Source organism: Vombatus ursinus, unplaced genomic scaffold (genome assembly GCF_900497805.2).
Source record: "Vombatus ursinus unplaced genomic scaffold, bare-nosed wombat genome assembly UNPS02014798.1, whole genome shotgun sequence".
Taxonomy (NCBI): Eukaryota; Metazoa; Chordata; class Mammalia; order Diprotodontia; family Vombatidae; genus Vombatus; species Vombatus ursinus.
In genome coordinates, this window is record NW_020954576.1 from 889,527 (window position 1) to 1,030,393 (window position 140,867).

At 41.1% G+C, this 140,867-nt stretch overlaps 2 protein-coding genes and 1 long non-coding RNA gene across 4 annotated transcripts in view; 1 reads left to right on the forward strand and 2 right to left on the reverse strand.

The window, feature by feature from the left end:
* The window catches only part of LOC114049801 (SH2 domain-containing adapter protein E-like), a 23,256-nt gene extending 20,054 nt beyond the window's left edge, over positions 1-3,202 (forward strand). Inside the window, exon 6 of the mRNA XM_027871207.1 lies at positions 1-3,202. This exon is cut by the window's left edge and continues 1,552 nt beyond it. The gene's annotated coding sequence lies outside the window, so the exon portion shown is untranslated.
* Positions 3,203-27,654: 24,452 nt separating this feature from the next.
* Positions 27,655-91,200, reverse strand: LOC114049655 (interleukin-6 receptor subunit alpha-like). Of its 2 annotated transcripts, XM_027870934.1 has the most exons (10): positions 90,542-91,200; positions 64,214-64,462; positions 61,680-61,803; positions 57,518-57,693; positions 56,704-56,870; positions 55,456-55,594; positions 41,744-41,790; positions 38,926-39,001; positions 35,362-35,452; positions 27,655-28,583 (listed from the first exon to the last, which is right to left on the reverse strand). In XM_027870934.1, exons 1-10 carry the CDS (start codon positions 90,624-90,626, stop codon positions 28,337-28,339), a joined length of 1,401 nt encoding a protein of 466 aa, XP_027726735.1. In that variant the 5' UTR covers positions 90,627-91,200; the 3' UTR covers positions 27,655-28,336. The 2 variants fall into 2 exon arrangements, with proteins under 2 accessions (XP_027726735.1, XP_027726736.1); XM_027870935.1 differs by lacking the exon at positions 64,214-64,462.
* Positions 91,201-109,921: 18,721 nt separating this feature from the next.
* On the reverse strand, positions 109,922-112,879 carry LOC114049630. The gene is made up of 3 exons (XR_003569886.1): positions 112,829-112,879; positions 111,475-111,642; positions 109,922-110,070 (listed from the first exon to the last, which is right to left on the reverse strand). It is a non-coding gene; the product is annotated as an uncharacterized LOC114049630 (long non-coding RNA).
* Between the last annotated feature and the right edge of the window lie 27,988 nt (positions 112,880-140,867).

Consider the following 140,867-nt stretch of genomic DNA (forward strand, 5'->3'; position numbering starts at 1 on the left):
TAGTCTGGGGATTTTTTTTGTGTTTGAAAGGCCAGAAAAATATTAATTTGTATACATTCTGAGGTAGGAATATCTCTGCAATCACCAGTTATTTTTCTATTGTTAACATTTCACTTCATATACAAATTTTGGCCAAAGGGGCTAATATATAAGTATACCCTTGGTTTTAAAATTCTGAAGGAATCTTTTTGATAATACTTGTTTATGTTGGTAATCTTATAACCTTTTTTTTTTTTTAAAGCATAGGTTAGAACCTTTAAAACTGAGCTCATTTTTAAGACCTCCACAGGTCATCATTACATTATGTTCCATTTTATCTAAGACCTTATTCCGTAGTTATTCTGTAAATGGGGTCTTAATGAAATGTCCTAATTTTAACAAATGCCAAAACATTGACAAAAGTTTACTTTGTGCACTAAATGACTTAAAAACTTGGCACTACCAGCTACTGTGATGAATACTGAAGTAACATTTTAAGGTATAAATTAGGTATGTAGTTAAGCACTCATATTCCCAGCACTGTGCTTTTTTTCCTGGACTTTTATTCATTGTGTTGTTGTTCAGTTGTTTCAGTTGTGTCCGACTCCCTGTGACTCCATTTGGGGTTTTTTTGGCAAAGATACTAGAGTGGGTTGCCATTTCATTGTGATGCCTATGTATTTCACTACATTCATTTATAAAAAGCCAGAAGGAAAAATGAGTTATGTTCTTCTAAAAAGTGATTTTTTAAAATCCCTGGTGACTGGCAAGAGAGGAATCTATGGAAGATGGTGACAAACCAGAAAGTTGAGTAAATTGGGGGATAGCAGTTAAGCTGCGCTTTAGATTGTGACAAAAGCCTGAGAATTCACAGCTGGGGTGGAGCCACAAAGTACCATATGTTCTAAAAACAATTAGGCCCAGCAGGGTGTCACCTAATGGCTTCCTTGTTAAGCTGCCTGGGCCAGCTGATCTAAAGCTGTATGAAAGCCAGATATTTATTGTGAACTGGGGACTTAGGGGTTTGATTAGTTTGTCTCAACTGCAAGCATCTTAAAGTTTTATTCACATGAATTAAATTATTTCCAGCAGGGGAAACAATTTGTGGTGTTATGAAGAGATAGCGTTGTCATATAGAATATCCAGTTTTCATAGTGTTTGGGACTCATGTTTTCATTTTGTTACTGAGAAAACAGGAGGCTGGGAGACAGTGACTTATCTAAGATCACACCTCTAGTTAGTAGGGGAATTGCAACTAAAATCCCAGAATTGGAACAAAAATCTGGCTTTCCTGGCATGTTTCTGCATTTCCTTGTACCCTACTGTCTCTAGGATTTGAATACAATATCCACTAATTGTGTTTTATGTCTCTTCTTCCTCCCTTATTTCTTTTTGTGTATTTCCCAGGCTACTGAGTTTTGAAGTTCACCAAACCAGTTCTTTCCCATCACCTCCCTCACCTCCAGTTGAAAGCTTATACTCAAATACTTGGGTTGATTGTTTTAAAAGGGCGAATTTCTAAGAAACCTGGAATAGTTAGCTGATTGTTATTTACAAGCACTATTTTAAAAGTAAGGATAGGGAATCATGGAAAATTTTGATATGGGTGAACAATAAAAACTTGCCCTGTTCCCTCTCCCCGCCCCCTTCTTTTTTTCCTAGCAGTTCTAAACAGAAATGTTTCTTACAAGTAAGATTTCTGAACAAGAATCTCCTTCCTAACCGTTCAAATTCTTCTGCTTTAGCAAGCAGCAGTTCATTTAACTGTCTCCTTGGGTGGGGGATAGGAGAGAAAGGCATTCAGTCTGTAACTATCACCAAATTATTTTTAATTTTTAACAGGGAGATAGAAATTTATTTGTTAATTGGTATACTGTTAGCTGTCTGTCTTGAGAAAGAGTCTGGCTTATTTGAGGATTGAGAGTTTGAGGGGGGTTTTGTTAAGTTTCAGAGTTTCAGAAGACTAATTAAGAGATTGTAAAGTTAGGTCTTTTTCAGTTTGTTTTTGGGGGTGGTTCTTATGCATTCATTCATTAGCCACTCTTTTAATACAGGTTCCTTTAAGTGCCTTCTGCCAACAAAAAGGATGGCCATTTTTTCCCCCTCATTCTAATTAAGAATGTTTTTTAGTTTCTAGGTCGTCTCACCATCCCCAGGGTACTTTTGGCCTTTGACTAAATTTCAGACACTGTTATTCCCCTGTTCCACATCTTGTTGTTTAATTTACCTTATGATTTCCTGTAGCTGTAGTGACCATATGCTCCAGATTTCCTGAAACTGTTCCAATTTCAGGGGAAAAAAAAGTATACTTTTAATGAGACTTTGCAAAAGACATATCCTCTGTCAGACCCTGTGTCTCAGTTTTTGGTTGGGAAAATGTGATCACCAGTGTCTTTTTAATGTCATGATATCTCAGGGACCATATTTCTTGATTATTAAAAATCATTACCCAAGCTGCTAGTGGTTCAGTTGCCAGCTCCTCACCAATACATGATGTCACTGGCTCAATTGGCTAACTTAAAAAATCTGGCCTGCTATTTTCTTTGGAACCTGTAACGTTATAAAGGAAAGAGTTGGGCTAATACTACCATCTCATGGAAATGAGAGCAAACTGCAGTGGGAAAATTGATGTGTTGGCCTAATTCTTATGGCTGACTGTCTGAACAAAGTGCCATTCAGAAGAGATAATATTAATCCCCTTCATTGTTTCCTAATGAATTACCGAAACCCTCTCCACGGGAGAAAGACTTGACATGGTGCTGATTACTGTAGCCACCTTGAAATACCCTTCCCTCTCAAAGGAGATTTGCATCCTAATAAACCTCTTTCCATTTCAACCAGGGTTCCTGGGATACTATAGTGCTCATCATTGTTTAGGCTTGTATAGCTTATTTTTTGTAGTTCTATTTTAAATGAAAGTGCTGGTGATTATCAGATAATTGGGGCAGATGTCTAATTTTGCCAGAATTCTTAATTGTTCAGCTGTTTTTGTAAGGGGAACTTTGACATTTTAAAATATCAGTTGATATATATAGGTTTAGCTTACATTTTTTTGAAGAATGTATTTTAACCAACTGCCTATCTTATTAATTTTTAAGTATTTATAATACAGAAATATTTTGTACAATTTCTGAATGTATTGTGCTAGCCAACATAGGCTGCACATCCCCCTGAATTCTGTTTACCCTGAAATGTAACTTAAATAAATGTCATGTCAAACAAATCATAATCTTTGGCTTATTTCATTCAATTAATTTTTTAAAATTATTTTTTGTTGATCTTTTGCTTTTTATATTATCATGGTTTTCTCCAGTATTCCTTCCCTTCCCTCTCCTAGAAGACCATCCCCTATAACAAATAGTATTTTTTTAAGACAAAAAAGGAAAAAATTAAGTGGGAAATATTGGCACAACTGCTCAGTTCATTGAAAAAGTTCACTTTGCCTCACTTGATGTAGATTTTTCCATACTACTCTATTCAACACATTTATCATTTCTTATAGCACAATAATATTCCATTATATTCATGAGCCATAATTTGTTTAGCCATTCCCCTATGAAGGGAATCTATTTCCCCCCTAATTCTTTACTGTCACTAAAAGTGCTGCCATAAATATTTTGGTGTATATGGGGACTATCTTTTTGTCAATGGCTTCCCAGAGGCATAAGCCCAGTATTGGAATATCTGAATTGAAGGGCACTTTATTTTCATAATTCCAAATAGCTTTCCAAAATGGTTGTACTGATTCATAGCTCAACCAATAATGAATCAATGTGCCTGTCTTCCCACAACCCCTCCAATATTAACTATTTCCATTTTTTAGGGTCATCTTTAACGATTTGCAGCATGTGATATAAAACTGCAGGGTTGTTCTGATTTGTATTTCTCATACTATTTGTGATTTGGAGCTTTTTTTTTTTCAGCCAAAGACAAGGTTTATTAGAACATCCTCCATATTGACCAGACTCTTAAGCAATCTGAACATTTGTGAGCTAGGTTCTTAAGGAATCTGAGACTGGAGCTTTCTTTCATATGGTTTGTTAATACTTTGCAGTTCTTCTTTTGAGAACTGTTCACATCCTTTGACCCCTTAATTATTGGGGAATAGCTATGACTTATTTCATTTATTTAAATTTAATAGGTATCTTCTCCCGTCATTGAAAACCTCCATGTGATGTGAAAGAGTCCAAAACTAAAAGGCAAAGGGGCAGACTACTGGTGCAGGGAAAGCCAGAAGTTGTGTTTGAGGGAAACATTGACTCTAGTATCGGACAACTTTGAGTTCGAATCTTGCCTCTTACACTGCTTCTCTGACATTGGGCAAGTCTTTCTTGGCCTCAGTTTCCTCCCTTATAAAATGAGGAAGTTGAATGAATTTGTCTCTGAGGTCCTTTCCAGCTCCAGAGCAATGGTCCTGTGTTTCCATGAAAAATATGTGTAAAGTTATCAACACATGACCGGGGCATCATGGCCTTATTTTTATTTTTTCAAACATCTTAACCTCTCAAACCTCCTTTCTTTTACCTTCTCTCTTCAGAGAAAGTAGTTTAAAAAATGAAATTAGATTTCCTTGTCATGGTCATTCAAGTGTCTTAACATTCATTCTAAATAGCGTATGTAATAAAAGTGAAATTTTTTTTAATGGAAAATTGTTTGTTTTTTAGCCATTCTTTTCAGTAAATCCATCAACCCCAAGTAAGGTTCTACTGAGCATGAATAACTTTGGCCACAAGGGGGTATGAGAGTTCATTGTTCTATTTTTCATACTATTTGGCAAAAGGGTAGGATATTTGACTTCAGAAAATATCATTTGAGGGCAGTATTTTTTTAGGATTTAAATTATTTTCAGGTAGACAAAGGGATCCTGGGGTGTTTCTACTAGATATTAGGTTTTCACAGACCCATCCTGTTCCCTTTGGAACCTGGCGTGTCTTCAATTGCTGCTAATAACTAATTTAGTCAACTAGATAGGAAGAAAATCAAATTATGCTTCACTTAGGCACATTTCATATAGTAGGCACCTGATTTTTTTCAATCAAATATAAACAAAACCTTTCTTGATCAGTTTTGATGTATTGACAAATATAGTCATAGTTTCTACATTTATCTCAGATTTGCAGAATTGAAATAAGCATGAGATTCATAATTTTCCAAAAGTCCACACTTGGTACCAGTCTTGGAATTAAGTTTTTACTCTCTACCTACATTTTTGTATCTTTCAGTATCCCCATTCAAAAATGGCATTGACTAATCCTAGACCTTTTCTGCCTATTATTTATAATTTCTTTCTGCATATATCAAACTTTAAAAACATGGCATGTGGTATAGATTTTAATTTTTTAAAGCAAATTATGTTGATCCAGTGATCTTGAAAAGCAATTTGCAATCGTGCTTAAAGAAAAAAGAAATTTCCATACCCATTGACCCAGAAATACCACTGCTAGGCTATACCCCAAGAAGGTCCAACAAGAATGTCCCACATATACCAAAATGTCATTGCAGTATTTTTTGTGGTAGCAAACAACTGGAAATAAAAGCACTACTCAATTTCCTCAATGGTGGTAGATCCTTTCTCACTGAAATTCTTCAAGTGGAAACTAGATGAACCCTTGTCAGGCATGCTGTCGGGATTCCATTTGGGTGTGGGTCAGGCTAGATGGCCTCTGGGGTCCCTTCCATCTCTGAGTCTATGTGATTCTGTGATCAGGGGTGCCTAAGCGTTCACATGAATGTAATGGAATGTTCCTGTACCGTGAGAAGCAATGAATATGAAAAATTCAGAGGAGCCCACGAAGACATGAACAGAATACACTGTGGCTGTCACAAGGTAAACTTAGAGAACCAAAAAATACATAAATTTGAAATTAAATCTTAGGTAATTATGGTGCCTAAACTTAGCACCAGGGAAGGTTTGAGAAAATCTCCCTTCATTTCAGAGAGAGGGTGATAGGGACAGTAGAGTGTTGTCAATAGGTCAGATGGTTTTGCGGAGCTGTTTTTTCATTTTCTCTTTTTAAAGCTTTATTGCAAGGAAAGGCTCAGTTTGGGTAGGGAAGTGGGGAGACAGATTTAAGAAATTAATGTGATATAAAACCAAAGGCACCAATAAGATAAACAAAAACTTTCCAAACTCTGTATATGAAGTGGAATTGTCAATTTGTACTAATTGAGAAAAATGTAATATATTTTTATTTTTGTCTACTCCTTTGTAACATATAGTCTTAGTGAGATACTTGCATGGTATACGAAGCTTGGTTTTATTAGATATAGTAATGATAGTAATAACAATAATAGCTAACTTATAGTACCTACTATGTGCCAGCCACTGTGTTAAGTGCTTTACATCTTTTGGTCCTTACAACAACCCTGGGAGGTAAATGCTACTAATATCCCTATTTTACAGTTGAGGAAACTGGGGCAAACAGAGGTTAAGTGACTTGCCCAGGATCACACAGCTAGTTAGTGTTTGAGGTGGGATTTGAATTCAGGTCTCTCCTGACTCCAGGCCCGGCACATATCCACTATGCCACCAGGATGCCCAGGAGAAGGAAACTGAACCAGAAAGAATAGGTCAGAAAGAAGAATTGATGGGAGAATGTCAAGAAGGGATGGTGAATGAGGTCCACTGCCGCAGATATGGTAATTGTGGAATTAAGAAATTTTTTTAAAAAATTAACTTTAATGATCATCTATCTCAAACCCTTCATTTTGCACATGAGGAAACAGATATTACCAAGGTCTCATAGGTAGCAGAGCTGGGATCATAACCCAAGTGTTCTGACTCCACCCTCTCCCCTCCGCCACCTATGTTCTTTCCACTACACTATGGTGTCAAGGAGGGTAGGACTGAGAAGGAACTGCTGGCCTCATCAAAGAGAAGGTCACTGGTATCAGAGGAGCAGCTTCCATGGAATGGTAGGGATGGAAGGAAGATTTCAAGAGAATTAATTTATCTTTATCACCAACTAGTGTAATCATAAATGTGATAGGTTTAAGGAAGTTTTCTCCAGATCTCTAGGGTAAGGAACATAATGAACCAAAGAAATGAGGGGGGAAAGCCTGATTTCTTTTTTTTTAGGGGTTGGACCACTCTCAGGATGAATCCAGACTCCATGTGAGTTGAGCCCAGAACTAGAGCTCTTGATGGGAGGGTCCCTGGACCATGGATAACTTATGTATTAATTGGATGTTCCTGAAGTGCTTATAAATACTGTAGTATGTTTTAAATTAAATGGTCTTCCGTGAAATTTTTGCACTATTAATTTTTTTTATTAATCCTTTCTTCAAAGAACGAACAGAGAACTTGAGCTTCAATTTCAATTATATCAAATTCAAAATTTGAAGGGATATGAATTAGCAAGGTTGGGGAAATTGTGGAAATCTGTAAAAGCTTATATCGACAAGTAATGAGTGAAAGAAGCTGTTTCAGCACAATGAGTACCTGGAGAGAATCTGATCCATTCTGTGCAAAAGAAGATGCACTTTAAAATAATTGGGATTCCCCGCTGTTCCCCTTTCTTTCCTTTTTAAGCCTGTCAGTTGTTCCTATTAGGTAGCAGTGATATAGTGGAAAGATGACTAGTTTGGGCTTCAAAAGACCTAGGTTCTAATCCTAGTTCTATTAGCTGTGGGCCATGTACATAGGGGCAGCTGGGTGGCACAGTGGATAGAGTGTCAGGCCTGGAGTCAGGAAGACCTGAGTTCAAATGCAGCTTCAGACATTTATTAGCTGTGTGACCCTAAGCAAGTCACAACCCATTTGCCTCAGTCTCCTCATCTGTAAAAATAAACTGGAGAGGAAATTGGTAAACCACCCCAGTATCTTTGCCAAGAAAACCCCAAATGGAGTCACAAAGAGTTGAACACAACTGTAAAACGACTGGACAGCAACAGTGCACATATTAAGGCACCTAACGTTTGTTGAATTGAACCGAATTGTATGGTCTTAGCCAAGTCACTTCCCTTGTCTGGGTTTTAGTTTCCTCACCTATAAAATGGGAGAAAGAGGGAGAGTTGAATCAGCCCAGGAGTTCTTTTGTGTCATGGACCCCCTTTGGCAGTCTAGTGAAGCCTGTAAGACCCCTCCACAGAATAATGTTTTTAAATGAATAACATATTAGGATTACAAAGAAAGATGATTGTATTGAAATATAACTAACAAAATATTTATTAAAAAAAAAGTTCACCAACCCCAGATGAAGAATCCATGGACTAGATGATCTCTAAGGTTCCTTTATATCCTATGATACTATCATCTGATTGTGAGTATCAGGGATGATGGTACAAATACAGCGAAAACTTGGAGGCAGGACCCTGAGTTTAAATCTCACCTTAGACACTAGCTGTTTAGCTATGAGCCAGAACCTTTAGAGCCACAGTTTCCTCATCAATAAAAAAGGTGATCAGACTTACGTGGTCTACCTCCACAGGCTTGTGAACAAATCACTTTGCAAACCTTGCCACTGTTACGGATGTCATAGGACCACGGACCTTTGGCGTTCAGATATCCGACTTGAGCCTCACAACAGCCCCGTGTGAGGTAGCTCTCAGGTAAAAGGTTTAAGTAACTCACTCGTGTTCACCCAGATAATGAATACCAGAAGTGAGGTTTGAACCCAGATTTTTCTGATTTACTGACTCCAGGTTCAACAGTCTGTCCACTGTGCTACACTGCCTCTTCCCTTTACAGTATTTCTAATGCTTTCTTGAGCCGTCTCTGAGCCTCATGGTAATTTGCATGGTCTGGCCCTAGGATTGGGATTAGGGGGAGGTGAAGTGAGTTGGAAACTCAGTGTTTTTCCTCATGGTATAGTGGATAGTGTTAGACTTGGGGTCAGGAAGACCTGAGCTCAAATCCTACTTCTTATATTTACTAGCTGTATGACCCTGGGCAAGACATATAACCACTCCAAGTCTTATTTTCTTTATCTGTAAAACAAGAGAGTTGGGCTACATGGCCTCTAAGTTCTAATCCAACTTCTAAATCTTTTATGACCCATCTAGCACGCTGCCTATGTGCCGAAGTAGGGAAAAGATGAATAGAATTCAGACTTAATTCACTTTGGATTATGAGTTTAGAGCCAGAAGGGGGTTTAGATGCCATCCATCCCAACTCCCTCATTTTACGGATGAGGGACGGGGGTCTAGAGAGGTTGAGTGTCTCTGGTAGAGACCGTCGGGTGAGCAGTGGTCTGCAGAGCCCCGGATGGAACCCTTTATGGCAAGGCAGCACTGTGGCTTGAAGAACAACCAAGATAGATATGGGTTGATTAGCTAGCCTGGAAGTCTATTGGCCCCTTACTATCTCCATAGCAGGAGCTGTAACACTTTCTGGTAGAAGGGAAAGTGGCTGACGGCAACATTAAAAAATGTCAGTGCATGGGAGCAGCAAAGCCTTGATAGGAACAAGAAACTGAACATTGAACTCTCAGCGGCCCAGAGGAAATATAAGCAAGACTACCTGAACCTGGGGGTGGTAGCAGCAATAAAAAGTCACCGAGAAGTTCCTGGTTCTGGTTCAAGCCAGGAACTGGAATCAAGGAACTTTAAGAAACAGAAACACACTATGGAGTAGCCAGCTGAATCATGCACTTCCCTGGTACTGTGAGTTAGGTGGACCATACGGTTCCAGAGATGTTGGATCAACTCTGGTGATACTGACTTATTCCTGACTTGGGGAAACTACAACTCTAGTGTGTAGTGACAGGATGGGCCCCTGAGAAAGACAGGACTCCTCAGATGAGTGAGTTGTTTTACTCCCTAGAAACTCCAAACTTTTTTCCCACATTGAAATTATCAATCTATGGGTAGCATTATAAATTGAGAACAACCCTAAGGAATATGGACCTCCTAGAGAAAAGTTTTCTTTATTCTCTAGAGGCTCCCCTATGAATCCTTCCTTTTTGCTATGTGTGATACCTTGGTTGTATTTTTCATGCCTTGTTAGTTTGGTGATTACAAGAGGACTGGAGATAACTAAACAAGAGCCAGAAACAAGATGAATTAAGATGGTCCCAGGGTTATCCTGGATGGGGCCATGAGCCATGGAGTAGGATTATTGAGAAGCCTCCAAAGTTTGAATGGCAGTCTGCGGCACTCCAGAGACCAACGGTTACATATAACTGTATGTTATATGCTTTTGCTGTTACTCCTTATTTTGTGAATTTGCACTTCTGGAATATTGGTGTCTCACCTTTCGCCCCCAGGGTCCACTTATTTTACATATCACAGCATCACAGACCTACGTCATCTCTGTGAGTGGATATGCTGTTGTGTGAATACATCACACAAAACCAGATAGACTTGGGGGGGTGGGTAGAACAGACCTTCCAGTAAAAGAGAAGGCTTGGGATAAAGAAGCGAGGGAAGGAAGCTAGAAAGAAGAGGTGGGTGGAGGCAGACTTAGGAAGAAAACAAACAGCCTAAAGAAGGGACCCAGAAGAAAGAGAAACAAATGTTCTCCAAAGTGGAAATATTATAGGAACAACTCATATTTGAATAGGACTTTAAGGTCTATGCAAAGCCTTTTCATCACAATAGCTTTGAAGGGTAGTCAGTGTGACTATTATTATTGTCATTTTACAGATGAGGAAACTGAGGGTCTGAGAGGTTGCCCATGGTCACATAGCTAAAAATTATCTAAAAATAGAACTTGAGCCCAGAGCAACTAGGTGAGGCAGTGGATACAGCACCAGGCCTGAAGTCAGGAAGACTCATCTTCCTGAGTTCAAATCCGACCTCAGCCACTTACTAGCTGTGTGACCCTGAGCAAATCACTTAACCCTGTCGTTTCAGTTTCCTCATCAGTAAAATGAGCTGGAGAAGGAAATGGCAAACCACTCCAGTATCTTTGCCAAGAAAACCCCAAGTGGGGTCACGGAGAATTGGACACGACTAAAATGACTAAACAACTCAGCTCCAAGTCCTTCATTCTATACATTCTGCCATGCTTTGTCAGCCAACAAGCATTTATTAAGCTCCTACTATGTTCCCGACACTGTACTAAATGTACAGAAAAAAGAAAGGCAAAAGGCAGTCCCTGCTGTCAAGGAGATCACAGTCTAATGGGAGAAACAACATGCAAACGACTATGAACAAACAAGCTCAAGCCAGGAGGAGTTGGAAGTAATCAACAGAGGAAGGTATTATTATCGAATATTACTGTAGATAGCGGGGCTGGACAGGGGCCTGGAAGTGGCGGCTACCTGGCATGGGCTCACGAAGAGTTGGACACATCTGAATGACAACAGAAGGTGGTGGAGACCTTCTTCTGGAAGAAAAGAATTCCAGGCATGCGGGACAGCCAGTGAAAATGCCCGGAGTCTAGAGATGGAGTGTCTTGTTTGAGGACCAGGAAGGTGGTCAGTGTCACTGGACTGTATGAAGTATGTGGGGTGGGGTGGGGAAGTTATGGAATAAGAAGACTGGAAAAGCAGGAGGAGCCAGGTATGATGGACTTTGGATGCCAAACGGCGAATTTTATATTTTATCCAGAGTTGATAGGGAGCCATGGGAGTTTAGTGAATAAGGGGTCCACAAATAAGGGCACAAATGGACCTCTTTGCAGCTCATGGGATTCGTTTTCTAAAGTATTAGAGTGGAGCGTCACTCTTTTGCTATAGAATAAATGAGAATAAGGGAGATCTAGGGCCCGCCAAAAAGAGGGATTACTTACCCAAGTAAATATATATATATATATATACATATTACACATATAATGTATGTATTATGTGTGTATGTGTGTGTGTGTGTGTGTATACTTGAATTCCAGCTCTGCTACTTACTAACTGGGTTCCAGAGACAAGCATGGGGTGATAGGAGAAAGCTCCCAGGTCTGGAACTAGGAGACTTGCTATCTTTGCGACCTGAGGCAAGTCCCTTAACTTCTCCACAAATCCCTTTCCTCCTCTAATTAGGAGTTAAATTAGAGCAGCAGCTCTCAAAGTAAGGTTTGTGGACCTCTGGGGGTCACTGACACCTTTGCATGGGTGTCCCTAGAGTGAAAACTATTTTCATAATAATACTAAGATATTATTTGTTTGTTAAAATACTCTTCCCTTTTCCAGCTACATTTCTGTGAGGCTGGACTTTCTCTTTCATATGCTTCAACCAAAACAACATTGCAACAGATTGAATGCAGAAGCAAATATGAAAATACAGCCGTCTTCTATTAAGTTGGACATTAAAGAGATTTGCATAAATATGTAAAACAAAGCCACTCATAAATTTTTTCTGCTTTGGAAAATATATTTTTCATTAAAATGTGTTATTTGTGTTACCACATACTAAGTTCATTATTGTTATTTTAATGAATAAATATTTTTAAATGTATACATTTTATAATTTACCCATTCTATTTTTATTTACATATTTATTTTAATTGTTTATTAATATTAATTCTTGTTAAGATATTAATTATTTATATAATTTGTTGTTATAATTAATTTATACTTTCTAATACAGCAAACATAGATACAACACATAAACAAAAGCTTGTGGCGGTCCTCAGTAATTTTTAAAAGTACAAATAGGTCCTCAAACCCAAAAATTTCAGAACAAGATTAGATGATCTCTAAATTCCTTCTAGCTCTAAAGCTTACGAGATTATGAAGTTACATCACCTCCGAGAGACTCAGTTTCCTTATTTGCAAACTAGGGGTAACATCTGCACTGCACACTCATTAGCATCGTCACGAGGGAAGACAAATATTGTTTCTAACTTCACAGCATCTTTCTTATATGTCCCTTTTCTCCACTCACAACTACCATCTTAGTAGTTACCCTCATCATCTCTCCCAGAACTATTGCAGCAGCCTCCTAACTGCCCTATCTGCCCCAAGTCTCTCCCTTCTCCAATACATCTATCCTCTGCTCTGTGCTAAAGTGATTTTCATAAAGTATATGTCCTTCCTCAGTAAACTCCAGTGGCTCCCTATTAGGTCCCTTCCTACCTTCCCAGCCTTCTTATGCTTCACTCCCCTCCCCAAACTCTACAATCCAGCTCTGTGAGCGTATTTACTATTCCTCATGTGCACAGTCCATGTCCTGTGTTGATGTTTTTGTGCAGACGGTTTCCTTTGCCTGGAATGCCCTTTCCCTCTATCTTACCTCCATGGAGGTGAACTGCCATCTCCGGGCTTCCTTCAAGGCTGAGCTCAAATAGCAGCTTTTGCAGGAGGTCTTTCTTTGTCCCCCTTCCCACCTTCCTTACTTCCAAAATTACCTTCCCTTCTCACCATCTGTATCTTGTATGTACAGAACTTTTCTGCATGTGGTTTCCCCCACTAGAGCTCCCCAAGGGCAGAGAACAGCTTTTGCCTATCTATGTATCCCCAGCACTTAGCAACATGCCTGGAACATAGCTAGTGTTTGTTGAATGACTGATTGCTTCAAAAATACTCCAAACAAATTCCAACGTGAAAAGTTAAGTTGACCTTTAAGGGAATCTTAAGGTAAGAAAGTTATTGTGTTATTGTGTATATTCAATGCCACACCCGCTGTGTGTTCCACCCTCCAAACCTGAGCTTCAGGGACCTGTGCCCAGAGGACTTAAGCCTCCCAGGTACCAGTTTCTCTACCCATTGCCACCTCTTGTTCAGAGAACTGTGATCAAATCAACTCCACCCTTGTTGCTGAAAAGGGAGACTCCATTGACTGACCTATTGTTTTACTGACGTCTTTGTGACTTCCCTGACTGTAATTCCCCTCCCTGGCCATCTTGTTCTCCCTCAATAGAATGTAAGCCCCTTGAGGACAGGGACTATCTCACTTTTACATTTTAATCACCCAGTTTAGCACATGAAAGTACTTAATAAATGCTTTTCATTCATTCATTCAACTAAAAAAAAAACAAACAATTTTTCAGGCTACCACTATGACCAGGAAGGCAAAGCACCTGGTGTGTTGACAAGAGTGTCAGGAATCTAGCATTCTAATCCCAGTACTGACGAGAGAAAGTCAACTTCCTTCTCCTCTGAGTCTCAAGATGAGGGTACTGGACTTTCTGATCTCCAACACACTTTCCTTCTGGTAAAAATGAATGTTAAAAAATTTTCTTGACATTTAACCATGGAAAAAAATAAAATACTATTAAACTTTAAAAAAGAAAAGAAAAGAAAAGAATATCAAAGCATTTTCCAGCTCTCTTACCCACTAGAAAGAAGCATTAGTCTGATAATTTTTTTCCTTGTCAATAAGCATTTATTAATTGTCTGCTGTGTGCCAGGTGGTATACTAAGTGCTGAGAGGACTTAATAAAATAATAAAATAAAATACACTGCAAGTTATACAATAGATACTTACTTTTTCTACTCTACATTTTCAATCTTTTGCCCACTCTCCTCAGAAACCAAAGTGAGAAAGGGGGAAGTTTACCTCCCTGGTGTTGAGAGGGGGCATGTTTTGTATTTTCTGTTCTAATCTTCTCACTAAATATTCCTTCATAAAAGGCAATGGATGTTATTTGGTTAAATGATACTGGGGTGCTAGGGCAGTGATACTGAGGAGGTATTAACTAGTGATTGATAATGGGGAGAGCACACTAGACTAGGACCTTGAGCTGATAGCATTAGAAGACATAACCCATTGTCCCTGAGGGAAACCCCTGGAACTCTGGGGGTGATGTAACCAGCCATTTGAGGACCCAATTTAGTTTAAGAGTGGGAATTGGACCCCTAGAGCTTACCTGGGCTATACAGAGTTCTAGAAGTAGAGGTAACAAATAACACCTTGCTCCTCATCGGTCACTGGCCTCCCACCCAAAGGAGCCAGCATTCTTGACACACATCAGTGACAAGACTTCTAATTTATGGCCAAACAAGAGATAGGGAACATTATGAAATGCAAAATGGATAATTTTGATTACATTAAATTGAAAGTTTTTACACAAACAAAGGCAAGGCTTCTGTGCAAAAAGGAAAAACAGGTGAACCATTTTGAGAACTGCCACATTACCGCTCCAAACTGGGCATAAATTTGGATGATCACAGCACGTCCCTACTCTGTTTCTATCCCTTTTGGATACAAATCTTTTGTGTAGGTTTTTTCGTCTTCCCTTAAAATTACTCTCTAATCACATAGTCAAAGAGAGGCCTTTGTTGCCAAATGTGGGACTTGAAATGGAGAAAGAAAAACTGATCATGTCTCTCATTGTAAAACTCCTTGAACTGGTACAGAAAGAACCTCATTCAAATTGTAACAGTGAACCAACTCCTAACTCCATATACCAAGATAAGTTCCATACAGAAACAGGACCTAAATATAAAAAGTCACATCATAAACAAATTAAAGAAACAAAGTAAAGGGGCAGCTAGGTGTTGCAGTGGATAGAGCACTGGCCTGGAGTCAAGAAGACCTGAGTTCAAAATAGGCCTCAGATATTTACTAGCTGTGTGACCCTGGGCAAGTCACTTAACTCCAATTGCCTCCAAGAAAAGAAAGAAAGAAAGAGAAAGAAAAGGAAGGGAGAAAGAGAGGACGGAAAGAAAAAGAGTAATTACTGTTCAGATGTATGGATAGGGAATAGTTCATGACTAAGCAAGTGATCTCTAAGAGAGGATTACATGAGATAAAGTGGACAATCTGATTATATAAAATTAAAAAGGTTTTTCATAAACAAATCTACCACAGTAAAAATCAGCAGGGAAATAGATAAATGGGGGGAAAGATCTTTGCAACAAAGATCCCCTGATAAAGTTCTCATTTCCAAGATATAAAAGTAATCGATTCTAATTTATAAGACTAAGAACCATTACCCAGTAGATAAATGATCAAAGGATACAAATAGGCAGTTTTCAAAGGAAGAAATCCCAGCAAAATACTCTAATTTGCTAATAATTAGGGAATATAAATTAAAGCAACTTTGATGTTCTACCTCATACCTAAAAGTCTATCAAGGATAACAAAGGGAAGAAAATGACAATTTTTTGTTGAGACTATGGAAAAACAGGTACGTTCTTGCACCTTTGGGTAAGCTGTGAATTGATCTAGGCATTCTCGCAAATAGTTTGTAACTATACCCAGAAGGTTACACACCCCTTGACTCAGCTATACCACCATTAGGCCTATGTTGTTGTTTGGTTATTTCAGTCATACCTGACTCTCCGTGATTCCCTTTGGGATTTTCTTGGCAGAGAGACTGGAGTGGTTTGCCATTTCCTTCTCCAGCTCATTTTACAGATGAGGAAATGAGGCAAACAGGGTTAAGTGACTTACCCAGGGTCACATAGCTACTAAGTATCTGAGGCTGGATTTGAACTCAGGAAGATGAGTCTTCCTGACTCCAGGCCTGGCACTCTTAGCTACTGCACCACCTAGTCATCCCAGTTAGGCCTCTACCCCCAAAGAAATCAAAGAAAGAAGAAAAGAATACATATGCGCATAGTCCAAAATTGGAAACTAAGGAGTTGTTTTCCTATTGGGAAACAGCTAAGTGAATTGCAGTATATGGGTGTAGTGGAAAATTTACTGTGCCATTAAGAAATGGATAATTTCAGAGGAAACTGGGGAGACCTTGGTGCAGAGCAAAGTAAGCAGAACTATACAATAATAAACTTACAGAGAAAAACAACTGTGAAATCCTTTAGAACTCTGACCAGTGCAACAAGAGACTGAATCCAAAGGAATGAAGATGAAACACGCCACTCACTTCCTAGCAGAATGGTGGCAAACCGTAGATACAGAAAGAAACACACAATTTTGGACAAAGCTAATGTGGGGGTTTTGTTTTGCCGGACTATGTAGATATGTATTGAGAGATTTGTGGTGGTTGTTTTTAAATTTGATTAATTGGAGGAAAAGGTAGTGAGGATGGGTTAATTTTTTAAAATATTTTTCTCAAATTATTGCAGTACAGCTCTAAATCTGTGTGCTGTGTACTGGTCCTATTCCAATGCCTCACTGCCCTTTGGAAATGCCTCTGGGTTTGCAAAGGCTACCGTCAGCAGAACACCATCTCTGACCACCACTCCTCCCAACTGTAAAGGCTGTGAGATGGTCTCAAGGACAAATTGCTTTCCAAGAACCAAGTACAGAGATGTTCCTCACCACATCACGGCTTGCTTGGTAATAAATTCTTTAGCCATGACCACTCATAAATATAGCACCTCAATTAAAATTGTATTAGTGTTATAAAAGTTGGGTCAATGGTATAAAATCGTATCTTGTCAATCAACACAGACAGTTCTTGCTTTATGTAAATTTATTTTACTCAAATTTTACTTTACTAAAAGAATTCTGAAAGAAATCCACATTCCAAAAAAAAAATCTATGTTAACTTCACTGGGTGTAATTGGTTAAAGCACTGGGACCAGAGTCAGGAACATCTGAGTTCAAATCTGGCTTCAGACACTGACTAGACATGTGACCCTGGGCAAGTCACTTAACCCCTATTTGCCTCAGGTCTTCATCTGTAAAATGGGGACACATTAGAGAAAGAAAAGGGGACACACTGGTATCTGCCAAGAAAACCCCATGAACCTTTGTTCATGGGGTCACATTGAGTAGGATGCAAGTGAATGACTGAACAACATCTCTCTGTCTGTCTGTCTCTCTCTCCCTCCCCTCCCCCAACTCCCCCACTCTTGCCCCTTGGTTCAGTGTTTCCACCCACCCCCAAAAAACTAAAAAAAACCCTCCAAGTGAAAGCAGAAGTGACCCATCTTCTCATGCCTGGCCCCCATAAACCTGCCCTCACCACCATGTGCTCCTTCTCCTGCTCTCACTTCTCTGTCCCTGGCTCCCATCTTGAATTGCTGGCCCCCTCCCTGCACAGGAGTAGCCCCCTCCCTATCTCTCGCCTTTCCTTTGCCCACGTGAGCAGGCAAATTCGAATCACATAAAAATCGCTTTATGTAGAGGTCTTCCAACAGTCCACTTACTACAAATATAAAAAGGCCTGTGATTTTTGTCTTTGTAGCTTCTTCCAGAAAAACACAAGTAACCCTTCCACGACTTAGTAGTAAAGGGCTCCATGAGCTGAGGCTTTTATGTATTTTTTTAAACCTTAATAACAATGTCAATAAAATGTGTTTCTTTATCATCCTATATATATATAGGATGATATATATATAGGATATATAGGATGACAAAGAAACACATTATATATATATTTCATTTTATATATATTATATATATCTATATTTCATTTTATGCGTTTTAAAAAGTATTTTGAGTCCACAGGTTGCACCAGACTGCCAGGGGGGTCCATGACAACCACAAAGGTTAAGAACCCCTAACTTAGTAGATAAATCCCAGGAGGGAATTGCCTGACAGAGAGGGTCATGGCCTATCCTGAAATCCAGAGGACTGACTAGGACAGAGCCTCTAGGGCTTTTCCCAGAAGTCAACATGGGAGGGAGGGGAGTAGAAGAAAAGCAAACTCCGTCCTCTTGAGAAGACCCTCCAAGGTGCCATTAATTTTGTCCTTCTCATCTTGTGACCTTCCAGAAATCTACACTTCCAGGGAGGTCAGGTAGAAAAAGACAGGTCAGAGGAGAGGTGATAGAAAAAGCAAAGCTGGGGGCCATGAAGGTCAGGGACAGAGAGTTCACCCTCTGCCCACAGTCCTCTGTGGGGCAGCCACCATCTCAGACTATCCTTTGTGTGACCCTCCCTCCAAAGTTTTTGCCCCAGGTGAAAAGATTCCTAGTTATACTTGGGCCAGGGTCCCATAGTATATACATTCATCTATGGGGAAGGGGTGGCAAACATTTATTAGGCACCTACTATGTTCCAGACACAGTGCTAAGTCCTTTGCAAATATCTCATTTGACAACTGGGACTTGATTGCAACACATGTGAAAAAACCAAACTGGAAAAAAAAAAAACCCACCACTCTTTGAGCACCTGCTGGGGAAGGCACTTTATTTTTTAACACTTGGAACAACTTCATTCCAGCAGAGATGAATATACCCTCACGTTTCTGCTGTGGCACTTGGTTTCACTGACAAGACTTGATTTCAGTCACCTTTTAGGTCACTACTGAAGCTATTTTGGTCTCAGTTAGGAAGTAGCTGAGTCAAAAAGTTAATTTGAAGAAGAGAGGAGGGGCTTTCAGAAAGAAAACAAGAGGAGAAGCAGTGAAATATTTGAAAGGGTGGGAGGCTCTCACTGCACATGGGGAAGATGTTTAAACATAGACATCCAAGTCAAGCCCACCTGAGGAGTCTTAAATCCCTGAGACTTTTCCCTTCCTTTTTCTTACAAGGCTCTGCTTAAGTGAGGGTTAGCTATTTTTAAAGTGTGTTACCAATAACTAAAAACCTCATCAGTGCTTCTTATTTTCCAGCATGGCCAACCATACAGTGGCTAGAGTGCTGGAGTCGGGAAAGCGCCTTAGAATTCATCTGGTCTAGCCCCTCATTTGACAAATGAGGAAGCCAAGACTCAGAGAAGTGGTCAACGAAGCTAAGAGTAGACCCCCAGGTTTCTTAACTCTTAGTGACCTACTCTCTTGGTCATACAGAATCCCTGAATGTTAGACCGGCAAAGGGCCTTAGACTCAGCACAGTTTCTGGAACAGAAGAAGGGCTTAAAAACTACTTATTGTGGATGAGGAAACTGAGGCCGAAGGAGAGGAAGTGACTTGTCAGATTGTATCTGTACATGATGGAAAGCCAGGCTTGGGATATCTGTGCCTTGATGCAGAATCATCGATCCAGCTTTCTTAGAAACTGTTCATGGAGCAAAGTGTCCCTGGTTTGAAACACCATCTGCCAGCAGGAGTTCTTTTGGGATGAATACCATAGTCCTGCTATACTAATAGTTACACTGTAAGAGAAAAGGGAAGGGACAGTCTCTTGTTTCTTCTGGCCCCGTGCCTTCCTTCTCACCCCATGGCTCCACTGTCCATGCAGCATTGTCACCCTGGGGCCATCTGCTTCCTGTGTATCTTTGAGCAAGCCAGGGAACTGACCTCAGAAACAGAAGTAGGCATCCTGAAGGAAACCGTGGATACTGCCATTCTTGTCCTGCGGTTTTCCTCTGATTGGCCAGGCAGGGGAGCAGGCAGCAGATGGCTTTCACGTGTTTTTCAATCTGCCTTGAGTAACTTTCAGGCATCTCTGCGGGGTTGTGTTTGGGGTTTCTTCCCCTCTTCAACCCTGAACCATTTCTACCTTACCTCCCGTTGTCTGTATCTTCTTCATGCTGATATTTCAACTCGGTTTTTGAAGACAGTTAATTCCACAATTCCAGTCCCCAAATTTTCTCTACCTTTGGTTTTTATTTTGTACAAGCCTGGGCTTTCTAAACTGTCCCTCCTAGGCTACTGAGTAACCACTGCATTTCAATTTCCCAGCATCAATAGAAGTCATGGGTTCCAAGAATACCTTTTACCAAAATATGTTCCCTCTTGCAAATAAACTGTTCTGTACCTTTCCCCCTATTCTGTGTCAGAAGCTCTCACAACATGAAAGGCCTAAGGCAACTCTGGGGGATGTGGGGGGGTGAGTTTTCACTTCCCCCTCCTTTTTTTAAAGTTAAACATATTATTGAAAATTTTTCTAGGTAAAGAATATAGGAGACTGCTTTTAAAAATCTCCAAATACAGAGGATTTTTTAAATGAGCTTATACTGGCATTGTAAAGCTGACTGAAGTCCTAGTCAGGCAAAACAAACATTTCTTTTTGTGTGTATCTTACAGATTTAATATGCAAGTCAAGTGGCTAAAACAACATTTAGTTATGCATTCCAGCATCTAGAAGAGGGGCTTTTAACCTGGGGTGTATAGATCTCCAGGGTTTCGTGGATAGATTTTGGGGTCAATGAACTTGGGTAGAATAAAACTGCATCTTTATTTCACTAACCTCTACCAGAAATTGAAGATTTCCTTGACTTATTTAAAAGCATTATTCTGAGGAGTCCACAGACATCTCTAGTCTACCAGTGGAGTCTGTGGCACTCCCATGGTCTCTAAGAACTTGGTTTTAGGTGGCTAAAACATGATCAGAGGAGATGGTTTTCTTAGACTTCAGTGAATGGCCTGATGTTACAAATGTTTCAGTGCTCTGTCCCAACTTGGGGATGCTGTCCTTGAAAGTTGATTAGCAATCATTTTTGGTTTTGTTTTTTTTTTTCACTCTCTTGGCCAGTATGTATTTAACTCCTGAAGAGGAAAACTGGGTCAGTGTGCTATGTAACACCCTGCAAACCATGACTTCCTATCTGATTGAAGCCTACTATTGAGAATGTCTTAGAAAAGAGTTTTGTTAGAAGAAGGAAAGAGAAACAGAGACCCTTAAATGTATAACCATTAGTCCCCAAAGATAGATTTGATGCTCAGTGTCTCTTTTCCTCTCTCTCTGACTCTCTCTTTCGTTCTATCTCTTTGTCCCTCTCCATCTACCTCCTCTCTTTGTCTCTCTCTCTTTCCTCCCTTTTCCATTCCTCGGGAAAAAGCCTTTCCTGATGCCCCTTAATGCTAGTGCCCTCCCTCTGCTGATTGCCCTCATTACATCCTGTTTATAGATTGTTTGTACATAATTGTTTGCATGTTGTCCCCCTCATTAGACTGTGAGCTTGTTGAGAGCAGGGACTGTCTTTTCCTTTCTTTGAATACCTGGTGCTTAGTCCAGTGCCTGGCACGTAGTAGGTGCTTAATAAATGCTTGTTGACTGACTGACTTCTCTCCCTCCATCTTCCATCTCCTTAGCCACCTGACCCACTAGTTTCTCAGATAAATCTTTACTATTTTAATCTTTCAATACCCTCTCTCCTGGTAAGATAAGGTCAAAACCTCCTGGGTCTTTCTTTCCTCTGGTCATACTATTCCTCTTCTTTCCATCTTCTTTCCCCTTTGTTTCTTCAAGTCTCTATCAGATGTAGACCTCATCACCCATGTCCTCCTGGAGGAGAATATTAAATCTGCCCTCTCCTTGGAGGAGCTCCCTTCACTAATGGCATCTGCATCTCCAAACTTTCTTCAAAATCCATCCTTCTCACAGCCGCCAAACTAAATTTCCTAAGTATATAAGTCTGGTCACATTCCCTACATTCCAGCCCAACTGGACTACTAGTTGTTCCCATATTCATCCTGCCCTTTCCCCTCTCCGTGCATTTGCCTAGGGTGCACTCCCTCCTGTTGAAATCCTCCTCTTCAAGGCCTAGGTCATGGGCTCCTCCATGAAATCCTCCTCTTCAAGGCCTAGGTTATGGGCTTCTCCATGAAATCCTGCTCTTCAAGGCCTAGATCATGGACTCCTCCATGAAATCTTTCTCTGCAAGGCCTAGATCATGGACTCCTCCATGAAATCCTCCTCTTCAAGGCCTAGATCATGGACTCCTGCATGAAATCTTTCTCTGCAAGGCCTAGGTCATGTTGTTGTTATTGTTCAGTCATATCAGTCTTCGTGACCCTATTTGGGGTTTTGTTGGCAGAGATACTAGAGTGGTTTACCATTTCCTTCTCCAACTATAGTTTTATTTATTTGGTTCAATATTTCCCAATTAACATTTTAATCTGGTTCAGTCTACATTGAGATTGTTGTAGGCTCCATGTGGCCCACTGGCTGCCTGTTTGACACCTCTGGTATAGTGGGTAGAATACAGGACTTGGGTTCAGATCTTGCCTCAGATATTTACTAGTTGTGTGATTCTAGGAAAGTCACTTAATCTTTCAGCCTCAGTTTCCTGACCTCTATCATGGAGAGAATAACAGCACCTACCTCCCAGGGTTGTTGTGAAAAACAAATGAGACAATATGGGTAAAACTCTTTGCAAACCTTAAAGAGCTTATATAAAGCTGGATGTTATTACTTTATTGATTTTAATTAATGTTAAATTAATGCTATTATTATTAAAACATTTTGTAAACCTAAAAGTTCTATATAAATGCTCTTATTGGGGAAGCTAGGTGGTACAGTGGATAGAGCACCGGCCCTGAAGTCAGGAGGACCTGAGTTCAAATCTGACCTCAGATCAAACACTTGACACTTACTAGCTGTGTGACCCTGGGCAAGTCACTTAACCCCAATTGCCTAAAAAGAAAAAAATAATGAAAAAATTTAAAAAATAAATGCTCTTATTATTTCTTGCTCAAACTCCTCATTTTCCCGTGCAGATGAGGCAACTTCGTTCCAGAAAGTGACATTTCAGGTCACAGACTTATTTCTGGTTGGTCCCTAGACCTGTGATGTCACTGGTGTGAGGAATTCCCAGTATGGAAACTCCCCTTCCAATACCAATGCAAATATGTAATTTCTCTGTAACTTAGAGTCTTACAGGGTTGCCTAGAGCACTGAAAGGGTGATCAACTTGCCCATGGTCACACAGTTAGTGTATGTTAGAGGTAGTACTTGCACCCAAGTCTTCCTTCCTCCAAGGTTTCTCTGTTCATTATGCCATGCTGCCTTTCATTTGTCCATATAGTCTTTCCAAATAGTCTGGGAACCCCAAATGCAAATTCATCTCAGACATAAGTTTTAAAAATGTATTTATTTCAAACATTAAAAAATAGTTTTTTAAATGAAAATAAAAACAGCAGATAGAACATATATTGAAAAGGTATCCTATTGATACAGAAAATAACCTTTGGTAAATGCTTTCAGGAAATCAGGTCGACAGTTGAGAAATCTTACTTCTGTTGACAAAATCACATACAGTTGAGGTATTTTGCAAAAACAAGCCAGTGATTTACATTCAGGTAAATTCTGTAGCATTAGTCGCCTTGCCACCTTCTAGAATTCTCCAATGTGGAGCAGGCTTATTTCTCTAGTAGCATCTTAGCTTGAACCAACATTCATGAAACTGAGAATGTCCCTTAATTAATGTTAATGTTACCATAGAAACCCTGGATGGCTGGCTCCCAGCCACCCCAAGGATGTGACGCAAAGATTGACATTAGCTAATTAGAAGAGACATCTGCTTTGAGTGCTATGCTCAGGGCTCTCCCCAGCCCTCCAAACCTCCCACCCCACCTTCTCTAGAAACTGTTACAAACTTTCCAGAAGCCCTACATTTTGGTCATTGACCTGAGTAGAAAACCAGGGTCCCATACTCTTGCTCAAAATCACCATCCTCGGTTTTCATCATTTCTCCAAAGTGAAATGTCTTCAGACTGTCTCCAGCCTCCAAAACACTGCATACACCTGAAGCATGGCTTTAGGTCAGGAAACACAGATACAGGCTGACTCAGTGTGAAAGAGGAAGAGGATGAGGTTCTGGAATGCTCCCTGAGGAATTCGGAAACCATGACCCTTCTCATCAGGGAATGGGAGATGCTACCAGCCATAGCTACCTAGCCATCAGTCCTACCTGCAATCCATGCTCTGGCTGAGATGGCCCAGATTCTCCAATATGTACAAGGAAATTTGGGATTAGGTTATTGACAGTTGTCCATTTCCCACAGGCACAGAAGTGGCTGAAATACAGTATGAGTTCTGGTGCCCCAAAGCCTTATTGAGTATACAAGGAGCATGGTAGATCTGTCCTATGACCTAGTAAACCTGCCAGTGCAAAGCAGGGGTGGGGAATGGGTCACAGACACCAGAAAAGGTTGAAGCTTGGGAGAGGCAGGTTGAGTTAAATAGTTTTCTCCCACACTCCCTGTCTCTCGTCACTTTATTTGGTACCCCACTCCAAGTCTGAATCTCAACTCCTCCACTGGGTTTTCTACTTCCATCTCAAATCGTTGGATTTAGGCACATCAAAGAGACCCTGATGTTTACCTGGCCTGAATTTTTGATTTATCCTTACCTGGATCCTGTCTCAGGCCGCGATTCTCTTCCCTAAGAGATGCACACTCCTTCCCACCCTACTAGTGCTTGTTTTCATCAGAGACACAATTTTCCCTTCTCTTCCAGGATGCTTCTGACAATTTGTCCCTGGCAAATGAACTCATAAATTCATTGCTGTGCTTTAGCGAAAAGGACTCTCTGAGGGTTACTAATGGCGAGATGGACCCAGCATTGCTCAAAACACATTCTTTGGTGTTTCTCATTCCAATAAGCCTCAAGGCTGCACAACAATTTCAATACAAACATCGTACAGACAGGGGTTTCCAATTCTTCATAGTCAAAAGAGTAAGTGGATATTCTTGTCATGCTGGCTTTTACTATAAATGTACATGTCTAGCAACTATGCAGATGGCTGCTGATGTTGAGTCCCTAGCACCATCATCACGGATGAAGGCCAACACAAGAAGATAAGGTTTGGGTCAAAATGGCCTCCCATGGATTAAAGTCAATAGTCAGTCAAGATGAAGGAGAATCTTAGTGCTGGCTTAGGACTTCAAATCATACATTTGCAGAGTTAAAAGTGACCTCAAAAGTTGTCTAGCCAAATCCCAATCCGAAGCAAGAGCCCTTTTATGCAGTCCACACCTAGTGGTCATCCAGTGTCTGCTTGAGCTCCTGTAGTGGTGGGGAATTTGCCACCTCTTAAGACGATCTGGAGTAGTTCTTTCTCAGGGAAGGGATAGGACTCAAAAAAGAAGGTTCAAACTGACTTATGCTTCTTTTATCCTAGCTTACTGAGAGAGATTCAGAAAGACAGAGAGACAGGAAAACAAAGGCAGAAGCAGAGGGTTGGGGAGTGCTCTTTGGTTAGTAAAAAAAAAAAAAATAACAAAAAACAAACCTTCAGGGTTACAGTAATCCTGAGAGCAATCATCATTTTGAGATCAAAGCTTGCTGGCTCTCAGAGATAATGAGTTATCTGAATTTCACATCTCAGTCGAACTTGGCTCAGCTTGAGTTTGTTAAGCTTGTATGTGGGCAAAAAGGAAAAAAAAACCTTTCAAATACTTCAAGAACTGCAAGGCACAGAACGATCCTTTGTAAGGCAGATGCTTATTTTGAAGTTTCCTCTGAGCACTATTTCTGCTGTGCTCAGGTCCCAGAAACCTTTATGAAACTTCAGATAACATTAAAAAAAAAATTTAAAAACCACCCATCAACCAACCAACCTTAAAAAACCTGCTTGATGCTATTGTGAATTAAGATTCACTGCCTAGCCAGCAACAGGCTTTCGAAAGTTCACAGTTTAAGCCAGCTTTGCAAATAAGCCTTGGACATCACAAAACTTAGAGCTGGAAGGGACCTTGGTTAGCAACACTGCCTTGTCCAACTTCTCCCGTTATCAGACCCATTTTACAGATGTGCTAACTGAAGTGCAAAGAGTGAACGCATTTTGACTAACATCACCTAGTTAATTAGCGGCAGGGCCAGGACAAAAGCCAGGTCTCCTGGTTCTACAGGCTAACCTTCTGGCCAACCTGCCCCCTTAGCCAGTGCCAATCACAACAAAGTGTTCAGGGCAAATAGCGAAATGATGTGATTTTTGCTTTTGTTTTTCTTACCTACCTTTTCTTAGAGAAGAGGGTAGCCGGGCAAACTTGGGGTGGGGAGAAGGTGAATATGGAACACTTGACTGAAAGGATAAATTAGAGAAGCATTAAAAAGGTGGTAGAGGTGGGAAGAGAGATAACGAATTTTCCTATGAGCCTTTTCTGGCCCAAAGAACTCTAATCATTCCAAGTGACGAGGTGTTTTTCCATTGACCGTTCTTAGCAATTGTGTCATATTTATATCATAACATTTTCTACCAGACAAATCCACTATCATTTCTTCCATCCTTTCCAGGGATGAAGGTGCAACATAGAAGAGTAAAACAGAAGTCCAGATACCTGGCTCTGAATTTCTGCTCTGCCACTAATAAGTTTTGTGATCTTAGGTAGATCTCTTGGCCTCAGTTCCCTCATCTATAAAATAACACAGATTGAACTAGATGAACTCTAAGGTCTCTCTCAATTTGAAGATTCTGTGATCTAATTCTAATGGGTAATTCTAGGGCAAAGGAGAGGAGGGATTTCTGTGGGCTTTTAAAGTAAATTCATCAAAAACAAAATAATACTAGAATCCTTCCTCTTGAGAGAGGGAGAGTATAAGGGAAAGAGGAAAAAAATGTTTTCTTCCTCCTTCTTCTTTTTTACTTGGCTCAGCTGTACAAAGTTATTGTGCTTTTAGCTTGAGTTATTTATACACAGACCCTATTCTAATATCGGATGTTCTTCCTCTCAAAGAAAAAGAAAGTTAACATGCTTAAAAAAAGCTAAATAAAAACTACATTCTTGCTTATTCTTTTCTTTTCACATCCCTATTCACATAAATATTGTCTCCCTGCTTACTTGAGTTCAGTTCAAAACAAAACAAAACATAAAACTGTAGTAAAAATGAGACTTCATGCTTCACATGAAAGGGAGCCATATGCTTAAGTGAACTGGAAGGAAAGGATACTGCCACATCCTAGCTGCCATTAAGTGGAAAAAAGATAGCCTCTGTTCCTCGTATGAGGGGTGGGGTGGGGGTGGAACACTGTGAACCAAAGAGTTGTAGGACCTTGGGCAAGTCTCTGGGCCTCGGTTTCCTCATCTGTAAAATGAGGATGTTGGACTACAGAGAGGGCAAGGAAAGGCTTTCAGATACTTAGTAGGTGTGTTTTATATACAGTGTATGTGTGTATATACATATACATATGGTAAAAGTAGGGTGTGTGTGTGTGCGTGTGAGCATGTGTGCTCGTGTTAACGTGGGGAAGGGTGTTATTTTAAAATTTGGTCCTAAGAGATAGCACCATTTACATCTCAACATTTACCATCTCAACAGTATTCATGGGAAAAGAAGGTAGCATCTTGAGAAGAAAAAAAAACCAGCAAGGAAGAAACTGAAAGAGGGCGGTAGGCCTAGAAAAGCTGAATTTCTTCAACAACTCTTCTACCAAGAACCTTGGTAGGATGGTGAAAAGTGTGTATTGGGCAAGAACATATGCCCACAGGAAGTGACAGGCTGGCAGATATGCTAGAAATTATTGTGTCCAGATGAGGAGAGGGATATGCCTTGAGGATGAGGGAATGTTGATGGTTGAGTCCAGACCATCAACAGCTTCTCTCTTTAGTCCTGTTGTTCTTAGGAACAAGCTGGCCCCTCATTCCCATCCTCCTCTGTGTCCTGTCAGGGGAGCATAGCCTTTTGGGCTCATGGCCCTCCATATGCATTTGTGTATGTCTCTTTCTCTGGGGTGGCTTACCAACCCAGTTACTCAGAGGATCATGAGACATGGTGGTTTTGAAATCCAACCACCTTTTCCTCCTGCTTGGTGGGAATCAATCCATTTGCTCCCAGAATACCATCTCCTCACTGCGTGAAGCCCTTCTTGGACCTAAAAAGCATTCTGGTTCTCTGAGGGAGCCCAGTTCAGCTTCCCCAGTGGAGCAATAAGTCAGGAGAAACCCAAAGCACCAGCCCCATCAGCAGGTAGACTGAAATGACATTGAGAAGCATCTTTCTTGATAGTTCATTCAGTCTTCCTTTGTGCCACAGAATTTGGCCTACCTGAAGCCCAAATGCTCCATGCATGTTTGGGTCTACCTCGGGAAAAAATAGTCTCTGTTGGTAATGTCGTAAGGACTCTGGAGGTCCACGATGTCTTTCCCACTGTGCCCTGGGGCATTGGTAGGCTCAGAGCTACTGGCAGACTCTGATGGAGAGATGAAGGGAACCAGCACCGTGGTTGACTGGGGCTTCTCAGGGACCAACGGACCCAAAGAATATGGAGGGAGCACATTTGGCTTGCCTTCTTTCAAAGCTGTCAACTTCGACTTTTTTCTGTACCTTGATAATACATGCACACAAAGAGAAACAAAACAAGAAACCCAGATGGTTACATGTACTGACAAATCATTCTTCAGCAAGGCTGCTCCCCTACATCATGAAAAACATTTCTATCCGGACCACTTTGATGAGGCCAGACTCCCAGGTCAGATCATAACATCATAGATTTAGTGTTGAAAAGGAACCATGGAGACTACTGAGGTCAACCCCCTCATTTAACAGATGAGAAAACACAAAGAACTTAAGTGATTTGCCCAGGGCCATGCAACTAAAAAGTGCCTAAGGTGGGATGTGAACTCAGGTCTTCCTGACTCCCAGTCCAACACCCTCTCCACTACACCCAGCTGTCTATCAAAGGGATCCTAACTAAGTTTTTCATAGTGCTATCTGTTTCCAGAAGATCCTAAGTCAAAGGCCTCAGAAATACTTTAAAGAGCTGCTGATACATGTTTGATAATTGGGGGGAATATATATATATATATATATATATATATGTATATATAATTTTTAAAAGTTGCTGTCTTTCAAAAATACCTCCTATGTATGGACAGTATCATCCTTCCAACCATACAGATGAGGAAACAGACAACCCCTGTGGTGCAGTTCTTGAGACTACAACTTCAATTCCTACACTCAGCACTGAAACTAATTTGAAAATAAGATGTATTCTTTTTACTAGAGTAGAAAATAAAATGGCACATCAGACAAATGAATACTGCCGCTGAAAAATAGCAGGCAAAGGTGTTTTTGGGAGTGAATAAATAGCAAGGAAGCACTGCGCCACTCCCTCCCTCTATAGCTCTCCTGCTTCTCCCTCCACTGATGTTCCTTCCTCCCTATCAACAATTGCATCTCTCAACACAGCCCATGGGAGATTTCATCTCCAGGCTCTCCAACTCTTGGGAGGCATATTGAGCTTCAACAGCTCCAACAGAGCCCTGCTGCGGGCACCATTTGGGCAAAAGTGACTCATTCAACAGGAAAGACAGTGTTCAACAGGAAAGAGATAGACATCTCTGTGATCACAGTTTCTGATGGAGTATTCAGCCCCCAGGGCCTCGTGCCAAACCTAAGTACCTGAGAAGAACAGTTTGGGAGTCAAAAGAAAGGTTTATTATCCACAACCCAAGGTCCTGCCGTATCTCAGTGATCTTGGGACAGATGACCTATGCTCTGGACAGTCCAGGCCCCTTGGTTTCCTTTCCTTCTGGATTTGGAACAAGAGAATCTGAGTTCAAATCTAGTTCTGCTACTTCCTGTCCACATGACCTCAAAAAGTCTCTGTACCTCTTAGTACCCTGTATACAGTAGGTTCTTAATAAAGGCTTGTTGAATTGGATTCAGTCTTAGTTACCTCATAGGTAACATCAGAGTAGGAGAACAAAATTATCTCTAAGGCACCTTTCAGCTATGAGTTCTATGATCCTACTGCTACTCATACTTTGACTACCCCTTGATTCCTTGATTCCTCTGAAGGTGGGCAAGGCAAGGAAGAACATAGCATCAGATTTAGAGCCGGAAGAGACCTTAAGGGCCATCCAGCCCAACCCCCTCATTTTTACAGATGAGAAAACTGAGGCATAAATGACTTGCCCAAGGTCATACAAACAGATAGTAAGAGGCAGAACAAGTATCCACCATGGTACTGCTCAGATCCAGTTCCACTGATCACAAATCCAAGTCATCTTTCCAATTTTCCAAGCTGAGATCTCTAATTTCAATTTATTCATCATTATAGGTTAGCTGCTTTGTTTGGGGGAACATGAGACCAGCACTCAAAACGAACAATGGAGATTTTTCTTGAGTTTCATTTCTCTATGCTATCTTTATCCACATTGCTACTTGGCCCTTAACCTGGGACTCAGAGAGAAAAATTTAATGGCGTCTGCAGTATCTTAGTGAGACTTCAATTCGCAGATGTTTCCCAATAGTAGAAATGAGCAGGGCCAATGGCTAGATGTTGTATCACAACCCTGAACAGATTATATCAACCTTCCTTGAGCTGTGCACTTACATACAGTGAATTTAACCTCTGTGGACTTCAGTCTTTCTATCTGCAAAATCCCTACCTTTCATCTTTTTAGGGATACTACAATGGATGCAGTAGACACAATATTTTTTTTTTTTAGTTAGGCAATGGGGTTAAGTGACTTGCCCAGGGTCACACAGCTAGTAAGTGTTATGTGTCTGAGGTCACATTTGAACTCAGGTCCTCCTGATTCCAGGGCCGATGCTCTATCCACTTCGCCACCTAGCTGCCCCTGACACAATCTTAATTATGAAGTAGCATTATAATCTATACATACTACGTGCACATGTAGGTGTGTATGTATGTATGTGTGTATATATGTGTAGGGAAGCTCTTACCTAATAGAAATTAATCAATCCCAGATAAGTTTGCTGTAAAGCAGATTCTAGAGGTGGTGTGGTATAATGAAAAGAGAACCTGAATTGAAGTCAGGAGAGATCCAGATTCAAATCCCAGACCACATGTACCAGCAGGAATGCACAGCAAGATGTCCAGATAGCTTAAGGGCAGGAATGGAGCCAGTTCAAACCAGCTCTTAAAAGCAGATTGTTACATTTTCAGTCTGCGCATTTATGCCTCAGAAATGGGCAAATGCTACAAATCCGGGCTTGATTTGTTTTCCACACTTAAGAGAGGGATGGAAAAAATGATGAGAATGCAAATTAAACTTCAAGGTATGTCATGGCAACACCTTTGCAGAGAGCCAGTTGTGAAACACTTACCAACACCACAACCCTACATGCTTACTAGACCTAGGATTTCATTGATAGAGGTCACTCCCAGAAAAGGAAAGTCCCTCCACCGAGGCAGGTCACCACTCTCTGCAACATATACCAGAGTTGCCTGGTACACTGACAGGTTAAATAACTTGCCCAGAGCCAGTATGTGTCAGGTGAGAGCCTCCTAAGTTGTGTGACTTATGCAAAACATTACAGGATTTCTCTGAGCCTCAGTTTCTTCGTCCGTATGATGAAATAAAACCTATTGTGAAGTTCAAGTAGCTAGTAATTATTTAACACTTCAAGGTTTGCGAAGTGCTTTACAAATATGATCTCATTTTATCCTCACAACAAGCCTAGGAGGAAGGTATAATTATTATCTTCATTTTATAGACCAGGAAACTGAGGTAGACTGAATTTAAGTGACTTGCCTAGGATCACACAACTAGTAAGCATCTGAGATAGGATTCGAATTCAGATCTTCTTGACTCGGAACCCAACGTTACACCACTTAACTGTCTTATGATCACAAATGAGATCATGTATGCCAGGTTCTTTGCAAACCTTAAAAAGTGCTCTTGGAATGTCAACTGTTAATATTTTCCTTGGATGGGGGGAGATGGAGACAATGGTCTGTGTGAAAAAAAAATCCCACTTTAGAATTGCCTAATAATAATGGCTGAAAAACTTCATCCCTAGGGAACCTATCATCTGGCAATTAGGCTTTCTGTACCAAGCTAGGACCAGTCTGTGGGCAACACGATCACTATGGCCACATCTACTCTACAGCTAGATGACACAGTGAATAGAGCACTGGGTCTGGAGTCAGGAAGGCTTGAGTTCAAATCCAGCCTCAGACATTCCCTAGCTGTGTGACCCTGGGCAAATCACTTACCCTCTGTCTGCCTCAGTTTCCTCATCTGTAAAATGAGGATAATAGCACCACCTCCCTCACAAGGTTTTTGTGAGGACAAGATGATATAATATTTATAAAGCACTTAGGGCAGTACCTGGCACATGGCCTATAAATGCTTATTCCCTTCCCTTTCCTTCCCCTTAAACCTATCCTTTTCTGAACTTTCTTATCTCTGCCAATGATACCACCGCCCTTCCAATCACCCCTGTGGATTGCTTTCCCAATTGCTGAAACCTATTCTGATCCTGCCCATGTTTCCCAATGGGCTCAGTACTCTTTTTTTTTTTTTCTTTAAGATGAGGTCTGTATCTCACCTAGGCTGGGAGTGCAGTGGGGACTCCCAAACCTGAGCCCACTGTTGATCAGCACAGAAGCTTTAACCCTCTCTGTTTCCAACATAGACCAGTGAATCACCCACTTGTGTCCACATGTTCCCCGGGGGCAGGGTGAAGAGCTCCCCATCCTGGGACGGGGCTTAGTAATGACAACCAACTGGCTTTAGCCCAACTGAAGTTCAGAACTCCCAGACTCAGCTAATGGCCTCTTCTAATAGCAGCGATTTTCAAGCATGGGCCAGCACACTAGGGGATGTGGGAATCAAAGAACACCAGTTCAAATTCCAACTTTGCTGCTAATGTCTTTGGTCAAGCCTCCCTTCACCTCCCTTGACCTTGATTTTCTCACCCCAAAAATGGCAGGGTGGGGTAGGGGGTGGACCAGATGGCCTCAAGATTCCTTCTATTTTTAAATGTACAATGTTATTATATATTCTCCAGGAGAACAGTAATCAAAGGGCACGAACAGACGATTGTGAAGCAAGAGATAAAAATTGTCAATAAACACTTTTAAAACTGTTTAAATTCTCTAATATCAAAACGATTTAAATGAAATTTAAACAACTTTAAGATACCATCCTTTATTTTTGTGGGGCAGAGGGGTTCAGACCTGTGATTTCATTGGTTTAGAGAACTCCCAGTGTTAAAATTCCTTTCACCAATGCAGATGAGCAAATGATCTAAAACTTAGAGTGCTCAGAAAGCACTAAGAGATCAGTGATTTGTCCAGAGCCACATGAGAGGTTTCAATTCAACTCAGTTCTACAGAGGCAGGAACTAGGTCTTTCTGATTCTAAGACCAGGCCTCTATCCGCTAAACCTTACACCCAGCAAACTACCAAAAATAACTAAAAGCAATAAAATTCCATTGCGATGGGCAGTGGGCAAACAGGTGCCCTATTGTATTGTTGAGAGGACTTAATTGCTGTAAGCCTTTTGGAGGCCAATCTGGCAGTATTCTAACCAAAATGCTGACCTGGTCCTTCCCCTTAACTCAACAATCCTATTAGTTCATGGGATTTAGAGCTGGGAGGAATTTTAACAATCATCCAGTTCACAGCGGTTAAAGTCATGGCCCATTGGTTTCAAGCGGCCTACAAAATTCCCAAATGCCATGCAAGCCAGATTAAAATGTCATTTGGAATTATTTCCATCAATGAGAACATATTTAAACAAAATAAATAAAGGTACAATACAACACAGATAATATTAATTTCTACTAACGTAGTAAGTCACATAGTAAGTGCTAGAACTAGTATTCTAACCCTGACCCAGATTCAAAGATCTTTCCATTAAGCCGTAGTTGCTTCTTATTGCTGGAATTATATTGGAGAAGAAACATACACATAAACAAGATTTTTTGGGGGGGGTGTATTCGCTAAGTGCTTTATAAATATTATATCATCTTATCCTCACAACAACCCTGTGAGGGAGGTGGTGCTATTATCCCCATTTTACTGATAAGGAAACTGAGGCAGACAGAGGGTAAGTGATTTGCCCAGGGTCACACAGCTAGGGAATGTCTGAGGCTGGATTTGAACTCCAGTCTTCCTGAGTCTAGGCCCAGTGCTCTATCCACTGTGTCATCTGGCTATTAAACAGGTGTGGGCATAGTTACTGTCACCCACAGACCAGTCATAGCTTGGTACAGAAAGCCTGATTGACAGATGATAGGTACCCAAAGGATGAAATTTTTCAACCGTTATTATTCTGCAGTATGATGTATTAACATCATAAAAGTTATCAGTTCAACTTAATTTTTCTCCTAATGAATTGTCAAGTTCTTTTGGCAAGACAGGGATATTGTTGCCTAAAAGGACAAAGGAATCTATCTATATTAATAAGCTTAATGTGAGAATTATAACCAGCACAGGACTAGCACCGAGAGAATGGGACTTTGCCTTAAAGGTATAGGGTATTATGGACAGCTAGGTGGCACACTGCATAGAGCACCAGCCCCAGGATTCAGGAAGACCTGAGTTCAAATCTAGCCACAGACACATAACACTTATTAGCTGTGTGACCCTGGGCAAGTCACTTAACCCCATTGCCTAGCCTCCCCTCCCCAAAAAAAGGTATAGGGTATTGAGGAGAATGAACTTTGAATGCGCTCATGATCAGATTGTCTTCTGTGCCTTTCCCCCTTCCCCCATCTTACTGTCCTCAGCACTGCTAACATCCTCTGTTTTTACCACAAACTTAAAAAAACAAAAATCTAATTATGGCTCTGGCCTCCAGACATAGGTTCCCATGAAAATCATACACAAAGCTAAGATAAAAGAAAGATGAATTTATTACATTTTTTTCCACTTGTTACTCAATTCTGTTTCTCAAATCACAAACAATAAATGTCCCCAAACCATCCTGTACTAATTTCTTTTTGGCCTCAAGCACACACCAATTTGCAGATTTCTAAAGTTAAATCAAGAGAACTGTAATTTTTCCTTAATGGTCATTCGTTTGTTAAATAAGCCAGGAAACTATGCTGAGCTAAGTTGTTTAGGGATTCAGAGTGAGTACAAAAACAAATACCTGTGTAAAAAGTGGAAAGGGATGGTTGAAAAGGAAATCCTGCTCTCCATATCGACGTCTGCACCACCTCTTCTTAAAAACACACTTACAAAATGAGAGCAAGGATGATTTGGTGTCTTTAGCATAAGTTTGACTATTCTGTCATCATGGCCCAGAACCTGATAACGATATTACTTTAAGATGGCCCAGTCATATGGGTATCAAGAATGCAAGTGGTACACAACCATCCCAGTGGGGGCCATCTTACCTCAAGATAATGCCAACGAAGAGAACCATTCCTAAGACCAGGCTTCCACCAGCTAGTAGGAATGTGTAGGGTGAATGACTAGAGCCAGGCACTGCAGAAGAGGGGGAGAGAAACAAAACACAGGTATACCTCATTTATGGCACTTCGCTTTTTTGCATTTTTTTTTAATTGAAGGTTTATGGCAACCCTGCATCAGTGCTATTTTTCCAACAGCATGTGTTCACATTGTGTTTCTATGTCACATTTTGGTAATTCTTGCAATATTTCAAACTTTACCCTTATTGTTATATCTGTTATGGTGATCTGTGATCAGTGATCTTTGATATTACTCTTATAATTGTTGTGGGGCCCCATGAACTTCATCCATATAAGAGAGCGAACCTAATCTACAAATGTTGTTTTATTAATCCAATTAATAACCCTACAATAGCCTCTAAGTTTTCACATGAAAGGAGGAGGATACATCAAACTTCACTGTTGTCTTATTTTAAGGAATTGCCACAGCCATCCCAGCCTTCAGCAGCCATCAATATCGAGGCATGAGCCTTCACAGCAAAAAGATTATGACTCAGTAAAGGCTCAGATGATGGTTAGCATTTTTTAGCAAAAAAGTATTTTAATTAAGATTATATATATTGGTTTTTTAGACATAATACTATTGCACACTTAAAAGACTACAGTATAGTGTAAATATAACTTTATATGCACTGGGAAACAAAAAAATTTGCGTTGCTTGCTTTACTGCCATGATCTGGAACTAAACATTTGGTATCTCCAAGGTACGCCCGTATATACATAGTATTCTAAGTTTTGAAGGAGCTATCTCATACGTAAACACAATGATGAAAGCTCACACATATAATAAAACTTAAATACAGGAAGGATACAGTACTCATCAGTGTGGAGCAACTCCCAGTGTAGAAATTCCTTCCACCAGTACAGATCATAACTAGTCTATAAATTACAAGGCTCTGAGGCTCAGGAGGGGTTAAAGAACTTGTCCAGGGACACACAACTAGTAACCAATCAATAAGCATTTATTAAGTGTCTACTACATGCCAGGCACTATGCTACATGCTGGGGATATAAACACAAAAGGGGCATCATCCTTGCCTGCAAGATGCTTATAATCTAGCAGTGATGTAAATAGTAGGTGGGGTTGGAAGCCATGCTTTCCCAACTCCCGGTCCTGTGCTCTCTCGACAATGACGACAACATTGCCCCTATCTGAGAGGCTGCCTGGTGCAGTGAGGAGAGGACTGAATTTGGAATCAAAGAATGTGGGTTCAAATTCTGGCTCTATTACTCATGTGAACTTGGGCAAGTAATAACCTCTCTGAATTTCAGTTTATTCATCTGCTGTAATGGATGAAATGCTAGGCGTGAGGTCCAGAAAAGCTCAAGTTCAAATCCTGCCTCAGAAATGTTCGAGCTGTGAGACCTTGGACAACTTACTTACCCTCATTATGCCACAATTTTCTCATCAGTAAAATGAGGGAGATAGATTTCGGGGTGGGGGGGGAACCTGCAGGCTCAAGGCCACATATGGCCCTCTAGGTCCCCAAGTGTAGCCCTTTGACTGATTTGGGCCACACTTGACCTAGAAGGCCACATGTGACCTTGAGGTTGCAAGTTCCTCACCTCTGGACTAGATCGTTCCTAAAATCTCTTCCAGTTTTAAATCTGTGATCCTATGAAATGTAGGTATTAGATTAGATACCTTTTAAAGACTCTTTCAGCTCCAAATAATCAATGCTATGACGATTATTCACATTTAATTAGCACTTGGAGGTTTATGAAGTTCTTTCATATAACTTCTTTAATTCCATTCTCCCAATAGCCCAAGAAATCTTGGAGGTTAGTAGTGAAATAGAACAAATATCATCATCTCCATTTTACAGAGAGGGAAACTAAGGCTCAGAGAAGTTAATGACTTTCCCAACATCACACAGCTGGTAAGTGATAACACAGATTCTCTTGTATTAATCTTTTAATTAATCCATTTTACAATTAATTAATTAATTTATTTAATCAGTCCATTAATCTTTCTACTATGCCATGTTATTGTTGTTGTTTAGTCATTTCTCAATTGTGTCCCATACTTTGTGACCCCATTTGGGACTTTCTTGGCAAAGACACTAGTTTGCCATGTCCTTCTCCAGCTTATTTTACAGATGAGGAAGCTGAGGCAAATGGAGTTAAGTGACTTGCCCAGGATCACCCAGCTATTAAGCCGTGGGGCTGGATCTGAACCCAGAAGGATGAGTCTTCCTGACTCCAGGGCCAGCACTCTACCTATTGCATAACCTAGTTGCACCCCCAAACCTCTCACTATGACATACTGCTTCTGAAAATTAAAAAAAACAACAACCACTCAGCACAAGTCCAACCATGTCTAGGCCAGCTTGGGCCTCTACGGAAGTGCTACCACTACCTTCTTTCATGGGTATTTGCATACCCATCCTCCCTACCAGTCATACAAAGCCGGATGGATCTCTCTGAGTTTTTAAAGTCTGACCACAGTCTTGTGCAGGCTAGTAAAGCAGCTGTTTTGAACAGATACCAAGTCTCCTCCTTAGGGCACAGATGTGGCTTTGAGAAGATCAATTCAACATAAACAACCCTTTACATCTGTATGACACTTTACAATATATAAAGAACTTTTTCACAGATACTCTGTGAGAATAGATAGGGCAAGTACCCTTATTTCCACTTTACAGATAAGGAAACTGAGGCACAGTTTCCAAGTTTGCTAGCTTCAGGGTGGATTACCTAAAGGAAGTTAGAGATATTTGGTTATGTTGTGCAGCTACGTGGTTGGAGTGCATGAAGTGGATGGAGTGTTGGTCCTGGAGGCAGGAGGACCTAAGTTCAAATCTGGCCTCAGACACTTCCTAGTTATGTGACCCTAGGCAAATCACCTAACCCTGTTTGCCTCAGTTTCTTCATCTGTTAAATGAGCTGGAGAAGGAAAGGGCAAACCATTGCAGTATCTTTGCCAAGAAAACCCCAAATGAGGTCACAAAGAATTGAACACAACTGAAAAATGACTAAACAACAATCTTTGTATATATACTACATATAGATACATATACACACATACATACATGTAAATGTATGTATATAACATGTGTTTATGTGTGGTACATATGTGTGCACATCTACACTGTGAGCTTCTCAGGAATGAACATTTTGCATAAACTTCTTATCAGCAGTCAGCTCTATCTCAGCTTCAAGTAATACAACACAGTTGGGAAGTGACTCTAGCGCATTTCTTAATAGTCTTTTCCAATTCAAACTCATCAGATTGGTTATCAACCCATTATTCAAAATTACTAAGATTTTTTCATATGCTCTTTCCATCCACAGCTTAACCCAGAGCTCCTAGAAACTAAACACTGGACTCGTTTTTGGTTAGGCAATGGGGTTAAGTGACTTGCCCAGGGTCACACAGCTAGTAAGTGTTACGTGTCTGAGGTCAGATTTGAACTCAGGTCCTCCTAAATCCAGTGCTGGTGCTCTATCCTTGCGCCCCCTAGCTGCCCCTGAACACTGGACTCTTACCTGGCAAAGTGTTAGCGATGCCTTCAGGGTTTTCTCGGGAAAGGCTTTCATTGTAGTCATCCGAGGTAGTAGGCACCTGAAAAAGACATTCCACAAATTCATTCATTCAGTGAGCATTTATTAACCACTTACTTTTCAAGGGCTCATAGCCTGGAGTCTATAAACTTGTTTATATTTTTTTATAATTGTATTTCAATATAGCAGGTTTTCTTTGTAATCCTATGTGTTTTTATCTTATGCATTTAAAAACATTATTCTAGGCTTCACCAGACACAAAGGTCCACAACACAATAAAGGTAAGAATCCTTGGCTCCTTATGCAACAGGTACTGGTGTTAGGTGGCTGGAAGATACAATGGAAGAAATATTGTTCTGGTCTCTTTCTGTTCTGGATATATCTATTCCAGGGGTGGGGAACCTGCGGCCTTGAGGCCACATGTGGCCCTCTAGGTCCTCAAGGGCCTCCACCCAAATGTGGCCTGGAGGCCACAGGTTCCCCACCTCTGATCTATCCTCTCTGCCTCTGAGATCTTATCTGCTTTGGGCGATCATTGCCTCCCAAGTCTACACCACCACCCTGGACCTGTTCTGTGAGCTTTAGTGCTATATTTCTAACTGCCTCCTTGACATGTATGCCTCCTCAAAAGCTTTCAGAACAGGAGTGTGCTGGAGCCAGCTCAAACCACTGGAAAGAGTTGATTGTTAAACATTCAGTGTGAGCAAATCAGCAAATGCTACAAATCAGGGCTTGATTTATTGTTGTGTTGATTGTCTAGACTTAAGAGAGTGATGGAGAGGGGCGGCTAGGTGGGGAAACGGAAAGAATGCTGGGCTTGGAGTCAGGAGAACTTGAGTTCTAATGTGACCTCAGTTACTTACTAGCTGTGTGACACTGGGCAAGTCACTTAACCCTGATTGTCTCAAAAAAAAAGTGATGGAGAAATTGTTAATAATGCAGATTAAACTTAAAAGTGTGTTAGGGGCAGCTAGGTGGCGAAGTGGATAGAGCACCGGCCCTGAAGTCAGGAGGAACTGAGTTCAAATCTGGCCTCAGACCAAACACTTGACACTTACTAGCTGTGTGACCCTGGGCAAGTCACTTAACCCCAATTGCCTAAAAAAACAAAAAAAAAACTTAAAAGCGTGTCATTTCTAATGTGGAAATGTGTTTAACATGATTACACATGTATAACCTATATCAGATTGCTTGCCATTTTAGGGAAGGGAGGGAGGGAGAAATATTTCGAACTCAAATTCTTATAAAAAATGAATGTTGAAAACTATCTTTATATGTAATTGGAAAAAATAAAATATTATTTACATAAAAATATAAATAAATAAAAGTGTGTTGTTTGTACTTTTTTTTTTTTTTGAAAGCCAGTTGTTAAATATTTAGTAGCACATCCTTGCTTTAGGGGCTTCCTGGTGCCAGTAAGATGAAGTCTAAACTAGTCTGCTCGGCATTCAAAGTCCACCTCTAGCTAGTCTCAAATACCTTTTCAATCTTTTCTGCCACTACTACCTTACATCCAGCATCCACTCGAGCTCTGTTGAACTACTGAATAGGAAGCAGCATGGTTCAGAGCGCTGGATTTGGATTCAGAAATCCCTGGGTTCAAATTCTACCTCAGACACTTATTAACTGGATGACCCCGGGCAAGTAATTTCATTTCTCTGGGCCTCAGTTTCCTCATCGGTAAAATGAGGATCCTTGATCTGAGGTCTCTTCCAGCTCTAAATCTACAACCCCCTTCAGTGATCCACGTGAATCCTAGCTGCCATGTTTCTGGCCTTCCTAGAATACCCTCCCCCTCCTGTCTGATACCTACAACTAACTTCTGAGTTTTCCTTCAAGATCCCAGTCAAACCGGCCTCCCCCCTTTGGCCATCCCTCGCTACCCCAAAACTCCATGAGGCTTCTCCCCCTCCCCAACAAAGAGTATTTATTATTTGTCCTGCTTCCCATACGCCAGCTTAACTGATATTATTATGATTTACCTTTTAGATACATGTTCAATCTCCCCAACTAGACTGAAAGCCCCTTGAGGTCAGGCCTCAGAGCTCATATCTTTTTCACTAGTCTCTAATCTAGCCTCAAGGCCTAACTAGGGCCCTACACACAAATAAACACTCAACAGATGTGTATTGATGAACCCACTAGGGCCAGACACCGTTCCCTTACTCCCTCTCAGCTCCTGTCTTTCCTTCCTGTCCTGCCCTTTCCAATGCCTGCACCACCACCACCACCCTTTCTCTCTCTCTCTCTTTCTCTCTCTCTCTCTACACACACACACACACACACACACACACACACACATCCCTAATATATCTAATTTCCCTTCCTACTAAGCCTTTTTAGCTAAGAACATAATTCCTTAAGTATCACTCTCTCCTCTCTCTCTCTTTCCCTCCCTCTCTCCCCTGTCTCTGTCTCCCTTTCCTTTTCTCTCTCCCTTCCTCCCTTTCTCTTCCCCTTCCTGTCTCTCTTTCTCTCCTCCCCCTCCTCCCTTCCCCTTCTCTTTCTTTCTCCCTCTCCCTGTCTGCCCCAAGGGCTCATCTTCCTATGAGTGGCTGGTACACAAGGTTTAGCACTTAGGGAATTATGTCCCTAGTTAAAGAGGCTTAGTAGGAAAGGGAAGAAATTAGATTACTTAAGAAGAAGAGCTAAACAGCTTTGCCTGTAATCTCTCAGTCAAGTTATGATACCATGAGCCCACTGGGGCAAGGATGGTCCAATTCTATTTTCTCAAAGACACCTATCAAATTTCAGGAACCAACAAAGAAGAGCTAAAGGTCCTAGTGACAATGTCATAGCTTACCTGTGTAAAAATGAATAATTCCGTCCCAGCTGCAAAGTTCTTGGGTTCTGCAGATTTAAGAAAAGGATCATTATTTACAATTAGGATAATAATTTATGTTTTTCTAATGCTTTGGGGGGAGGCAATCAGGGTTAAGTGACTTGCCTAGGGTCACATAACTATTAAGTGTCTGAGGCCAAACTTGAACTCAGGTTCTCCTGACTCCAGGGCTGTTGCTCTATCCATTGCATTGCCCAGCTGCCTCTTTTCTAATGCTTTGTGATATGATGGGTAGAGAGTTGGCCTTGGAGTGAAAACGACCTGAATTCTAGTACTGGTTCTAATACCAGTTGTGTGACCCTGGCCAAGTCACCTAATTTCTTAGTGCCCCAGGCAACTCTCTAACACTTGCCTGCAGATGAGCTACAATATACATTGGGTTTCCAAACAGGAGCTCCCTATACCCAGGAGATTATTTATCTGGGCATTTATGGTGACAAAATACTTTATAGACATTATTTCTCTTGAACCCTATGAGGTAGATATTATTTTCCTTTTTATAGCTACAGAAACAGAAGCTTAGAGAAATTTAGTGTCTTGTCCAGGGTCACACGGTTAATAAATGTCAGAGCTAGGACTTTAGTCCAGGGCCTTCTAATTCCAAATCCAAGACTCTTTGCATCAAACTACCCTGCTCTGGGCTATTCCCTAAGACACCTCTGGACTTTAAAAATGGAACAGGTTCTGAGGCTTATGGCATTGACTTTAGGAAACTTGTTCAAAGTCGGGATGGTCCAGATGACTTCTTAAAGCCCTTTCTCTCTAAACATTCTCAGATTCTCTGTGGGAATTAACTCTTCCAAAGGGACAAAGGGCAGACAACTGGGCACTGGAATATGACTAGGGTGGAGTGGAATGCCTTTCGGGTTTTGAAATATTTATTGTTTCTTGTTTAGTTAATCAACCCAACATCAGGAAGTTAAAAATAATATTGGAAGGGTTTGCTAAGGAATGTCAGTGCAGAGACTATATGAATTACTCCGTGAGAGAGCCAAGAGAAGTGGATGGAGAAGATGGCAGCCATCAGATGAAGGGTAGCCCAGTGGTATTTATCGTCAGGGGAAGAATGAACCCTACCATGTTGTTCAGTTGAAGTCTATTGAGAATTATTGACTATCTGTTGTGGACAAGGCGCTGTGCTAGGCACAGAGGGAAGAGTGGTGGGGAAGAGGAGAAGAGAGAAAGTGTTCCTGCCCTCGAGGAGTTTATAATCTAGTCAAATCCAGGCATTCAGGAAACTGGAGCAAATTCAATTTGGGGAGAATAACAGAAGGACAGAGAGAAGAGTCCACCTTCGATTCAGTTGCTTCACTCATCCCAGGTGAAATGGAAGGTAGGGGGCAGGGTGATGAGGTAAGCCCCAGCAGGAGGGTGGGTATCTCAGTAGTGGCACCCACTGTCCAACATAAATAAGGCCAGCAGAGGACAGTGAGTTGAGAGGATAACAGTGTGGGTGACTGCCTTTAGAAGGAAATATATGTCACCATTGAATGTTGGAACCCTGGGATAAAACCTTGGTTGCCCTGCCCTTGTTACACCTAGATGATGGCCAACTGAAAATTAAAGTGGAGTAACTTTTTTCATCTCTTGAGCTATTATCCTCCATATCTCTGTTCTTTTATAGTCAGACTCCTAGAAGAAGCTTTCTATGCTCACTGCCTCTACTTCGTCTCCTCTCAACCCTTCACAATCTGACCACCATATCATTCGATTGAAATTGATCCCTATAAAGTTAACAATTACATTTAAATGGCCAAACCCAATAACCTTTGCTGACTCTTCATCCTTGTTGACTTCCCTGCAGCATTTGACATTGTTGGGTACCTTTTCCATCTGGATGCACTCTCTTCTCTGGCATTCCTTGACACTGCTCTCTCTTGGTCCTCTACAGTCTCTTTTGCTGGACCATCAACCATGGTGCTCCCCAACTGTGTATGACCCCTAAAGTCCTGTCTTGAATTCTCTTTTCTTCTTTCTCTATACTCTTTCCTTCTGTGATCTCATCAGCTCCCAATGATTCAATTATCACCTCTGCAGATGGCTCCCAGATCTCATATCCTGCCCTACATTACCAATTCACTATTGGACATTTTCAACTGGATGTTCCATAGGCATCTCAAACTTGATAGACCCAAAGCAGAACTCATTATCACCATGCCTTCACCAAACCCACCCCTATTCCTAACTTCCCTGTTTCTGCTGAAGATACTACTACCCTTTTAGTCACTCAAACTTAGGATCAACCTCATTTCTTCACCCTCCCTTAGCTTCTGTAACCAATTAGTTGCCAAGTCTTATAGATTCTATCTCTACAACCTCTTTCTCAACTATCTCCTTCTCTCTACTCATAGGAACCTCACCTTAGTTCAGGCCCTCATCCTTCTTACCTGGACTCTCATAACAGCCTCCTAACTGGTCTCCCTGCCTCCAGTCTCACCTCACTCCAGCACATCTTCATAGATGGTGAGATCCTAAAGCAAAGGGTTTCCTGTGTCATTCCCCTACTCAAAAAGCTCCAGTGGTTTCCTATTAGCACTAGAATAAAATACAAATTCCTCTGTTTTACATCTAAAATCCTTTATAATCTGGCTCCAGCTTACTTTTCCAGGCTTATTATACCCCTTCGTGCATCATATTTCCCAATTGGTCTACTTCCTTTTTATCATACACAACATTCTATTGCCCACCTACGTGCCTTTGCATAGGCTGTGCCTCACACCTGGAATGCCCTCCTCCCTCATCTCCAGAACTCCTAATTTCATTCAAAGCTTAGTTCAAGTGCCACCTCCTACATGAAGCCCTTCTCTATCTTCCCAAATGTTAGTTTTCTATGTATACATGATTTTCCCTGATAGAGTGTAAGCTCTGGAGGACAGGGAACATTTTGGCTTTTAATTTGATGCTTAAGACTCAGCACAGTACCTGGCCCATAGCAGTTGAGGCTTAATAACCGCTTATTGACAAGATTGATCTTTCTGTCATATGTGCTGCTGTTATTGTTCAGTCGTATCCAACTCTTCAGGACCCCATTTGGGTTTTCTTGGCAATGATACTGGTTTGCCATTTCCTTCTCCAGCTCATTTTACAGATGAGGAAACTGAGGCAAACAAGGTGAAGTGACTTGCCCAGGGTTACACAGCTAGTAAGTGTCTGAGGACAGATTTGAACTCATCTCCAGGCTGAACGCTCTATCCACTGCACCACCCAGCCGCCTTCGCCTTATGAGTAAATTCATCTTAAAACTAGGTAAGAAGAGCATCAAAAAGCTAATGGATTAAATCCATTTCACGGAAGTCAGGTCAAACCAGGAAGTTGGTGTCATGAATGATGAATAGTTGCAATTCTGTCTAAAGTGTACAGTTATAGGATCAGCCATAGAAATATAGCCTTCGAGCAATAAGGAAACTTAGAAGTCATAGTCCAACCTTCTCATCCTACAGAGGAGCAAATTGAGGCCTGGAGGGGTTAAGTGAATTGCCCAAGGTCACCTAACAGAAGAAATGTTGTATCTCAAATGTGGTTGACCATATCCCATTATGGCAACTGGAAATCATTATAGACCTTTCTAGAGTATAAGAGAAAAGCAGGTTTTGCAGGTTTTGCACTGTTATTTATAGGGATCATAACAAGATCTAAGATTTAGAACTGGAAGGGACCATATAGGTCATTGAGTCTGTCTCCCTCGTTTTACAAATGAGAAAACTGAGGCTGGAGAGGTTAAGTAACTTTCTCAAGGTCACACAGAGAGATGGGGGGGGTGTGGGGATTTGAACTGCAACTTGAGTTCAAATCCAGTTCTCTTTTCATTGTAGCAGGAACATATCATTCTGTGTGTATGCACATATATGTAAATGGTATATACAGATAAACTATATAACGTAAACAATAATCATTTTACTTAATTATATTCAGTTCTTCACTTTGCAACTGGAAATAACCTATATCAAAGATGGAAAAGATTTTTGTTTTATTTCAGTCAAGGACTGTTGACCTACCAAAAAAATGAATCAAGGGCAACACTCAAATAAAAAGTAATTTAATTAGTTAATTTGGAAGGTTGGATTTGGGTTTGAGAATGGGAAATTTTAAATGCTCAAGGCACCCAGTTTTAAAATTAAGAATAGGAATGTAATATTCTATTCAATAAACTCCACAAATACGTAAACATATGCCACCTAGGGTAGCTAGGTGGCACAGTGGATAGAGCACTGAGCCTGGAGTCTGGAAGACTCATCTTGCTGAGTCCAAATCCAGCCTTAGGCACTTACGAGCTGTGTGACCCTGGGCAAGTCACTGAACCCTATTTGCCTCAGTTCCACATTTGTAAAAGGAGCTGGAGAAGGAAATGGCAAACCACTCCAGTATCTTTGCCAAGAAAACCCCAAATGGGGGTCACAGAGAATAGGGAGTGAACAACAACAAAAATGTCTCAGGATTGTAAGTTGAGGAAGATTGCGAAAAGGAGCCTGAAGCAACAACAGAGAGTAAGGAAAGGAGTCAGAGAGAAAAGCAAGAGGAAAGAGAGAAAGACTGGGATGGAGGAGTAGGGAAAAACTGTTAGACACAGTGTGAGGGCACAGGGAAAGAAGGAAGAGAGAAAGACACAAAGGGCCCTTTAAATGCTAATGAGCTGATGAATGCTATTCACAGATCTTCGTCTGCTTTTTTCTTTTTAAAGCTGACAAGGACAACCACAGTCATTTTAGGAGTACGGGAGGGAAGAATTATTCTCTGAGTCTGAGATGCAGTGGAGAACTTTCTCTTTCCAGTCTAGACCTGCTCTTGCCCACCCCTTGTCTAGATGATCTCAGAAATGAGACAAAAACACAAGCTTCTAGAATTTGCTCCCCCATATTTGAGCAGGTGCTTGGGTAGCCGTAACCATAGTTTTACTTATGAGGAGGAGGCAGGAAGGAATATTTAAAAGGATTTCTGAGGGATTAGCAAGGTCCTTTTTCCAACCCGGCAGGGATTACCCAATTACTTTCCTAATATTTCTTTTATATTCCTAATATTTCCTTTAAAATGTCCTAGATCCTATGAGGACATTCAGACTTGGCCACTTTAAGCTTTCATCTGTTCTAAAGTGAAAAAAAAAAAAAGCAACTTCTACAGATAATGAGTATTTGTGCAAAACCCAATAAAATATCTCCATTGTGAAAATGGTTGCTATGCAGCTATGGGTCATCTCCATTCATGTGTTATTAGCATCAAATTGCTGTTCTTTCCTCACTGACATCAGCAACAGAGAAAGCAGTCACTGCAGCGGGTGCTAAGACACCCTCTCCTCTGGTCATTAATTCAGCTGGTTAGAGCTCAGTGCTATAGGCTTAGCACTTAAAGGATTAGGTGTCACAGAACCACAGAACTTCCGAGTCCGAAGGGACCTCAGACCTCAGACCTCAGACCTCAGACCTTCCAATACAAACTCATACCTGGAAAAAGATCTTGTCTATGACAGCCCTCCCCCCCCAACCCAAACACACAAAGCAGTCCTCCAGCCTTCGCTTAAAAACCCTCAAGGAGGGAGATTCCACTAGCTCTGGAGGCAGCCCGTTCCACTTTTGAACAGCTCTAAATTGTTAGCAGGTTTTGCTTCATCAACCAATTAGTTAGTAATTATAATTGTTAACTAATAACTATTATAATAATCAATTATGTTATTTAATTATAATTATACTTTTGATACATTGATTAATTATGATTATGATTTCCCTGCATTAATTATTTTTGCAAACTATTAATCAATTAATTATTATGGAGCACCTACTTGTGTGCCAGGCACTGTGCTAGGCATTGGAGATACAAAGACAAGAAAGAATCCTTGCCCTCAGGGAGTTTCCATTCTATCTTGGAGACAACATGTATATATATAAGTGTATATATACAATACATGCAAGGAGAAAGGCACTAACTAGTACCTGGAGCAAGGAGGGGGGATCTTCATGTAGAAGGTGGGGCTTGAACTGAACTTTGAAGGAAACTAAAGGAGTTTGAGAATTGGAGGTGAAAAGGGGGTGCATTCCAGGCATGGGGTGGGGCAAGGAGAGTGGAGACAGTGTTGTGTGTGGGAAGAATAGCAAGGAAACCACTTTGGCTGCAGTGGGGAGAGAAGGAGAATAATACCTAGGTGTTACAAGGGCATTCCCTAGAGCATTCCCAGAGGAGCTCTTCCTGGTTCCTGCTGACCTCTAGGGACATGCTTCCAGTCATGCATATGACTCATGGATGGGAGGTTTATGCTGTGAGATGACAAAGAGAACTATGATTGGCTGTTAAATTGGAGGAGCTGATGACTCAGTGGATATACAAGAGGGACTGACTTGCCCTTTTGCTGTTCTCTGCTTTTCTGTGCAAAAACGTGCAGCAAATACTATTTTCAACCTGCTTGGATGGAGGAGTGGTGGTTAGGCCATTTCCCAACCCAGCCCTCTAAGCCACCGTGAGCACATGGCCACTAAAATATATGTCTTGCCTAGGCAAGTCTATGCCTGGGTTTGGGGTCATCCCTCTTGTACTTATTCTGTCCTGGTCTTCAGCCTATATGTACTTATCCTGCAATAGTCCAGGATGCTCACAACTCTGTGAGCTCAAAATGTCCATCAGGTGGGAGCTTTTTTTTTTTGTACATGCACTGAGTCACCTGTTACTCTGGCTTGGTATCCAATTAAGGGCATCTTCAACATCTCACAGTACCTTAGCAATGAATCATATGTGGCTGGAAGCAAGGTCCAATGCTCCCACAATGTTAGCCGGAACCAGGAGTGGCAACTCCCAGCATGCTCTCTGGGATTCCCTTGTTAGCTAAGTCAGGAAAGATAAGATGGCCCTAGATTGTGAAGATCTTGAAATGCTAAACAGAGGAGTTTTTATTTGATCCCAGAGGTAACAGGGAAAGCACTGGAGCAGAAGAGAGACATGGTCAGACCTGTGCTTTAGGAAAATTATTTTTGCAGCTATGTGGAGGATGGATTAGAGCAGGGAGATACCTGGGACAAGAAGACCAATTAGGAGGATATTGCAATATTCACAGGGGTGGGGAACAAACACACACATCTCCTCCCTCCTTAAACTCGGACTTTATCCAACCATCCCCACTAACTCTCCGCCTGTATTTCTCTTCCCCTTTGTGGCTAAAATCCTTGACAAAACCATCTACAATCTAAATCTCCCTCCCCCTCCTAGTTTCCTATCTCATCAGCTTTCTCCAAATTTAAGCATGCCCTTTCCAAGATCACCAATGAGCTCTCTGTGATCTTTGACACTATCGATCACCCTCTTTTCCTGGATGCTCTCTTCTCTCTAGATTTCCATGACACTGCTCTCTCCTGGTTCTTCTCCTACCTGTCTGACCAACTTCCAGGCTCCTTTGTTGCCTCCTCATCCAGGTCATGCTCAGTAAATCATGGGTCCCGACTCTAATTTGGGCTCTCCTCTCTTCTCCCTCTGTACCATCTCATTTGGTGATCCCATCAGCTCCCATCAGTGGAATTACCATTTCTATGCAGAAGATTCCCAGATCTATATAGCCAACCCTAGTCTCCTTCATGAACTCTAGTGTCAAATTGCTGCCCACCTCTTGGACGTCTCACACTGAATGTCCCATAAATATCTGAAACTCAGCTCTCAGAGGAGAATTCATCATCTTGCCTTCTAAACCTTCACTTTTTATGACCGTCCTATTGAGGGGACCACTATCCTCAATGGTCCCCCAGTCTTACAACATCTGGGTCATCCTCAACTCATTCACTCACTCTACACATCCCATCTGTTGCTAAGTTTAGTTATTTCTGCTTTCACAACATCCCTTGTGTATGTCTTGCTCTCTCCATTCACACAATTGTGACCCTGGTACAGTTCCTCATCATCATTAGCAGTTCATGTGAAAAAAATATCTGAGGGCTTTAGATGATCACACTCTTAATATGAGCTAAATATGGAACACAGCTGCTAATAGAGCTCCTCTTTAAGAAAATAAACATGGTTCACATTTATAGAATCAATAGAATGTAAGTTCCTTGAGGGCAAGGATTGTTTAATTCTTGTCTTTTTATCCCTAGCACCTAGTATAGTGACTGGAATATAGCAGGTGTTTAATAAATGCTAATCAAATGAATAAATGAATATAGCACTTTAAAACTTGTAAAGAATGGACTTTCAGGACAATAGAAGAATGAGAAGTCACAGGGATTCAATATATAACTCAAAAACAAAAAAAAATTTAATCTGTTAGAGATTCTCAAAAGAACATTGTTTTTAAGAAATAGCAAAGGAAGGGCAATGGTACAGTGGATAGAACACTCACCCTAGAGTCAGGAGGACCTGAGTTCAAATTTAGCCTCAGACACTTACTAGCTATGTGACCCTGGGCAAGCCCTTAACCCCAATTTCCTAAAACAAAACAAAACAAAACAAAACAAAAAAAAGAACAAAAAATAGCAAAGGAAGAGATGTAGACCAGGAGAAGAAGCAGAAATTGAAGGAAAAATATGCAAACACAGGCAACAGAAGCTCAAGGAACAAAATTAGAAATTTCCAAGGACACAATAAAATGGACACAATAAAATGGACACACTGAAGGAACACAGGAAGAAATGGAATTAGCAAAAATATCAAGAAGTAAAATAAAGAAACAAAGGGCTTAATTGAAAGGGCCTAAGAAATTCTGGACAAGATGATAATAAAATTCCTCTGTTTGGAGATATCCAAGGGAAGAAAATAAACAAAACAACAGACTCAAGGAATAACAAAATTATTTTGCTGGAGAGAAAAATGGTGAAAACAACAACTAAAGCCAAAACAACAAGCCCAGGAAATGACACAACTGGAAAAAATGTGGAATCTATGCAGGCAAAAATGATAGATGTGGGGAGCAGGGCACGAAGGAAAAATTTAACAACTGTCAGGCTTCCCAAAAACTGATTTTTAAAAAGTCTGATTGCTATATATCAAGTAATCATAAAGGAAAATTTTTAAGAAAAAAATTTTTAAGGGGACAGACTGTAAACTGATAGCATTCACAGGATACCAACAGTGGTAAACCCCAAATTCAACTCACCCAGACATTGTCCTGTAAGAAAAGCATTAGGATGGCTCAAGCTCAAAAAAGAGATAAGTCTGAGAGAAAATCTAAGGACAACAATAAAGGATCTTTTATTAGCTATAATGGGTAAAATAAGATGGTCAAAAAAAAGGATGTAGTATTGGACTCAAAGTAAGGAAAACCCAAGTTTGCATCCTATCTCAGGCAGTTACTAGTTGCATGACTCAACCCCTCTCAGCCTCAATTTCCTCATCTGTAAAATGGGGACAATAATAGCACTTACCTCCTAGGGTTGGTGTGAGGATCAAATGGCATAACATATGTAAAGATCTTTGCAAAATTAAAAGTACTATGTAAATGCTAGTTATCATTAGCTAGTATTATTAAGGGAAAAAACTGTCTCCTGTGGCAGATGAGATGATGATAATACTCACAAGAGAGAGAACTCTGACCTGCTTAATTCTTAACTTTGCTTCTGTTTTTTCTGCCAAAGAAAATAATTTGGGGCCTGAATAAAAATGGCTAATGTGGATTTGAACACAAAGACAGGTAGGGAGATGATGGGAGTACACCTAGCTGCCTTAGAGGAGGTCCAGTTACCAGGTCTAGATGACCTATATAGTCCAGGTTACTGAAAGATCTGGCAAATGTGATCGCTGAGTTACTGTCAGTGATCTTGGAAAGACTGTAAAAAAACAAGTGAGGTGCTATAAAATTGGAGAAGGACAAATATGTTGTCCCAGTCTTACACAAAAGCGCGCGCACACACACACACACACACACACACACACACACAGAGATACAAAAAGGAATAGAAGAGTTTGCAAACTATCAGCCCATGAGATTTTTTGACTTCAATTCCTGGCAAAATTCTATAACAGAGCATTAAAGGGATAGTTAACGAACAACTAGAAAAGAAAGCAATGATCACAAAGAGCCAACATGGCTTCATCACTATAGGTCATGCTGAAAAACTAATCTCATTTCTTTTTTCTTTTTTGAATTGAGTTACTAAACTTCTAGATCAGGAGACTACTGGAGATGTAATTTATATGGATTTTAGGGAAAAAAGTTTTTACATAATCTCTCATGCTATTCTTATGAGAAAGTGGGGAGAAGTGGCCTAGGAGATGAGACAATTCTGCAGATGCAGAACTGGATAAATGGCTGAACTGAAGGGGTGGTTATTAATGGTTCAATGGTTCAACACACGTGACCCTGGGTTTTGGAAGGCTGTATCAGCAGAATGCAAGTTCTGGCTGGTCCTACCAAGCTGATAAGGCTTCAAATACTACACTGGTAACAGACTGTTTTTCATTTGTGTGGTTATTCCTTCCACAGATATGGATCACAACCCCTTTATAATTTAGGAGATAAATGGTCTTTAAGAGTTGACATGCACAAAAAATCACCTGCCTGCAACCCACCTGGGATGAGCCCCTCCAAACTTAGCTAGGGGGATCTTCAGACAACAGATGGAAAAGTTTGTTACCAGTGCAGTTCCTTGAGGGGTTGAAATGAAGGACAATTTGGAAGGAGGTCCTTAGTATACATGAACCCCAGGAGATGGTCCTTGGTCTCATTCTGTTGGACATTTTTATCAAAGACTTGGAAAAAGGTACAAATGGCATGCTTATCAAATTTGTAGGAGATGTAAAACTAGATGTTAGAGTCAGGATTTGTTTTTTTGTTTTTTTAGTGAGGCAATCGGGATTAAGTGACTTGCCCAAGGTCACACAGCTAGTACGTGTCAAGTGTCTGGTCTGAGGCCAGATTTGAACTCAGGTCCTCCTGACTTCAGGGCCGGTGCTCTATCCACTGTGCCACCTAGCTGCCCCTAGAGTCAGGATTCAAAAATCTTTACAGTACAGAACATTGGGTCCAACTAATAATTTAATAAGGGCAGCTAGGTGATGCAGTGGACAGAACGCCAGGTCTGGAGTCAGGTAGACTCATTTTCCTGAGTTCAAATCCAGCTGCAGACACTTACTAGCTGTATGACCCTGAGCAAGTCACTTACCCCTGTTTGCCTCATTTTCTTCATCTATAAAAGTTTCTTGGGGCAGCTAGGTGGCGCAGTGGATAGAGCACCGGCCCTGGAGTCAGGAGGACCTGAGTTCAAATGCGGCCTCAGACCAAACACTTCACACTTACTAGCTGTGTGACCCTGGGCAAGTCACTTCACCCCAATTGCCTAAAAAAAAAAAAAGTTTCTTCAGTTATAAAACGAGCTAGAAAAGAAAATGACAAGCCATTCCAGTATCCTTGCCAAGAAAACCCCAAATGGGGTCACAAAGAGTTGGACACGATAGAAAACCACTGAATAACAACAAATAAGTTAGTAGGAATAAATGCAAAGTCTTACAATTGGGTTCAAAAAATCATCTTCACAAGTACAAAATGGGGGTTGAATTATTCAGCTAGACTGAAATTTATCTGAAAAAGATCTGGGGGTTTTAGAGGCCTGTAAGCTCAATATGAGTCAACAGTATGTTGTGGTAGGAGGGAAATTAACAAAATATAAGGCTGCATTAAGAAAAGCATGAGTAGAACGGTGATCAGTCAGTCAACAAGCATTTATGAGAATCTTACTAAATGCCAGGCACTGCGGTAAGTGCTAGGAATGCAAATATAAGCAAAAAGAAAGACAGTAACTGCCCTCAAGAAGCTTACAGTCTAATGGGGAAGACAACGCATAAAGGGGAACTGAAGGGGGGGTAGGGCAGAGTGTACTGAGCGGACTAGAGTAGCAGTCATGGGCCATTAAGTGAAGTACAATTTCGTCCCACTGCAATTAAGTAGTTACTGTCTCAGCGTAATCACTAAAAATTAAGATAAGAATTAAGGGATAATTAAATTTATAAATATATAAATAAATTAAAATGAAGATAAGAATTAAAAGATTTTTTTAAAAAAACAATTTACAAAGTTCTTTCCTTACCACACTTTCGTAGGGGTAGAGAGTCCAAGTGTCACTATTGCCATTTTATGAATGAAAAATGCAGAGGTCAGAGAAGTAAGTCGTCTCCCTGCCCACAGTTAGAAAACCAGTAAGAGTCAGAGGTGGGACACAAGCCTCGGACTTGTCGTCTCTGGTCCAATGTTCTTCCTATTGCGCTTGGATGTATTGATACCAATGTGGTATCCAGATCCCTGGAAGCAATGGTTCCACCAACTCGGCACTGGTCAGGCCATATTTATTAAATGGTATTCTCTTCTGGGCCACGTGTTTAAAGAAGGACATTGACAAAGAACACTCTCCAGAGGAGAGTGTCCAAGTTGGCCGGGATTCTAGAAAGCACTTCACATGAGAATTACATGAGACTGAGTCTGAAGGGCCTAGGGCACTAGAAGATGCGGGCAAGGGTGTGGGGCTGGGAAGGAACTTGATTGCTAACTTCAAATACATGAAAGACTGTTACATGGAAGACTGAGTATATTTGTTCTATACTATTCTAGATTTAGAAAGGGAAGGACCTCAAATCTTTTCTAGTTCAACTCATTCCTTTTACTGATGGAGAAACTGAGGTACAGGGCAGTCAAGTGTCCAAGGTCACATGAGTAGTAAATGCCAGAGGTAAGATGTGAACCCAAGTTATCTGAGTCCACAGCCAGTGCTCTTTCCATTAAACTACACTGCTTCCCAAATAGATAGAAGGAGACAGATTTAGACTTAACATGAAAAAGAACTGCGTAACAGAGAAGTCCAACGAGGAATGACAGTAATAATAATCGTTAGCATTTACAGAGCACATTAAGATTTGCAAAGTGTTTCTTATTTGATCCCCACAACAGCCCTAGGAGGTAGGTGCTATAATTATCCCCATTTTATAGTTGGTGAACTGAAACACAGAATTTAAGTGACTTGCCCAGGATCATACAGCTAAAAAGGGTCTGAGGCCAGATTTGAACTCAGGTCTACTTGACTTCATGTCCAATACTCTACCCAGTAGACCATGTAGCTGCTTGTCTTGTGAGATAAGTTCCCTGTCACTAGAAGTGTTCAAATGGGGGCTGGATGATTGGTTACCTGTTGGGTATATTATAGAGGGGAATCCTACGGGAAATTGAAGGGCATGACCTCTAAGGACCCTACCTACCCTAAAGCTCCAGGGTCCTTTAAATCAGAGGTGTCAAATACTTGGCCTGTAGGCTACCTGCTTGAATCAGATTAAAATGTAAATGAGAACTATTTAACAAAATGTTAACATGTGGTTTTCTAAGTCAATATGCAAGCAGCTAGGTAGCCAGTGGATAGAGCAGTGGGATTGGACTCAGCAAGACTCATCTTCATGAGTTCAAATCCAGCCTTAGATACGTGCTAGCTGTGTGACCCTGGGCATGTCATTTAACCCTGTTTGCCTCAGTTTCCTCATCTGTAAAATGAGCTAGAGAAGGAAATGGCAAACCATTCCATTATCCCTGCCAAGAAAACCCTAAATGGGGTCACAAAGAGTCAGACACAACTTAACAACAACAATAAGTCAATATGCAACTGGTAAGGATACTTAGGTGTGGTGTAGTGGCCCCATTTCTATTTTGAGTTTGACATTACTACTTTAAGTCATCTATCATCACTAAGCTTTTAAAAAGTCAAAAACAAAGGCGTCCACCCCCTCCCCAGTTCTACCTGTCCATGGGATGCCCACGATCTCCTTGCTCCATTCACTCCATCGGCCATGATCAAACTCCTCTCTGGCCCGGATCTGCACAACATGCCTCATGCCCCTCAAGGCATCACTGATAATCAATGAGTGTTGGTCCTTCCTCTGAAAGAGAAAGGCACAAAGACGTAGGAGATGAATTAGCACACACACAAATGTACATGCACATACACACAAACAGAGAAATGGTCACACGTGTGTATGCACACACATACAACACATCTCTAGAACACTTGCACTTGTGTATATACACAAGTATGAGCATTCACAACTATACATACACACAAATGCGAAGCATAAAATACCTTTGACCACATACACCTCCAATACTCCAATGTGCATGCACACATGAGTCTACTCTAACTGTATAACTTTTACCCACCAGTTAGTTAATGGGGCCAACTTCTAACCAACTGTAACAGCTCCGACTTCTTACCTAAATCAGGCAGTTCTTTGGTGATAAATAATGCATTTCAATAGCACTTTAAGCCTTCAAAACATCTCTTTCTTCCTAACTCTGCCAGGGGCAAGTTAGGTGACTCAGTGGATAGAACACTGGGCCTAGAGTCAGGAAAACCTGAGCTCAAATTTGACCTCAGACACTTATTCCTGTGTGACCCTGGGCAAATCACTTAACCCTATTTGCCTCAGTTTCCTCATCTATAAAACGAGCTGGAGAAGGAAATGGCAAACCACTCCAGTGTCTTTGCCAAGTAAATCCCAAAAACATATATATACATATATATGTCACAAAGAGTCAGACACAACTGAAACAACTGAACAATAACCAAATAACCAATAAACCAATAACTCATATATATATAATATATATATATATATATATATAAGTCCTTCCCAATATGATCCAATCCTGCTCCCATGGCCCCCACTGGCCCTACGTTTTAAGAAGTTGATTTGAGAATATGCTGGACACTGCGCTGCCTCAGTGAAAGTGGTTTTGGCTCTGCTAACACTTAGTAACTGTGTGACCCTGGGAAAGTCACTTGGGCAACTCTCCAGGATTCATCTACTAAATCACAGGCTCCATCACTGGAAGAAATTCAAATCAGTGAGCACTCGTCCTCCACCCACACACTGCCATGCTGTGGAAATCATTGTTCCTTCACATATCTCTATATGGTAACTTAACTATCTCTGTGAGGAGGTTTCCACCTGCCCCTAAGTCATGAAGGGACGAGTGAAATTGAACTGACCTGGATGACTGTGTAAGCCTTGGACTTTTCAGCCCGATAACGCAGCTCAAATTGGAGTCGGTAGTAAATGGAGTTCCAGGAAGGCGGGTCTTTCCAGGTGACATTGAGCCAATGGGGGCTTTTGTTCACAGCTGTTACTGTGATGTTGGTTGGAGGATCTGGTTGAACTGAGAGTTGGGGGGTGATGGGGAGAGAGGAGAGGGAGAGAGAAATAAGAAGAGTGCCTGCTATAAGGGACAAGCTTAGTGCTTAGTACAGACCTTCCCCTTTCATTCATACCTTCATTTATTCAGTCAATAAACATTTATATAGCAGCCTCTGCTGATAGTTATCTAAACAGGATGTCTAGGCTGCTGAATGCCACCGGTACTCAGACCTCCTGTAAACAAACCTTATCTCTGACTCCCCAACCCAATGGTGTGCATGTGAAGGCTCCCTGGGCTAGAGCCATCTGTCAAATTTTCAGCATGAGCAATTTTACCTCGGAAATAGGCAAAATGCTACAAATTAGAACTTGATTTTTGGTTTTGTAGATCATCTAGACATAAGAAAGTGATGGAAAAAATGGGAAAAAAAAGGACTCTGATGGAAACTAAACTTAAGAGTATGTCATGGGAATTTTTTTTTTCCTAGAGAGCTTGTTAAAAAAAAATTACCCGCACACCCCTACCTCAATCGTTGTAAAAAAATGGTTGGCCCACCACAAGGGGTCTGACCAGCAGCCCCATCCTCACACACCCTCTGTTCCCAGGGTTCTAAAATCTCTCCTAAGCAATTGGAGGAGGAGCCCTGGAGAAGGCAGAAGTGTACTTACGCACTTCAAAGCCCTTGAATCGGTAGGCTTTACTGGACTTCCTCACCACCCCGTTGTCAACACATAAAACAGCCAAGTAGAGGGAGTCATCATCTTCCCCAAGATTTAAGTGGCAAGAGAACTTCTGGGATTCCTGCAAGTAGTGACACGGCCTCTGGAAAGTCTCTTCTTTCTGTCTGCCAGAGACATAAGACCAACACCCTCAAAAATCTCGTTTTTAGCCTCCCTGTTGCACTGCTTCTGTTGGACACAAGCAAAAGCAAATAGAAGCAAGAACTATACTGGAGAACTGATTTGGCAATCGATAACTGACATATCTATGGCGCTCTGAGGTTTACATAAGAGGCAGAACAGTACGGTATATAAAGAGCCGATCTCAGAGCCAGGAAGCCCTGGGTTCAAGTCCTGGCTCTAACAGGCAATGCCCTAGGCGACTCTCTGACTATAAATTGCAAAGAAGGTAACAGCCTCCATTGGTAGAGGGAATTTCTGGGAAATCCTTTTGCCAATGACATCATAAGTGCAGCCCCTGTCTCCTGGGGTTTAAATGCCTACCATATCTCATTTTAGACTCACAATGGCCCTGTGAGCTGCTTATTATAAACATTATTCCCATTTTACAGATGAGGAAGTGGAAACTCAGAGAGATTGATCCCCAGCAATGCGTTCAGAAGTTGTTGTTTTTCAGTTGTGTCCCACTCTTTGTAAACCCATTTTGGGGTTTTCTTGGCAAAGATGCTAGAATGGTTTGCCATTTCCTTCTCCAGCTCATTTTACAGATGAGGAAACTGAGGCAAACAGAGTGAAGTGACTTGTAGTAAGTGTCTGAGACCACATTTGAACTCAGGTCTTCCTGACTCCAGGCCTGGCACTCTATCTATTGCGTCATCCATTTATAATTTGGGGTGAATCAACCTGAGCCCAAGGCTGAGTCTTATAAAGGCTACCTTACAGGGAATTGCTGAAGCTAGAAGCGGAGCATTCTAGCAGAAAAAATGTACTGGGCATGCTCCATCATATTGCTTCCTACTATTTTCTGCTGCGAGCAAACATGCAAGATTTCAGCCGCGTCACAAATTAAACAGGTTTCTGCACGCTTTTTAGCTTGGTAATCTTATCACACTGGGCCTTTTTGTTGTTCAGTTGAGTCCAACTCTCCATGAACCCATTTGGGGTTTTCTTGGTGAGGATACTGGAGTCGTTTGTCGTTTCTTTCTCCAGCTCATTTTACAGAAGAGGAAACTGAGGCAAACAGGGTTAAGTGACTTGCTCAGAGTCACACAGAGAGTAAGTGTCTGGAACTCTGGAAGATGAGGCTTCCTGACTCTAGGCCCAGCGCTCCACCCACTAGGCCTACCATAACTCAGGTTGAACTCCAAGTTCTAAATAGCCCATTTACAAATAAAGACTTGAAACACAGTGTTAGTAAATCAGGTAAGCCAGGAGATGTCTATATCCCTTTCTTGGGGAGTGATTCTTAAAGTAATAATAACTTTGAATAGTCTTCAGTGTTTTTCCCAATAGGGCAATGCCCATCCATTCATGTGTAGATTTTTGGCATGCAATTTTTCAAATAAATCCTTCTACCCTGAGCCTATGGACTGTCAAAAGGACCTCTGAGAGACTACTGGTAGTCTCTAAACTATGCTTTTAAGAATAACTCCTTTGACCCAGCAAAACTGAGTATAATCCTTCAGGGGAAAAATAGTCATTCAGTGAAACTGAGGACTTTCAAGCATTCTTGATGAAAAGACCAGAGCTGAATAGAAAATTTGACTTTCAAATACAAGACTCAAGTGGAACATGAAGAGGTAAACAGGAAAGAGAAATCATAAGAGACTTATTAAGATTGAACTGTTTACATTCCTGCATGCAAAGATGATATTTATAACTCATGAGACCTTTGTCAGTATTAGGGTAGTTGGAGGGAAAAAATTATATGAACGTAGATAGATAGATAGATAGATAGATAGATAGATAGATAGATAGAGGCCACAGGGTGAGTTGAAGATGAAGGGGTCATATCTGGAGAATAAAATTAAGGGGTGAGAGAAGACTAGGAGGAGAAAGGAAGAGGTAGAACAGGGTAAATTATCTCACAAAAAAACAGAAAAGAAAAGGCTCTTACAGTGGAGGGGAAACGGGGGAATGTGAGAGGGAATGAGTGAATCTTATTCTCATAGGATTTGACTTAAGAAGGGAATAACATACACACTCAATTGGGTGTGGAAATCTGTCTTACCCGACAGGAAAATAGGGGGGGACGGGGACAAGAGAGTAGGGGGTTGATAGAGGGGAGGGCAGATTGGGAAAGGAGGTAATCAGAAGCAAATACTTCTGAGGAGGGACAGGGTCAAAAGAAAGAATAGAATAAATGGGGGGGCAGGATAGGATTAAGGGAAATAGAGTTAGTTTTTCACAGCATGTCTACCATGGAAGTGTTTTGCATAACTGCACATGTATAACCTATATTGAGTTGCTTGCCTTTTCAATGAGGGTGAGTGGGGAAGGAAGAAGGGAGAAAATTTGGAACCCAAAGTTTTAAAAACACATGTTTAAAAAAAATGTTTTCACATGCAACTGGGAAATAAGAAATATAGGAAATGGGGTACAGAAATCTATCCTGCCCTATAGGAAAATAGAAGGGGAAGGGGATAAGAGAATGGGGGGAGAGATAGAAGGGAGGGCAGACTAGGGGAAGGATATTCAGAATGCATGCCATCTTGGGGTGGGGGGAGGGGTGAGATGGGGTGAAAATTTGGAACTCAAAATCTTGTGGAAGTACATGTTGAAAACTACAAATAAATAAATTTATTAATTAAAAAAAAAGAATAACTCCTTTGCGGGGTAGCTAGGTGGCGCAGTGGATAGAGTACCAGCCCTGGATTCAGGAGGACCTGAGTTCAAATCCAGCCTCAGACACATAACACTTACTAGCTGTGTGACCCTAGGCAAGTCACTTAACCCCATTGCCTACCCCCCCCAAAAAATAACTCCTTTGGGGAAGCTCTCAGGGCAAGGTTTGGCACTGGAGGCTAAATAAGTTTGGAATCTGATATGTGTGTTTATCTTTAGATTAGTTTGGAAAACTTTTGGATTGAAGGGGCTTCAGCTACAGGGCTGTTGGTTGCTAGACAAGATTGTGAAACAGACCCAGTGTATCTTTGTCATCTTCCACTTCCTCTTGTGGTATCCCCTCTTCTCCTCCTTATTGTCCCCATCCCTGTGCACCCTGTGCTTTCATGGTACCCTACCTACAAGACCTGCAAGAGTATCCAGGTATACCCCACTCTCCTTTCTCCAGCAAAAACAAGTCTCCCTCTCTCTCTCTCTCTCTCTCTCTCTCTCTCTCTCTCTCTCTCTCTCTCTCTCTTTCATCTCATTCAAGTCAAGTCAACAAACATTTAGTAAGTACCTACTATGTGCTGAGCACGGCTTGACACGTCATTCCTACCTGGCTAATTTACATTTTAATAGGACATCTCCCAAAGTTGTTGTGAGGACTAAATGGGATAATATATCTATATATCTATATCTATATCTATCTCTCTCTCTCTCTATATATATATATACATATATGGTGGGGTTTCAGGCATAAAATCAGAATCTCAGTGTTAGAAGGCATCTCACCTGTACCTTGTACAATACCTGTAACAAATGGTCATCTAAGCTGCCATGGAAGCTTTCAGTGACAGGGAACTCACCACCTATTCTTTTCTCATTCAGCTCTAACTGGCAGGAAGTTCCTCCTTAGACTGAGCTAAATTTGGCCTCTGGGTAACTTCTATCAGTCACTCCTACTTCTGCCTTCTGACATTTGTCATCATCATGGGCCAGTCGGGGGAAGATATTTGTAGGGGCCTTCCTGGAGCTCCTCAGATCAGGACATGCCTTGTATTTTGCTGTGGCTCAATCCAGCAAATATTTCCTTTATTTTCTCAGCACCCAGTACCTTGTGTGTCATGCCTTTTTTTTTTTTTTAGGCAATCGGAGTTAAGTGACTCGCCCAGGGTCACACAGTTAGTAAGTGTGAAGTGTTTGGTCTGAGGCCGCATTTGAACTCAGGTTCTCCTGACTCCAGTGTCATGACTTCTAAAGACTCTCTTCTCCCTTCCCAAGGATGGCCTGATTTTAAAATGAAATCCTCTCCCAAGACACTTACACCTGTCTCACTACCAAGACGGCCTTAGTCTGTGGGGACGGTTTCCTCTGGAAGCTCCATTCGCAGCAAACACCGCTGGTGAAACTCTTCCTCCGGCACGAGCACTCGGGCTCCTCAGGAGGGTCTGAAAAGGAAAGCGTAGCAGGCATGTAAACATAGGGGGTGTTGTCACGGCGGCAGACAATAAAAGCTTTCTTCCAAGGTGTGAGAGGACCAGGCAGTCCAAAGAGAATAAATCTGAAAAATAAAACTGAAAAACACTCCCCCTTTGTACCCCACAGGGATTCCCACATCCTTCAGAGGGCAGACAAGTTGAGCAGTGCATTGTATTCTAACTACGGCTTTGTGAAAATCCAAGGTGCCACAGGTCGCGTTTCCCTCCTGGGAAGCAGAATCAGAAGATCACAGACTTAGAGCTGGAATTGGACCCCGGAGGTCATTTAGTCCAGGTAAAGAAACTGAGTCACAGAGAGGTTAAAGCCAGGTAGTAAAGGACAGAAATGGGATTTGAACCTTTGCCTACTCATTCCCAATTGAGTACTCATTCTACCATACCTTGCTACGTCTCAGGGAAAGGGGAGCAATAGAGATTAGTAATTGTGGACATCAAGTTCTATTTTATCAAACTCTAAGGCTAGAGGAGACCTCAGAAAACATCCAAGCCTCCTTGAACATCCCTGACCTTGAACGTCAAGGAGAGGAATGTTGAACAGCATAAACCTCTTCATCCCAAATGCAAAGAGGGGGAGTGTCCCACAAACGAGTAAATAACAGGACTGGGGTTCATAGCCCACTCTAGATGCTCTGCAAGTCCAAGGTCCTTTGTGTTTGTATTTTGACTGTTCTATACTACCTCTCCACAGTCACTCCATCAGTCATAGGCCAGCTTTCGGCTTATCTTGCTAAGGCCGTGCCAAGACCCTTGTACTCCTCTCTTTCTGGCTCCCCGCTATGCGTTGTCTAACCCCATTATAATGTAGACTCCTTGAGGGCAGGGACAGTCTGACTTGCTGGTATTTGTACAGCCAGTATTTAGCCCAGTGCCTGCCTGGCACACTGTTACTCTTGTTCAGTTGCTTCAATGGTGTCTCTTTGTGACCCTGCTTGGAGTTTTCTTGGTAAAGATACCGGACTGGTTTGCCATGCCCTTCTCCAGCTCATTTTATAGATGAGGAAACTGAGGCACACAGGGTTAAGTGACTTGCCCAGGGTAACACAGCTAACAAGTATCAGAAGCTGTATTTGAACTCAGTTCTTCCTAACTCCAGGCCCAGAGCTCTATCCACTGCACCACTTGGCTGCCTGACTGCCACTTAGCAGGTGCTTAATAAATGCAGGCTTTTTCTATGGAGCGCCCATGATATCCTAGGCACTGTCTCTGACACCGGTCCTCTTCGGCACTGTTCATAACTACTGAGTATTTACTGTGCTAGAAGATACAGTTCTACCCTGGGAGGAGTGGCTAACCCAGGTCACAGGGCTAAGACAGCATATTTCCAGAAGAGAGTCTCCCTTTCCTTTTACTGTTTAAAACAACTTCCAAGTCACTGAGATAAGCCACGAGGGAGGGAGGCAGCATATTTCCAACACCAGTGGAGCCCAAACCACCCAACTCACTATGAGAAGAGTTCTGAGCTCTCTGGGTCCTGAGCTGCGAGATACCCAGCCCAACCATGAGCCAGAATATTCTCCAGTATCCTGTCACTTGCTGGCAAATATAATAAGCTTTTCCTGTAATTTCTTGGACCGAGTAAATAACAGGATATTAATGGGTTTTTGTTTTTTGTTTCAGGCATGGCACGTATCTGAGAGTATCCATTTAACACACATCTACCGTACGCAGTGCTAGGCACCGAAGAAGATGGCAAGTTTAAATAAATAAAGGTGCCCGCCCTCATGGAGCATATGGTCTAGGAAGAGAATATAATAGCACAAGCACAGATAAGTCTGAAATGCAATTTTATACAAGTGCATTAGAAAGGTGCCAAGCAAAATTCTGTGTAAGGTCTAAGAAGGAAGGTGTCAGTGATGGAGGGAGGGGTCAGAAAAGACTTTCTGAAGGAAACTGCATTTCAGTTGGGCTTTAAAAACTAGGTAAAAGTTCGACAAGCAAACGGGAGCAAAGGGGATATCACGGATATAAGGAACAGTGTAATCAAAAGTACTGAGATCGGTTTACATTGAGGTATAGGGGAGCTAATTATCCAGTTTGGCTAGGAATTAGAAATTGTAGAATCATGTAACATAAAATAAATCAGGAAAGCTGGGGGGAGAGGGGGTGGCACTAGATTATGGAGGATCTTGAATGCCAAGGAAAAAAATCTGGATTTGACCCAGTAATCAGTAAGGCACCATCAAAGATTTTTGAGCAAAGGAGCGTGACGTGACCAGATCTCTAAGGAAGGTTAGCCCACCAGCAGTAAAGAAGGTCAAATCTGGGCACAGGCCGCTAGGCCTATGAGGCAATGGAGGATGAATTGGAAGGATCTTCCAAAAGAATGCCAGCATAGCAATGTTCCAGGGGTGTTACTCACCAACCACTAGCAAAGGCAAGGTCTTCACTGGGCGGCCATCCAGGTAGCAGGTGTAGTTTCCTGAGTCGCTGTAATGCACTGACTTCAGTAGTAGCTTTCCTCCCACCATTTCCCTTTGGCCAAGCTGTGGGCCTATGGGCTTATCATCCAGTTTCCAGTGAATGGTGCCATTAGGCTCCGATTCCCCACCCAGGCAGGTCAGAGTGGCAGGGGCACCAAGCACCTGGCTCAGCTTATCACCTGGCACATCTGTGAAAGGGAGAAGACAGAACCATAGACTCCAGAACTTGGAGGGACCTTTGACATCTGGAGTCCAACCCTTTCGTTCATTCAGCAAACATTTATCAAACCCTTCCTAGGAGTGCTAAGTGTTGGGGATACAGAGACAAAATGTACCATTCCTACCCTCGAGGAGCTTACACTCCAATGGAAGGGATGGGGGACAACATGTACAAACATAAGTAAATTCAAAATATCTACAAAATAAACATGAAGTAATTTTGAGGGAGGGCACACTTGCAATCAGGGGTGAGGCCTGGTAGAGGCACTTGAACTGAGTCTTGAAGGAAGCTAAATATTCTCAAAGAAGATAAGAAAACTGAGGTGGGGAAACTGAGTAGCAGAAAAGGAAAGTGATTGGCCAAAGATCACACAGTTTAGTACCTAGCAGAGGCAGGATTCAAACCCAGGTTCTTTGATTTCAAATCCAAGACTCTTTACATTGTACCACATAACCCACCAGGGTAAAATGAGATGGTTTTGTTATTGCCCTTGTTTGGACATGTTGTTTAGGGCTATTACCAGGGAGCAGAGGGCATTCTTAAGTTTTAGGGGAAATCTACAGAGAAATGGTGGTTTTGGTTGGAACTGGGACCTTGCAGTGCTATAGATAGTACCTGTTTCACAATATAATTGAATGAGGACTATTTGGTGTTGGGAAGACCTGAATTTGAGTCACTAAGTCATTCAACAAACTGTTGTGTGCGAAGCATTGTACTCTATGTTGGAGGCATGAAGATAAATATGTGTATACATGGACAGATATATAATGTAGATAAAGGTATATGAAGATATATATGTGTGTACAGGTATATATGTAGATATGGGTATGTGAAGATATATGTATATACATGTGTGTTCAGATATATATGTAGATATAGGTATATGAAGATATATGAGTATATATATATGTGTGTGTGTACAGATATAGATAGACAGAGGTATATGAAGATATATGTGTATATGTGTGTAGATGTATATGTAGATATACGTATATGAACATATATGTATATATGTGTGGGTAGCTATATATGTAGATGTAGGCATATGAAGATACATCTATATCTTTCTATCTATCAATTTCCAGTATGTGAGCTGCACTCAAAAGAAAAGCGGAACTTCTTGGCACTTGTTTGGGATTAGAATAGGTAGAGCTGGCGTCCCCCTAAATATGGGGGACAGGGTGAACAAAGACACAGGCGATCATAACTCAAGGATGGGGGAAGGAGACTAGTCCCACTTGACTGGTGGGTAAGGCACAGGAAGGGAAATGATGTGAGCTCAGGCTTATAAGGATAGCCTGAAACCAGATTGTGAAGGTCCTTAAATGTTAGAGGTGGGAGTTGATATTCTATTCCAGAGCAAATAGGGAGACCCAGAAAGTTTTTGGAGAGAAGGGGTGACATGATCCTAGCAAAGTTTTAGGAAGATGAGTCAGGACAGATCGAATGAAAATGGGGGCAGAAACAGGGAGTGGCAAGACCTCTTAGGAGTTCCAGCTCTGCCTCTCTCTTGAGGCTCAGTATCCTCAGAGCTCATATTTATTTGGCAACATAGCTCAACTACAAATCCTGGGATGTCATAATTTCTGAAGAACAAATATGACAGGAGACCCATAGGGCAATGGGGTGATGCTCCCTTAGGAAAGGAGGGAGGACAGGAGTGGGTAGCCTACAGCATTCTGCCAATGCTGGTTTGAATGCAAGGTGAGCTGTAAAGAATTTCACCCTGGAAATCCACAGTCAGAAAGGGACGTAGGCCAGTTAGCAAGAGCAAGAAATAATTGATGGAAAGCCTGAGAACTGCATGGCAGTTCATAAAATGATAAAAGACATAAACAAACAAACGAATGAATGAATAAATAAATGGATGAATGGATGGATAAACAAACAAATAAATCATTAAAACAAATAAATAAATAGAAGAAAGAGCTGGAGGAATGCCTCCAGTTTCTGGAAGTCATGGCCCAGAAGCACATAGGATAAAGAGTGGATGGGTTTCAGTCTACACCAATGGAGGAAAGAGAGCCAATTTAAAGAGATCATGGACCCACTGAAAGAATAAAATAAATATGGTTTACAAAGTGTTTTTCTCACCATGACCCTATCAGGAATTTAGAGCAAGGATGCCAGTCCCATGATGCCCGCACTACCTGCCTTGTGGGGTAATTGTGAGAATCAAATAGAGCATCAATTTAGGCAGCTATGTGGTACAAGTGATAGAGCACTGGACCTCAGACCTCAAATCAGGATAACCTGAGTTCAAATCCTGCCTGAGACACTTCCTAGCTGTGTGACTATGGGTAATTTAATAGCTATTTGCCTCAGTTTCCTCATCTGTAAAATGGAGATAATAATATCTCCAAAGTTGTTGTTAGGATAAAAGGAGATAGATATATTTGTAAAATACTTTATAAACCTCGAAACACTATACACCTGACAGTTATTACTAATATTATTCACTGGAAGCAACCTCAGAAGTTACTAGTCTAATTCCATTTGTTCTAGAGAGAGGGGCAGAGACTTGTCCGAGGTTATACCTCCCTTTCTGATTGTGCATTTTCTAAGTAACATCTCTTTTGCCTCACTTTGCACTCACACCATCACTGACCATAGACTGCAAGCTGTCTACTGACCCTCAAAAAAAAAAAATCGGAAACATTGTTATCCCAATACAAGATCTTGGACTACTGGGAGGCCCCTATAAAACCTAAACTATGATTTTAGAATTACTGCTTGAGGGAGGGTCTGAGGACAAGATTGGGCTCATGAGACTAGAGGACCTTTGGATCTGATGGGTGTTTTTCACATGTCTAAACTAGATTGGAATACCTGGACTGAAGACCCCTCAGGACTCTCCCATGTGCCAAGCATCCCCATGGCTCCTCCTGGCAACTCAGGACAGACTCCAGATCATGTCCTGTCTTCTCCTCTTGACCCCAGTTTTCTCCCTCCCTTCCTCCCTCCCTCCCTTCCTTCCTTCCTTTCTTTTCCTTCCTTCCTTCCTTTTTTCCTTCCTTTCTTCCTTCCTCCCTCCCTCCCTTCCTTCCTTCTTTCTTTCCTTCCTTCCTTTTCTTTATCTTCCTATCTTTGTCTATCTATCCCCCCTCCATTTTATCTTTGGGTCAGCTAATATTATTATTCTACGGTACTGAGGCTGTCCCTAACTCTCATTGACCAAAAGGTGCTGACTTTTCACATCCTTGGACCTCAGCCTGTACCTTGGCCTCGAGTCATGTGAAGGATCTGTGTTTACTCTCAACACTGACCTGCCGGCATCTCTGCAGAAAGCTCTGTCCTTTAACAGTGGCTGTTATCTAGCACTTTGGGGCTGCCCTTCCATGCCTTCAGAACTGGAGTGTCAAACAGCTTTGACACCAAGAAGCCAAAAACTGTCTCAGAATAGGGAACATGCTCTCTAACTGAATTCCGGGTGGAGACCAGCAGTCCTGGAGACAAGTTCTGCATTCAATGAGAGACAGAGCTGGAAGTATCAGAGATACAATGGAGGGAGACCTTGAGTCTGCCTTGCAGTTGAATAACTTTTTGGAGTCTCTTTTCCCCTTCACTCTACTGCCAATTTTACTCTTAAGAGTAATAACTCACATTTCAATTGTGCACTAAGATTTTTCTTTTTCCCTTTTCCCCTTTTCCCTTTTTTCCTTTTTAAATTTTTTTTCTCAATTACATGTAAACAAAAATTTTTAAAGTTTGTTTTTTTTTAAATTTCGAATTCCAAATTTTCTCCCTCCTTCCTTCCCTCCCTCTCCTCCCCCTTCCTTGAAAAGGCAAGCAACTTGACACAGATCAGATGCACTCATGCAAAACACATTTCCATATCAGCAATGTTATAAAAGAAAATGCAGATAAAAAAATGCACAAAGATTTTTCAAAGGACCATCCTCATAAATAGTGCAGCAAGAAACAATTCTTACCACTACCCCCATCCATTTTACAGAGAAGAACACTGAGGCACAAAGAGGTGGAGGGACCTTCCCATGGTGACACTACTGGCAAGCATTAAACCCAAAACTCTGCCTCCAAGTCTAGATCTCTTTCCATTGTGCCACTCTTATTAGTTGAAAAAGCCTTTCACTGAGAAGACTTGGATTCTGGTCACCAATTGACTGGGTGAGTCCAAGCAAATTTCTTAAATGTCTCTGTGCTTTCATCTCCCCCTCTCTGCCACCTACTCCCTGTTTGACCTTGAGTAGGTCGTTCTACTTCCCTGGGCCTCAGTTTCCTTATCTGTAAAATAAGAAGGCCTGATTAGATGAGTTCTAGGGTCTCTTCCAAGTCTTTCCTCCTGGGGTTCCGTGATGATAAATACAAGAATCATGCCTGGAAAAACCTTGGGAAAACCTTGTCTTGACCTGCCGCAGCTCCCTACAGACCCCCAGGCCTTACCATCTGCGCTACTCCTGAACCCCTAAGGCCCACCAGAACCTTCCTTCTTCCTAACAACTCTATTGTCTCCTCCTGTTAGAATGTGAGCTCCTTGAGAGAAGGGATTCTTTCTTTCCTATTTGAACCCCCTATTTGAATCACTTAGTAAAGTACTTTGCATGTAGTACACAGTTAATAAATACTTCTTCTTTCAAACATTCATCGAAAAGCTCTGTAGCCCTTCTTTCTTCCTCCATGGTAAGGCATTTATATAGTGCCTTGCTATGGGCTAGGCACTGAGCTAAGGACTTTTTGCAAATATTACCTCATTTGATCCTAAAAAAACAACCCTGCAAGGTAGGTGTTAGGATTATCTTCATTTTGCAGTTGAAGAAACTGGGACAGATAGAGGTTAAGTGACTTGCCCAGGGTCACACAGCTATTAAGTGTCTGAGGCCACGTTTGAACTCAGGTCTTCCCTGACTCCAGGCCCAGTGTTCCATCCATTAAACCACCATCTGCCTCTACATGTGATAGTTCAGAAGGTGAAAGACCAGGGAACATGGGTAATCAAAATTCTCCAGTACAAATAATGCTTGTGAATCCTTTGCCAGCTCAGATTTGACCTTCCGCACTAGCAACTCTCTCTATGCTACAACTCAACAGAGATTACCTGGAGGCCTCTGGTTTGCTCTGCAGGACTATCCATCCTCTAGACAGAGTAATTTAAAGATAGAATTTCTCAAGCCTAGTTGTCAGTAAATTGGAACTCAGACTGTTGATCTTTCCATCTGTCCACGTTTTCTCTGCTCCTTCATCTTTTGTCCGGGCCAGGCCCTCCCAGAGACTGGCCCCTACAGAAAGGGAGGGGAAGTATGTGTCAATATTTGCCTAAGAGGTCGGGAGAATGCTTCAGCAATCCTCCCTTCGCTACTCTTTCCAGCATACTCAGCACTGGAGACCTGGTTCTGGGATGCCCAGTGACTTCTGTTTGCTGTCCCCACAATCACCACCTCCACCCTGTGCTGGGGGAGGGGAAGCCTGGAGGTGTGGAGAGACATTCATCTTTCTAAACTTATCCTGGCACTTGGATGTGTAGAAGGGAGGAGACAGGGCTGGGAGAAGGGTGAATGATTCTCTTCATTCTGACTATGAACAAATTGGTGTCCAGGACTGTTGAGTCAACAACTCCACCAGTCTGGAGCTGGAGTCCCGCCTTCTTCTACGGAGCAAAATGTTCAGACTCTCTTAGAGACAGTTTGTTTATGCTCCAAGCTCCCCTTTCCACACACTAGACTCCAGCCCAAGTACTGACACAGCTTTTCGGTTTTCTCCATCTGGGTCCAGCTCCCAATATGGCTACCTATTCCCTGTGTGGCCTTGGGCAAGTCACTTTATGTCTCTTTGCCTCTGTTTCCTCTAAAATGAGGGTTTGGACTTAGTAACTTCTAAGATTCCTTCCAATTCTTCAGTCTGTACCAGTTGCCATATTCTTTCACGCGCCTACTTGACCTTAAACTCCAGGAGGGTGAAAACTGTCTTAACTAAACTTTGCCCCTCCCCAAACCCCTAGCACGGCACTTTATTCAGTTGTCACTCAAGAAATATTTGCTAAATTTTGAATTTGTTGAATCTCAAAGTTGGAAGGGACTCTAGGAATCATCTAATTGACTTCCTGTCATCACCCTCAGCATGAGTGGCTTGGAGGGGGAGGGAAGACGGGGTTTGGGGAAAGGTGGTGTCACATCCTGTCCCCGTCATGCCAGGATTGGGTCAGGACCTGAGGAGAGGGAACCTTTCACCTTGGGATTCTGAGGGGAACTTCCAAGTCAAAGAGAATAAAGATAAGAAAGATGGTGTGTCTGTGTGTGCATGTGTGTGATGCATGAGCATTGGTGGGGAAGGGCTGAGATGGGCAATCAAAAGATAGTCATTTCTCTGTGTAGTGACCCTTCACCCCATTAAATCTTCTTTCCTTCCCTTATCAGCCTAATTGCTTACCGACTGAATAGAATCGGGCTCCTCAAATTACCATGCTTATTCTTTATATTTTGACATGCTTTGTCCCTCCAGGAGAATGTCAGCTCCTTCAGGGCAGAGACTGGTTTTCTTCTGATGTTCCCTAGACCCAGTACAATTCTGTGCATGAAGACGGCACTCAATAAACTCTCATTGGATGGGACTGCGCTGATAGGAAAATGTAAATTCTTAACCTGGTATTAGACCTCAGTGTCTCTCTCCGCCCACATCAGTGTTGCCTCTCTTAGACTGTGGACTCCCAGAGGGCAGAGAGCATGCTTGTTTACATGCATATTATACATCACATCCAAGACAGGTATTTAATCGATGCCTTTAGAAACCACGGGAGTCACGGCAGGGCCATCTCATGATCTCTAATTCTAAGAAGGTTTGGCTGTGGCCCAGCTCTGACACATAACAATGACTGGATTCCTCAAGCTCTCTAGGGAAGGACGTTTCCACCACCTCCCTGGGTTTTCCCTGGAGGAAAAAGGAAACCAGTGCTTCACCCATGGCTCTGAGGAACTTAGACAGAATCCCTGGAAATCAGGGCAACGATGCCCCCCACATTTTGTGGCTGAAGCCGCTAGAATCCCAGCTCTCAAGAGGGGCAGTGTTCACCTGAGCCAAGTTATAGATGTCCCACATTCTTTGGATTTCATAGTGATGGCCAGCGAATTGCAGTAAGCCCTGACCTTCCCCATTCCTGGCTTCTGGTTGTGGGTTTTTGAAATAGCTGGGAGTAGGAGTGGGGGAAGAGGGGTGTGGTGGGGCGTGGAGGCAATACTCCTCCAGTCGTTTTTTTCTCCCTCTCTCTCTTCAAGTAAACTTGTAAACGTCAAAATCAGAGGAAAACATGAACGCACAAACACTATTTCCCAACTCTCTCGCAGACTGCTTGTGCTCCGTGCCAGCAAAAACAGACCTCTGATTCCCAGTCTCGTTTATGTAAGAGGCTAGCTGGGCCAAAGCAAGAGAATTAGCTTGCGGCTGCTAATCCCAGCAGCCCCTTGGTCTGGAGCAGGAGCTTACAGGTCATGGGTTGGACCACCCCAATGGCTTCAGAGCTTCCTGCAACCTCACCCTCCCATTCTCTCGGGTTGTAGCTGGAAAGGGTTTGGAAGGTGGTCAAAGAGGAGGCAAGGAAGAGTTTTGTTTCAGGAAGAGAACCTTTGATCAGAAAGGAGTTGGGTGCCAAGAACAGAAGCCTCCAGCAGCTGGAGAGGTAGGGGGGGAAAGGAAGCTTCATATCCTAGACCTCAAACCTCACACAGCACTTTGTTTGCCCCTCTCTAATGCACTTATCTTGCCTTAATTTGTATTATAATTATTCCTATATGTGCCAGGTGGCGTAATGGTTAGAACATAGGACTTGGAGTCAGGAAGACCTGAGTTCAAACATTACCTCTGACACTTACCAGTTGGCTGAGCCTTGGCAAGTCACTTAATCTCTCTTCACTTCAGTTTCCTCATCTGAGGATAACATTTATGTTGTTGGGGTTGTCGTAGAGATAAAATGGCATAATACAGGGTGTCCCCAAAGGCTTAGTGCTGTTTTAAGCTTTGTTGTTGTTCAGTCACGAATGACTCTTTCTGACCCCATTTTGGGTTTTCTTGGCAGACACTTGGAGCGGTTCGCCACTTCCTTCCCCAGCTCATTTTACAGTTGAGGAAACTGAGGCAAACAGGGGTCAGTGACTTGCCCTGGGTCACACAGTTATTAAGCGTCTGAGGCCAGATTTGAACTCATGAAGATGAATCTCCTTGACTCTAGGCATAGCACTCTATTCACCGCACTACCTAGCTGCCCATGTTTTGAGCTAGAAAATCTTAAATCTGCACTAAGATATATGTGAAGAGTGTCACACACCTTAAAGTTAAAGAAGCTGGCTGTTCCTTCTAGAAGGTAAGCTCTGCTAGGGCAGGGATGATGCTGGAGCTCAACTGTATATACTATAGGTCCTTAATCAATGAATGGTAAATTTGTAGAATTAAATTTAGGCCTCCTTACCCAGCAGCCTGAGCAGAATTAAAGAACCATAGAATGTAAAATGTAAAAGCCTGAAAGGGAACTCTGATAACTCCTCATTTCACAGATGAAAAAAGTAAGGCCAGACAGGTTCCCTAAGGATTTGTGCAAGGTCATATGAGTTGAAACCAGGACTCAGATTCCAAATACGATGCTTCTAGGTCTAGCTGTCTGGGCTGTGAAAGGAAGAGTTTGAATTTCCTCTCACAAGACCAGGTTAACAGAGGGAGACATTCAGGGTGATTCTCTCCAACCCTGTTGCCCTGAAGGGGCCCAGCCCTCAATTCCTGCCTCCCCTTTTTCTCCTCACTTGCCCATTCCCAGCTCCAGCTCTTTATTGTCCTCCTCCTTAGGGTTATATAACAGACCTCATCTTCCCATTTCCTCTTCTCCTCCCTCTTGTTACCACACCTCTCCGACCGGTCCTATAGAAGTTGCAGGAAGCTCCAGCGGAACCCTGAGGTGTGAGGGGTGAGGGGAGGCAGATGACTGCTCAGCTCTGCCTCACTTAAATCCAATTCACAAGCAAGTCAAGACATCACCCTTGTAATGTCATGGGTCCTCTTCGAGAAGCCAGGATGACAAGCAACAACAAGGTCTTCCCAGGCCGTCGTAGCCCTGCCATGAGTCTTCTAACTTTTCTCTTTCTGTTTCCTAAGGCACAGAACTGACTGGTCACTCCCTTTGTCAATAGCCTCTAGTGGTTCTGGTTCCCTATTACCTCTAGGATAAGCTACAAATTCCTCTGTTTGACCTTTAAAAGTCCTCAACGCCTGGCTCCAACTTACATATCCAGATTTATGTTATACAGGCACATACACACACACACACACACATATCCTCTTCATTAAACCCACTTCTTGCTATTCATTCCATCTCCTGCCTTAATGCCTTATATAGGCTGTCATGCCTAGAATGCACCTCCTCCTCATCTCTACCCCTTACAATTTTGTTGTTTTTGGGTAGTTTCAGTCACGTCTAACTCTTTGTGACCCCATTTGGGGTTTTCTTGACAGAGATACCTGAGTGGTTTGCCATTTTTTTCCTAGCTCATTTTACAGATGAGGAAACTGAGGCAAACAGGGTTAAGCGACTTGCCCAGAACCACACAGTAAGTGTCTGAGCCTGGATTTGAACTCAGAAGGATGAGTCTTCCTGACTCCAAGCCTGGCACTCTATCCACTGCTCCCCTAAGGGGGCAGTTAGGCGGCGCAGTCGATAGAGCCCCGAGCCTGGAGTCAGGAAAGCCTGAGTTCAAATTCAGTCTCAGACACTTCTTAGCTGTGTGACCCTGGGCAAGTCATTTCACTCTGTTTGCCTCAGTTTCCTCATCTGTAAAATGAACTGGAGAAGGAAATAGCAAACCACTCTGGTATCTCTGCCAAGAAAACCCCAAATAGGGTCACTAAGAGTCAGACACAACTGAAACGACTGCACATCACCTGCTTCAGGATGAGCTTACAATCTCTAGTTTCCTTCAAAGCTCACTTTGTGTGCCATCTCCTACAGGAAGCCTCCACCTTCTCCCCGACACCTCCACTGTTAATGCCTCCCACACCCCTGAAATTATCTCGTACTGACTTTGCATTTCTCTTGGGCCTTTTTTGCACACTTATTTCAGCATATTGAACATAAGCTCCTTGGGGAAAAGGATGAAAAGAAATTTCTTTTTTTCTTTGTATCCCCATCACCTACTACAGTGTCTGGCATGTAGGAGGGACTCTAAAGAAATGTCTGTTGATTGATTGACTGATGAATTGATTGTACTTATTCCCTCCCCAAGGCATCATAAATGTCAGTCTCCAGATTTCTCCTTTTCTTTCACTTCTCCCCACTTCCATTCCCAGCTATTGATGAAGAGAGATGCCCAGAATGGTGGAAGTAACATTATTCTGGTCAAGAAACAAGCATTCAAGTTCAGGCTCAGCTACTAAGTAGCCATGTGACCTTCTGCAAGTCATTTAACTTCTCTGGGATTCGTTATCCTCATCTGTAAAATGAGAAGGTTGGATTAGATGACATCCTAGGTTCTTAACCTTTGAGGCAGCTAGGTGGGTCAGCGGTTAGAGCACTGGGTCTGGAGTCAGGAGGACCTGAGTTCAAATCTAGCCTCAGACACTTACTAGCTATATGACCCTGGGCTAGTCTCTTAACCTCTGTTTGCCTTAATCCACTCCAGTATCTTTGCCAAGAAAACCTCATGAAAAAAAAATTTTTTAATCAAAAAAAAGGAAATCCTCATGGACAGTATTGTCATGCGATGGGCCACGGGGTCACGAAGAGTTGGACACAACTGAACAACAACATTCCTAACAGGTTTATTCAATGTTCTTTTGCTCACAGTAGGTATTTAATAAGTATTTGTGAAGTGTTTAATAGTAGGAAAACATTCTGTAATGAAAAAGGCACTAGATTTAGAGTTCAAAGACCAGTATTTAAATTCCAATCCTGCCATTTGCTAGTGGTATGACCTTAGGCAAGTTGTTGCCTTTCTCAGTGCCTCAGTTTCCTCAACAGTAAAATGAGAGGGTTGAACTAGATAATTTCTAAGTTTCCTTCCACCTTTAAATCCTATGAGCAGATAGCAAAAGATTCTTCCATGGATGAGAACCAAAAACCTAGCTCTGAAACTGTGCCCTAACATCTTCCAAGAACCAGGTTCACATTTACCTAACCAAACCCCACTCAGATAATGAAATCCCTGCTCCAAGGCACCCTGGCTGCTTCTCCATTAATCATATGCTTGTGCCTCTGGAACATCCTCCAGCTTGTACGGATAAATATTTATCTTGGCTCCATGGTGCTTGTTTGGTCTGTCCAATAAATTATAAACTGCTTGAAGACAGAGATAGTGGCTCCTTTAAGCTCCACAGAAGTCAACCTAGAGATAGTGACTCAGAAGCTTTGAGAGTCAGATAATTCCAATTTATTTCTGGTTCCTCAAATTTTAATGCCCACCCCCACTTCCACTCCAAAATTTTAGAGATTCAGTATCAGGCACATTGGGACCAGATACAGGAACAGGCAGAGTTTTCTAAATTAGGGGAAAGAGGGAGGAGAGGGACACAATTGCTGGCCCTTCCCAGTATCCCAAGCAGCTAGAGAACAGCAGCCTTTGAAAGGAAGCCAAGGGAGGGGTCTTTGAGGAAGAGGCAGTAAGGTGTGTCCTCAGGAGACCTGAGTTTGAAATTTGGCTCAACACTTTACTGTGTGATAGAAGGCAAATACTTTAGCACATAGAAGCTCAGAGTTGGAAGAGAACTGTGTCAAGTCTCTGCCTCTCTACTGCCAAACTGGTATTCCTAAAACACAGGTTTGAACTCATCACTCCCCTGCTCAAGAAACTCTCTTGGCTCCCTGTTGTCACCAGGATTAAATACATCTCTGCCTGTTCAGCATTTAAAGCCTTTACTGCTTCTACCTACCTTCCCAGGATTATTACACATTACTTGCCTTCATCCATTCTATATTCCAGCTACACTGAACTATTTTCTGCTCCCTGTTCATGATATTTCATTTCCCATCTCACTGGAATGCACTCTCCTCCCCTCCACCTCATAAAATCCTTAGCTTCCTTTAAAGCTCAACCCAAGCGGTATCTTCTGTCAGAGACCTACCTTGATTCTCCCACCCCCCGCTGTTAGTACTCTCTCCCCCAAATTACAACATAATTTATTTTGTAGATACTTTGTACTAACTTATTGATGCATGTGTTGTTTTCCCCAATAGAATATAAGCCCTTTGAGGACAGGAACTGTTTCTTTTTGGGTTCCATCCATTCTTTGTTTGAAGGCTTACAGTGACAAGAGAGCACTACATCCTAAGGGAGGCCATTCCACTTTACAACAGCTCTCATTCTTAGAAAACTTTCCCTTACATGAAACCTCAGTTTTATTCTTTGTAAGTTCCACCCATTATGTCTAGTTCTGTTCAAAAAGGGAGAGTGCAACAAGTCTACTATCTTTGCTTTTGAACACTTGGAGAAAATGATCATGTAGCTCCCAAGTCTTCTCCTCTTCAAACTGAAGATATCTAATTTTTTCATCAATCCTCATATGGCATGATCTTAAAGCCCTCCCCCATCCTGGTTGTCTTCCTCTGAGCTGTTTCCTATTAATCAATACCACTCCTCAAAGAACTCCAATCAACACAGCAGCCAACCATAGTTCCAGAGGATGCAAGATGAAACATGCTACTGCCTGCTGATAGAGAAGTGAAGGACTCAGAGTACAGATTGAGGTATATACATATACATATATACACATATACACACACATATACACGCAGGGAGAGACAGAGAGAGAGAGAAAGAGAGAGAGAGAGGGAGAGAGAGAGAGCAGCTAGGTGGTACAATGGATAGAGCAATAGAGCACTGGACCTGGAGTCAAGAAGACTCATCTTCACGAGTTCAAGTCTGGCCTCCAACACTTTCTAGCTATGGGACCCCGGGCAAATCACTTAATCCTGTTTGCCTCAGTTTCCTCACCTGTCAAATGACCTGGAGAAGGAAATGGCAAACCACTCCAGTGTCTTTGCAAAGAAAACCACAGATGGGGTCACAAAGAGTCTGACATGACTGAACAACAAAAGGTAGATGACATTTATGTTATTCTCCTGATCTAATCTGGTAATTCTGTCAAAATAGGAAATAAAGTTACTCAGTCAAGCAAGCAACAAGCATTTATTAAGCACCTACTATATGCTAGGCACTGTGCTAAGTCCTAGAGATTCAAAGACAACCAATGAAATGATCCTTATATAGCCTGGCATGGCCTCTTTTTTTTTATTTTTAAAAACACAATTTTAAAACTATGTCCCAAAAGCTATTAAACCATACATAGTCTTTGTTTTTTTGTGAGCCAATTAGGGTTGAGTGCCTTGCCCAGGGTCACACAGCTAGTGAGTATTATGTGTGTGAGGCCAGATTTGAACTCAGGTCCTCCTGAATCCAGGGCCGGTGCTCTATCCACTGTGCCACCTAGCTGCCCCGAGTGTATATACTCTTTGAACCAGTGATACCACTACTAGGTCTATACTCCAAAGAGATCAAAGGAAAAGGAAAAGTATTCATATGTAGAAAAATATTTATAGTATCTCTTTCTGTGTGGTGGCAAAGAATTAGAAACTGAATGGCTGACATCAATTGGGGAATGGCTGAACAAGTTTTGGTATGTAAGTGTCATAGAATTCCATGATGCTCTAAGAAATGATGAAGGGGATGGTTTCAGAGAAAACTGGGAAGATTTTCATGAACTGATGCACAGCAAAGTAAGCAAACCCAGAACAGTTTGCAAAATAATATTATAAAGACAAGTCTTGAAAGTCTTGAAAGACTTAAAAGCTCTGATCAGCGCAATGGCCAACCACAATTCCAGAAGAGTCATGATGAAACATGCCACCCTCCTCCTTACAGAGAGATTATGGATTCAGTACAGATTGAGACATATTTTGAGGGGCATTGTCAATGAGGGAATTTGTTTTGCTTGGCTATACATATTTGTAACAGGAATTTTGTTTTTCTTTCTTTAAAAATTTAAAAATACAGTTTAAAAATGCCTCTTGTCCTTATATCTAGTCATTTCTGAGAAAAGACTCTACATCCTCTCCAAAGTTTCCATGTAACAGAGAAAACAATTAAACAAAACACCTGAAGCAGTGACCATATCTGACATTCTATGCAACATTGTGACCTTATTGTCCTCCTACATCTCTGGTTTGAGAAAAGAAAAACATTTCATCCCCTGTTCTCGAAGATTATTAATGATTTTTCAGAGTTTGGCTCAAGAGTTCAGTTTTCTTTCAGAAGTCTTTTTGTTTACTTTGTTGTAGTTCGTTGCGTGTATTTCATTCTGCACTAGTTTGTGCGAATCTTCCCATGTTTCTCTGAATTCCTCTTATTATTGTGCATTTCTTAGTGCACAATAATATTGCATTGCATTCATATGGCATGACCTGATCTTGATTTCATCACAGAGTCTATTTCTCTTCATTTTCTAAATGTTCACTAACCATCTCTTTAAAAATACATTTTATAATTTTGCCTGGAATCCAAGTTAAGCTCACTGGCCTATGTAGTTTATAGACTTTATTTTCTTCCCTTTTTGGAAAACTAAGATATTTCACTTACCTAATCCTGAGACAACTTTATTCTCCACAGTCTTTCAAAGATCCCTGACAGTGGCTCAGCAAACACATTTGCCACTTCTTTCAGTAATCATAATAATTATTATTAATATTATATTGTCATGTATTGCTATTTATAATAACTATTATTATTCATATAATACTTTAACATTGCAAAGTATTTCACATGAGTTCTCTTATATGATTTTCTGCATAACAACCCTGTGAGGTAGATGCTATTATTACCTCCATCTTACAGATTAGGAAACTAAAACACATAGAGGTTAAATGACTTGCCCAGGGTCACACAGCTAATAAGTATCTGAGGCAGGACTGGAGCTCAAGTCTTTCTGTCTCCAAGTCTAGCACTTTCTCCCCTCTGCCACATAACTGCCTTAGTACTGAAGGATCATCTGGGTCTGGTAACTTAAACTCATCAAGGGTATCCAGATCCCCTCTTTCTATCACCCTTCTTTTCTTGGCTCTCAGCTCTCTATCAGCCACTTTTTGTTTTGTCCTTTCCAGTACAAAGATTACTCTCCATTAGCAGACAAAAATTGGTGGGTTAGGTGGTTGTTGTTAAAGAGGATAAAAATGACATCACTATGTTGGGGTCAAGGTACAACGTGTCTGACTCTGGCTGATTAGAACGATATGAGCTCAGAAGGCTCTACCACAGGTCAGGCACGAAGAGTCTAAATGAACATTTGGAGTGGAGATGGCTCTAAATTTGAGCATCTCACATTTCTTTTGAGCTACTGCAGCAGAGAAAATAGAAGGAAAATAAAGGACTGAGCAGCTTCATCACGTCTTCCATTATCTTCATTCCATTCACAGTAGTCCTGTTCCTTCTTTGATCTTCCTCTCATCCCCAACATGGCTAAAATTATATATACATATATGTGTGTGTGTGTATATATATATACAAACATATATATAAATACATACATACACATATATATACACATACATATATATTTGTCCTTAGCTTAACTGGCCAGCCTCTGCCTATTCTGAGCATTTGTTTTCTTAATACTATTCTTACAGTACAGGAACAATAATAATACCTGCACCACCCACCTCACAGCGTTATGAGCAAAGACCTTTGTAAATTTCAATGTGCTTTGTAAATATGAGGTTTTATAGGAAAGAGGGACAAAGCAGGGAGGGGTGGTAGAGCTTTGAAATAAAATGGGGAACACAGGGCTATTCAGTGGATGCAGGGAAGCAGCTGAAAAGGGAGGGGTCAACAGAGCAGAGAAAAATGCTAAAAAAAAAAAAATCACTCAATCCAGAGCTTAAAGTTGGAATAGAGGACACAGAATATCAAAGCTGGAAGGGACCTTAGACATCACATTGGCCAACCATTTCATTTTACAGATTTTACAGATAAAGAAACTGAGTCCCAGGAAGGTAATAGGGTCATGGGCTCATAGAATGACAGACGGAAGGGAGCTTGGAGGTCACCTTGGCCAACCCCACCATTTTAAAGTTGAGGAATCTGAGGACTTGCCTGAGATCATAAAGTGGCTGAGCCAGCATTCGAACCCGGGGGCTCTGATTCCAAAGCCAGCATTCTTTCCTCATAGTCATACCACAGGAAAGTGCCAAGATCACACAATTAGTTAGCGGCAAATTTGGAACTAGACACCAAATCTCTTGATTTCCATTCCAGGCCTACATTTTCACTATGTCCTTCAAAACAGATGTTAGAATTTAAGGGGGAAATAAAATAAGCCCACTCTCCCAACCCTGACCATTGTGATAAACCCTGGCCCCCCTCAACACCAACCCTATCTAATCCTAACTGTCCTCCTTCCACTCACTCACCACTTGGGGCTTTTGGGAGGTGATGGAAAAGGGAATGGACACCATAGCATAGAGCTCATACTTTACAGTTTACAGAGTGTTTTCCTCATAACTCTATAAAGTAGGAATTAGAGGCATTGTTACACCATTTTACAGAGGAGAAAATTAAGTTTCAAAGAGGTAAAGTGACTTGCCCATAGTCACACAGCTAATAAACTAGAACTATAACTAGAATTCATATCTTCACACACAAAGACTAATGTTAGGGGGTGGGGAAAGCAGAATTAAGTCTCTAAAAGAGCCAGAACCCCATTCCCCATTCTTCTTCTCCTTCCCCTCCTATTATTTCTGCCCATACATACATTGAGGCAGGCTCTAGTTCTGGGCTTCTCTAAATGTAGAACCTGGTGGCCAACATGGAACTAGAAAAAGCAGACCCAGACCTCAGCAAAACTGTAAAGACGTTTGTCTTCAGAGCCATCGTCTCTTCTTATACTCATTCCCCTCTTCCTCGACTGAATTCTTTGTACCCCACTTCCTCATTTCCAATCAAAACTACCTCTCCACAAAGGAACTGATACATTTATTTAGACAGGGATTTTCCAAAATAACCACAAGGATGCACCATCAGAGCTGTGAGGGGCAGTACAGTCCAAAAGCACCACCCCTACTTTAGAGTTAGGAAAACTGAAGCCCAAAGAGAATTGACTGAGTTGTGCAAATTTGGGAAGAGCCTGGGATTAGGGCTTTGATTTCCTGGTCCCCAGTTTTGTATTCTTTCTCCTAGGAGGAATGGTAATATGACATAGCAGATAGAGGGCCACTCTTAGAACCAGGATGTCTGGGTTTGAATCTTGTATCAGAAAACTATGTAACCTCAGTTTCTCAAATGTAAAAAGGGGAAATTGATTAACACCTCCCTCACAGGGTAATTTTGAGGATCAAATGAGATAATGTACTTAAATTACTTAGCAAACTTTAAAAAGCAACAGGGAAAAGTTGGGAGAGAATAGGACAATAGGGGATGGTGTTAATGAGCCTAGGCAGAAGTTCTCTTTTTTTAAAAAAATGTAAATAAGGGTTTCTGCAGATGGTTTAGGGAAACCAGTGAGTACTTGCCTGAGGGGTACAGGGGTTACTTTAAACATAAATTGGTGTGCATTTCCACATATGTCAGCATATTATATTATGTTTTATTGTGTTATATTATATTGTATAATGTCATATTGTTAATTATATTGTATTATATTAAGTCATATTATATCATCATATCATACATCACATTTTTATATTACATTGTGTTATAGTATTTTATATTGTATAATGTTATATTATGTTCAATTATATCATATCATATCGTGTTATAGTATATCATATTGTGTAATGTCACATTATATTAAATTATACTGGATTATGTTGTCATATTACATCATATGTTATATATTACATTACATTTATTATATCAGATATTATGGTACGTAACATTTATTATGCAGGTTGTCCCAAAAGTCTTAGTGCAGCTTTAAGCTAGTAAAGTTTTAAGCTATTAAAGCTTAACATAAGATTTTCAGTTCTGTCTAACTCTTCGTGACCTCATTTGGGTTTTTCTTGGCAAAGATACTGGAGTGACTTGCCATTTCCCTTCAAGCCCAGTGCTCTACCCACTGTACCACCTAGCTGCCCATACTGTTAAAACTTAACACTATATTTAAAACTTGCCCTGTATAATTCCTATTTTTAAAGGAGGTGAACTATGAAGGGAATGAGGAAGGACAGAGAGGGGATTGTGAAGAGATAAAAGGCATTTTTGGATATAAGGAAGGGAGAGGGGAAAGGGTATAATCATGGAAACTGGACAAAATAGCCAAGATGGACTCATGGACACAGAAGGGGCAGTGCCAGGGGGAAATAAATTCAACTGATAAGGTAAATGATTGTGAATTCAGCACCATTTGAACCAGAAATGATAAGGGGTGAGCCTAGGACAAAGAAGCTTAGTTCCTCAGACCCCCAAAAGGGAAAATGCTACGTAGCTAGTAGCTCCCCATGGTCCTGAAGGGCAGCTGAGCAGGTAGGCTCTAAGACCTCACCCATAATAAAGTGTGGGGAGCACTGTGCAATGAAGGGACCTCTGCATCTAGAACTAGAGAGTGTGGTTCAAATCTAAGCTCTGCCACTTACTAGCTGTGTGACCTAGGGCAAATCAGTTAATTTCCCATGCCTCAGTTTCCTCAGCTGTAAAGGGGAGGGTAGGTGAGATGACCTCTAAGGTCCTTTCCAATCTAAGAGCCTATAATAAATAAGTCCCACTGGTAACTTAGGGTCTGCAAAACATTTTCCTCCCAATAACCTTAGTAAGTGTGCATTATGGGTGTTATTATCCCTGTTTCACAGATGAGAAAACTAAGACCAAGTAAAGGGAGTTATCCAGGATCATGCAAGTAATAATTATCAAAGAAGGGACTCAAATTCACATCTTCTCACGCCTACAATGAAAGGATTTAGATTTAGAGGTAGGACTTTGGAGATTTCACAATCTCTCAGGTGCTGGGTGAGAGATCTGAGGGCCAGGGAAGTAAAATGTCTTGCCCCAGGACACACAATGAGTAAGCTAGACCAGGTCCTCAGGCTCCAAAATCAGTACTCTTGCCACCATATATATCATGCCTCTTACGCTGCCCTTTCCACTAAGCCACACTGCCTCCTCCAAGAGCCAGGATCTAGAACAGGAGTGGGGAACCTGCGGCCTCGAGGCCACATGTAGCCTTCTAGGTCCTTGGGAGCAGCCTTTTGACTGAGTCCAAGTTTTACAGAACAAATCCTTTTATTAAGGGGATTTGTTCTGTGAAGTTTGGATTCATTCAAAGGGCTGCACTTGAGGACTTAGAGGGCCATGTGTGGCCTCGAGGCTGCAGGTTCCTTACCCCTGATCTAGGAGAAAGGTCTGTGGACTAAGAGTCTTTAAGACATCAGGATGTTGGGGAAGAAGCACTGAATTTGGAATCTGAAGAACCTGGGTTCACAGATCACAGAAATTTATCACCTGGCAGTCAACCATCTGGTGCTGAGCTGCTCTGCACTTTGCTAGGCTGTTCTGAGAACTGCTGACATCCCTGGGCCTGAATCTGAAAATTTTCCAATTTGGCAGGACTGCCCTAAGTTTTACTGCTGTTGTGACTTTCAAAAACCTCAGGGGCTAGGGGCAGCTAGGTGGTGCAGTGGATAGAGCACTGGCCCTGAAGTCAGGAATACCTGAGTTCAAATCCGACCTCAGACCAAACACTTGACACTTACTAGCTGTGTGACCCTGGGCAAGTCACTTAACCCCAACTGCCTAAAAACAAAACAAAAAAAAAAAAACCCAAAACAAAACAAAAACCTCGGGGGCCACCGGCAAACCCCAAGGGGGCATCAGAGGAGGACTTTAGCCAACAGGCCCCATCTGTAAAGTGAGGACAATAATTCCTACAATAATAACTTCATAAGATTGCTTGATGATCAAATGAGAAAATATATGTAAAGCGCTTTGTAGCAATAATTTGAATTGCTCCAGATATATGTCACCCTCATCTCTTTAGTTCAATTACAAGCTTGTTAAGGTCAGGAACCTTTGTATTGCTTCTATTACATACACATACACATACATATATGTGGGTATGTGTATATATATGCATATATATGTGTATAGATAGATATGTTGGTATTCGCATATACATATCAGTGTGTATGTATGTATGTATGTATTATGTATGTATGTTGGTTGATAGATCAAGGGAAAATGGCAACAGGATGCCTGAGCTCAGTGCTCAGTGCTGTAAGCCTTTGTGAAGCAAAGTGGTTTACCTCAGTTCTTCCTAATTCATGCCTGGAAATTCCCTCAGGTGGGCACAAAGTTTAAGGTGAGGCAGCATGGCACTAGGAATGAGCCCTGACTTTGGAGTCAGATGTCTTGGGTCCAAATCTCAGCTATCCTACTTTACTGCTTGGGATCTTTGTTCCTTCATCATCAAAATTAATCGTTGGACTAAATAATAATAATAATAATAATAAATAATAATAGCTAGCATTCATGGTTTGCAAAGCACTTTACAAATATTATGTTATTTTATCCTCACAACAACCTTGTGAAGTAGGTGCTATTATTACCAGTCCCATTTTACAGATGAGGAGACTTGCCCAGGGTTGCTCAGCTAGGAAGTATCTGGGGCAAGATTTAAATGAAAGTCTCTTTAGCTCTAATGCCCACAAGCTAACTATCTATCGTACCACTTGGCTGACTCTGAGGTCCCTTGCAATTCTTGACATACCTACCGGTGGGCTTATGATTGAAGGGGATGGGTGGGATGAAAAATGGATGAAAAACCCCAAAGGAAAGACTGGGACCCAGGAGCTCTGGCTTTGATGGTCTTTGTTTCCTTGGAAGGTAGTTTTAAGATCATAAAATCTCTGAATTAAAAGAAACTTTAGCAGGTCATCTCGTCTTGTCATTGTTGCTGAATCATTTCAGTCTTGTCTACTCGTCATGACTCCATTTTGGAGTTTTCTTAGCAAAGATATTGGAGTGGTTTGCTATTTTTTTTCTCCAGTTGATTTTGCAGATGAGGAAACTGAGGCCAACAGGGTTAAGTGCCTTGCCCAGGGTCACACAGCTAGTAAGTGTCTGAGACTGGATTCGAACTCATGAAGATGAGTCTTCCTAATCCTAAACCCAGTGTTCTATCCACTCTGCCACCTAGCTGCCCCTCATCAAGTATACCCCCTACTTAAAAAAAAAAATCCCCTCTACAATATATCTCTTGATTGATCACCCAGTGATTGGGAGCTCATTATCTTCCAAGGAAGGCTATTCCAATTTTGGATTGCTCTAAATTAGGAAGAATTTCCATAAATCAAGTCCAAATTTGTCTCTTTGCAAATTCCATGCATTTCTCAGAGTTCTGCCCTCTGGGGCCATCTGGAACAAGTTTAACCCTCTTCCAGCCCTTTAGATAGTTTTTATATTTTCTCTAAGACTCTTCTGCAGGCTAAATGTCCTTGTTCCTTTAGCCTATTCTCAGATGACAGACCCTCCACCATCCTGATTGCCCTCCTCTCTTCAGCTTATCAGTGTGCTTCCTATGGTATGGCTCCCAGAATAGAACAATGTGCTCCAGATGTGGTCTGATGAGGACAGAGTAGAGCAGGAAGGGTTACAACCTCTTGCTTGCCTGTGTATGTATTTATATTCAAGTGGAAAAAAACCCCTAAGGGCAAAATGTCATCCAAGTAGCTGTTTTATTGAGAAAAAGGAATGGAAATAGGCTTACATTGATTGTCATGGGGTTTTATAGGATATAGAGCTAGGAGGGTTGTTATTGACCTTCCCCTACCTCACCCCCCTCATTTTACAGAGGAAGAAGAAAGTAAAGAGACCTAGAGGGGCTACCGTGATGTGTCCATTATCACACAATTAAGGAAAGAGGCAACAGAAACAACCGGGGGAAAGGCAAATGGGGAGTGGTGCAGTGAATACAGCTCTGGGCCAGGAGTCAAGGCAACCAAGTTCCAACCCAGCCTCAGACACTTAATAGCTGGGTGACCTGGGGTAAATCATTCAACCTCAGTTTCCTCAATTGAAAAATGGGGATGGTGAAAATAATAGTACCTCCCTCTCAGGATTGTTGAGAGAATCAAACATATAATAAGTACATATTAAGCACTATATAAGTGTTTGGCTATTATTACTACTATGATGGAGTGAGTTCATATTCATCAAGTGCTTGGCACAATGCCTAGCAAATAGTAGACATTATATAAATGCTAGCTGTTATTATTATGAGTACTATCAAATGAGATGTTTGCAAAGTGCTTAACACAGGGCCTAGCACATAGTAGGCAAATATATAAATGATAGCTGTTTTTATGATTATTATCACTGTCAAATGAAATAATATTCATAAAGTATTTAGCCCAGTGTCTAGCACATAGTAGATATTATATAAATGCTAGCTGTTGTTATTATTATTATTATTACTATCAAATGAGATATTTGCAAAGTGCTTACCATAGTGCCTAGCACGTAGTAGGCACTATATAAATGCTAGCTATTATTGTTATTATTAAGTATTGCTATTTTAGAGCTAAGATTTGAACCTTGATCTCCTGACACTAAAACTTGTCTCTTTGCACCGTACCATGCCATGGAAAGGACAAGATGACCCTTGCCTCCCCACTTCCATAAAAAGCAGCAAAGGGCTTAGATGACGCATACGTTATATAAGCAGTGGATACTTTGGATATTTGATTTATGAAAAATGAAGCTTTTAAGTTAGAGAATGAGCAGACCAAGAAGGCAGCTTGCATTGCCACAGATGTCAGTGATTGTGAGAAGGCCTGCATAAGAGAGACAGCATGACACAGGGCTATAGGCTATGCAGAGTCACCTATACCTCAGTCTCAGTTCCTGCTCTGCCACATAATAGCAATAGCTAGCATTTAGAGAGCACTTTAAGGTTTGCAAAACACTTTACAAATATCTCATTTTGTCTCACAACAACCCTGGGAGGTGGGTACTATTATCACTATTATTATCCCCATATTACAGACATAGAAATTGAGATAAACAGGGACTTAAGGCACATATTGACTATGTGACCCTTTACGAATTATTAACCTTTCGCTTCAGGCAGCTAAGACAAGCTACATGGGGATAGAAGGTTCATCGATAGGAGCTCCCTTTACCAATGAAATCACAGGTCTGATTTAAAATAAATAAATAAAGGCCTTCTTTAAGGGTTTTTACATTGTACTAGAGCATTAACTCTTTACACCAAAGAACTGAATGTCTAACTCTGGTTGTCAGATATCAGAAAACCAAACTGAGTGAGAGAGATATTTTTGGGAGGTAAGAGAATCTAACTGGTCCCTAAAATCATGCTCTATCCATAGCCACTAAGTCTATCTATGGGTCATAATAGCCCTGGACTTGACCATTTTAGGGATAGGGATGAGATTGAGAAGTATGGGGCAGAAGGAGATTGTTTGTAACAAAGGAAAATTGAAGTCTGGAGAAACTTTCAAGATATATTGCTATGCATATTTTGAGTTACTAGGGGAGGGGAAATTCAAAATCATAAGAAAAGTTGGCATTTTACATGGAGATTTAAGAAAAGAAAGTGCTTTCCTCACAATGATCCTGTGAGGTAAGTGGTGAAATTTTTATTATCTCCATTTTACAGATGATGAAACTGAGACTCACAGAAGTAAGTGACTTGGCCAGGGTCACATAGAGCCAATATCTAACCCAGATCTCTTGACTCCAAGCCTACCACTCTTCCCACCAGAATAAAAAAAAAAAAATGTTAAGAATAATCCTAGTTTATTTTACAGATTAAGAAATTGAAGCCCAAAGAGATAAGATTTCACTGGTCTAAGATCAGTGGCAGGTCTAAAACCAGACCTTGAATTCAGGTCTTCTGATTCCTGTCTTATATTTTCATTCTACCAAATCACATGCTTCTGTTGGTATTTCCCCTATGGGGCAACTCTAATTTCTTACGCCCGCCTCCTGATTCTCTGAAATTGAACACCTAACTCATTTGATCCATTTATCTTACCCGGTTTCTCTTATTTTTCTATTTTTGCTCTCAAGTTTGTGGGAGTGTGTGTGTGTGTGTGTGTGTGTGTGTGTGTGTGTGTGTGTGTAGCTTGGGACCTGGATGTTTTCTGCTTCTCTGCATTTTCCTACAATGTTAAGCAAGCTGACACTTCCTCCGGGTTTTGTTTGCCCAGCATTGCTGCATAGAGAGAAAGAAAGATTGCCTAAAATACCTCAAACCAGTCACAGGGCCTTTCCCACTGGCTCCCCTCTACTAAGGTGCAATTAGGAATAGTATTTGTGTATTGTAAATTTCCACCTGCCCCGGCTGCAACTCCTGGGGATTCATCCTGGCTTCTCCCTTGTTATTTTCCTCCTCCTTGTCTGCACTGTCCTGGTACCCAGGACATCAGCCTGGGGTCATCCACTCTTTGTCAATTCCTCCATCTTTTTAAGCCCTCAACTGATCATAGGTGATTTCCAGCTCTGTCCCAGTATCTCCCATCTCTATGCTTTTGTCTTCTTTCACTTTATAGGGTCTTGCTGCTGTGGCAGTCTTCATTCAAAGATTTGGAAGAGAGCCTGCCAGGCATCAAGACCACCATTCCTACCTTCTTCCTCTAATCATAGCAGACCAACAATCATACCCTCTCTTTGGGAATGAAACCAGAAAAGAGAGAGGAGTGCACACCTGGCTCACTCTGCCTTCCTGGAGGCCAGAGACTTGATTGGAAAAAGTGTTTGACACAGTGAGAATGGGGTGCCTTGGAGACCACCATCCATAGGAAGAAAAGGAACCAAGTGACTGCTTGATCCTTGCAAGAAACAAACCTGTTGCTCTCTAGATATCCTCACAGACAAATCCAAAAATAAACCCCTGGAGGTGCTGCCACCACAAGTCAAAGAGAAACTGAGACATGCTATGTATGCCAGGCAGCCCTGGGCATCCAGCCAAAGCCTTGATATTAATGGAAATATCACCATCAACCAGCAAGTGAGTCCTGTCAGACACAGTATCTTCCCTTGACCCTTAAGAGGAAGGGGTGGGGGTGGGGCTAGGGTTTGCCAGCTCCAGCCATGGACAATCCCTACTTGGTGATCTCGATGTCTCAGCATTAGATTCCCAGAAAGAAAGACTTTAGACTTGCCAGGACTGGGTGGAGGGGAGTGCTGGAGAAGAGGTGGATGGAGTGGATCAGTGACTCAGCACTGATGATGTCAGTCAACCTCACACTCAGGAAGGAGTCATCCTCATAGCCCCAGAAGGCTGGGGAGAGCAGCTCAGGGATAGCCCTTGGGAAGGGAGAGGAGTTGGGGCATGTTTGAGGAAACAGCCCTGACCACAAGAAAACTTTTCAAGCATCTTTGCCCTTGGGATACCTGAAAGCTAACTCAGACGTTTCCCTGTGAGCAGATGAGGGGGAGGGGGCCAAGGCCCCAGGTGCTGAAAGTATCATGAGAAATAAGAGTATTGAAAGACAGCCCCAAGCAGTCCTGGCTGTCAGAGAAAACAAGTCAAGTCACATGGAGCAGGTGCAGAAAGACCCGTCACAAGGGAACAGTCATTGATGGAGCAGAGGAAGTATCAAAGACATGGGCCCTTTCTTGTCTTTCATCAGAGTGTGTTTTTGTCACAGAATTTTTTTTGGGGGGGGGGGAGGGTTCAGATCTACAATTTGAGATAGAAAACTTCCAAGGTGGAAGCTCTCTCCACTTGTACAGATGGATAGTCTTAGAGAATGGTCTGGGGCACTGAGAGGTTAAGTGGCTTGCCTATGGTCCCCCAACTAGTATGTGGCAGAGGCAGGTGTCCCTGCCCGAGGTCCACTCGGGACTTGCCTGGCATAAATCACACAACTACCAAACGTCAGAGCTAGGATGATACCTTGAATACGTTTATTTTCAGTTTACAGATAAGAAAACTAATGAGACCAATGTCTGATAAGAAGTCTGGAGACCCAAATATTTCAGAAAACTACATGACACTTGCTAGGATTCTGCTAGCCATGGGCCCTTCAGCCGGTCCTTTTTCTGTTTGTGGCCCCAGGGGCAACAGCCTTTGTCCCCGCCTCATGAATCCCAGACTTCCAAGAGAGAAAACAGCTTACCGAGTCTGGGACAGCCTTCTGGGACCAGCTGGTCCCCAAGAGCCAAGAACGGGACGGCCAAGAGCACCAGGATGACAGACAGCATGCTTCCTCCTCTTCTAATACACCATTCTCCAACTGGGTGGTCTCACTTCTCCCAGTGTCCATTCGTCATATCAGGTTCAGTCCCCATCCCTGGGGAGCGCTGTGCTTCCCAGCCGACTCCGCGCCCCTGTCTCGGCTCCCTTCTCCGCTCCCAGGCCGGCTCCTTCCTCGCCAGCCTCCTCTCGCTAGCCAGCTCCGCTCGCTCTGCGCTTCTGGTTCGGCTCCTCCGGCTCCGCGCTCCTCTCCCCGCCTGCCTCTGCAGCCCAAGCCGGGGCAAGAGCAGCGAGCAAGCGAGCGCCCAGACTCCGAGTTCCCTCTCTCACTCCCTCTCTTGTTCACTGCTCAGCCAGCCCTGACCGTTTTAGCTCAACTTCCCACTTATACATGACTCAGAGCAGTGGATAGTCCTGGCAAACACAGGAAAACATTTGAGGAACTCAGCTCTGCTGCGGCTGTCGACTGTCCCCATGTGCGATTGTGAAATCGGGGACCGATTGAGCAACGGCAGCCTGGGCAAGAGGGGAGACGTGAGGGCGGGGTGCCAGCAAACACTCCACACCTGAGCGAGGAGACGTGAGAACTTATGTTTATAGCACGCCCTGAGCTTTCATAGGCTGATTTCTTCTCAGCGACACAGTTGAACGTCGGTATTATTGTACCTGGTTTACAGACAAGAAAATCGACGCTCAGAGAGCTCAGATGACTTGCTAGGGGACCCTAGAGTAAGTTAGTGGTGCAGCAGGGACGTGAAGTCAGTCCTTCCTCACTCATAATAATAACTAGTATTTTATACAGGGTGTTTCCCAAGTCCAGGCAGTTGGTTTTAAACTGACTTTTGGGAAACACCCTATATAGTACTTGTAAAGTGCTTTACAAATATTCTCTCTTTTTATCCTCCTAACAGCTCTGGGAAATAGGTGCTATTATTATCCCATTTTACAGATGAGAAAACTGAGGCAGCTTAAGTGACTTGCTTGGTGTCACACAGCTAGTTAAGTGTCTTAGGTAGGATTTGAATTTCAATCTTCCTAACACCAGGGCCAGAATTCTACTCATTTTGCCACCTCTTTAGTCCATTGCTTTTCTTAAGAGGGCGGAGGGGCAACCCCTCCCCCCCAACCCCCCAACCCCCGCTCCTGCAGAACTCTGTTTGGGAACAAAACCTTGGGGGGGAAAAAAAAGGAGGGCACTCCTTTCTTCTCCCAGGGTCACTATTAGGAAAGCAGCGAGCAGCTTTGGAATTTAGCTAAGGGACAAGCCTCTCCCTCCCTACATAGTGATCAGTTCCTTAGGCTCAATGGTCCCTGCCTCAGGCATCCACATTAATAACTGCCCTTTATAGTTTACAAAGCACTCTCTTCACCGGTAAGGTAGATGGTGCAATTATCACTATCCCAGGTTTACAGATGAGGGTACTGAGGCTGATGTGTGTGCTGAGAGCCAAGATCCCCATAAGATAATAGATTCAGAGCTGGGAAGGACCTTAGAGATCATCTCATTCAACCACCTCATTTGATAGATGAGGAAACCAAAGCTGAGAAAGGTGAAGTGTTTCATTCAAAGTCATAAAGGTAATCATAAGTGATAGGGCACGATTTGAACCCAGGTCCTCTGCCTGCAGGGCCAGTGATTTTTCCACTGTATTTCAAATGCTTCATTTCTTTCAATCAGTAAAAGACAACCTTTGCCACTGGTGATCTGTATCAGAATGTTACAGTATATGCCATACTGGATTGTTATTTCATAAGCAAGCAAGGTTGAGCCAGAATCTGAAGAAGCTGACTGCAAGCTTTTCACTTCTAGAACCTTTAACTTGAGAAATCAGAAAACTGGGTGGTGAAGCAATATTATTGCTCTATACCTATGAGCATTGAGGTGTTGCCTCTCTGCAAGAAGCACAGTGCCTGGTACATAGCAGGCACCTTCAGGAGTTTGAGCCAGCTCAAGCCAGCTTAGGAGAACTTACTGTTAAATTCTCACTGTGAGCATTTACTCCTTTTTTTTTTGCTTTTTGGTAAGGCAGTTGGGGTTAAGTGACTTACCCAGGGTCACACAGCTAGTAAGTGTTAAGTGTCTGAGGCTGGATTTGAACTCAGATCCTCCTGACTCCAAGGCCAAAGCTCTATTCACTGCACCGCCTAGCTGCCCCCAAGCATTTACTCCTAAGAAATCCACAAAGGCTACAGAATAAGAGCTTGTTTTTCTATTGTTGATCATCTAGATAAAGTGATAAATAAAATGCTAAAAATGCAGATTAAAATTAAAAGTATATTATATATGTATATATATATATATATTTTCCAGAGAGCTAGTCATTAAATATTTGCCAGCACACTCCTGCTTAATAGTCATTGAGCCCATGGACAAGTGCCTACTATGTGGCAGGTAGTGTACTAAGTGCTGGGAATGCAAAGGCAAAAGACAGTAGTCCCTATTCACAAGGAACTCACAGCTAAATGGGGAGGAAAGACAATATGTAAACTATGTCTAAACAAGATATGCTGGAAATAATAAACAGAAGGAAGGGGCATTAAACAAATGCTGATTTGAAAGGCAGTGTTGTCTGGTGGAAAGAATAGAATTTGGAATCAAAGGACCAGGGTTGAAATTCTAACTCCACCTGTGTGACCTTGTACAAGTCCTTTAAGGTCCTGTCTAGGCTTCTGTTTCCTGACTTGTAAAATGAATGTTTTAGACTAGGTTTAGCCTTTGAATTGCTCTCCAGTTCTAGGTCCATGGTTCTCTGACCCAACAGGTTGCCCAGCAGTGATAGAGTTAGGACTGACAGCTGCCTCCAATCCAACACTTCGTCTGTTGCCATTGTTTGTCAAATGAAGAAATTCTACTACCTTTCCAACCCAGAATGTATAAACTGAGACCCACTATAGCCAAATGGGCAAAGAGATGTTTCCAAGGTGAGTGGATGTGAATTTCACAAACCAGCACCATATGCCTAGAAAGGACAGAGAAGAGCCGTGCCAAAGGAATGAGTTGATGGCAGCTACCATTTATCAGGGGTGGGGAACCTGAGGCCTCAAGGCCACATGTGGCCCTCTAGGTCCTCAAGTGCAGCCCTTTGACTGAATCCAAACTCATCCTGTGAAGTTTGACACAGGCCAAAGGTTCCCCACCCCTGATTTAGACTAAGCTGAAGGGTCAGGGAATTTATTTTCAAGTTTAGGTTCTAAAGGGGCAGCTAGGTGACTCAGTGGATAAAGTATTGGCCCTGGAGTCAGGAGGACCTGAGTTCAAATGCACTAGCTGTGTGACCCTAGGCAAGTCACTTAACCCCATTACCCAGCCAAAAAAAAAAAAGTTTAGGCTCTACAGAGGTAACTGATAGACCTAGAAAAGGACATAGAACAAAAAAGTAACTCTTTGCTGGCTTGTTAATTAAGTTGGTTCTATTCTGTTAAAAATTGCTTCATGTGAAGATTTTACTCTTTGTTTTATAATATTTATTAAATTATTCATTACTGATGGTTTATTAGTTTTATAGTTTTATTATTATTATTAGTTTTATATTATTTATTCTTATTAGTTATATTATATTATTTATATTATTATTAGTTTTACAATATTTTTAAGATTTGGCTTTAAAATTATTTCCAGAAACTTCTGCTAAATTGAAAGCAATTTATGGGATCAAAGAAACCAAACCCTAGGAGGGACTTTAGAATATAGAATTTTAGAAATCCCAAAATATAGAATGATAGTGATGGAAGAAACTAGAGAACATAGAATGCTGGAGGTGAAAGGGGTCCCAGAGACCATCTAGTCATGCAATCACCTTACTTGACATCTGAGACATGAGGTCCAAAGAACTGAAGTTATTTGCCCAAGCTCACACAGCTTGTGAGTAGTAGAGTCAGGATACAAAAGTTCTCTGACTCCAAATACAGAGCTCTTCCCATTATTCCACACTGCCCAGAGTGGAGGCGCTTCTACACTGTGGCCTCAGGGTATCAGTCAAGGGATGTAGTTATCCCTTTCACATCAGGACTTTCCCCATCGAGTTTTCGATTTATTGCCAGTTGGCATAAGAAATTAAATGGGAATTTTGGGGGAGTTCTGTGGAAGCCAAGACTACACTCAAAGGCTAACAGACAACACAGAAAAAGTTTAAAAACTCAGAAATGTGTAAAATATATGCATAGTATTATATAATATCAACATATTTTATCTTTTAATACCATAATAATTCAGACTTTCACAGAATTTTACACAGATTTTCCGGATCACGGAGGCGCTGGGCATCTAACTCCCGCGATGGGGAAGGGATAACTGTAGATCCTAAATCAATTCAAGAACACAATTTTTGAAGCTGACTGGAACTGGGCTCCATGACAAGAGCTGTGCGTCTGCTTGAGAGTGGAAGGATAAGGCACCGGGCATGGAGTCAGGGAGACCTGGAGTTCAAAACCAGCCTCAGACACTTATTAGTTCTGTGACCCTAGGCAACTCACTCTGTTTGCCTCAGTTTCCTCACCTGTAAAATGGAGATAATAAGTTTATTATTATGTATTGTTATAAAATAATATAAGTTATAAAATGAATTATAGAATAATATAAATAATATTATAAAATAATGTTTTGTTTTGTTTTGTTTTGAGTGTGGACTGATTCATTTAGTTCTCCTGTGAAGTCCCTTTAAGTTGTAACAATGGACCAGAGTATCTCATTATTTCACCCCTGCTTCCTCTTCCCCTGGAAGGGGCCTAACGTCTACATGGACACTAAAGTGTTGCTAGGGCTGGGAAGATACCTAAGGTGACTTAGAGGGTTGTTGTAAAAATCAAACGAGATAATAATTGTAAGGTGTTTTGCACAGTGTCCGGCACATGGTAAGTGCTATATATAAATAGTAGCTATTAGAAAAAGCAAAAGGGAGTAAGTAGACATGTGGGACCACAGATTGAGCAGTCCAGTCCTGCCATAGGTACCTGGAGCCACAGCTACAATCAGGAGGCTGGTCAATTCTAGGAGCCATCAATAACAAGTATAACTTAATTGATGCCAACATTTTTCCAGGGCAAATGAGCAAAAGCTCATAGATTGACTGTAAAATGATGGAATATAACATCAGAAGAATCAGTATTGCAGACGATATTGAACCAAAAGATAGTAGGTTTCTGGATGTAGCTTAAATTAGTTCATAATGGCTGATTAAATTTTCAGTTAGAGCATTTATACCTGCATTTATACTTGGAAATTGACAAATGCTACAGATCAGGGCTTGATTTATTGGGTTTTTTTTTTTAATGTCTAGACTTAAGAAAGTGATGGAAAAAATGTTAATAATGCAGTATTAATTTAAAGTGTTCCCAGAGTTTTCAGAAAGCTGGTTGTTAAACATTTACCAGCACACATTTCAATTTACATTACCCAAATGCAATGGAGAGGGGCAGCTAGGTGGCACAAGGGATAAAGCACTGGCCCTGAAGCCAGGAGGAACTGAGTTCAAATCCGACCTTAGACCAAACACTTGACACTTACTAGCTGTGTGACCCTGGGCAAGTCACTTAACCCTGATTGCATTTTAAAAAAAAAGGCAATGGAGAGATTAGATTTTTAATATGTTATAAGTGATGACTTCTGTTTAAGAAGTGGCATCCAAAACATCATTGAGGACATGTATGACTAGAAAGAAACTGGGCCAGGCATGTAGCAAGAATAAGAGACTGCCACAGAAAATAGAGCTCCCTTTCAACTCTATTTTTAATTATCCTAAAAACCAATCCCTTCTCTTTATCTAGTAGCAGGCATATTTTCATAGTAAAACCCCTCAGAATGTTTGCACTAAAATCACAGGAAGTCATAGAATGTCAAAGTTGAAATATCATTTTACAAATGAGGAAATTGCCCGAGGTCACACTAGGAAATTAAGGCCCAAAAGAAGCTCTAACTAGGGCAGGGTGATCTGGGCTTTGTCCCAAGGCACCAGCATGTTTAGGTGGAGTCATATTTCTGCCTCACTATAGTCCCCTGCTTGTTCCAAGGGTCTCCTGACATGAAGGTCTCACCCTTCTTCCCTCTAACATCCCCCCATCCCCCATCTATCACTTTTCCCTCTTACTCTCTCCCCAACTAGAAGGTTGTCTGGCTTGACTGCATCTCGCCAGGGTAGATGGTGCTCAGCTTACCAACCTCATAACAACTCAGCTCACCTTCACTTTCTCTTGGCTGTTGCCTAGACCCAGAGCAACGATGCCTAACTAGAACAAACCCCCATACCTGTCCCAGCTCCTCCATCCAACAGATTTTGCCCCAGGTACCATGATTCCCAGTTGTGGTTCTGCCCAAGGTCCCAAATTATGGAACTGGAAGGAACTCAAGAAGTCATTTAGTATAATCTCTTAATGCAGCCAGTCATAAAGCTACTGAATGCCAGGGTGAGATCTGACCCACCAATTTTCCACTATGCCATACTGTCTCTCAAAGGCCATTTTATACTTGGTCACCTTCCTTTCTAGAGGTTTCCACTTAATCTTTGGTTTCATCCTCCTTTTCCAATCTGAATAAATGAATGACTGAATAAAGCGTGTACTAAGAACTAGGGACATAAATGGAAGATTAAGATGGTCAAGGAGCGCTAATTCTAATGGAGGAGACAACACACCAAGATTTCTGAACCTTAAGATAATCAGATAATAGGATTTAGAACGTCGAGGGATCTCAACCCCTCCTAATTCTCCCTAATGTTCTAACCTATCCATGACAAAAAAAAGAAAGCCCTATATATTTTTAGCGTCATTTTTTTGTAGTTGCAAAGAACAAGAAACAGAGGAGATGCCTATTGAGTGAGGAGGAATGGCTAAACAAGTTGTGGTAGGAGAAAGCAATTGAACACTACTGTTCTGTAAGAAATGATAATTGTGATGAATACAGAAAAGCGTGGGAAGACATTTGAACAGATGCAAAGTGAAGTAAGCCAAAAGAGGAAAACAATACAGGCAATGACTACAATAGTGTAAAAGGAGAGAATAATTACAATAAAATAAAACTGAATGCTTCAAAATTACAAAGAAAAAATCTTGGCACCAAAGAAGAGATACAAAAGGGCATCTCTCCTTGCTGTTTTGCAGAAGTGGGGGACTGGGATACAGAACACAATATAAAATGTCATAATTTTTCAATACATCAGTTAGTTTTGCTCAGGGTAAATGGTAGATGTTTAACAAACAATTCTCCAAAATAAAAAGTATACTGGATACACTTTTAAATTTAATCTGTATTATCATCATTTTCTCCAACACTTTCTTAAGTCTACACAATCAACAGAACAATAAATCAAGCTCTGATGTATAGCCTTTGCCAATTCCTGAAGTGTAAATGCTCACACTGAAAATTTAATAATTGCAGAGTCATATGAGCTGGCTCCAGCATATCATTGGTTTTCCTGGACTTTTTTCCCCCTTTTTAAAAATTCTAGGGGCAGCTAGGTGGCTTAGTGGATGGAGCACCGGCCCTGGATTCAGGAGGACCTGAGTTCAAATCCAGCCTCAGACACATAACACTTACTAGCTGTGTGACCCTGGGCAACTCACTTAACCCCATTGCCTAACAAAAATAAATAAAATAAAAATTCTTAGTCAGAGGGATGGTTATTTTAGGTGAGGAGAATGGAAGGATATATTGGGAATTATAAGTGGTGTAAAAAAAATTAAAAATATCAAATCCAGCCTTAGACACATAACACTTACTATGTGACCCTGGGCAAGTCATTTAACCCCATTGCCTAGAGCAAAAAAAAAAAAGAAATAAAATGTTAATGTTATTTTAAAAATATTTTTAAATTTTAAAAACAAAAAATTCTAACCTGTGAATATTATATTCTTTCTCATGTCCCACATGTGTGGCGCTTCTGAAATCTGTTCACTTTATGTCTTGAACCTATTGCGCCTTATTCTTTTCATCCTATTCATCCTATTATCATCAGACACATTCAATCTAACAATCAACAAACTCTTATTAGACACCTATTACATTCCAGGCACTGCACTAGTTTCTGGCCGTGCCAAGATGATAAATGAAAGTTTCTAACCTTAAAAGATCTAATAGGATGGGTGTCACATTAACAATAAGTCAAGGACCCATGATAGTTTCACAGCTTAGAGCCTTAGAGATTAGTCTGAGAGAGCTTACTTGACTTGCCCACAACTGTTTTGAAGCTAGACCTTCTGGCCTCCATACTTCATATTCTTCATACACACAAAGAAATAGACTTCAAGAGGCAGCCAGGTGGTGCAGTGGATAGAGCACTGGCCCTGAAGTCAGGAGGACCTGAGGTCAAATCTGACATCAGACCAAACACTTGACACTTACTACCTGTGTGACCCTGGGCAAGTCTTTTAACCCCAATTGCCTAAAAAAAAAAATAAAAATTTTTAAAAAAAAGAAATAGACTTCAAGCTTCACATGTGATGGGGAGCAAAGGAGAAATCAAGCTAATGCACTCTAAGAAAATTTGAAGAGGGAGACATTGCTTTTTGCTGAGGAGAAATAGGGTAAAAAATGGTGCAAAGTTTCATTAAAGGGATGGTGCCAGAGCCAGTCCTTAAAGGGGAAAGATTTCATCAGGTGAAAAGAAGACATTATAGGCACAAGAGATGATGGCTTGTCATGGGGGAGAGCTGGATGATATCAGAGAACTTGTCCAGACTGTCTGAAATGTAGAATGCATCCTTCTCTCCTATTTCACCATCCCTGGAACCCCCCAAAATAATGTGATCTCTCTTTCTGCTTAGGTTCATAAAACTCAAACAGCCTTGCTAGTGCCTTCCCTCTGAAGTTATCTCCCATTTACACTGTATATATTTTGTATGTATAGCTGTTTGCTGGTTGTCTCTCCCATTAGAATGTAAGCTCCTTGAGGGCAGGGAGCATATTTTTGCCTCTCTTTGTACCCCCAGGTCTTAGTATATAGTAAATGCTTAATCATTTTTTTTAATGATGCTGATGATAACAAATAGCACTGAAGAGTCAGAAGACTCTGACACTTCATTAGCTGTTACCTCAAGCAAACAATGGCCTCTCCAATTTCTTCATTTGTAAGATGAGAACCCTTGTACAATCTATTTATCCATTCATTCACCATCATTTATCACTGTGTACAAGGCATTACTAAGACAAAAACAGCCCTGCCTTGCTTCCATTCTGCTGGGGGTGGCACAACAGAGAATTGTGGGGTCATAGATTTAGAACTGGAAGGGATTTTAGGGATCATCTTGTCCAGGGGTAGGGACTTCTAGGTCCCCGGGGGGGGGGGGCCTTTTGATTGAGTCCAAGCTTTACAGAACAAATCCTTTCGTTAAGGGGATTTGTTCTCTGAAGTTTGGATTCAGTCAAAGGGCCACACAAGAGGACCCAGATGGCCACATGTGACCTCGAGGCCATAGGTTCCCCACCCCTGAATTCTTGTTCAATCCTCTTATTTTACAGATGAGGAAACTGAGTCCCAGAGAAGTGAGTACAAGTACTTGCCTGAGGTCACACTGGCAGTAACTGGCAAAGCTAGCACACAAGCCCAGATAAATAAAGACCAAATCCCTACCAAATAAATACAATATAATTTCTGGGGAGGAAGGGTGGAGACCTACACCACGTAGCTATTATGAGCAAAGTATTTTGTACAAACCTGAGTTAATATTGTGCTTCCAATGTCCCCCCACCACTCCCAGTATGGGGAGGTGGGGAGGGAGAGAAAGGGCAGGACGTCTAACACTCTTACTGGTCTTAGAAGAGGCTCCTGCCCACAGGGGAGAATCAGAGTGACAATAAAGAATGTAGCTGGTTTTTCTCCCTCCTTACCAGTTTTTCTCAAAACAAAGCCAGCAGTGTTAGCCCCCGTTTTCCCAACCATAATTTGGAGGCAGGGTCCAAGGCACGCCTAGAGAACCCAGGGTTAGAAGGGGTGACTCTGCCAGCGCCTCGGTGGGCCGGATCTCCTCTCATCAACTGGTGAGAGGCTGGTTTGGGGTTCTGGTGAGAGATCCAAGAGTTCTGCTTAAGGGGAACTCATTTCCCACTTCCTGTAAATGGTGTCAGATCTCCAAGTGTAACTTCCTTAGCAACTTTCCGGTTTCAGGCCTGCAGCTGCTCAGAGCCTTTACTGATTATTTTCAGGGCTGCACCTGCCACGGTGGCATGAGTGGCAGGAGGGATGACAGGTTTCTCATCACACCCCTCTCCTGAAGCTTTATTTTGATCTGTTTAATCCGGAAGGGGGAAGGGTCATCTTTGGGGTTTGATGACTCTTAATTAATAGCAATTAAAGGGCAGCTAGAAGTTGAAGTGCACAAAATGCCAGGCCTGGAGTCAGGAAGACTCATCTTCTTGAGTTCAAATCCAACCTCAGACACTTTCTAGTTGTGTGACCTTACACAAGTCACTTAACCCTGCTTGGCTCAGTTTCCTCATCTGTTAAATGAGCTGAAGAATGAAACGGCAAATCACTTTAGTATCTCTGCCAAGAAAACCCCAAAGGGGGTCACAGAAAAGTCAGACACAAGTGAAACCACTTTACAGCAACAGTAATTGATAGTAGGGGTGGAAACAGATTGGACAAAGTGACTTTCTCATTACAGCAGGATGGAACCTCCTTGTGACCAGAGACTTTCACTTTTGGCTTTATACCCCCAGCTTAGCACAGAGCCTGGCCCTGGTGCTCAATTAATACTTGTCGAATATTCAACAAATATTTGTTAAATTGACTTGAATTGTACTGAACCAAGCTGAATTTAATCCTATCATAAATTAAGAGCTGGAAGGACCTTAGAGCTCATCTAATGTAACACTTTCACTTTACATGGTACAGTAGAAAGAGCACTGAGTGTAGAATCAGAGGGTCTGGGTTCGAATTCTGGCTCTGGTGCTTACTATCTGTGTGATCTTGGCGAGGTCCCCACCAGTCCTAGAGCTGTGATCCAAAGAAACTGAGGGTAGAGGGAGAAGTGGAGGGGGGAGGTAACTTGCCCAAGGTCATGATCACACCCAGGTCCTTTAACTCCAAATCCGGGGTCCATTCTGCTTCATGCTGTGAAGTATCATAGAACGCATGCCAGTTCTGGGATCATCATACACCCGGGTTCAAGTTTCTTTTCTGCCACTGACTGGTTGTGTGATCTTGGGCAAGTAATTTCACACACACACACACACACACACATACACACACACACACACACACACACACACACACATATACAGTTTGGGCCTCAGTTTCCTCATTTGTCAACTGGGTAGGTAATAGACTACTTCCTTCACAGGATTGTTGTAAGTAAAAAAGTACGGTCAAAGGGAACATGGTACAGTGGAAAGAATGCTGACTTTGGAATCAAAGATCCTGGGTTCAAATCCTTGCTCTGTTTTTTAAATATGGCCTTAAACAGCTTATTTGATCTGTGTAGGCTTCATTTTACTCATCGGTAAAATAATAGGATTGGATATAAACGATACCTGAGGTTCCTTCTTGTTCTGAATCTTTGATCCCATGTTCCTATGAAATGAGATAACAATTTTAGCTGCCCCAAAGTGAAATGGAGCATCTCAGAAGATAGTGGGTTCCCTCAATCAATTGTCTAGGTGGCTAGATATTGTGATGGATACAATAATAAACTTGGAATCAGGAAAATGTAAATTCAAACCCTTCCTAACTGGGTCTGTCCCTTAACCTCCTGGTCTCAATTTCCTCACCCCTAAAATGAGAATAATGATAGCACTTACTGTTCTGCTGTTTGTCCTTCGTTTTCAAAGAGGACCAGTGACATCACTGGGTGATGTCTTGACTTGTACATGGATTGGATTTAAGTGAGGCAGAGTTGCACCAAGTCTTCAGCCTCACTCTTTCTTCCTGAGTTATCAAAGTCCAGTGGCAAGAGAAAAGTCCAGAAGATGGGTGATAGCTTAGGAGGCAATGGATGATCTTGGTATCTTTGACGTTTGACCAAGCTCTAAGCATTCCACAGTGCCTGCTTCAGCTGCCTTTGTGCCTGTTGGAACAAATTGTTCTCATCTGCCCATTCCACTGAGGGAAGTCTTTGCATGCTTGGGGTAGATGCCCCCCTAACTCACCAACAAGTTTGTGACCTGTTGGTTACCTTCAACGAGGGTGTGGCTGCTGCACACACCATAGCTTCTTGGAGTCACAGGTGAGAGCTGAGTGCCAGGTAGACACCAAAGGTGGACAAGCAGCCCTCACACCAGAGATGCCAGTCCTCCTTGAGCACCCCATAAACTCCAACCTAGTGTATACTATGCAATCTTTGTGAGGACCAAATGAGACAATATACGTAAATGCTTTACAAACCTTAAAGTGTTATATAATCCATAGCTTTGTTATGACTATCATTATGCCTTCTAGCAGAAGACGGCTGTCTACTTGTCAGGAATCTCATAGTGAAGATTCCTTTTCAGGTATGGGCTCTACTAGCTGGCGACTGAGGCCCTTTCCAATTCTGAATTTTGTAATTCTGAAGCTGAGATAATGCCCTTAGATACTTCACAGACTCTGAGAGAGAGCTGAGGTCCAAACCCAGGCCTTCTGACTCCAAAGCCACTGTTCTGTTTTGTTTTTTCCCACCTCACACTGTTCCCTAAAGCTGCTGGCAGAGTAGACCATACTCTCTGCTGTCTTCCTCACTGGGTAACAGGACCACATTACCTTCCAAACACAATCCTTTGTGACTTCACTCAAGACCCCCAAAAGCAGATGTTCCATGAGTCCTCAAACCTTGGTCAAGCAAGTTGTCCCCACAATCAGGGTTCCCTTTTACCTTTGATCCTCAAATCTGGGCTGCTGAATATTTGCTCTTTTAGAAGGTCAAAGAGACTTAGCCTTCAGGTGGGGATAGAATTAGACTCATCAAGTTTTAAACCTCTGAGATCATCTAATCCAGGGGTGGGGAACCTGCAGCCTCAAGGCCGCATGTGCCCCTCTAGGTCCTCAAGTGCAGCCCTTTGAGTGAATCCAAAGAGCTGCACTTGAGGACCTAGAGGGTCATATGTAGCCTTGAGGCTAAAGGTTTCCCACCTCTGATTCTAATCCAGCACTCATTTTACAGATGAGGAAGCTGAGTGTCAGAAGGGAAGTGATTTGCCCAATGCCATGAAGGGAGTCAATTGCAGAGCATAAAAACAAACCTAGTTCTGTGTTTTCTCTACTTCACTATTTTGCCTTTCAGATTGATTCTGGTGGCATTTTATTATTTGTATGACTGTGAAAGAATGTTTTGGGAGCAGTCTGGAAAGAGGTATGATGTCTAGGAAAAGGCATTGTAAAAGTAACACAACACACACACACGCATATAGCTCCTTCTTTCCTAAGTCTTATGTCCCAGCTCTGAGTTATTTATATTTCTGAGTGTCCTACAAATAGTGGTTAATCAGTAATGAAAGGGAGTAGGTCATAGGATCCCTAAAACCTTCACCTGGGCCCTCCCAACCTTAGGAGAAGAGTCACTGGTATTTGGGTAACAAGGGCAGCCAATGGTTCCTAAGCCAACAGTCCTAAGGATCAATAGAACACAGTGTCCCTGGCGTATGACCTCCATTACCCATAATCAGATGTCAGCTAAAGTCCCCAAAGAGCAAGAGAGAGGACCCTCATCCCCTATCATTAATTTCAGTCTCTCTGGCCTCAGACAGAACTCTCTCAGGCTCCCTCCCTGGTAATATCAGGGGCTGAGCCCAAACTGCCTCTTCTCGTCCTACTTTCGTAATAAGATCAGGACCATACAGCTAGCAAGACTGAATCAGGACTCTGACCCAGGCTGTCTGACTCGAACTACAGCTTGCTTTCCACTCTGCCAGGCTGTCCCTCGTCTCTTTGCCGCATTAGTTATGGGATCAGAGAGAGAGAGAGCTAGAAAGGACCTCAGAGGTCACCAAAACTAAAAACATTCATAACCTAGCACTCTTCTATCTTTCCAGTGTTCTTATACCTTACTCCCTACTCTTCCACCCAGCGACACTGGCCTCCTGGCTGTTCCATGAACAAGATACTCCATCTTGACATTCCATTTCTTGGCTTCTGAGCATTTTCTCTGGCTGTCCTCCATGCCTGTGTAAGAAATTAGCTATTTCTCTCTTGTATTTAATAACATTATTGTATCAGGACTAAGGTTTTCCCCCTTATCTACTTCCTCATTCAGCAACCAACCAGTGCAGGAAATCTCTCTTAAAGATTTACCCAGGCCAAGAACTAATCAGACAGTAAAAGAAATGCAAAGTTGGGGCTAATGGGTACATACCTGCTCATTGTGTTTACTCAGGTCTGGGGAAGTGTTGAATCTCCTTTTCCTCAGACAGGTAATACAGAAATTGATGTCTCCTTGACCAAGATTTGGGTGACCTAAGTCATGTACCCCAAGACCCTCATTGTAATATAGCCTACCCTCTCACTGTGATATTCGTTTTCTCGTTCATTGCTAACCAATCAGAGTTGATTACCACCCCTCAGGAACACCTCCTCTTCTAAGGGCATATAAATTGTAAGCCCACCACCATGAGGGGACTTTAGTCTGAGAGAGACGGCCAAATGACCATCCTTTTATTAAAAAACATGCTGGCCTTATTAACAACATGATTAAATTACCCAGAAATTACGTCTCAAACTTTTTTAAAAATGCCACACCTAGAATGTTCTCCCTCCTCATCTCTGCCTCCTGCTTCCCTGGCTTCCTTCAAGTCCCAGTTAAATCCAGTCTTCTGCAGGAAGTCTTTCCCATCCTCTCTTAATTCTAATGCTTTCCCTCCTGTATGTAACTTGTTTGTACATATTTGTTGGCTTATTGTCTCCCTTTTTGATTCTGACTTCCTCGAGGGTAGGAACTTCTTTTGCCTCTTTTTGTATCCCCAGTGCTTAGCACAGTGCTTGGCACATAGTAGGATCTTATAAATGTTTGTTGACTGACTATTGCCTGACTGACAATTCCCCTCATTTTACAGATAAGGAAGCTAAGGCCCGATGAAGTTAAGTGACTTGCTTAGGGTCACATAACTAGCAAGTGCCTGATGTGGGATATGAATCCAGGTCTTCTTGGCTCTAAATCCAGTAGCCTATCCATTACATCAAGTTGCTGTTAACATCTTGGTCAAAACTCAGAAACAGCAATTCCATACCTTTCTTGGAAAAATGAGTTTTAGTAAGTGTTTTTCTCATCTTTATATTTAAGAAATAATATGATGTTGCAATTATAAAAGGTGCTCATATGCCAAGATATATGGGCAACTAACAGAAATATATGCCCAAAAGCTACTTCCCGATAAATGTAGTTAAAGAACATGAACAGTTTTCAAAGGAAGAAATTGCAAACAACATGTGAAAGATTTGAATTACTAATAAGAGAAAAGAGAATCAAAATATCCCTGAGATTTTATCTCACATATAACAAATTGGCTAAGATGGCAAAAAAAATTAGTGCTGTTAGGACTATGGAAAGACAGGCACACTAATGCACCATTGATGGAGCTGTGAATTGGTCCAACCAGTCTGGAAAGCAATTGGAAATTATGTGGAGGAAGTGACTAAAATTTTCTTATACTTCTGATCCAGAGATTCCATTGCTAGGCATATAACCCAGGGGAGGTCAAGAATGAAAAAAGGCCCAAATATCCAAAATTTTTATAGCCTAATTTTCTGTAGTAGCAAAGAACTGGGAATGAAATAAAGGCGCATCAACTGGAGAATAGCTAAATGGGTTGTGGTACGTGGATGTAAAGGAATATTACTGTGCTGTAAGATCAACCAATCAATAAACATTTATTAAGTGCCTACTATGTGCCAGACACCATAAGCACTGGGGATACAAAGAGGCAGAAGACAGTCCCTGCCCTCCAGGAGTTTACAGTCAAATGGGTGAGACAACATGCAAATGAATATATACAAAGCAAGCTATGTACAAGATAAATAGGAAATAATTAACAGAGAGAAGGCACTAAAATTGAAAGAGGTTAGGAAAGGCTTCCAGTAAGAAACAATGAATATGAGAAATACAGAAAAGCCTGAGAAGACTTAGATGAACTGATAGAAAGTGAAGTTAGTGGAACCACGAAAACAATAAACACAATGACTACAGCAAGGTCAAGGAAAGAAATAAGAACAAAATAATGAAACAAATCTGTAAAATTATAATGGCCAAACTTGACCACAAAAAAAAAAAGGCTATGAAAAGGTACTGCCTCAGTTTCCTTGAAGAGGTGGTGGACTATGGGTGTGGACTACTATATATGTTGTCCTACTTTTCAATATGTTAATTTATTGAATTTTTCCCGCTTTTTTTTTATTCTTTGTTATACGGGATTGTTAAGGGGTTGGAGTGGGGAGGATACATGCACACATGGTTACATTGGGAAATGTAAATTATATAAATACAAGGATAGCAATAAGACTTTATTTTTAAAAACAAAGTATTCAGAATGCAGGCATGCCTCATTTGAAAAAACAATTTGGTATATGAAAATATGATTTATGAAACCGATAAATCATGGGGTTTGTTTCACATTCCAAAGGACTTTAAAATTTTTTTTTATTAATTTATTTTGATTTATCAACAATCACTTCCATAAGCTTTTGAGTTTAAAATTTTTCTCTCCCTCCCTTCTCTCTTCCCTTCCCAAGATGGCACACAATCTGTTACAGGCTTCCAAAGGACTTTTGAATATTACCAAAACTGTTTGTTCATGTTCTTCGACCACATTTATTGGGAAGTAGGTTTTGGTCATATATGTCTGTTAGTTGCCTAAAAGCTGAATTTTTATTTGTCAAATACACCAGTTTTTTCTTAATCCTCATCCTCTTTGATCTCTCCATAACATTTGATAGTGTTGATCAGCCCCTCCTTATGAATATTTTCTCCTCCCTTGCATTCTGTGATTTTTCTTCTGTTCTTTTCCTGATAGTAATAGTTGACATTTATATAATACTTATAAAGTTTTTGATTCTCACAATTCTGTGAACTTATGCCTAGAATGTTTTCCTCCCTCACCTCTGTCTCTTAGAATCTCTGATTTCCATCAAAATTTTCAGCTCAACCACTTTTGTCTACACAAAGCCTTCCTTGGTCCCCTTGGCTGCTATAACCTCCCATACCTCCCCAGACCTCACTCCAGCCAAAGCTACCTTCTTGGATCTTCCTTATATGTGTTTCGTATATGCCTGCATGAAAGTGAATTAATGAAAAATTATTTAAGTGCTTACTACATGCCAAGCACTGAGGATATAAATAGAAAAAAAAAATGAGACAGTCTTTTGTTTCTAGAAGCTCACGTTCTAATTGAGAGATACAATATATGTAGAAGGGTTCAGCTGTATAGCAGAAGGAAACGTTCTATGGCCTTAGGATAACCAACAAGTCAAATGGTGATGCCCAGGGATCTGAAGGATGTAGTGGTAGGTAGAGCCAATGGTAAGGCCCAGTGAGCCTTACTCTAGACCGTAAGTATATCTATATAGTAAGGTTCACTGAGATATATATGTGTGTGCATGTAGTTTTTTTCAATTAGAATGTAAACTCCTTGTGGGCAGGAATTATTTTGGTTTTTATCTTTGTATACCCAGCATTTAACATACTTCTTAGCACTTACTATGTGTTTAATGAAGGCTTGTTGATTGAGAGACTTAAGTAGGAAAAAAATCTCTTTCCACCCCTATTACACCTCAGTGGAAAGAGATTTTTTCCCCCCTGTGCTCCTTAGGCTGCTCAGAAACCACAGAACCTCTGAGCTGGAGGCACCATCAAAGGTCAACTACTCCAACCCGTCACAGAAAAAGAGGTTCCTTCACAAGGTGCCTGCGGACCTCCACTTCTACACCTCACCCATTTTACATATGAGGAAGCTGAGGCCCACAACAGTAAAAGGAACCTCACAAATTCTCACATCTAGCTAACTAGTGGTACCATGTCCAGGAGTCTTACCAGCATACTGCAAATGGGTTGAATACACGATGAAAAGAGGAAAATCTGATCATTACACAGATCAAGTTCAAAAATCTTTTCCACTCAGCCACAAAGCTATGGTGAATTCCCACAGCTATAAGATGGCTTCAGTTTACAATAGGAGAACCACATAATCTGATGAAGCTAATCAGATAAGAGAGGATGAGCTCAGTATAGCAAGGACACTAAGAGATCATTGGACATCAAAATCGGCCTACCTGCTTCATGGCACTAAGGGAATTTCCCATGGATTAAGCTTGAACAGATTAAAACTGCCCGGAGATTTTTGGGACACCCTGTATATATCACATGGAAGACATATGACATATATATTGACTAATTTATTAAATGAAGGTATGCATAAAATCACCTTAGTGACAAGCAGTGGCTAGGCTGGTTTTGACATCCGGTAATCTTATAGTGTCCTTGCCTTGCTACATTCATCCTTTTTTTTTTTTTTAATCCAATCAGTTTAATCAGGCTAAATGCAGTTTTAAGCAATTAAAGTTTTTTGGACCCTCTGTATACAGAGATATATCATTTGATAAATCAGGCAACATAGATGTTGCCTTATAGACGTATTATAGATGATATATACACATTGTCTCAAAAGTCTTAGTGCATTTTAAAGCTTTAATAGTGTGTGTGTGTTTGTGTGTGTGTGTGTGTGTAAATATGAGAGGGAGAGGGAAAATGAAAGAGAGAAAAAGAAAAATGAGAAAGAAAAAGGTGAGAGAAAAAAGAGAGGAGAGGGAGTGGGAGAATGAGAGAGAAAAGAAACTTGAGAAAGAATGAGAAAGGAAGAATAAGAAAGAGAGAGGAGAGGGAGAGGGAGAAAAAGAGAGAATGGGAGACAGACAGAAAGAGACAGATGGACAGAGAGAACACAATGCTAACTAGGCACCAGCTGGCTAAGGCCACTGTTACTGGAGACCTGTACCAATTTTACTTCTCTACCTGACATCATGCTTTGCATAGGGTTCATTGCTCTGGGGTTGGCTGTCTTTTCAATCAGAGGATTAGGCTACCCAGTGCTTCATTCTGTCCCCCATCTCAGATTCCCTGGAAAAGTTACTACTTATAGAATCGCTAATTATAGAAATTGTTATGGGTTCTAAGTCTAGGGTTTTCCCCAGCAAGAAAAGAAAGTAAAAACGTGCTCAGAATATAAAGTAAATCAGGTTTGGAGCAGACAATTTATCTCCACACAGAAAAGGGGATTCGAAGCAACAGAGACTCCCAGAATGATCAGAACAGAATCTAGTCACTTACTACTCCCCATATAAGTTGGGAGGCTGAGTCGCCTGACGGGGACAGTTTCTTTGCAAGAATGATAAGAGTTGCTTGACATTTCACTGCCACTTTATTCCCCTGAATCTTTCCTCCCCAGCTCACTTTCTCTCTGACGGTGATTCTTTGCTGGCCACATTTGCCTTCCCACTCTGGTGGCCACTGCTGGTTCTCGGCACAACAGGCAGATTTGTAGACCTTTCAGTCCTCACAAGGTCAATGCTAAAGAAAGGAAACACATGAGAGGAGCTGAAGTAGCCAGGAGCCTAACTGGGTAAGTCTAAAGTCCATAGAGGGGATTAAATTACTTGTCCAGTCAACTAACATTTATTAAGCACTTACTGTATGTGGAACACTGTGCAAAGGACTGAGAGAAACACAAAGCCTAAAGGTAGCACAAGGCCAGATTAACTACAGAACAAAGTGCTGCGTGAGGGCAACGGATGAAGGTTGTTACCAGAAAAGACTGTGAGTAACATTTATTAAGCCTGTTTACCAAGTTGTTGTTCAGTCGGGTCTGACTCTTCATGACCCCATTTAGGATTCTCTTGGCAGAGATCCTGGAGTGGTTTTTACCATTTCCTTCTCCAGTTCATTTTATAAATGAAGAAACTGAGGCAAACAGGGTTAAGTGACTTGCCCAGGGTCCCACAGCTAGTGAGTGTCTGAAGCCAGATTTGAACTCAGGAAGATGAGTCTTCCTGACTCCAGGTCCAGTATTCAATCCACTGTGCCACCTACCTGCCTTTTTGTTTACCAACTACTGGGGATATAAAGAAAGGCAAGAAATCACTCCTGTTCTCAGGGAGTTAACAATCTAACAGGAGAGACAACATGTAAACAATGATATACAAATAAGCTGTAGACAGGATAAATTGGAGATTATTTCAGAGGGAAGGCGCTATGGTGAAGGAGGACTGGAAAAGACTTCTTGCAGAAGGTGAGAGTTTAGCTGAGATTTGAAAGAAGCCAGGAGTCACAGATAAGGAGAGACAGCATTCCTGACTTGGGAACAGCCAATGAAAATGCTCAGAGTCTGGAGATGGACTGTCTTGTGGGAAGAATCGCAAAGAGGCTGGTATTTGTCATTGAATGGCAGAATAGAGCAAGGGGAGTAAAGTAAGAAGACTGGAAAGCCAGAGGATTTTATGATTGATCCTAGAGGCAACAGGGAGCCCCCAGAGGTTAGGAGAGAACGCTCCATTTGGAGACATAGCATTGAATGAGGGCTTTAAAGGAATTTAACAGGGAGAGATATAGGATAGTGGGATATTCTAGGAAATTGCTCAAGCAAGACATGGATATGGACAAGTACAGGCCATGTTCAGAGGCCAGAGAACCATCCAGTTTGGCTGGAACATAGAATTTGTAGAAGTAGGTTATATGAGAGATGACTGGAAAGGCCGGTAGTGCAAGATGTGATAGCGTCTTAGAGGCAAAGGAATTTGAATCATACATGGCAGCCAATAATATGCCTTGGAAGATTTCTGGGCAGAGGAATGCCACGACCAGGGCAACAGATAAGAAAGATGACTTTGATAGGAAGAATGGATTGAATCCCTGCGCTTGGCTCATTCTAATTTATATTAGAGTCATTTGTGCACATGTCTCATTTTCCCTACTCACCTGTAAGGTCTTTTAGGGTACAGGCTTATATGTTTTCTTTATAATGTCCTCAGCACCTAATACAGTGCTTTGCCCCACAGCAGGACTCACTCCAAAAATTTTGCCCCACAGCAGGACTCACTCCAAAAATATCTGAATTAAGGATGATTCCCTGAAGGGCCATCTTCCCTAGTGCAAGCAAGATAGAATTCTTATTACAGAAGTTTGATCTACATACAGCTTTCCAAAAATACATACATGCATATATACACATATACATACATAAACATATACACCTATGCACATACACTCACACATACACATGTACGCACGCACACACACACACACACACACACACACACTGGATTTAAGGCTCTGTCACTAACTAGATGTATGACTTTGGCCAAGTTCCTCTTCGGGATTCAATTTTCTCATCTGAAAAATGATGGGATTAGTCTAAATCACTGGTTCACAAACTGTTGGTTTCAGGAGCCCTTAAAACTATTAAGGAGGGGCAGTTAGGTGGTGCAGTGGATAGAGCACTGGCTCTCAAGTCAGGAGGACCTGGGTTCAAATCCAGCCTCAGACCAAACACTTGACACTAGCTGTGTGACCCTGGGCAAGTCACTTAACCTCAATTGCCAAATTAAAAAAAATCTATTAAGGACTTCAAAGAGCTTTTGTTTTTGTGAGTTATAGCTATCAATACTTGCCATATTAGAAATACAAACTGATCAATTTTTAAAATATTGATTTATTAATTCCACAAAACAACCACAATAAACTCATTACATGTTAACATAAATAATGTATTTTCATGAAAAATAACTATTTTTCTAAGTCACTAATAATTTAGTGAGAAGAGTAGTGTTGTTTTACATATTTTGTCAAATCTCTTTAATTTCTGACTTAATACAAGACATCTGGATTTTCTCGTCTGCTTCTGTATTCAATCTGTTGTGATAAGTTATTTGGGTTGAAGCAGATGAAGAAAACCTAGCCTTAGAGAGATGTGCAGTTGGTAAAGGAGGGAGTATATAGGCAAATAATGTTTTCATTACATTATGAAAATTTTTCACCTTGCTGATTCCCTGAAAGGGTCTCAGGGACCACAGACCACTTTGAGAACTCCTACTGAAGAATATACCAGGAGAATATGAGCAATGAACTCTGACAGTGAGGACCCCAGAGGTCAGAGGACCACACTCTGAGAACACTAGCTTAGATTACAGGAGTTGCTCTAAAAGAGAATTGCTTATTATCACATTCAGTTACTTAGGTTCATGTTCATATAGCGCGTCTGCCTGTTAACCATAATCACAAGGTTGTCTGAATTGATGCCCTTTGACTGATTGTCCCTGTCATTCCTACTTACCAGGAAAGGCTGGACTTCATTAGCTTGTGCAGATGGTATTGTGTGCTCTGCTATTTCCTAGGAGGAGCTCTGTGCAATGTTTTCCCAGAACAGAAGCTGTCCTAGAGGCACAAGGTCTTAACCTAAGAAATGATTAACCTTCCCAACAGAACTGCAATCAGATATCACTGAAGCTTGGTGAGCTGTGGCTTCTAACTAGAACACAGTTACAGGGTGTCCTATGAAACTTAGTGGCCATATTAAACTAGTAAAGATTTAATAGCTTAACACAGCACTAAGTTTCTTGGGACACCTAGGATTTAAGAGACAGCTACCTGGTGCAGGAAATGGAGTGCCAGGCCTAGAGTCAGGAAGACTCCTCTTCCTGAGTTCAAATCTGGTCTCAGACATTTACTAGCTGTGTGACCCTGGGCGAGTCACTTAACCCTGTTTGCCTCACCTTCCTCATCTACAAAATGAGCTGGAGAAGGAAATGACAAACCCCTCCAGTGTTTTTGCCAAGAAAACCCCAAATAGGGACACAAATCATCAGACACAATTGAACAAAAAACACTTGTTAAGCATCTAATAAGTGCCAGACACTGTACTAAGTGCTGGAGATACAAAAAAGAAGCCAAAGATAGTCCCTGCCCTCAAGAAGCTTACAATATTTTTAAAATTTTTATTTATTTTATTCTGAACTTAAGAAATAAAACACATATTTCCATAACATAGTATTATATGTGAAACTGCAAATCTATTATGTACAACTTGCTATTCCTTTTAAATATATAATAAAATTGTCATGTAACTCTATTTTTTTCCTATTTTTCTTCCCTCTCCTCCCCTTCCCTAGAGAGGGCTACCATTAGACACACACACACACACACACACACACGTGTGTGTGTGTGTGTGTGTGTGTAAAATTGTTCTGTATATACTTTTATTTATCAGTTCTTCCTCTGGATGCAGATAACATCTTCCTTCATATGTCCTTTGTAGCTAATGTGGGTACTTATAATAGTCAAAATGACTTAGTCACTTGAAGTTGTTACTAAAACAATATTGTTGTTACTGCATACAACGTTCTCCTGATTCTGCTCATTTTGCTCTTCATTATTTCATGCAAGCCTATCCACGTTTTTCTAAGATCATCAAGTTCATCATTTCTTTTCTTGCCTTTTTTTTTTTTTTGGCTGGGTAATGAGGTTAAGTGACTCGCCCAGGGTCGCACAGCTAGTAAGTGTTATGTGTATGAGGCCACATTTGAACTCAAGTCCTCCTGAATCCAGGGCTAGTGCTCTATCCACTGTGCCTCCTAGCTGCCCCCAAGTTCATAATTTCTTACAGCATAGTGGTATTCCTTCACATCAGGGAGCTTACAATCTAATGGATATACTTTGAAACCTTATTGGAAAGGAATAGATGAGACCAAAGGAGCAGTGAAGTATTACTATACATCTGTTCCTAAGCAAAGGAAGAAACCCTGGATTGGGCGGGGTGGGGGCACGGGGTATTGTTTCTTTGTTTTGCCATGAGGAGGCAGCATGGTCTGGTGCAAAAGGCACTGGCCCTAGAGCCAGAGGTTGTGGGCTCAAATGCTACCTCTGCTATTTACTGCATATGTGATATTTGCCTCCTGCATCCCTCAGTTTCCTCACGGAAAAATAGAAGGTTTGAAGTAGATACCATTTGATGCCCCTTCTGGCTCTAAATCTAAGATGCCAAGATATATATATACTCCTATGTAGAAATACACAAAGAGAAAGGGTGGGAGAGAGCCCCAGAAAGTGATGAGAGGAGTCTTGGCTCTGGAGTTAGAGGTGACATGTTAGAGGTGACTCTGTGCAAGTCATCTAACCTCCTTGGGCCAAGTCCTGAGACAAACTCCCCAAAAAACTTCATTTCTAAAATGAGAGAATTGAACTAGATGGCCCCAGAGGTCCCTTCTCTGTGCTCCTGTAATCAGAGGCAAGAGAAAGAGAAGTGATATCAAGGTGGAAATACATTACCAAATGATCAACCGGACATAGTGAAGGAGTTCTAGATGCAGGTCGAGAAGCCGGTACAGATACAGAAATAGAGATGCGAAGGGAGTCACTGCCTCTGCAGACAACTTCCAGAGTGCTCTCAGAGCTCGCTCTCTCTCTCTCTCTCTCTCTCTCTCTCTCTCTCTCTCTCTCTCTCTCTCTCTCCCCCTCCCTCCCTCCCTCCCTCCCCTCAAAGCATTTGTTGTTGTTTTTCAGTCATTTTCAGTCATATCTGACTCTTCGTGACCCCATTTGCGTTTTTCTTGGCAAAGATACTGGAGTAGTTTGCCATTTCCTCCTCTAGCTCATTTTTTACAGATGGGGAAACTGAAGCAAACGGTTATGTGACTTGCAGAGCAGTGGGCAAATTCTTGACTTTCCTTTCTGGTCATTTCATCCTTCAGAAGGTAGAAGTGCTTATGTAAACCCAAAACATATTTCGAAGAGTTCCTCAAAAGGATAAATAGGATCTAGCTCCTTCAGGGACATCAGTAAGAGGGACAAAGTTTTTGTTGTTATTTGTCCTTCATCCCTTCCAAATTGATTGATTTTTAACTAGGTAAAGAGGCCATTCTCTGCCTCATTTCTTACCTAACCTTAATCACAGTAATAGGGAGGTGTTGTTTTCAAGAATGAAATTCTAACTACACAAATACAAATGATTATAATGGGGAAGAAAGGATGGGGGGGATTAACTAGGGGAAAAGGGGAAGTACCTATATGTCCTAAAATGTTTATAGCAGCTCTCTTTGTGGTAGCAAAGAACTGGAAATTGCAGGAATGCCTTCAAACTGGAAAATGGTTGAACAAGTTGTGGTATATGATTGTGATAGAATACTTCTGTGCTATAAGAATGATGAGCACAATGATCATAGAAAAACATGAACAGATTTGCATGAAATAATGAAGAGTGAAATAAGCCGAACTAAGAGAACTTTGTATACAGTACTAGCAATATTGTTTTAAGAACCACTTTGAGTGACTACGTCATTTTGACTATTATAAATACCCAAAGTAATGACAAAGTGAAGGAAGACGTTATCTGCATCCAGAGAATGAACTGATAAATAGAAGTATGCATAGAATGATTTTACGTGTGTGTGTGTGTGTGTGTGTGTGCGCGCGCACGTGATGGTAACTATCTCTAGGACAGGGGGAGGGAGGGAAGAAAAAAATTAAAAAAAAAAAGAATTTACCTATTACATATTTAAAAGGAATAGCATGTTGTACATAGCAGATTTGCAATTTCATGTGCAATCATCTTTTTTATTATACTGTTATAGAAATGTTTTATTCCATAAATTAAAAATAAAATAAATAAATTTTTTTTAAAAGACCACACTGTTGAAATGACTGAACAACAACAAAAACCAATGTCCCAAGAAGTCACTGACTGCTTTGGGTTTTAGAAATTCAAACAGGGGGCAGCTAGATAGTGCAGTGGATAGAGCACTGGCCCTGGAGTCAGGAGGACCTGAGTCCAAATTTGGCCTCAGACACATGATATTCAGCCGTGTGACCTTGGGCAAGTCACTTAACTCCAATTGCCTTGCCCAAAAAAAAGAAAGAAAGAAAGAAAGAAAGAAAGAAAGAAAGAAAGAAAGAAATTCAAGCTGCACTGTACAGTGGAAGGGGAGTGAGATTTGAAATCAGAGGGACCTGGATTTCAATCCTGATTCTTCTACCCCTAATTATTGGTATATGACCCTGGCCAAGTCCCTTTACCACTGCCCTAGTCAGGCCAGATCTATTCAGTTTTTCATATCACATTTTAGGAAAGACATTTACAAGCTGGAGTGTGTCCAGAGAAAGCTAGCAGGACAGTATTCAAAACCATACTGTGTGAGAATTAGTTGAAGGCAGTTAGGCGGCCCCATGGATAGAGTGCTGGAATCAGGGAGCTGATGTTTTTTTCGGTCGTGCTGACTGTTTGTGACCCCATTTGGAGTTTTTTTGGCAAAGATACTGGAGTGGTTTGCCAGGGATAACTGACTTCAGATTTGGCTTTGGACACTTACTAGCTCTGTGACCCTGGGCCAATTGCTTCACCTTACAAGGTCTCAGCTTCCTCATATGTAAAATGGGATTAATAATAGCACCTGCCTCCAAAGGACTGTTGAGAGGATTGAAGGTGATGATGTATTTATAGTGCTCTGCAAACCTTAAAGTGTTATATAAATGTTTTTGTTGTTTAGTCATTTTTCCAGTTGTGTCCTACTCTTCATGACCTCATGTGGGTTTTTCTTGGCAGAGATACTGGAGTGGTTTGCCATTTCCTTTTTCAGCTCATTTTACAGATGAGGAAACTGAGGTAAACAGGGTGAAATGACTCTCCCAGGGTCACACAGTAAGTGTCTGAGGCCAGATTTAAACTCAGGAAGATGAGTCTTCCTGACTCCAGGCCCTGCACTCTAACCACTGCACCACCTAGCTGCCCTTATACGAACGCTAGCTATTATTAAATCAAAAGTATGCAATTTTGTTGTCATGACCTTCAATCAGCGTGTTAGTAATTCCTTTTTTGCTTTAGTAGATTATCCCCCTGAGCTTCTGTAGACCCAAAAATCCATTGTCACCTACACACCTTTTTATCATGGGTAGCCACCTTTCTGGCAATGAGCCACTTCAGATTTAGTAGGCTGATTGATCCACGGGTAGCAAGCGTGCAGTCCTTGCATCTGGCCTGAAATCTCCTAAGCCTGTTTTTTTGTCCACCTTTTGTCCCACCCTACTGTCCCCCTCAGCCTCACCTGTGCTGGTTTCTCATCTCTCCCTTCAAGTTTAACCCTGTAGTTTTCCATTTGAACAAGTCCCTCTTCTCCAGCCTTGAATTCTTGCTTTTTTAACCTTCTTCCATTCATGCCCGGCTAACCCTCAGACCAGGTCACCCCCACCATTTTCATTCTTCCCCTCCTTTTCCTGAGCCAGCCAAATACTGCTGAAGAAAGGCAGGAAACTGGGGCAGCTAGGTGGCGCAGCGGATACAGCATCAACCCTGGATTCAGGAGGACCTGAGTTCAAATCCAGCCTCACACAGATAACACTTACTAGCTGTGTGACCCTGGGCAAGTCACTTAACCCCATTGCCTAACCAAAAGAAAAAGAAAAGAAATGCAGGAAGCTGTGCTGAACAGGTTCCTTATAAACCTAGGTTTATATCTAAATTGGGTGCTCGCTGCTGTACGGCAATCCGTTGCTTCTCTGCTTATCTTCCTTTCACGGTTCTCATGGCAGTTGATCCAAACCTTCTCCCCTCTTCAGTCCCCAACTCCATTCCCAAACCTCCTCCTTCAGCAGGTGACCTCAATTCTCTCAATTCCAACTCCAATGAGAAGATTGAGCTTATGAGGGACATCCTAATCTCCCCTCCTTCATACCTCAAAAGCCTCTCTTCTTGTTATCCCTCCACTTTGCCAAGGCTAATCTCTCTACTTGTGCCATCCATGATCTCATCCTCTTCTGTCTCCTCTACAAGCTTGACTTAGGCATTGTCCCTTCTCATCCTCTTAGCTTCTGGCTCTCCCTCCTTCCCCAGTGCCTGAAAATGTATTCATCAGATCGTTTTAGAGTTAAAAGAGAATATAGATGCCATAAAGTCCCTCTCCTTCATTTTACAGATGAGGAAACTGAGATCCGGAAAGGTTATGTAACTTACACAGGTAATGAATGACAGAATGCACTGGATTTCAATCCCAGGTCCTATGAATCCAAATCCAGTGCTCTTTCCTCAATGTCCTTAATTTTCCTTTTTTTTCTTTTCTTTCTTTCTTTCTTCTTTTTTTTTTTTTTTGAGGCCATCCAGGTTAAGTGACTTGCCCAGGGTCACACAGCTAGTAAGTGTCTGAGGCTGGATTTTAACTCAGGTCCTCTCAACTCAAGGGCCAGTGCTCTATCCACTATGCCACCTAGCTGCCTCTCTATTCTTAATTTTTAAAAAATAGAACAAAACCCCTTAAACATCCAACCCCTTCAAACTACCATACTTAATCTCTTCTTTCTTCCTGCTGCAGAACCTCTAAAATAGTTGTCCCCACTTGCTACGTCTATTTACTCACCCCAATTTGTACTGTTCAACCTTATGCAACAGGATTTCTAATGCCACCATTCTGTTAAAATTGCCCTTATAAGGGTAGCTAGATGGCGCAGTGGATAGAGTTCTGGCCTTGGAGTCAGGTGGACCTGAGTTCAAATCCAGCCTCAGACACTTGACACCTACTATCTGTGTGACCCTGGGCAAGTCACTTAACCCCCATTGCCTCCCCAAAAAAAAAAAAAAAAAAAAAAAAAAAAAAAGATCGTTCTTATAAAAACTCACCAATGACCTTCAGCAACTGCTGAATCCTATGATTTCTGCTCAGTCTTCATCCTTATTGCGCTTTCTACAACACTTGACATTGTTTACCAGCCCCTTTTGCTACCTACTCTCTCTCCTCCTTTTGCTTCCTTGACACTCTCCTGGTTTTCCTCCTCCCTATATGACGACTCCTACTTGGATCCCTTTTTATCACTCTCCTCCGTTGCCCTTAAGCATGGCTGTCCTCCAGAACTCTGTCCTGGGCCCACTCTCCTTTGCTGACCTTGACCTCACTTATTACTTCTACCCAGATGTCTCCCAAATCTAAGCGACATTCAGGACAAGCCTATAAGGCCCTCCTGCATCCTTCTCATGTCTACCATGTCTCATGTGATGTTGCCTTAATAAAGTTAAATCCTTATTAACAAGGATGACACAGGTGAGGCCATTGTTCTGACACTGGCGATGCTTCTTTGACAAGGTATGGACTCATATTGTCCTGGGTGTTGCTGAGTGAACCCACCTTGATCTCTGTTTTATAAATGAGGAGACTGAGACTCATGAAAGTTAAAATCACTCACCCTCAGTCACTCAGCTACTAAGCATCAGAGGCACGATTCCAACCTAAGTGTCTCTTGACTTCCATATGAACTCTAGCTGCCAGTGCCTCCTATGGAAGCATAGAGTGCTGGGCCTGGAGTCAGGAAGACTCATCTTCTTGAGTTCAAATCAGGCCTTAGACGGTGACTAGTGACCCTGACAAGGTATTTAACCTTGTTTGCCTCAGTTTTCTCATTTGTAACATAAGCTGGAGAAGGAAATGGCAAACCACTCCAGTATTTCTGCCACAAAAATCCCAAATGGGGTCACAAAGAGTCAGACAAGACTAAACAGCAACAAAAAAATTAGAAATGTTAAGAAATACTATTTCTCCAACTTAAAATCCTTTCCAAACCTTTTTTCATAAGAAAGTGGGAAGAAGAAGGGCTAAGGCCTTTCTTTGAAATGGAGTAAGGATGATAACCAAACTTAATGTGTGTCTAGATGGTATGATTGCCTCCCCAATACCTGGAGTGATTGGTGCCAAGACCCATATAAGTCTGTCCTCTTTTGAAATTCAAGGTTAAGATATCGATCACAGGAAGGAACTCTTAAGGGAATGTGTTCAGGAAAGAACTAAGCAGAGACTATTCTGGAACATTAACTCAAAATTGTATTTTAACATGTTACAATTTTTTCCTTATTCAAGACTCCTGTAAATATCACCTGAAATTTTCTTAAGGCAAAGACTTACATCAGAGGAGACTTATACTAGTTTTGACATCTCCCTCTCCAAGCTAAAAATAGCTTAGAAACAGAAAACGATATTGTTTCTGGCATACTTGAGCATCTATTGCAGAGTATGTTATTAGTTAGTACTGATATGTTTTTTCCTCAACAATCCCTCACATGAAATAATGCAGAAATGAGCATAACCAAGAGCACACTGTATACAGTAACAACAATATTGTTCAAAGAATAACCGTGAATGACTAAATTTTTCTGAGTAATATCAACTATGAAGGACTTATAAAGGAAAATGCTATCCACCTCCAGAGAAAGAACTGATATGTATATCAAATGTTAGCCTTCTCTAATACAGGATTAGGAGGAAGGGACAGAGACTACTCTGAACTCAAAATGTAACAAATAAATAAAAGAAAAGAAAATTTTAAAGCACTCCCCAATCCAATCTGCACAACAAATTCTCTAACACTTATTTTATATATGTAGGAGCCCTTCCTATGGGTCTGGGCATGTGCTCAGGCACCTTTCTGTGGGATATGTCCTTTAGCAAGCAGGCAGAGAATCTGTATAGATATTTTGTACATATTCCTATGTGTACCTGTTGTCTCCTCCCAATAGAATATCAACTCTCTGAGGGCAGGAACTTTTCATTTTTGGTTTTGTATCATCCCCAGTACCTAACACAGTGCCTGGCATACAGTAGGTACTTGATAAATGTTGGTTGGTTAACTCCAAGTCCAAATCTTCCTACTATTCTACCCTTCTGGATCTCTGCCTCCCCAGATTTTCTTAGAGTACTTCTTCCTCTGTTCTCACCTTTGTCCCCAGGACACTCTACATTATATTTGATTTGTTTGTATGCATGTCATATGCTTTCCTAGTAGATTTGCAGGCTCCTTGAAGGCATTGTATCTGTATATCTGTATACCCAATGATTAGCCCAAGTCCTGGCCCAGAGTGGACACTTGAGAATCGTCTGCTGATCATACCTGGTGGAACTTGTGTGTGCTGGCATTCCAGGACTGTAGTTTGTGAGAACTGAATTTTGTGTTCAGGCCACAGAGAGGACTTTGGAAGGGGGCCTACCCAATGTTACTGCATAATCTCTTAGTAAATTAGATATTAGAAGCAGGTAGGTACAGTGGGTAACTAGCAATGAAACCCTGGCAAGTCCCGTAATCTCTCTCTCTCTATCACAGTTTCCTTATCTGTAAAATGGGGATAATAATAGTACCTACTCACAGGGCTGTTGTGAGGATCAAATGAGATAATTTATGTACAGTGCTTTGTAAACATTAAGATGCTAAGCAAATGCTAGCTATTGTCATAAAAACTTCTCCCTGAAGGCATCAGAAACCAAGGAAATACAAATACTAGAGAAAGCATTCCCTTCAACCAAAAAAATCGGAATAATTTCATTTAATCTGACACAGATCACCCCCCCCAACAAAGGCCCATTCATGTCCTATTCGTTCATTCTTTAACCAGTCAGTCAATAAGTATTTATTAAGCACCTACTATGTGCCAATTCTTTTCAAATGTGCTACTAACAATGGCAGAATGGGTGGATGAGAACAATTTGTTCCAATAGCAATGAAAGTGGATGAAGCAGGCACTATGGAGTGATAAGGGATTATTCAGACATCAAAGATGCCCAGGTCATCCACTGCATCCCCAACTTCAACTGTCATGAGCTTCCTCTTCTCCCCAATTCCTCATCTCACATCACTCAGATGAATTCTCCTTCACCCTTGTCTCACATAAAATGGTGGCCCTTCACCTTGCCAAGGCAAACATGCCCAAGTGATTCCATTCTATCCTGTCATCACCAGATCACCCTCTCTCTCCTTTCTACTCTCTCATTTATCTTTAATCTCTCTTTGTTTACTGTCTGCTTCCTTACTACCTAAAAGCACGCCTTCTCTTCCCAATCTTTAAAAAACTTTCATTTGATTCTTCCATCCCCACTATTGCCCTATATCTCTTCTGCCCTTTGTGGTCAAATTCCTTGAAAAGGCTGTCTGCAAGAGGTATCTCTACTTTCTCTCCTTTCATTTACTTCTTAACCCTCTACAATCTGGCTTTCAACCTCATCATTCCACCAAAACTACTCTTTCCAAAGTTATCAATGATCTCTTAATTGTTGAATCCAATGGCCTTTTCTCAATCCTCATTCTTCTTGACCTCTCTATATCCTTTGACATGATTGCTCACTGTCTTCTCCTTGATACTCCCTTCTCTCTGGTTTTTAGGACACCACTCTCTCCTGCTTCTCCTCCTGCCCATCAGTCTGCTCCTCAGTCTCCTTTGCTGGATTCTCATCCAGGTCATCCTCTAACCATTGGTATCCTAGACGATTCTGTCCTGGGCTTTCTTCTCTTCTCCCTCTCTATACTACTTCACTTGGTGATCTCATCAGCTTCCATGAATTTAATTACCATCTCTATGATGATGATTCTTAGATCTACCTATCTTACCCTAACCTCTCTGCTGACCTCCAATCTCACATCTCCAACTGCCTTTCAGACATCTTCAACTAGAGGTTCAGTAAACATGTCCAACTATGTCAAAACTGAACCCACTGTTTCCCCCAAACCTTCTCCTACTCCCTAACTTGCCTGTTTTTGTCAAGAGTACCACCATCCTCCCAGTCCCCTTGGTTCACAATCTAGAGGTCATCCTGGACTCCTCACTATCTTTGCCCTCCATATCCAATTTGTTGCCACAGCCTGTCAATTTCACCTTTGCATACACTTCTTTCTCTTCCATCATACTGCCATTACCCTAGTGCAACCCATCAGCACCTCACACTTGGACTATTGTAATAGCCTGATGGTGGGAGTACCTGCCTCTAGTCTCTCCCCATGCCAATCCATCCTCCATTCAACTGCCAAAGTGATTTTCCTAAAGCCTAAGTCCAACTATATCACTCCTTTATTCAATAATCAATAATTCAATGGTTCCCTATTGCTTCCAGGATCAAATATAAAATCCTCTGTTTAGCCTTCAAAGCCCTTCATAACCTAACCTAGTGCCCCTCCTTTCCAGTCTTCTTCCACTTTACTCTCCGGCATACATTCTTTGATCCAGTGACACTGTCCTCTTTATTGCTCCACAGACAAAGTACTCCATCTCTCCACTCAAGATATTTCCTCCCCCATACCTGGAAAACTCTCTCTCTTTCATATCCACCTACTGGTTTCCCTAGTTTCCCTTCAAATCCCAAATAAAATTCCATCTTCTATAGGAAGCCCTTCCCAACTCCTTTTAATTCTAGTGTCTTCCCTCTTTTAATTATTTCCCATTTATCCTGTATATAGCTTGTTTGTACTTTTTTGTTTACTTATTGTCTCCCATGTTAGATTGTGAGCTCCTTGAAGGCAGAGATGTTCTTTTGCCTCTTTTTGTATCCTCAGTGCTTAGCACAATGCCTGGCACACAGAAGATTCTTGGTAGCTGACTGACTATAATACTCAACATAGATCGGTAACTGCTTTTGTGTTTATCTGCCTCCTCTCTGTCAGCTGTCCATCATCATTACCATCATCATCATCGATCATCTACAAACACATATTGAGTACATCTACTTTATGTCGAGCACTGGTGTCACTGTACCCTAATACCTCTTTTAGTCTATGAAACCAAATACCTAAGTTAATAAGAATTATAGGGTATAATAAGGTACAAACAGACATATAACTTAAATATAAAAATGTCACACCATTTGAAAAATTAGAGGAAAATGGATAGAAATATCTTCATAGTTATGGCTAGGGAAATAATTTTTATTTTTTAAATTCAATTTTATTTTATTTTCAGTTCTGGATTCTTTCCTTCCCCTTGTGTCCTTCCCTACCCATTAAGAAGGCAAGAAACATAAAACCCACTACAAATATGAAGTTGTGCAAAACAAATTTTCGACATAAGCCTTGTTTTAGGAAGAAAAAAAAAGAAAAAGAAAGAAAGAAAGAAAATATGCTTTGATTTGCTCTTTGAGTCCATTAGTTCTCTATCTGGGAGTGGACAAAATTTTTCATTGTGAGACCTTTGGAATTATAATGAGTCATTGCATTAATCAGAGTTACTAAGTCTTTCACAGTTGATTATAATATTGCTGTTACTGTATAAATTGTTTTGGTTCTGCTTGTTTTGTTCTGCATCTGTTCACGTAATTCTTTTTTTGTTTTGTTTTGCTTTTGTTTTTGTTTTTGTTTTTGCTGTTTATGTAATTCTTCCCAGGTCTTTCTGAAACCATCCCCTTCATCTCTTACAGCAAGGTAGTATTCCATCACATTCGTATACCAAAACTTGCTCAGCCATTCCCTAACTGATGGGCACTCCTCGGGTTCTAATTCTTTGCCACAATAGAAAAAGCTGCTATAAATATTTTTTGTATATATGAGTCTTTTTCCTTTTTCTTTTATTTCTTTGGGGAATAGACCTAATAGTGTTATTGCTGGATCAAAGTGTATGCACAGGTTAGTAGCTTTTGGGACATAGTTCCAAATTGCTTTCCAGAATGGTTGAACTAGTCCAGGGGTGGGGAACCTGCAACCTCGAGGTCACGTGTGGCCATCTAGGTCCTCAAGTGCGGCCCTTTGACTTCAGTCAATAGCAGGTTCCCCACCCCTGGACTAATTCATAACTCCACTAACATTGCATTAGGGTACCTATTTTCCCACATCCCCTCCAACATTTTCCCTTTTTGTCATCTTAGCCAATTTGAAGAGCATGAGGTGATACCCCAGAGTTGCTTTAATCTGCATTTTTCTAATTATTAGTTATTTAGAGCATTTTCCTTATTACTATTGGTAACTTTGATTTCTTCTTCTGAAAACTTCCTGTTCATATCCCTTGACCATTTATCAATTGGGGAATGGCTCTTGTTCTTATAAATTTGGATCAGTTCCCTATATAATTAAGAAATAAGACCTGCATTAGAGAAACTTGCTACAAAGATTTTTTTCTAGTTTCCTGCTTTTCTTCTAATTTTAGCTTCCTTGGTTTTGTTTGTGTAAAAACTTTTGAACTTTATGTAATCAAAATGATCCATTTTATCTCCTGTGAACCTCTTTATCTCTTGTTTAATCATGAACTCTTAAAAGAAAAATTTTTTAACGTTCTTCTCCTTTAAACATTTCAAAATAAGAGAAAAGACAGCTATTCACCTGAGTTCTTCCCAGAGCCCCTCCAAACACCTTTAAATAATGCCATAAAATAATTCCCAGAGCAGCAGAACCACAAAAAGATGGGGTGAAATAATTTTCCAGGCAAAGACAACTTAGAAGGTTGGTGGAAAAAGTCTGTTGCACTAGGGTAAGAGTGGAACGCAGTGCAGCACAGACAGCGCCAACATAAACCAAGCCTGAGCGAACCAGGATCAGGCCTTGGGAACCACTGAATCAGCAGTGGTAGTGGCTGCTTCCAGAGCTCTCAGCACACAGATAGTAAGGGGGTCAAACAACTGATCAGAAGGAATACAAGGATCTCTTTGCTGGCACTGGGGGCAGGACTCTGTTGCTTTGCTTATACTCAGATCTGGGTCACAGTCCTGAGTGGCAATCCCAGGACAAGGAGGAGCACTAGCACACCAGAGCTTGTGACCACAGTGGAACAAGGACCCTTGTCACAATTCCAGGGCAGAAAAGAGTGCTTGTGGTCACTCACAGACCAGAGCTCAGGCCAAGACAGTAGTAGGAGGGGAAGGGAATAAGAGAAGGGGTGGTGGTGGTAGAAGGAAGGGCAGATTGGGGGAGGTGGTAGTCAGAAGTAAAACACTTTTAAGGAGAGACAGGGTGAAAGGAGAGAGAGTATAGAGTAAACAGGGGAGAAATAGAATAGAGGGAAATACATTTAGTAATCATAACTGTGAAAAAAATTTTGAAGCACATTTCTCTGATAAAGGCCTCATTTTTCAAATATTTAGGAAACTGGGTCAAATTTATAAAAATAAGAGCCATTCCTCAATTGATAAATGATCAAAGATATGATCAATTTTCAGATGAAGTAATCAAAGTTATCTGTAGCCATATAAAATGCTCTAAATCACTATTGATTGGAAAAATGCAAATTAAAACAATTCTGAGGTACTACCTCATACCTATTAAATTGACTAATGGGACAGAAAAGGAAAATGACCGATGTTGGATGGTATGTGCAAAAAATGAGACATTAATGCATTGTTGGTGGAGTTGTAAACTGATTCAACCATTCTTTAGAGCAATTTGGAGCTATGTCCAAGGGGTTATTGAACGATGCATACCCTTTGACCTACCAATACCACTACTAGGTCTGTATCCAAAAAGAAATAAAAAAAACAAAAAACAGAAAAGGACCTATATGTACAAAAATATTTCTAGCAGCTCTTTTCTGGTTGCAAAGAAATGGAAATTGAGAATATGCCCATCAATTGGGGAATTACTGAACAAATTGTGCTATGTAATTGTAATAGAATACTATTGTGCTATAAGAAATGATGAGCAGGATGCTCTCAGAAAAACTTGGAAAGACTTAGATGAGCTGATGCAAAGTGAAATGTACTGTCTACAGAGTAACAGCAGTATTGTAAGATGATCAGCTGTGAATGACTTAGCTATTCTCAGCAATACAATGATTCAGGACAACTTGGAAGGACATATGAAGAAAATGCCATCCATCCCCAAAGAACTGATGGTGTCTAAATACAGATTGAAGCATACTTTTTTTTTTTACTTTATTTTTCTTGAGGTTTTTTTTTTGGTCTGTGTTCTCTTTCACAACATGACTAATATGGAAATATATTTTGCATGACTACACATGTATAACATATCAAATTATTTGCCTTCTCAATGAGGGGGGTGAGGAAGGAGGAAGAGAGAATTTGGAACTCAAAGTTTTAAAAATGAATGTTAAAAATTGTTTTTACATGTAACTGGGAAAAAAAATACTAAACAAAAAGAAAGAAAAAGGAAAAAAGAATACTGAAATGAGGAACAGAGGAACACATAAGAGATAAAACAGATAATTTTGATAACAATTAAATAGAAAAGTTTTACACAAATAAAATCAATACAGCAGCTAAGATAAGAAGGAAAACTAACAATTAGTAAAAATATTTTTTTTTCTCAAATGTTTCTGATAATGGCCTGATATCCCATAGAAAAGGAATTAGTACAAGTATATAAGACATATACATTCTCCAATGCATAGAAATAAACAGCTCTTAAAAGAAAAATCACAAACTATTACCAACCTTATAAAAGGCTGCTCCAAATCACTACTGTTTTCTACTGCATTTCTACTGTTTTCCTGGTTCTGCTTACTTCAGTCTTAGGAAATTAGTTAATAAAACTTACAAAATTAGTTCATATAAGTCTTCCCATGTTTCTCTGCATTCTCCATATTTGTCATTTCTTATACACAGTAAAATATTTCACTAGATTAATGTGCCATAATTCATTTATCTAATCTCCAATTGATGGACACCTACTTTGTTTTCCAGTTCTTACTGCAAAAAGTGTTGCTATGAAAAGAAATGCAAACCAAGACAACTCTGACATCTCACCTCAAACCCAACAAATTGGCCTAGATGACAAAAGAAGTCAGTAGCCAATACTGTAGAGGCTTCGGGAAGATCAACACACTAAGTATATATTGTTGGTAGAACTGTGGACTAGTCCAGCCATCCTGAAAAGTAGTTTGGAATTATGCTTTTTAAGAACCCTTGGACATTTGACCCTGAGATTTCACTGGTAGGCATAATCAAGTTGTGCAAAAATACTCACAGCAATACTTTTTGCAGTAGAAACTAGAAACAAAGTAGGTGTCTATCAATTGCGGATTGGCTAAATGAATTACAGCACATGAATCTAGTGAAATATTTTACCGTGTGTAAGAAATGACAAATATGAAAAAAATAAAATAAAATAAAATAAAAAAGCAAAAAAATAAAAAAACAACAAAAAAGGAAAAGAAAAAAGAAAAAAAGAAATGACAAATATGGAGAATAGAGAGGAACATGGGAAGACTTATATGAACTAATTTTTATAAGTTTTATTAACTAATTTCCTAAGACTGAAGTAAGCAGAACCAGGAAAACAACATTGATAATGACTGCAACAATGCAAATTGAAAGAATAGGAAAAGGTAACTTAATGCTTCTTAATTATAATGACTAAACTTGACTCAGGAAAAGAGATGAGAAAATTCCCCTCCCTTTGTTGCACATTATTATGTGTGTGTGTGTGTGTGTGTGTGTGTGTATACACATATATACATATATAATACATATACACACATATATACATATATACACATATATACATACTATATATATGTATATAGTCAGAAACTTAATGAGTTGACTAGTTTTGTTGAGATACTTTTTTTCTTTCTTTTAAAATTTTTGTCATGGGGGATTAATGTGATTTTTAAAAGCATTTTAAAAGAAAAATAAGAGTTGGGAAATAATAAAATAAATAATAAGAATTTAAGAATTAAAAAATAAGAGTGGTAAAGAAAAGTCTGTAAGTTTGAGTGAGAGTCTAAGAGTTTTATTTTAATGCCTTCATAACAGCTAAACTTGATGCTCAGAGAACTTTTTCTGCTTATTTCCTAGTTTAAAAGTCTGTTCTGGAGTGTTGAGGTTCATTCTGCAAAATACTGTGTGCAGAAAACAGTACTGGGAGGTATAAGAAATACAAAGTTTAGATAACACCCAGTCAGTGCCCCATTGAAGCTATATATGATATCAGACAGATAACTATAATAGGATTATAGATTTAGAGTCTGAAAGGACCTTAGAAGTCATCTGGTCCAATCTCCTCATTTTATAGATTGAGAATCTAAGGGTCAAAGAGGAAAATAATCATTATTTTAACAGTTGCTGAATGTCTACCCTCCTGATAAGAGGGATAAAATGCACTTTGTATGTTGGGGAGGGGATTGGGGAGAGGAAGGAAAGAGGGGGATGTCATTGTGCTAGTTATGTGACCTTGAGCAAATCACTTAACCTTTCTGAGGTTCAATTTTCTCACCAGTTAGTAGAAAACTCCCTAGATCAGGAATTGTTCTGAAATGCATAGTTTTATCTGGGAACATTGATATTAGGTTAAGTGGCTTGTCTAGTATGTGTCCTGAGCCAGACCTCAAACCCAGGTCTTCCTGACTTGGAACTTGGCTCACAATCCACCCCACTAGGCTGCCTCTTATCCCTCACCTATACAAAGGAACTTTTGCCCCCCTTACAAAATGATTGGAGCAAAGCCTTTGTAAACCTTAAAGCCTATAGAAATGTTAGCTGCTATTGTAATTTAGCAGGTTAGGAAGGAGTGACTTCTTAACATTCTTGATGGTAGAGCATGGAGCTTGAGGCATGGAGCCAAGTTCACTTTCCTTCTAAGTGCTTCAGGCAACTCCAAGTAATTCTCTATTAATCCTTTAATCAGGTTTCTACCTCTATGCTGAGTTACTCACACTAAAGAAATCATCATTTCAGAGAATCTCCAACATCCAACATAGTTCCCTACGTAAAATAAAGGCTTCATCAGTGACAGCCAAATTGAGGTTCTCCATTTAATTTCCACTTGTCATTTCCAAAATTTAACAAAAAGATAAACTGAGGCACTCTTCTCTAAAACAAAGTTATGGTTTATTGGATAAATTCCAAATGGGTGCTTAATTTAGACAAAAAGGGTGATATCATAAACATATTGGTGGGGCAAGGAAGAAATTACATTTAAGATTTACAAACAGGGAGAGAGTTCAGAACCAAATAAAGGATAGTGAGAATCACAGAAGATAAATTGGGCAGTTTCGATTATATAAAATTTGAATTTTTTTCACAAAGAAAACTATGCACCTAAAATTAGAAAGAAAACAGGTAACTGAGAAAGAAAGCTTTGCTGCAGGGTTTCTCTGATAAAGGTTTCATTCCAAGATATATAGAGAACTGATTCAAGTTTTTAGGAATAGAAGCCGTTCTGCAATTGATCAATGCAATGACCAACCATGATTCCAGAGAACCCATGATGATATATTCTACCCCAATTCTGACCAGAAAACAATGGACTCAGAATGCCTATTTTTGGATATGATCACTGTCGGTTATTTTGGCTTGACTATGCATATTTATTACAAAGTTTTGTTCTTCTTTCTTTTTCAATGGGGCAGATGGTAGGGAAAGAAAACTGATTTTTGTTAATTCTTTAAAATTTTTAATTAATTTAAATTTTTGAATTTAAATTAAAAAAATAAAATTAAAGCATTGGGGCAGCTAGGTGGTGCAGTAGACAGAGCCCCAGCCTTAGAGTCAGAAGGACCTGAGTTCAAATTTGACCTCAGACACTTGACACTAGCTGTGTGACCCTGGGCAAGTCACTTAACCCTGATTGCCTCACCAAAAAAGCAAATAAATAAAAAATAAAATAAAGAGAACTATTCCCCAATAGACAAAATAGTCAAAAGATATGAACAAACAATTCTCAAAAAAAGAATTGCAAAGTATTTACAACCATATGAAAAAAAATCCTCCAAATCACTAATAATAAAAGAAATACAAATCAAAACAACTCTGAGGTTTTACCTCAGACCCTGCAAATGGGTAAAAATGACAAAAAATAGCAACGGTCAATGTTGGGAGGACAGGGATTGTAGGAAGATTGCCACACTAATATGTTGTTAGTGTAGCTGTGAAATGGTACAGCCATTTTTGAAAGCATTTTGGAATTAAGCAAATAGACTAAAATGTCCATGCCCTTTGAACCAGAGACATCATTACTGTACATATCCCAGGGAAGCCATCAATGAGAAAATAGAACTCATATATTCCAAAATATTTATAGCAGCACTTTTTGTGATAGCTAAGAATTGGAAACAAAGTGGATGTCCATCAATTGGGGAATAACTAAACAAATTGTAGTACATGAATGTTATGGAGTACTACTATGCTACAAGAAATGATATGTGTGAATACAGAAAAGCATGGAAAGATCTACATGAACTGATGCAATGTAAAGTAAGCAGGGCCAAGAAAATAATACACACTAACTACAACAATGTAAATGGAAAGAACTACACACCAAAAAAAAAAAAGTAAATATAACAAAATTATAAAGATCAATGTCTTCAAGTAAAAAGATGTTAACACCCCACTCCTTTGCAGAGATGGGAGGTTCATAGATGTAACACGTTACATGTTTTTGCACTTTTTCAATGTATTGATCAGTTGTACTGTCTTTTTTTCCCTCTCTAAAAAAAAACACAATTTTTCATATGGGATGGCTCTTTGAGAGGGGGGAGGGATACAGAGGATAATATGGCAATGTAAGAAACAGAAAATATCAATTAAAATAATTATATACAAAGTATCAATTTAAAAATAATTATATATAAAGTTAAATAAAATATACATGACATATATTAAATATAAAATAATCTTTCTCTCTTTCTCTCTGATTTTGGTTAATTACTTAATCTCCCAGGCTGCCATTTCCTTTTCTATAAAATGAGGAGGTTGGACTAGATGGCTTTTTAGGTACCTTTGAGCTTTAGATCTGGGCTTTAGTTTCCTAATATGCAAAATGAGATAGTTGAGTTATATGTCCCTGTAATTCCCTTCCAGCTAGGTGGCACAGTAGATAGAATGCTGGTCCTGGAGTCAGGAAGACTCATCTTCCTAAGTTCAAATCTGGCCTCAGACATTTACTAGCTGTGTGACCCTGGGCAAATCACTTAACCCTGTTTACCTCAGTTTCCTCATCTGTAAAAAGAATTGGAGAAGGAAATGACAAACCACTCCAGTATCTTTACCAAGAAAACCCCAAATGGAGTCACGAAGAGTCAGACAAGACTGAACAGTGACTAAACAACAGCAAAACGACAATATGTGTCATCTTCTTAATTGGATTGTGGGTTTCTGGAAATCAGGACTCTGTCTAATGTGAACAGCTGAAAACCAGGATAAATAAAGAGGTAGTAAGGAAGCACCTAGCTGCCCTTGATGAATTCAAGTCATATGAACCCAAGGAGCTGCAACTTCAGGTCTTGAGAAGAACTGTGATAGATACAAATTGAGCCAATGGTATTTGGAGGTTTTTGGTTTTGTTTTTTACTCTAGACTTAACACCAAATAAAATGAGCACTTGCAGAAAACAGAAATTGTACTTGAAACTGTGAATCTTTCATATGTACAACTTGCTTTCTTTCTGAAGAATATAATAAATTCAACGTGTAATGTTCTAAGCTATACTGCTTGTTGGTGATTCCTTCAGGCCTTCCATCTATTTTGTCTTCTATGTATTGTTTTTTTTAAAAAAAGGTTACAATAACGTCTTTTCTTTCTTTTCCTTTTTTTTAATTTTAATTTTTATTTTCATTTTTTTATTTTTGCTTTTGGTGAGGCGATCGGGGTTGAGCAACTTGCCCAAGGTCACACAGCTAGTGTTATGTGTCTGAGGCTGGATTTGAACTCAGGTCCTCCTGACTCCAAAGCCAGAGCTCTATTCACTGCACCACCTAGCTGTCCCCTTTTTTTTTTTTGACAACCCGATCTGTATTTACCCTCTTTCATCCACCCCTCCCCCTCCCCACACTGGGGAAAAAGAAGAAGACAAACACTTTCTAATAAATATGCATAATCAGACAAAAAAAATTAATTCTTACACTGGTTGGGTCTGAAAGTATATCTTTTACTCCGTGACTTGAGTCCATTACCTCTCTCTTGGGAGGTAGTAACGTCCTTCATCATTCTTCCTTTGGAACTATGGTCAATTATCAAACAGACCAGGGTTGTTAAGTCTTTCGTAGTTGTCTGTCTTTATAATGCCATTGTTACTGCATATACTGTTTGGAGAGGTGATTAGGTGGCTGAGTGGGCAGAGCACCAGCCCTGGAATCAGGAGTACCTGAGTTTAAATGTGACCTCAGATACTAGCTGTGTGACCTTGGGCAAGTCATTTAACCCTGATTGCCTCCGAAAATAAAGCAAATGAATAAACGAACTATTTGGATTTTTCCCTCTTCACTGTGTATTAATTTACATGTCTTCCCAAGTCTCTCTGAAACCATCCCTTCCATCCCTTCCATTCTCCACCTTTTATGGTACTTCCTTTACATTCATGTATCATGATTTGTTCAGCCATTCCCCAACTGATAGACACTTCTTAATTTCCAGTTCTTTGTTATAACAAAAAGAGCTACTAGAAGAATTTTTGTGCCTCTGAGTCCTTTTCCTCTTTCCTTGCTCTCTTTAGGATATAGTCCTGGTAGTGTTATCACGGGATTAAAGGGCATACATAGATTACAAATTGCTTTCCAGAATAGCAGTAACAATTAAACAGCTCCCCCGACAGTGCCTTTATGTGCTCCTTTTCCCACAAATTTTCATTTTTCCCTATTAGCCAACTTTGCTAATATGTCAGTGATGTTTGAAAGGTTATAGAAAACGAGCGAGATACCACAGAACTACAGAAGAACAAATATACCAGTTTTCAAAAGTGGAAGTGGAAAAGAGTCTGCAAACCTTAGGCCAAGGATGGTAGCTTTGATTCCTGGGAAAACTCTAAAATGGATCATTAAAGATATAGTGAACCTCTGGAAAAGGAAGCTGTGATTACAAAGAGCTAACATGACTTTATCAAGAGTAGGTCATGACCTGCTAGTCAGGGGCAGCTAGGTGGCACAGTGGATAGAGCTCTGGCCTCGGAGTCAGGGGGACCTGAGTTCAAATCTGACCTCAGACACTTGACACTTACTAGCTGTGTGACTCTGGGCAAGTCACTTAACCCTGATTGTCTCACCAAAAAGGGGGAAAAAAAAAAGAGCAGGTCATGCCAAGAGACTGGTACTTAGAAGAAATACTAACAATAGATAAATAAATCTGGGCTCCATCTCCATATAGATTGTAATGGTCACTATTTTTTTCCTTATTTGTGGTTTGAATTGAGCATAATTTTCTTTTTTTTCTTTTTCTTTTTTTTCTTGGCCAGCAATTGTGATCGAGTGTCTGAGGCCAAATTTGAACTCAGGTCTTCCTGACTCCAGAGCTGGTGCTCTATCCACTTCGACACCTAGCTGCCCCTGTGAAATGAACCTTCTTTTTTTTTGCTTTTTGCTTTTTGCTTTTTGATAAGGCAATCAGGGTTAAGTGACTTGATCACACAACTAGTAAATGTAAAGTGTCTGAGGCCGGATTTGAACTCAGGTCCTCCTGACTCTAAGGCCGTAACTCTATATACTCACCATCTAGCTGCCCCAAATTGAGCATAATTTTCTTAACAGAAAATTAATTTTTGGGAGAAGAATACAGTGGAAAACATAGGTGATGTAAAAATAAAAAGTATTAATAACACTTTAAAAATCTTATTTTCAGTTTTTATTTCCTCTTTCACTCAAGCCCCTCCCCACTTATTGAGAAGGCAAGCAATATGGCACCCATTATACAAAACATTTATATTTTAAAAGTGAACTATGAGAGCAGCTAGGTGGCAAAGTGGACAGACCAGCCCTGGAGTCAGAAGGACCTGAGTTCAAATCCAGCCTCAGGCACTTACTAGCTGTGTGACCCTGGGCAAGTCACTTAACCCTGACTGCCTCAAAAAAAAAAATAATGTTCTACAGGTATGGCACATCCACAGATCCCCTCAACTTACTCAGATGATTCACTCTCCACTTGTGGAGAGCCTGAAGAGCTTGCTTCTGGAAGACTCATGATGGCATGTAAGGGAAATGCCATGTGAAGCGTGCATAGACATTCCGTAACTGATTCCAGTTGGCTAACTATATGGTTGTAAGTATCTTTTTTCAATTGGATGCCTCGCTGGAACTATCAGCATCTTCAAAAAAAAACCTGAGTCAGCTTTGGCCGCGTCTTTATTTCACTCACACATAGGAAGCTTGGTGACTTTCATTTGTGACACCCAGTGAGAGACCATGACTTAGAGAAAATTTGGCCTTAGGACTTTGTTCTTAAAAGCATATGGCCCCCAAGAAATGAGACTTAGTTAGTCCCTTTCATTTATTCTTTTCTGATCTAGGTGAAGGGAACGGAGTCTCCAGCCTCAGTTAAGAGAGTGAGCCACGGGAATGAAGGAATTGGAATCCAGGCTGGATCTAGCAGCCAGCACAATACGGATACTGTAAAGAGCAAGGAGCAATCTTCAGGAGTCATATGTGGGACCCCAGCACAGCTGCAGGATTCATGCTGTAGTAATGCTGCATCTGGACAGAAATAAACTTGGTAGGACCAATGTTGTGAGGAACTGAGCTAAGTTGAGACTAGGAACTATCTTGCTATTTGTTGTTCAACTGTGTCGGACTCTTTGTGACCCCATTTGGGGTTTTCTTGGCAAAGATACTGGAGTGGTTTGCCATTTCCTTCTCCAGATCATTTTACACATGAGGAAACTGAGGCAAATAGGATGAAGTGACTTGTCCAGGGTCACATAACTAGTAAGTGTCTGAGGCCAGATTTGAACTCAGGAAGATGAGTCTTCCTGACTCCAGGCCCAGCACTCTTTTCACTGCTCTACCTAGCTGCCACGTAGTTTATTTAGACTTTAGCAAAGCATTTTATAAAACATCTCACACTATTCTTGGGGTAAAGATAGAGGCGGTCTAGACAATAATACGTTTAAGTGGATTTGGAACTGGTTGAATGGGTAGACTTAAAGAGTTCAATGTCAACTTGGCAAAAAATCTCCACTGGAGTGCCCCAGGGAGTGGTGCTTGGCCCTGTGCTGTTGATGTTTTTACATCATGATGTTTTTCAGTTCAAAAGCTGATGTTTTTACATACCATGACTCAGATAAAGGCAATGGTGATGAAATTGGCAGATGATACCATGATCAAAAGGACAGCTAACAAACTGAGCGTCAGAGACAGGACCCCCAAAACAGACCAGAGCACTGGCGTGAATCTAATAAGACGAAGTTGAATAAGAATGCCTTACCTTGGGCTCCTATATCACCTTCACAGGTACAAGATGGTTAGACTGCAATTTGAAAAAGATCCGGGGCTTTCATGGACTACAACCTCTATAGGGATTAGCAGTATGATGTGACAGCCAAAAACCAACAAACAAATGGAGACTTGGGCTGCATTAAGAGAAATGTGGCTGCACTTGCTCTAGACAGTTGCAGTACTGGGTTCAATTCTGGACATCACAATTTAAGGACGTTGTGAGTTTTCGCGAGTGCATAGGAAGGCAACTAGGGGAGTGAAGGGCGTATGAGGACATTGAATGTTTAGCCTGAAGAAGAGAAGGGTAAGCAGGTGACATGAGAAGGGCCGCCATATGGAGACTTTGGACTATTTCTCTTAGGCTGCAGAAGGCAGAGCCAAGGCAGAAGAGATAGAGAGTGATAAGAGGCCAATTCAGGCTTGACTTCAAGAGAAATTTCTTAAAAATGGAGTTGTCTAAAAATGGAATGGCCTACTTGGGCAGGCAGCGGGCTCCTACTCATCAGAGGTCTCCAAATATTTTTAGATAAAACATTTATTAAGCCCTTACTGTGTACCAGGCTACACAGGCTATATGACCAAAAGTCAAATCGGTCGGAGGCCTTTTCTGAGATGGGTTGGCCTGGAGAGTCACCAAGGGCCTTCCCAACTCTGTTTCTATGGTACAATGCCTAGCACAGTGTTTTCTGTTATTCTGTTACCGATTCTATCATTCGTTATTGTTTGCTCTTCGTTCTCGAAGAGGACCATGACATCAGGGAGGTGAAGCCATGACTTGAAAGTGGATTGGGTAGGGGCAGCTAGGTGGCACAGTGAATAGGGTATCGGCCCTGGATTCAGGAGGACCTGAGTTCCAATCCAGCCTCAGACACATAACACTAGCTGTGTGACCCTGGGCAAGTCACTTAACCCCATTGCTTAGCCAAAAAAAAAAAGAAAGAAAGAAAGGAAAAAAAAAAGAAAGTGAATTGGATTTAAGTGAGGCAGGGCTGTGCAAAGTCACCAGCCTCACTTTCTCCTCCAGAGTCATCTGGGTCCAGTGGCAAGATATAGAGCAGGATGACTGGAGATGGCCACCACTGATTCCATAAAATGATACTTAGAGAAGTGAACTGAGCTGCGTTGTATTAACTTTAAGAGGGGGAAAATTCATTTCCTCATTCATATTAAAAAAAACAAACAAACCCTCTTACCTCCAGAGACTCGCACAGTCAGTTAGACAGACAGACAGACAGGGAAGTTGGATTAGCAAACCACCTGGAGCTCCCAGGGACTTTCCAGCTTCCCCCTAGTACTGTCTAGCCCTGTGGCTCCTCCTCCCCTCATCTCTCCTCCCTTTCCTGCACCTCCACCCCACTTCTGTTGATTTTGACATAAACAAGTTGAGAATTTTGACATAAACAAGTTAGGAATCTACTTTGTAGCAGTGGATGCCACAGGGGAAGGAAGGGTGGGAATGGGGTTGGAAGAGTAACATAATTCACTGAGTAATCCCTCCAAAATGGTAGATTCTCATCAATGATGAGCCTGAAGTTTAGGGCAAAGCTGTTCTAAGCTTTCTAGTGTGTAACACCAATTGCCAACCCCTTCTGAGGAAGTTCCCTGGGGGTTCTTCTCTCACTATTAAGCCAGCCTCTCCTTTTTGGATGTCTGTGAACAGGTATTCACACCAGAACTGATATCAACTGGGGTGCCCATACTGTCAAAAAAGGGAGAGCACCGCTAAAATCTCAAAATCTATCTCTAAAATCAAATGACTCCATGTTAAATGGAGGGAACGTGGGGAGTGGGGAGCAGACTGAACTTGTTCCCTAGACCCACTTCCTAAAAGAAAACTCCCATTTTAAAAAATTCAATTTTATTTTGTTTTATATTCAGGTCCAAATTCTCTTCCTCCTTCTTTCCCCCTCCCAAGCAAGAAAAACAAAACCTGTTACAAACATACATAGTCAAGCAAAACAAATTTTCACATTGGTACAGCCCCTCTTCTTGAACAAAAACTGAGCTGCCACCTAAAATGCTAGGGACAAAAACTGAGTCATTATAGCAACTAAAATGTGAGAATCTTGAGGCACACTTGACCAAGGGTACTGGTCTAGAACAGGTGTTTGGTGAGGTTTAGGGAAATCACAGAAGCTTTCTGTAAGAGAAGATGGATTCTCAAGTTGATTTTAAAGGATAATTAAGCACCTACTAAAGGTGCTTAATATCTCTTAATATCAAAGATCATAAGATCTCTGATCAATGCAATACCAACCATGATTCCAGAGAATTAATGTGAAGCAAGCTACCCACTTCCTGACAGACAGGTGATGGCTTCAAGATATAGAATTAGACATAGTCAGTGTTGTAATTGCTTGACTATGATAGTATCTCCCTTTGAGGAGCCCACATTCTAATGGGAGAGACACCATACATATAACTATGTACAAACAAGCTTTATATAGCTTGTTAGGGATATATAGGGATAAATAGCAATAAATAGAAAATAATCAACAAGGGAAAGCACTGGAATTAAAAGGGGAATGGAAAACATCCCAGGCATAGGGAGCAGAACGGAATGAAGGGGAGAGGAGCAGGCTAAGTATTTATAACAGCTCTTTTCGTATTGATAAAGAGCTAGAAACAAAGGAGTGCCCATCAATTGGAGAATGGCTGAACAAATAATGGCTTTTGAATGTAATGGAACCATAAGAACCATTGTACCATAAGAAATGGTTAAGGGGATGGTTTCAGAGAATCCTGGGAAGATTTGTATGAAGTGAGGCAGAATAAAGTGAGCAGAGTCAGGAAAACAATTTATCCAATAACAACAACATAAAGAAAAAACAACTTTGAAAGAACTAAGATCTCTGATCAATGCAATACCAACCATGATTCCAGAGAATTAATGTGAAGCAAGCTACCCACTTCCTGACAGACAGGTGATGGCTTCAAGATACAGAATTGGACATAGCCAATGCTGTAATTGCTTGACTATGAATATTTGTTATAAGGGCTTTGTTTTTCTTTTAAATTGTTGAGGGAGGACTCAGAGAGAAAGAAAATAAACATTTGCTAAATGGAAAAAAATAAAAGGAAAAAAAAGGGGGAAAGGGAGTGCAAACTATGATCAGCCTGAGCTGAGCCCTCAGCTCAAAATATGCTTGCCTTGGCCCTAAGAAAGAGGGGAAGGGTCCTGGGAACATATGGAGCTCAGAGTTAGGAAAGAAGTAAATAAATTGATTGCTCAAGCAGGGGGCAGCTTCTTCCGGGGTTATTGGGTTTGCTGAGAAGAAAGTAATATGAATCAGAGCAACTGCATCTCCCCAGCAGGTCTCTGGCCTCAGGGCTTCTGGGAGAGCAAGATTGCCTAATCTGTGTTGATGAGGAGAAAGGAGAAGCAGCAAGGGGTAGAACCTCCACTTCCCCTTTTGATTCTAGTCAGGGTGCTCCAAGGAAGGGATGAGTGAGGGGCCATGCGTACAGGCAAGGATGACAGAGCCAGTTATAGGGGGACGGTAAAAGGTCTGAAGTACCAGGAGAAAGGATTGTTACTGAGATAGGAGAAAGTAGGTGAGGAGAAAAATTCCATTTGACACATGGAGAAAGAAGGTGTGTGTGTTTGGAGAGGATGGGGATGGGGGGAGGGGTGTGCCTCACAATATGGTACAAAGGAAAGATCTGAAGTTAGAGTATCTGAGTTCCAATCCCACTTCTGTTTCTTTACTGAGTTTCTTTATCTGTAAAATGAAGGGAATGGATTAAATTATTTTTAGAGTCCCTTACAGTTTTGGGGGGGAGGAAGATTGTGAGGGAAGGATTCATCATGTATAGGAAAACAGAGAGGGAAGGGGAAATAGTCAATAGAGAATGGCAGCTTTTCACAGGACAAGGAACCATAGACAATAAATCAATGTCAGTATTAAACTTAAGTGCTCCAAATGCCTGAGCATCTAAATTCATAAATGAAAAATTAATTGAATTACTAGAAGACATAGAACATAAAAAATATTATGGCAGGAGATTTTAATGTCTCTCTTTCATTTTTGGATAAATCTAACAGAGACATAAACAAAAGGGAAAATACAGAATTGAATAAATTACTAGAGAAACAAGAACTAAAAAGACTTATGGCATCTTCTAAATGGGACTATGAAAGAATATACCTATCTCTTAGCAACACATAAAACTTTTAAAAAAATCAACCATGCATTAGGGCACAGAGATATTGCAAATAAATGTAAAAAGGAAGAAATGGCATTTCACAGTGGATAGAGATCTGTTTGGGATCCAAGAAGATCTAGGGTCAAATCCTGCCTATCATACATACTGGCTGTGTGACCCTGGACAAGGTGCTTGACCTTTTGGTACTCTAGGCAACTCTCTAAGACTAGAAATAACAGATATGGTGCTACCCTGAATTGGTAGATGGGATTTCCTCATTCCAGAGTTCCCTATGCCAAGGAAATAACAGATCTAGTCCCTTATCCCTAAGCAGAGAAGTAACAGTTGATGCTGAGCTCCAGATCAC

Excerpts from the sequence above, each read along its gene's own strand:
- LOC114049655 (XM_027870934.1), bottom strand. The coding sequence starts at position 90,626 with ATGCTGTCTGTCATCCTGGTGCTCTTGGCCGTCCCGTTCTTGGCTCTT. Across the intron at positions 55,595-56,703 it reads AGGCTTACACAGTCATCCAG|AGGAAGGACCAACACTCATT; the intron begins GTCAGTTCAATT and ends TTTCTCTTTCAG. Across the intron at positions 28,584-35,361 it reads TTCGTTGGCATTATCTTGAG|GTACAGAAAAAAGTCGAAGT; the intron begins GTAAGATGGCCC and ends TGTATTATCAAG.